The following is a 144,179-nucleotide window of genomic DNA, read 5'->3' as shown; positions in this document are numbered from 1 at the left end:
CTGTTAATATATCACAGGAGATGATTTCTTAAATGTTGCAACATTGAATTTTGAATTATATTATTTGTAGTTGTGGTTGTAAGTATAATGAACCTGATTATTCCCTCTTTAGTCAGTAAATTCTTACAACCACAGTTCAGGTGACCAAGATTTTCCTTCTGTCATTCAACAGGTCATTGTATACTGTATATATTTTGCTCATCAAGATTCACTCCCATCTCTTTCATAAATGAATTTACTCAGTGGTTTTTTTAGTATTAACTGAAGGACTTTTAAAAGTAATCTGTGTAAAAAAAACTTGTCCATTACGTTGGAGAAAAATAGACGGAGTAAATCATGTTATAAAATATAACATGTTATAAAGTAATAAATATTATATATTTTACACTACTCGCACTGTTTGCTGTAAGCCTTAGAAGAAGGCATGATCATGGTGAAGACATTGTTAAGCAAATCTGGTAAAATCATGTAATCAGTTTCTTTATTCTGTATACATTTTATTACAAAGGACTTCTTGCCTATTGAACATAATTATGAGGTTGGAGGTCTGGCTACTTATTGTATGGGATCTTAGTGGAATAATTAAACCATTATGCATAAATCATGGGTTTTCATCAACCACCAAGAGTAATGCTGGGCAGTTCTTGTACATTTTTATTTTTTACTTTTTATATTATTGTCTTTACAGTTAATTTCCAAGTTTAAAGCGTGCCGGTTTCTGACTTGGTGGTCGCAGGTTGAGTTAGCGGAATTCGAATGAGGGATGAATGAATCCCTTTCTCTCATCCTCTCAGCTGACTCTAATGCCTCCTCTTTGGCTTTGGGACCTCTCTCTCGACCTGGATCAGTATATAATGTCTGTATCTGACCAGTGGTGTCAAAAGTATTCACATTCATTACTCAGGTAGAAGTATAGATACTAGGTTTTAAAAAGACTTCTGTAGAAGTTGAAGTATCGACTCAAGCTTTTTACTCTAGTAAAAGTGTAAAAGTACTGGTTTCAAAGCTACTTTAAAGGTATAAAAGTAATGCAAGGAAAATATGGCATTAAGGACAAAAGCTTAGGCTGTGCCACAGGGGCCTATTGTGCACTACCCCACCTCCTCAAAAACATATTTCTAAAGGCCATAATGACTTTAATATGCATACTGTATATGCCCATTAAAAAAAGAACGCATTTTAGTACAATGCAAATACATTAATGTACATATGTGTACTACTGAGCTGTGTTTCATGGAGCGGAAGATATGACTAGTCGGTTATAAGTATTGGAATGGTGCAAAAAGTCAAACTTCAGAGGCATGTCATCAATAACCTTTATTGAAACAAACACATTGGACTTAAAAAACAGGGTAATCAACATCACACTGTAAAAAATTTGGAGTGGGATTTACTTGAAAAAAGCTTGGAAAATTTTTTTCACTCAGAAAAGGCTAGTAAATTTACAAATATTTGCCAAGTAAAAGCCTAAACATAATTATTAGTAAGTTTAATTAGACATTTTTAAGTTTTTAATTGTTAAGTTTACTTGGGAATTCCCAGTTAATTTTATTGACTTTTTGTTTGTAAATATTACTTAAGTAATGCTTATAAATATATGATGATTTATTGCATTTTTTTTACACAAGAGGCCTAGTTATCTTTTTAGTTATCCTGAGTAACCTTTACTTTAAATGTTCTAACATATCTACATATCTAACATAATTTGTGATGCATCATAACTGATGTCTTCAATAAAAATAAAAATAAAAAAACACTGACAGAAATTTTCCTTGAGTACTTTTATTAAAGAAATGATCAAACCAATGGACAAACTATGTGAAACAGTTCAGTACAACTTTAGCTTAACAAGTCTTTTGCGGACATTCTCACTTAAAAAACAATTAGCAAATACAAAAAGTATACAAAAGCAAATACACTCAATGCCAAACAAAATGGCCAGCTAGCAGACTTTCATCAATAGTTTTCTCTGCAAAGAGCTAACTTTTGGAGAAAACTTCAAAGCATCCAGTCCAAGAAAAAATTTGTGTTTCTTAGCTTTGAAGGATAGCTCAAGTTCAGGGAGTAAATGAAGCCCATGAGCAGAAGTCAGGCATTTGTAAGATTCTTGCATCCTGACAGTACCGCAGTTCCCTCAATGACGACATCAGCTATGTTGGCATCTTCCTCTCCTGTGGTGCTGCCCAGTACAACGATCTTCATTAGATGATTGGTGAAGCTATCTTCAATCATGTCTCTTCTGACATCCTGTCAAATACACAAATGAGTGAAAAAGTGGTTACAATATTGTACAGTAAGTTGTATGTTCTCTTTATTTTTGTGTGATAAGTGCCCCACACAGAGGTTAAATCTGTTATTAAATGAAGAATGAAAAAATTAAGAAATGAAGAACTGTGTCTGCAAGACACTTAAACTAGTTGCAAACTTCAGTACTGTAAAACGTTTTAGGCACTTGTGTAAATATTCTGTAAAGTGGGGATGCCTTTAAAATGTTTTCATAAATTAATTTTCATTTACCTTCTATTGACTAAATCAATATTTGGTGTGATCACCCTTTGCACTTAATGGGTTAGTTCACCCAAAAATAAAATTTCTGTCATTAATTACACTACTTAATATACAATACAGTGTTTCGAGGAAAATACATTCTTCAACATGAAGAATCTTAGAAAAGTGGAACTTAAGTGCATCAATTTAGTTAAATGTGCACAGACAATCTTGATGTAGGCAAGGAAGTGGTACAGTTCTGCTGTAGATTCCATGTTTTTCCATCACATTCACTGTAAAACGTTAATGAACATCTGCAAATGACTACATATTTTAAGCAGTTTAAGTTGCTACTAGAAACAAACAAAAAATAATAAAAGAGAAACTTTAAGAAGCACATTTTTGAACGGTTATTTTAATACACCCAAGACATATGCTAGCATTAGCGACAAGCACGTGAAAAAAAATCACCTGAGAATATTCTAGTGTTAGCGACAAGCACGTGTACATGCATACACGCTTATATGAACCGACAAAAAAAAAATCACCTGAGACATATGCTAGCATTAGCGACAAGCACATGTACTGTACATGCATACACGCTTATATGACCCGACAGAAAAATCACCTGAGATGCTAGCGTTAGCGACAAGCACATGTACATGCATACACGCTTATATGAACCGACAAAAAAAAAAATCACCTGAGACATATGCTAGCATTAGCGACAAGCACGTGTAATGTACATGCATACACGCTTATATGACCCGACAGAAAAATCACCTGAGATGCTAGCATTAGCGACAAGCACATGTACGTGCATACATGCTTATATGACCCGACAAAAATAAATAATCACCTGAGAATATTCTAGTGTTAGCGACAAGCACGTGTACTGTACATGCATACACGCTTATATGACCCGACAGAAAAATCACCTGAGATGCTTGCGTTAGCGACAAGCACATGTACTGTACATGCATACACGCTTATATGACCCGACAGAAAAATCACCTGAGATGCTAGCGTTAGCGACAAGCACATGTACGTGCATACATGCTTATATGACCCGACAGAAAAATCACCTGAGACATATGCTAGCTTTAGCGACAAGCACATGTACATGCATACACGCTTATATGAACGCTTATAAGAAAAAAAAACTTATGCCAGCAAAATACTCATAGTAACATGAGCTATTTCTGTCAGGTCAGAAATAGCTCATGTTACTGTGAACGGACAGAAAATGAGAAAAAAAAACTAGCATCAACACATTTACACTAAGTCAACTTAATAACAATTAACTAATATAGGTTTTAGGGTAATCATTTATTGTCAGAAAGATATTTATATATTAGACTATTTACACTCACCGTTTCAAAGTGCTTTCTAAAATCAACGGTTTGCGCGCTAAGGACCAGACCATACCAGACCCTACCTTTCGACACAGATGCATTTTGCTAATAACAGATGTTTGTGCAAATCGGTTCTCAGCAAACTTAACTCTGTCAACTATTAACACTTGACGCCTTAACTCTTTAGCCACCAGTCTTAATAGTTCTATAATTTTCTGCAAAAGTAGCTAAATTGACCAATAAACAAATATTTAATTAACTTACCGTGTAATAATCAGTCTTCAAGACGATTTTCCGTTGCACTCCTCTGCCTCTGCGCCACACCGCAACCAGGAACGCATGCGCATAGATTGCCTGGCTTCTTTGAGTACGTTTTACTTGGTTTTGTTATTTTTTGCATTAATTCATTAAATGACAAAACACTAAGTACATATTACTTAGGCAGTTCCATTTGAATTTACCTATGTATTTAAGCACAATTAATAAAAACGAAACCTTAAGTAGCTTATTGAATTAAACGTGACATATTGAAGTAAAAAGACAAAATAGTATTTGTTTGTAAAATTTACTTAAATGATGCTATCTTTATTTACAAGTTCAAAAAATCATTTTTTACAGTGCAGTTAAGCACAGAACATGTGACAAAGAGTTACCAATAGGCTTTGTTCATTCACAAAAACAGCTGGTTCTCAAAGTTTTTTGAGCCAATGCATGCTCTTCTTGGCCTGAAGGTCAGCCCTGCAACACTAAACAGTCTTTCACAGGCTGCTGAGGCAGGAAATGCCGTAGTAAGTTTAAGTGATAGCTGGTACACAGCTGGGAAGGACTTCAGTACCTCTACTGTGTCTCCTGGGCACCCCAGGTATGCATCCAACTGCTGGGTCGTTTCAAGAGGGCTGGTCTTCTTCAAGGAGGAAAAGAAGTTCATCAGAATAAATAAATTCATACAGATTTAAACCAACATGAGCATGAGAAAATGATGACAGAATTTTTCTTTTTGGGTGAACTATCCCTTTAGACGATGAGTTTTTGTAAGCCATTAGCTTGTGGTATCTGGGTGTGCATAGCTTACAGCGCATGCGCAATGACAATTTTTTTATCCAACCATTTAAAAAAATTCTCCCAGGTACGGCCAGGGATGTATAAGGGTTGGGTTGTTTGGTCTTCCTGGCTACCAACTTCCTCGCTGGTTCTGGTGCTTGGTTGTTTAGACATTGAGTTTTGAGCCTCCTCTTCTTCTCTCCCTGTATACTGTATGGTGAAGTTATTTTCTCTTACCACTTCTATGCTGATGATACACAACTTATCTTCTCTTTCCCACCCTCAGATGCCACAGCTTATGACCGGATCTCAGTATGTCTGGCAGAAATTTCATCATGGATGACTGCTCATCAGTTAAAGCTCAATACTAGCAAAACTGAACTGCTGTTCATCCCAGGTGATTCATCCCCAGGTCATGATCTTGCTATATTCTTGCACAACGATCTGATCTCCCTTCAGCCACAGCTAGCAACCTTGAGGTAATCATGGACAATCAACTGTCCTTTTCCTCTCATGTTGCTAATGTGACTCGCTCATGTCAGTTTCTTCTCTCCAACATTAGAAGGATTCGGCCATTTTTGTCCACACAGGCTGCCCAGGGACTTGTTCAGTCTCTTGTCATTTCTAGACTGGATTACTGCAATGCACTGCTGACAGGTCTACCTATGAACGCAATCCGTCCTCTGCAAATTATCCAAAATGCTGCCTGGCTTGTTTTCAACCTGCCAAAGTTCTCGCATACCACCCCCCTGCTGCGATCCCTCCACTGGCTTCCGGTAGCTGCACGCATCCGATTCAAAACACTGATGCTGGCCTACAAAGCTAAAAATGGACCAGCTCCCTCTTACCTCAAAGCCCTCATCATTCCTCGCACTGTACACCGCAACCTCCTATCTACCAGCACTGCTCGACTGGTTCCACCATCTCTCAAGGTAAGAGGCAAGCATACTACTAGACTGTTCTCTGTCCTGGCACCAAGGTGGTGGAATGAACTTCCCCTAAAGGTCCGGACAGCTGAGTCACTAGCTATTTTTAAGCGGCGATTGAAGACCTACTTATTCAGGAAACACTTCAACTAGCACTTCTTTCCTTATCTTTTGCATTAAAAAAAAAAAACAACAACCTTTTGACACTTTTTCATTGTAACTTTGAACAAATGTTTTAAACTCATGGTATCTTAAGTATGTAACCTAGTGAACCAGCATTAATGTAAATGTAAATGCCACAGACATCTTCGTACTTGGCTCATTCTGTTATGGCCAGCGCTGTGGTAACTGAAGTGTCATGTGATTTGTGTCATGTGCAGGTGCGATAGATCGCATACAAACCAATATGGTGTCAGAATGGTAAATGTTTATACTTCTCATCCAACCACAATCAAATTCACTCTATCCGGATGGCGTGATTTATCTTGATAGGTTTTTCTGAATGATGACAAACTCCGAAATGAAATAGGAGTAACGAGGCTATTTTTAAAATGTAAGGAGTAGAAAGTACATATAATTGAGTGAAAATGTAAGGAGTAGAGGTAAAAAGTCCGCAAAAAAATGATTACTCCGATAAAGTATAGATACTCAAAATTTCTACTTAAGTAAGGTAACAAAGTATTTGACACCTCTGTATCTGACACTGAGAAGCTCGATGTGGACAATTAGGAGCAAGCAGCAGTCAAATTTCTATCACATTCTGTGGTGTTTGAAGTGCTCCTGGAGGTGTTTTCACATGCTGTTGCTAAGCTTATCTTAGACTGCTCTCATGAAAAGGTTAGCATTGTCTACTCTAAGCTTTATGACGCTTCCTAAATTCAGTTCCCATTTTTCAGAGACCTCCACACTGAAGTGCCATGGTCATGAAATAATCCTCATTCTGCCGCTTGTTCTCATTCGGCCACTGCTAACTGTTCAGCCATTGTGGGCCAAGATAAACATGTACTGTATGCCTAAAGTTAAAGAGATGATTGCAAGCTATTACTCCCCTTTATTAGCTCCATGTTGCTGCGCTCTTGGGGTAATTTTGTTTGGCCGGCCACTCCTGGGAACCACTATTTCATGTTTTCGCCATTTGTGAATAACGGCTCTCACTGTGGTTCGCTGGATTCCCAAAGCTTTAGAAATGGACATTTATAACCTTTTCCAGACTGATAGATCTCAATTACTTTCATTCTCATTTCTTTGGATCTCGGCATGATGTGTAGCTTTTGAGGATCTTTTAGTCTACTTCACTTTGTGACAGGTCTTATTTAAGTGATTTCTTGATTGTGAAAAGGTGTGGCAGTAATCAGGCCTGGGTGTGGCTAGAGAAATTGGACTCAGGTGTGATAAACCACAGTTTAGTTTTAACAGTGTGAGGAAACACTTTTTTTCACAGGGCCATGTGGTTTTTTTTCCCTTTTGTGTTTGTTAGATTTCATGTAAAAGCTTCAGATCTTATAACTTTTGCAGATCTTACTTTACTGACACCTCACTGCAATATAATAATAATAATAATTATTATTATTATTATTATTATTATTATTATTATTATTATTATTATTATTATTATTATTATTATTATTATAATAATAATGGAATGAATTATTATTATTATTATATTTGTTAATTATAATTACTAATTATTAACTAATAATATTAGATAAATATATGTACAAAAATGTAGTTAATAGTTTTATGTTTGTAATATATTAGCAAGTGAAAAGATCTTTAATGAAGGATAGGTTACTCAATATATCAAGATAATTATATCAGTTTTTTCAGTGCTTACATGTTTGCAAGTCCTGTATTGTAGCAAATAAATTTGCATATATGGCATGTTGCCAGGTTTTGATTCCCAAAAGAGAAATTATACCATAAGGGTTATATTTACATCACTGTCTGAGAAATCACGTGAAAGGTCCACCATCTCTACATATATTGCATGTACACAAGTTCAAACAACATTAAAACAAGGTACAAAGTAAAGCAAAAAGGTACAATTATAATATAATAATTTTAATGACTAATTATATCATTTGTATTGCTACCACTCTATTGATATGCACTGTACACTTTAAATCTAATCTATGATGAAAATGTGTGCTTACTTTTGGTTTACTTTCTTATGTCTGTAGTTTTAGGTTAGAGATGATGTGAACAATATCTCCGTCATCATGATTGCTTTGAACTTCAGTTTACTACAAAATACATCATTTGTGCGTCCAGAATATTTTTTCATCAGTGGATTTTCTGGGCTACCATTAAGCCAATACTATTATGTTTTTTTATTTTTTGTCTATATTGTTTCACTGTGTGGAAACCTAATTGTCCTATGTATGATATTAGTTGATCGAAGTCTGCATATTCCGAAATACATGGGGATCTTTAATTTGGCTCTGTCAGATTTTGGTGAAACAAATGCACTTATTCCTAACCTTATGAAGACTTTCCTGTTTGACTCACAGTACATATCCTATGATGCTTGTTTAACTAACATGTTTTTTACTTTTTTCTTCTTTGGTGGACAGTCTTTAACTCTTGTTGCCTTGGCTTATGATCGCTTTATTGCTATTTGCTTACCTCTGAGATACCATGCTATTGTAAATAACTCCTTCATGTTTGTGACTTTAACAGCAATATGGTTATTTAATTTTATTGTAATTGGCACAACTGTGGTTTTAGTTACACGACTTTCATTCTGTAAATCAAATGAGGTAAAGAGTTTTTTTTGTGACCATGGGCCAATTTATACAATTGCATGTAATGACACCTGGATAAATTCCTTAATGGCTAACGTTTGTATTGCAATTTACCTCTATGCACCACTGATTGCCATAGTTTTATCATACATAGGCATCCTGTTGGCTTTGACTAAGATTACAACATGGGAGAGTCGTCTTAAAGCACTCAAAACTTGTGTCTCTCATCTGTTGATAGTAGGAGTATTTTTCTTACCTATATTGAGCACATACCTTGCTGCAGCAACTTTCTCTATCCATCCAAATGCTAGGATAATCAATACTTCACTATCAAGGACTATTCCACCCATGTTAAATCCCATCATATATGTCTTGAACACAAAGGATTTCAGAGTCTTTATAGTGAAAATGCTTAAAAAGAAAACCAATATAATTCCCCACGTGCACACTATAACAAAGTGATTTGTATCTGATATGTAAATGACTGAGATGTGGGCTCAATTTGTTTGAAATGAAAACCTTAAGTTAATTAAGAAAATTGTAGATAGAAAACTATGTATTTGTATGAACTCCAATTTTGCTAAAATGCTTTTCTTTAATAATCTTTTCACAGAAATTACACGAATTTTCTGTAAAATTAAGACCAGACCTCCAATTTTTCACTCACAATCCTGCTTCTAAAAGATCTTAAAAATATGCTAATTATTACTGGAAGCGCTTTATTTTAATCCATGTATCAATTATATTTACTACAACTTAAAAACCTTTATTTATTTATTTATTTATTTATTTATTTATTTATTTATTTATTTATTATTTATTTATTATTTTTTTTATTTGTAGGTGGACATCAAGGCTTTCAATTGGCACTTGTAACATTATTTAAGCATATAACAATGATATACAGTGCATGTGATTTAATGATTCATGTCTTCATTGTGAACTATTATTTATATTTTGATGGCTTTGTGATTCTGGTGGTGGTGGTGGTGTTTGTTTTTAGCTGGTGCATGGGCATTTTAATGTATTTAACATATTTTTTTTTCTTCAAAACATTAAATCTAAATCTGTTATCTTAATTTGTATGTGCTCTTAATTATATTAAATATCCTAATGTACAGAATACACATGCATGTACACTATTGTGGACATCTGATCTTTACACCTACATGTGAGCTTTTCTTAAAGTACAGGCAAAAAGTTGGCACCACACATTTATACAATTGTGTAGAAATGCTGTGGGGTCAAAATTTCCCTTTCACTGAAACTACAGTAAATGACCTAGTCCCAAGATGATCAAACATGACAATGACGTGTAGGTTGGAATAGATGAACTTGAGGAGTCTTCACAGTAACCTGACCTTGACCCCAGTAAACACCATTGGGATGACTCACTAATGCCTTTATGGCTGAATGTTCTCCCCACAGACATGTTCCAAAATCTAGTGGAAGTCTCCTCAGCAGCGTGGAGGGGATTATAACAACAAAGCAGAGACTAAATCTGGAAAGGGATGTTCAACAAACATGTTCTGTTTGGAAAATGCATATACAAGAGCATGTAAGAGAGTGTGCAAGAATTTTACTTTTGGTCTATTGCTGCCATCTTGTGGCAATTCCACTTTTTCCATTACTACCCAAGATAAAGCCAATTATAAAAATAACTTAATTTGTCGGAGGCCTTTACCATACAACTAAAAATAATAGCAACAACAAAAATAAATGTAAATTATCTATTTCTACTTTATTTATTGTATGCATGTATTAATTTTGCTGTTCATGGAATAAATCTGGAGTTGTCTTAAAACATTAAAATATATTTCATTTGTTTTTAATAGGAGAATTTCCCCCCCTGTATACAACATTTTAACATCCAATAACTGTGCTTTTCAGAAAGCTTAGGGTTTTGAAAATTAGTACAATTTCTACATATTTTTAACAAATATTTTAATGTTTTGCTTAAAGTACATTTTTATAGGCAGGAAAAAGCAAGGGTCCTGATTTTTGTTGTCATGCAAAGTGGGCAAAAACAGATACAATGGCAGTAAGAGTTTATTTTCGAAATACAGGAAAAGATCTAAATCGTAAGTCAAGGTTATATTCAAAGAACAGGCAAAGAACAGTACAAACAATGTACAAAACCCTCAAAAGTCCAAATCAATAATCCAAAAAGATCAGAGAAACCAGATGAACACACTACTGTATACATAGCCTTGTCAGGTTGGTCTAGTGTTCATGTGCGTTTATGTAGCAGATGTAAATATGAACAGGTTTTTGGAGGTAAATGTCTATTGATGGTGAATCTGTGTTTTGAAAAGTATAGTCTGGGATTGCCATTTTAGATTGTTTAGATTTAGATTGTGTGTCTTCTGTAAAACGTAATTCTCGGTGAATCCATGAATTAATTTGACATTTGAAAATTTTGATCTTACACCTCAGAATTTATTGGCTTTTTCCAGGTCATCACAAATATAAAATAAACTTTTTATCATTTGTATTTATCATTAGTGCTTTCTTTTTTACAGACACAATTGCTTATATAAATGTGTATGGTGCATATAATTAATTTCTATTTGATTACCTTTTAAAATAAATGATATAGTGAAGTTGGTAATTGGGCATGGTAGGAGGGTAACTGTGCTGCTGTTTTATCATGTTGTACATGCCTTTCATTGTAGTGCTTTAACAGATGTTAATGCTAACTCCTTATACTGTACTGGCTTCTCTTGTCTTCTGGGGGTGTGATGTAACTAAATACACAGTGCAGCTGTGGAGTGCTGAATTATCTGTTGCTGAATAATTAAACAACTGACATCACAACTGTACATTCATTTACAGAAATAGATTCTATACACCTAAATCATCTAAAACATCATAAATCTAATAAAAAACATTGAATTACATTCAGCTATTTATTATTTTCTAATAGTAGATTACTCTGAATGTTATTCTCTAAAAAAATGATAAACATGAGTTTAAAAACAAAAAACAAAACCGAAGGTTAAAAAAGGTCAATTAACTCACAAAAAATAAACATTTCAGCTGTAATTTTAACAGCTACACATTTTATTTATTTTTTTGCTTTTGTTCCTCTGATAATTGTAAGGGTTGAATGTTCAGACAAATACATATAGGAAATAAAGTGAGTTATTGCTATTTCATTTGTGTCCACATATCCAATTAAAATATATAAATAAATGTAAAAAAAAAAATATATATATATATATAATTTGCACTCAAAAATACGTTTAACCAACAATTAATACAATACGCTAATATGTAATTGTGTTGTCTTGTTTTACATCTCAGAGGTACATGTATTAAATATTACAGGTAATTAAATTGACCTGCTTTCAAAACTCTTTATTAATAATTAACACTTTTACATTAAATGTGGTGACACTTTTTGTGGCTTAAAAAATTTCAGTAGCTTTTCTTGCAGTTCTTCAGTCTTTAGACTATATATGATAGGGTTTAACATGGCTGGCAGTGTAGTGGACACTGTAAGGACTGCTGTAAACTGATCAAGTGATTGCACTAATCGCAAGTTCCCTAATATGTAAGCCAAAATCACTGGCATATAATAAATGAGGACAAGGACCATGTGAGTGAGACAGGTGCTGAAGGCCTTCCAGCATTGATTTTTAGATGCAATTCGTAACACTTCCACGACCACTATGACCTATGACAAAATGATAAAAGTAAGAGGGCCAAGCAAAAAAGCTAACGTCTTGGCAGTAGCCAGATTTCTGTTATAAGAAATATCTCCACAAGCTAACTTGTATACTTGGCCATGCTCACAGCAACAGCTTTGCACCATAGTTGTCCTACAATAGGACAGACGACTGGCTAGAAATCCAGGGTAAAGTTAAATCAGAAATACCAGAATCCAAATCCCAGTTATAATAAACAACATCCTTACATTAGTATTGATAGTAGGGCAGCGCAAAGGAAAGCAGATAGCAATTAGGCGATCATAAGCCAATAGAGCCAGTGAAAAGGGTTCCATGTCACCAAAAAAGTGCATGAAAAACATTTGGGAGAAACAGGCTTCAAACCTGAAGTGATTTAGATTAAATACAAACACAGGAATCATTTGTGGAATAATAACACTGTTTATAGAAATGTCAACTACAGCAAGGTTACAGACTGCAAGAAACTTGGGGTTCTGTAAACTGGAGTTCATCAAGATTACAATGAGAAGTATACAATTACATAGCAGAGTGATCAGGTATATAATCCCCAGTACCAATATCAGGTAGATCTTATTTCCCAAAGAACTGAAAGCAACTAGATAAAATCCATCACAAAATGTAACCGTTCCATTTGGTGGACTTCAATTATATTCTCCAGACCTCCAATTTTTCACTCACAATCCTGCTTCTAAAAGATCTTAAAAATATGCTATTTATTACTGTAAGTGCTTTATTTTAATCCATGTATCAATTATATTTACTACAACTTAAAAACATTTATTTATTTATTTATTTATTTATTTATTTATTTATCTATCTATCTATCTATTTTTAATTTATTTGTATTTTTTTTTTATTTGTAGGTGGACATCAAGGCTTTCAATTGCCACTTGTAACATTGTGACCTCCAGTTTTGCTACAAAATTTATCACTTGTGCGCCCAGAGTACTTTTTCATCAGTGGATTTTCTGGAATACCTTACAGCAAATATTACTTCATTTTTTTAAATTTTTGTCCACATTGTCTCAGTGTGTGGGAACTCCTTTGTCCTATACATGATATTAAGTAATCGAAGTCTGCATATTCCTAAATACATGGGGATTTTTAATTTAGCTCTGTCAGATTTTGGTGAAACAAATGCACTTATTTTGTTTATATATATATATATATATATATAATATATAATATTATATATATGATATTATTATATATATATTTTTTGTTACCATGGGCCAATTTATAAAATTGCTTGTAATGACACCTGGATAAATTTCGTTTTTGGATAAAAATGTTTGTATTGCAATTTACCTCTATGCACCATTGACTGCCATAGTTTTATCATACATAGGCATCCTGTTGGCCTTGACTAAGATTACAACATGGGAGGGTCGTCTCAAAGCACTCAAAACTTGTGTCTCTCATCTGTTGATAGTAAGAGTATTTTTCCTACCTGTAGTGAGTACATTGCTGCTACAATATCCTATCTCCATCCTAATGCAAGGATAATCAATACTTCACTATCAGCAAAAATTCCACCCATGTTAAATCCCATCATTTATGTCTTGAACACAAAGGAATTCAGGGAATTTAAAATGAAGATTCTTAAAAAGAAAAACATCACAGTTCCTCAGGTGCAGGCATTAGAAAAGTGATATCACAGGACCATATAATGCAGGGGTCTTCTCTCTCTCTCTCTCTCTCTCTCTCTCTCTCTCTCTCTCTCTCTCTCTCTCTCTCTCTCTCTCTCTATCTTTTTCATCTTTACCTACCTCTAAACAATTTATTCTCACTATTAACTCAGGCCCTTTGGCAGAAAAATTACATTCCACATTACCAAATTACCACATTACCAAACAGTGTTATCAAAGATAATATACTATAAATTATATATATATATATATATATATATATATATATATATATATATATATATATATATATATATATATATATATATATATATATATATAGTGATATATAATAGTATATATTAATATCACACATATATATATATATATATATATATATATATATAAATGTGATATTAATATATACTATCACACAATATATCTATAAACTCACTAGGCATTTGTGCTTTTATTTCAATATATAAACATTAGAATGCTACTTGATACCTGGTAGGTCACAACACATTTGCTGGCAATATTTAAACTATGCACTTTGTTGACACATTATCAAGATCCCATCTATTTATGATCCCATCTCTTTCATAAATGAATTTACTCAGTGGTTGTTTTAGTATTAACTGAAGGACTTTTAAAAGTAATCTGTGTTAAAACAACTTGTCCATTACGTTGGAGAAAAATAGAAAGAGTAAATCATGTTATAAAATAGTAATGAATATTATACATTTTACACTACTCCCACTGTTTCCTGTAAGCCTTAGAAGAGGGCATGATCAGGGTGAAGACATTGTTAAGCAAATCTGGTAAAATCATGTAATCAGTTTCTTTATTCTGTATACATTTTATTACAAAGGACTTCTTGCCTATTGAACATAATTATGAGGTTGGAGGTCTGGCTACTTATTGTATTGTATGGGATCTTAGTGGAATAATTAAACCATTATGCATAAATCATGGGGTTTCATCAACCACCAAGAGTAATGCTGGGCAGTTCTTGTATATTTTTATTTTTTACTTATTCTTTTTATATTATTGTCTTTACAGTTAATTTCCAAGTTTAAAGCGTGCCGGTTTCTGACTTGGTGGTCGCAGGTTGAGTTGGCGGAATTCGAATGAGAGATGAATGAATCCCTTTCTCTCATCCTCTCAGCTGACTCTAATGCCTCCTCTTTGGCTTTGGGACCTCTCTCCTGACCTGGATCAGTATATAATGTCTGTATCTGGCCAGTGGTGTCAAAAGTATTCACATTCATTACTCAGGTAGAAGTATAGATACGAGGTTTTAAAAAGACTTCTGTAGAAGTTGAAGTATCAACTCAAGCTTTTTACTCAAGTAAAAGTGTAAAAGTATTGGTTTCAAAGCAACTTTAAAGGTATAAAGGTAATGCAAGAAAAATATGCCATTAAGGACAAAAGCTTAGGCTGTGCCACAGGGGCCTATTGTGCACTAACCCACCTCCTCAAAAACATATTTCTAAAGGCCATAATGACTTTAATATGCATACTGTTTATGCCCATTAAAAAAAGAATGCATTTTAGTACAATGCAAATACATTAATGAACATATATGTGTACTACTGAGCTGTGTTTCATGGAGCGGAGGATATGACTAGTCGGTTATAAGTATTGGAATGGTGCAAAAAGTCAAACTTCAGAGGCATGTCATCAATAACCTTTATTGAAACAAACACATTGGACTTAAACAACAGGGTAATCAACATCAGTTGAGCACAGAACATGTGACAAAGAGTTACCAATAGGCTTTGTTCATTCACAAAAACAGCTGGTTCTCAAAGTTTTTTGAGCCAATGCATGCTCTTCTTGGCCTGAAGGTCAGCCCTGCAACACTAAACAGTCTTTCACAGGCTGCTGAGGCAGGAAATGCCGTAGTAAGTTTAAGTGATAGCTGGTACACAGCTGGGAAGGACTTCAGTACCTCTACTGTGTCTCCTGGGCACCCCAGGTATGCATCCAACTGCTGGGTCATTTCAAGAGGGCTGGTCTTCTTCAAGGAGGAAAAGAAGTTCATCAGAATAAATAAATTCATACAGATTTAAACCAACATGAGCATGAGAAAATGATGACAGAATTTTTCTTTTTGGGTGAACTATCCCTTTAGACGATGAGTTTTTGTAAGCCATTAGCTTGTGGTATCTGGGTGCGCATAGCTTACAGCGCATGCGCAATGACAATTTTTTTATCCAACCATTTAAAAAAATTCTCCCAGGTACGGCCAGGGATGTATAAGGGTTGGGTTGTTTGGTCTTCCTGGCTACCAACTTCCTCGCTGGTTCTGGTGCTTGGTTGTTTAGACATTGAGTTTTGAGCCTCCTCTTCTTCTCTCCCTGTATACTCACTCTCTTGAAGTTATTTTCACTTACCACTGCTATGCTGATGATACACAACTTATCTTCTCTTTCCCACCCTCAGATGCCACAGCTTATGACCGGATCTCAGTATGTCTGGCAGAAATTTCATCATGGATGACTGCTCATCAGTTAAAGCTCAATACTAGCAAAACTGAACTGCTGTTCATCCCAGGTGATTCATCCCCAGGTCATGACCTTGCTATATTCTTGCACAACGATCTGATCTCCCCTTCAGCCACAGCTCGCAACCTTGGGGTAATCATGGACAATCAACTGTCATTTTCCTCTCATGTTGCTAATGTGACTCGCTCATGTCAGTTTCTTCTCTACAACATTAGAAGGATTCGGCTATTTTTGTCCACACAGGCTGCCCAGGGACTTGTTCAGTCTCTTGTCATTTCTAGACTTGATTACTGCAATGCACTGCTGGCAGGTCTACCTATGAACGCAATCCGTCCTCTGCAAATTATCCAAAATGCAGCTGCCCGGCTTGTTTTCAACCTGCCAAAGTTCTCGCATACCACCCCCCTGCTGCGATCCCTCCACTGGCTTCCGGTAGCTTCACGCATCCGATTCAAAACACTAATGCTGGCCTACAAAGCTAAAAATGGACCAGCTCCCTCTTACCTCAAAGCCCTCATCATTCCTCGCACTGCACACCGCAACCTCCTATCTACCAGCACTGCTCGACTGGTTCCACCATCTCTCAAGGTAAGAGGCAAGCATACTACTAGACTGTTCTCTGTCCTGGCACCAAGGTGGTGGAATGAACTTCCCCTAAAGGTCCGGACAGCTGAGTCACTGGCTATTTTCAAGCGGCGATTGAAGACCTACTTATTCAGGAAACACTTCAACTAGCACTTCTTTCCTTATCTTTTGCATTAAAAAAAAAAACAACCTTTGACACTTTTTCATTGTAACTTTGAACAAATGTTTTAAACTCATGGTATCTTAAGTATGTAACCTAGTGAACCAGCATTAATGTAAATTTAAATGCCACAGACATCTTTGTACCTGGCTCATTCTGTTATGGCCAGAGTTGCGGGAACTGAAGGGTCATGTGATTTGTGTCATGTGCAGGTGCGATAGATCGCATACAAACCAATATGGTGTCAGAATGGTAAATGTTTATACTTATCATCTGAATGATGACAAACTCTGAAATGAAATAGGAGTAACGAGGCTATTTTTAAAATGTAAGGAGTAGAAAGTACATATAATTGAGTGAAAATGTAAGGAGTAGAGGTAAGTCCGCAAAAAAATGATTACTCCGATAAAGTATAGATACTCAAAATTTCTACTTAAGTAAGGTAACAAAGTATTTGTACTTCATTACTTGACACCTCTGTATCTGACACTGAGAAGCTCGATGTGGACAATGAGGAGAAAGCAGCAGTCAAATTTCTATCACATTCTGTGGTGTTTGAAGTGCTCCTGGAGGTGTTTGCACATGCTGTTGCTAAGCTTATCTTAGACTGCTCTCATGAAAAGGTTAGCATTGTCTACTCTAAGCTTTATGACGCTTCCTAAATTCAGTTCCCATTTTTCAGAGACCTCCACACTTAAGTGTCATGGTCATGAAATAATCCTCATTCTGCTGCTTGTTCTCATTCGGCCACTGCTATCTGTTCAGCCATTGTGGGCCAAGATAAACATGTACTGTATGCCTAAAGTTAAAGAGATGATTGCAAGCTATTACTCCCCTTTATTAACTCCATGTTGCTGCGCTCTTGGGGTAATTTTGTTTGGCCGGCCACTCCTGGGAACCACTATTTCATGTTTTCGCCATTTGTGAATAACGGCTCTCACTGTGGTTCGCTGGAGTCTCAAAGCTTTAGAAATGGACATTTATAACCTTTTCCAGACTGATAGATCTCAGTTACTTTCTTTATCATTTCTTTGGATCTCGGCATGATGTGTAGCTTTTGAGGAACTTTTAGTCTACTTCACTTTGTGACAGGTCTTATTTAAGTGATTTCTTGATTGTGAAAAGGTGTGGCAGTAATCAGGCCTGGGTGTGGCTAGAGAAATTGCACTCAGGTGTGATAAACCACAGTATTTTTAACAGTGTGAGGAAACACTTTTTTTCACACAGGGCCATGTGTTTTTTTTTCCCTTTTGTGTTTGTGTTAGATTTCATGTAAAAGCTTCAGATCTTATAACTTTTGCAGATCTTACTTTACTCACTGCAATATAATAATAATAATAATAATAATAATAATAATAATAATAATAATAATAATAATAATAATAATGACAACAACAACAACAATAATAATAATATTGGAATGAATTATTATTATTATTATTATTATATTTGTTAATTATAATTACTAATTATTAACTAATAATATTAGATAAATATATGTAAAAAAATTTCTTAATAGTTTTATGTTTGTAATATAATTATCTTGATATATTGAGTAACCTATCCTTCATTAAAGATCTTTTCACTTGCTAATATATCAGTTTTTTCAGTGCTTACATGTTTGCAATTCCTGTATTGTAGCAAATAAATTTGCATATATGGCATGTTGCCAGGTTTTGATTCCCAAAAGAGAAATTATACCATAAGGGTTATATTTACATCACTGTCTGAGAAATCACGTGAAAGGTCCACCATCTCTACATATATTGCATGTACACAAGTTCAAACAACATTAAAACAAGGTACAAAGTAAAGCAAAAAAGGTGCAATTATAATATAATAATTTTAATGACTAATTATATCTTTTGTATTGCTACCACTCTATTGATATGCACTGTACACTTTAAATCTAATCTATGATGAAACTGTGTGCTTACTTTTGGTTTACTTTCTTATGTCTGTAGTTTTAGGTTAGAGATGATGTGAACAAAATCTCAGTCATCATGAGTGCTTTGAAGTTCAGTTTACTACAAAATACATCATTTGTGCGTCCAGAATATTTTTTCATCAGTGGATTTTCTGGGCTACCATTAAGCCAATACTATTATGTTTTTTTATTTTTTGTCTATATTGTTTCACTATGTGGAAACTTAATTGTCCTATATATGATATTAGTTGATCGAAGTCTGCATATTCCGAAATACATGGGGATCTTTAATTTGGCTCTGTCAGATTTTGGTGAAACAAATGCACTTATTCCTAACCTTATGAAGACTTTCCTTTTTGACTCACAGTACATAGCCTATGATGCTTGTTTAACTAACATGTTTTTTACTTTTATCTTCTCTGGTGGACAGTCTTTAACTCTTGTTGCCTTGGCTTATGATCGCTTTATTGCTATTTGCTTACCTCTGAGATACCATGCTATTGTAAATAACTCCTTCATGTTTGTGACTTTAACAGCAATATGGTTATTTAATTTTATTGTAATTGGCACAATGGTGGTTTTGGTTACACGACTTTCATTCTGTAAATCAAATGAGGTAAAGAGTTTTTTTTGTGACCATGGGCCAATTTATACAATTGCATGTAATGACAACAGTATAAATTCCTTCATGGCAAAATTTTGTACTGCAGTATACATCTATGCACCACTGATTGCCATAGTTTTATCATACATAGGCATTCTGTTGGCTTTGACTAAGATTACAACATGGGAGAGTCGTCTTAAAGCACTCAAAACTTGTGTCTCTCATCTGTTGATAGTAGGAGTATTTTTCTTACCTATATTGAGCACATACCTTGCTGCAGTAACTTTCTCTATCCATCCAAATGCTAGGATAATCAATACTTCACTATCAAGGACTATTCCACCCATGTTAAATCCCATCATATATGTCTTGAACACAAAGGATTTCCGAGTCTTTATAGTGAAAATGCTTAAAAAGAAAACCAATATAATTCCCCACGTGCACACTATAACAAAGTGATTTGTATCTGATATGTAAATGACTGAGATGTGGGCTCAATTTGTTTGAAATGAAAACCTTAAGTTACTTAAGAAAATTGTAGTTAGAAAACTATGTATTTGTATGAACTCCAATTTTGCTAAAATGCTTTTCTTTCATAATCTTTTCACAGAAATTACACGAATTTGCTGTAAAATTAAGACCAGACCTCCAATTTTTCACTCACAATCCTGCTTCTAAAAGATCTTAAAAATATGCTAATTATTACTGGAAGTGCTTTATTTTAATCCATGTATCAATTATATTTACTACAACTTAAAAACCTTTTATTTATTTATTTATTTATTTATTTATTTATTTATTTATTTATTTATTTATTTATTTATTGTTTTTTTATTTGTAGGTGGACATCAAGGCTTTCAATTGGCACTTGTAACATTATTTAAGCATATAACAATGATGTACAGTGCATGTGATTTAATGATTCATGTCTTCATTGTGAGAATTATTATTTATATTTTGATAGCTTTGTGATTCTGGTGGTGGTGGTGGTGGTGTTATTTTTAGCTGGTGCATGGGCATTTTAATGTATTTAACATATTTAATGTTTTGAAGAAAAAAAATCTGAATCTGTTATCTTAATTTGTATGTGCACTTAATTATATTAAATATCCTAATGTACAGAATACACATGCATGTACACTATTGTGGACATCTGATCTTTACACCTACATGTGAGCTTTTCTTAAAGTACAGGCAAAAAGTTGGCACCACACATTTATACAATTGTGTAGAAATGCTGTGGGGTCAAAATTTCCTTTTCACTGGAACTACAGTAAGTGACCTAGTCCTAAGATGATCAAACATGACAATGACGTGTAGGTTGGAATAGATGAACTTGAGGAGTCTTCACAGTACCCTGACCTTGACCCCAGTAAACACCATTGGGATGACTCACTAATGCCTTTATGGCTGAATGTTCTCCCCACAGCCATGTTCCAAAATCTAGTGGAAGTCTCCTCAGCAGCGTGGAGGGGATTATAACAACAAAGCAGAGACTAAATCTGGAAAGGGATGTTCAACAAACATGTTCTGTTTGGAAAATGCATATACAAGAGCATGTAAGAGAGTGTGCAAGAATTTTACTTTTGGTCTATTGCTGCCATCTTGTGGCAATTCCACTTTTTCCATTACTACCCAAGATAAAGCCAATTATAAAAATAACTTAATTTGTCGGAGGCCTTTACCATACAACTAAAAATAATAGCAACAACAAAAATAAATGTAAATGATCTATTTCTACTTTATTTATTGTATGCATGTATTAATTTTGCTGTTCATGGAATAAATCTGAAGGGTTGTCTTAAAACATTAAAATATATTTCATTTGTTTTTAATAGGAGAATTTCCCCCCCTGTATACAACATTTTAACATCCAATAACTGTGCTTTTCAGAAAGCTTAGGGTTTTGAAAATTAGTACAATTTCTACATATTTTTGACAAATATTTTAATGTTTTGCTTAAAGTACATTTTTATAGGCAGGAAAAAGAAAGGGTCCTGATTTTTGTTGTCATGCAAAGTGGGCAAAAACAGATACTATGGCAGTAGGAGTTTATTTTCGAAATACAGGAAAAGATCTAAATCGTAAGTCAAGGTTATATTCAAAGAACAGGCAAAGAACAGTACAAACAATGTACAAAACCCTCAAAAGTCCAAATCAATAATCCAAAAAGATCAGAGAAACCAGATAAACACACTACTGTATACATAGCCTTGTCAGGTTGGTCTAGTGTTCATGTGCGTTTATGTAGCAGATGTAAATATGAACAGGTTTTTGGAGGTAAATGTCTATTGATGGTGAATCTGTGTTTTGAAAAGTATAGTCTGGGATTGCCATTTTAGATTGTTTAGATTTAGATTGTGTGTCTTCTGTAAAACGTAATTCTCAGTGAATCCATGAATTAATTTGACATTTGAAAATTTTGATCTTACACCTCAGAATTTATTGGCTTTTTCCAGGTCATCACAAATATAAAATAAACTTTTTATCATTTGTATTTATCATTAGTGCTTTCTTTTTTACAGACACAATTGCTTATATAAATGTGTATGGTGCATATAATTAATTTCTATTTGATTACCTTTTAAAATAAATGATATAGTGAAGTTGGTAATTAGGCATGGTAGGAGGGTAACTGTGCTGCTGTTTTATCATGTTGTACATGCCTTTCATTGTAGTGCTTTAACAGATGTTAATGCTAACTCCTTATACTGTACTGGCTTCTCTTGTCTTCTGGGGGTGTGATGTAACTAAATACACAGTGCAGCTGTGGAGTGCTGAATTATCTGTTGCTGAATAATTAAACAACTGACATCACAACTGTACATTCATTTACAGAAATAGATTCTATACACCTAAATCATCTAAAACATCATAAATCTAATAAACATTGAATTACATTCAGCTATCTATTATTTTCTAATAGTAGGTTACTCTGAATGTTATTCTCTAAAAAAATGATAAAAACATGAGTTTAAAAACAAAAAACAAAACCGAAGGTTAAAAAAAGGTCAATTAACTCACAAAAAATAAACATTTAAGCTGTAAATTTAACAGCTACACATTTTATTTATTTTTTTGCTTTTGTTCCTCTGATAATTGTAAGGGTTGAATGTTCAGAAAAATACATATAGGAAATAAACAGAGTTATTGCTATTTTATTTGTGTTCATATTAAGTACGCATATCCAATTAAAATATATAAATAAATATAAAAAATATATATATATATATATATATATATATAATTTGCACTCAAAAATACGTTTAACCAACAATTAATACAATACGCTAATATGTAATTGTGTTGTCTTGTTTTACATCTCAGAGGTACTAGATGTATTAAATATTACAGGTAATTAAATTGATCTGCTTTCAAAACTCTTTATTAATAATTAACACTTTTACATTAAATGTGGTGACACTTTTTGTGGCTTAAAAAATTTCAGTAACTTTTCTTGCAGTTCTTCAGTCTTTAGACTATATATGATAGGGTTTAACATGGCTGGCAGTGTAGTGGACACTGTAAGGACTGCTGTGAACTGATCAAGTGATTGCACTAATCGCAAGTTCCCTAGTATGTAAGCCAAAATCACTGGCATATAATAAATGAGGACAAGGACCATGTGAGTGAGACAGGTGTTGAAGGCCTTCCAGCATTGATTTTTAGATGCAATTCGTAACACTGCCACGACCACTATGACAAAATGATAAAAGTAAGAGGGCCAAGTAAAAAAGCTAACGTCTTGGCAGTAGCCAGATTTCTGTTATAAGAAATATCTCCACAAGCTAACTTGTATACTTGGCCATGCTCACAGCAACAGCTTTGCACCACAGTTGTCCTACAATAGGACAGACGACTGGCTAAAACTACCGGATAAAGTTCAATCAGAAATACCAGAATCCAAATCCCAGTATTAATAAACAACATCCTTACATTAGTATTGATAGTAGGGTAGCGCAAAGGAAAGCAGATAGCAATTAGGCGATCATAAGCCAATAGAGCCAGTGAAAAGGATTCCATGTCACCAAAAAAGTGCATGAAAAACATTTGGGAGAAACAGGCTTCAAAACCGATGTGATTTAGATTAAATACAAACACAGGAATCATTTGTGGAATAATAACACTGTTTATAGAAATGTCAACTACAGCAAGGTTACAGACTGCAAGAAACTTGGGGTTCTGTAAACTGGAGTTCATCAAGATTACAATGAGAAGTATACAATTACATAGCAGAGTGATCAGGTATATAATCCCCAGTACCAATATCAGGTAGTTCTTATTTCCCAAAGAACTGAAAGCAACTAGATAAAATCCATCACAAAATGTAACTGTTCCATTGGTGGAATTAAGGCTTAAATTCATTTGAATAGCTTTGTCACACCTGAAAAAAGGAAATAATACTTTGTAAATTTAAATAAAAATTACACAAATACGTGAAATATTTCTATTTTAAAGCTAGAAAAAGCTAAATTAAATGTAGAGTTCAATTATATTCTCCAGACCTCCAATTTTTCACTCACAATCCTGCTTCTAAAGGATCTTAAAAATATGCTAATTATTACTGTAAGTGCTTTATTTTAATCCATGTATCAATTATATTTACTACAACTTAAATAAATAAATAAATAAATAAATAAATAGGTATTTATTTATTTATTTATTTATTTATTTATTTATTTATTTATCTATTTTTAATTTATTTGTATTTTATTTATTTGTAGGTGGACATCAAGGCTTTCAATTGCCACTTGTAACATTGTGAACTCCAGTTTACTACAAAATTTATCATTTGTGCACCCAGAGTACTTTTTCATCAGTGGATTTTCTGGAATACCTTACAGCAAATATTACTTCGTTTTTTAATTTTTTGTCTACATTGTCTCAGTGTGTGGGAACTCCTTTGTCCTATACATGATATTAAGTAATCGAAGTCTGCATATTCCTAAATACATCGGGATTTTTTAATTTAGCTCTGTCAGATTTTGGTGAAACAAATGCACTTATTTTGTAATTTATTTTGTAATTTATATATATATATATATATATATATATATATATATATATATATATATATATATATATATATATATATATAAAACCTTGTGAAGACTTTCATTTTTGATTCACAGTACATATCCTATGATGTTTATTTAGCTAACATGTTTTTTATTTTTTTCTTCTTTGGTGGACAGTCTTTAACTCTTGCTGCCATGGCATATGACCGCTTTATAGCTATTTGTTTACCCCTGAGATACCATGCTATTGTAAATAACTCCATGTTTGTGACTTTAACAGCAATATGGTTATTTAATTTTCTTGTAATTGGCACAACTGTGGATTTAGTTGCACGACTTTCATTCTGTAAATCAAATGAGGTAAAGAGTTTTTTTTGTTACCATGGGCCAATTTATAAAATTGCTTGTAATGACACCTGGATAAATTTCGTTTTTGGATAAAAACATTTGTATTGCAATTTACCTCTATGCACCATTGACTGCCATAGTTTTGGATAATCAATACTTCACTATCAGCAACAATTCCACCCATGTTAAATCCCATCATTTATGTCCTGAACACAAAGGAATTCAGGGAATTTATAATGAAGATTCTTAAAAAGAAAAACATCACAGTTCCTCAGGTACAGGCATTAGAAAAGTGATATCACAGGACCATATAATGCAGGGGTCTACTCTCTCTCTCTCTCTCTCTCTCTCTCTCTCTCTCTCTCTCTCTCTCTCTCTTTTTCATCTTTACCTACCTCTAAACAATTTATTCTCACTATTAACTCAGGCCCTTTGGCAGAAAAATTACATTCCACATCACCAAATTACCATATTACCAAACAGTGTTATCAAAGATAATATACTATAAATGAGATTTTATATATATAATAGTATATATTATATATGAGATAATATATATAATATATAATAGTATATATTAATATCACTATATATATATATATATATATATATATATATATATATATATATATATATATATATATATATCACACAATATATCTGTAAACTCACTAGGCATTTGCGCTTTTATTTCAATATATAAACATTAGAATGCTACTTGATACCTGGTAGGTCACAACACATTTGCTGGCAATATTTAAACTATGCACTTTGTTGACACATTATCAAGATCCCATCTATTTATGATCCCATCTCTTTCATAAATGAATTTACTCAGTGTTTTTTTTAGTATTAACTGAAGGACTTTTAAAAGTAATCTGTGTTAAAAACAACTTGTCCATTACGTTGGAGAAAAATAGAAAGAGTAAATCATGTTATAAAACAGTAATGAATATTATATATTTTACACTACACGCAATGTTTCCTGTAAGCCTTAGAAGAGGGCATGATCATGGTGAAGACATTGTTAAGCAAATCTGGTAAAATCATGTAATCAGTTTCTTTATTCTGTATACATTTTATTACAAAGGACTTCTTGCCTATTGAACATAATTATGAGGTTGGAGGTCTGGCTACTTATTGTATTGTATGGGATCTTAGTGGAATAATTAAACCATGATGCATAAATCATGGGGTTTCATCAACCACCAAGAGTAATGCTGGGCAGTTCTTGTATATTTTTATTTTTTACTTATTCTTTTTATATTATTGTCTTTACAGTTAATTTCCAAGTTTAAAGCGTGCCGGTTTCTGACTTGTTTCAAGAGGGCTGGTCTTCTTCAAGGAGGAAAAGAAGTTCATCAGAATAAATAAATTCATACAGATTTAAACCAACATGAGCATGAGAAAATGATGACAGAAGTTTTCTTTTTGGGTGAACTATCCCTTTAAAACTGTTTTAGGACCACAAGTAGCGGCTGGCATGACTGAAAATTACCAGTATTTAAATTAATGACTTATTTTTTTTATACAACCATTTCAAAAAAATTCCCCCAGGTACGGCCAGGAATGTATAAGGGTTGGGTTGTTTGGTCTTTCTGGCTACCAACTTCCTCGCTGGTTCTGGTGCTTGGTTGTTGAGACGTTGAGTTTTGAGCCTCTGCCACGGACATCTTCGTACTTGGCTCCGTCTGCTATGGCCAGCGTTGCGGTAACTGAAGTGTCACGTGATTTGTGTCATGTGCAGGTGAGATAGATCGCATACAAACCAATAGGGTGTCAGAATGGTAAATGTTTATACTTATCATCCAACCACAATCAAATTCACTCTATCCGGATGGCGCGATTTATCTTGATAGGTTTTTCTGAATGATGACAAACTCCGAAATGAATGAGGAGCAAGCAGCAGTCAAATTTCTATCACATTCTGTGGTGTTTGAAGTGCTCCTGGAGATGTTTGCACATGCTGTTGCTAAGCTTATCTTAGACTGCTCTCATGAAAAGGTTAGCATTGTCTACTCTAAGCTTTATGACGCTTCCTAAATTCAGTTCCCATTTTTCAGAGACCTCCACACTTAAGTGTCATGGTCATGAAATAATCCTCATTCTGCTGCTTGTTCTCATTCGGCCACTGCTAACTGTTCAGCCATTGTGGGCCAAGATAAACATGTACTGTATGCCTAAAGTTAAAGAGATGATTGCAAGCTATTACTCCCCTTTATTAGCTCCATGGCGCTGCGCTCTTGGTGTAATTTTGTTTTGTTGCTCCTGGGAACTCCTGGGAACCACTGTGTAGCGTTTTTGGCTCGCGAAGCAAGGTAAATATTTATAAGCAACTAAAACGTGTTATAGTGACTTCCAAATATTTTAACCTAAGTTGAAATTAACGGTACTGGAATTAACGTTACGCTTATTTGGTCTGTTCGTCCGGCGAACAGGCCGTGTAACCTTTATTAATTCTATGAAGGCGGTATCTTCCCGGCCAAGAAAGATTCGCTCTTCTTTTACTGTATACCGTAATTTAAATGAAATTAACTTAATAGAGCATGTAGTTCAGACCAGATGTTGCAGGTACCTTAATTTGTGAGCGATACTCAGAGACAAATCACCTGTGGCTCAAAATTATGACATTTAATGAATGAGACAAACACAACATAAAACTAACTACACAAACAAACAAAAGAAATAGGGAAAACGGAAATGAAAATAAAATAAAACAAAAGAAATTAAAATTGGGGAAAGGGAGGAAGAGACTGGAAAGAAGAAACTAGAAAAAGGAAGGAAAGGAATGGCAAGCTTAGACTTCAAGATTAAATCACACCCTAACTGGGAAATCGTCACAGAAACTTAAATTCACCTTAAGATTCAATGAAAGATTCCTACTTAAAATTACGCATCTAAATTGGTTGGTAGAGGAAACGGTTACTTGCATTGGCTTACTGCACAAGAGTCCGGATGCAACAGAGAAATCTCTGAAAAGTCAGTTAGGGTGGGGTCAGACGTTCTTCCAAGTTCTCCTGAAGATCAGAGCAGTTGTCGTTCTTGGAAGTGAAGCTTGCTGGAACTTCGTTGAAGGAAGATGGAGTCGTCTTGAAGCTGTTCAGAAAGTCTGACCACGGATTAGTGGTGTTTGTGACAATTTAAAGGTCACAAACTCCACCCATCTTTGGGAAGATGACAAATACTTCGGTCAGTATTTTGAAGGGAAAAACTCCCTTTGTTTCAAGTGTCTGTGGGCGTGGTTTAGCTATCAAACTTTTAGATGACTTTAAAGTTTGATCCAGGGTGTATTAAGATGGTATGGCGCCTTTCGTGCTCAAATAAAATACACCAGTGCTTGAAAAATGAGTAACCGATAATTTTGTGGTCATTTGGATACTAAACATGAAGGGTAATGACGGTATGAAGGCAGCGGTACATTACATACATAGATCATTAATCAAGGCAAAGATAAAGGCAAAGAAAACAAAAATGAAACATGAACAAGATGCACTTTCATTAGGGAAGTAAAAAGAAAACAATTGCTTCGTATACATTCTGACATCAGACCTTAAAGGGTCATACGGCATTAGAACAGGTATACATTAACATGCCATGATCAGTAAGATATGATGATAGAGTATAACGGATTTTAAAATGCAACGTTGTTTTCTGACACATGAATAAAATACACCCTTGTCAGGAAATTAAGGAGCAAATAATTTTAAGTCAGGCAAGCCTTAAAAGAAGAAACACATTACAAAAAGGGTTATAAGAATGAGAACCTTAGAGTACCTTATCTTGGGTTTTATTAGTAAACGGAATGTCTCGTTGTGTGTGTGTGTGTGTGTGTGTGTGTGTGTGTGTGTGTGTGTGTGTGTGTGTGTGTTCTGTTTGCTGGCCCCAATGAGCCGCATGGGGTTATCTGGTCTTTGTGGAGACTCCAGACATTCGGGAGCCAGGTGTGGGTGTAAAACTGGGTTGCTCATCGGTTAATTGAGGGGTAGATGTTGAAATTTAGGGTGCCTGGGACATGAAATCTAAAATGACTGGTACAACGCTACAACTGTTTCATGTTTTCGCCATTTGTGAATAACGGCTCTCACTGTGGTTCGCTGGAGTCCCAAAGCTTTAGAAATGGACATTTATAACCTTTTCCAGACTGATAGATCTCAATTACTTTCATTCTCATTTCTTTGGATCTCGGCATGATGTGTAGCTTTTGAGGATCTTTTAGTCTACTTCACTTTGTGTCAGGTCTTATTTAAGTGATTTCTTGATTGTGAAAAGGTGTGGCAGTAATCAGGCCTGGATGTGGCTAGAGAAATTGGACTCGGGTGTGATAAACCACAGTTTAGTTTTAACAGTGTGAGGAAACACTTTTTTTCACACAGGGCCATGTGTTGTTTTTTTTTCCCTTTTGTGTTTGTGTTAGATTTCATGTAAAAGCTTCAGATCTTATAACTTTTTCAGATCTTACTTTACTGACACCTCACTAATAATAATAATAATAATAATAATAATAATAATAATAATAATAATGGAATGAATTATTATTATATTTGTTAATTATAATTACTAATTATTAACTAATAATATTAGATAAATATATGTACAAAAATGTTCTTAAATGTTTTATGTTTGTAATATAATTATCTTGATATATTGAGTAACCTATCCTTCATTAAAGATCTTTTCACTTGCTAATATGTCAGTTTTTTCAGTGCTTACATGTTTGCAATTCCTGTATTGTAGAAAATAAATTTGCATATATGGCATGTTGCCAGGTTTTGATTCCCAAAAGAGAAATTATACCATAAGGGTTATATTTACATCACTGTCTGAGAAATCACGTGAAAATTAAGGTCCACCATGTCTACATATATTGCATGTACACAAGTTCAAACAACATTAAAACAATGTGCAAAGTAAAGCAAAAAAAGGCGCAATTATAATATAATAATTGTAATGACTAATTATATCATTTTTATAGCTACCGCTCTATTGATATGCACTGTACACTTTAAATCTAATTTATGATGAAACTGTGTGCTTATTTTTGGTTTACTTTCTTATGTCTGTAGTTTTAGGTTAGAGATGATGCGAACAATATCTCCGTCATCATGAGTGCTTTGAACTTCAGTTTACTACAAAATACATCATTTGTGCGTCCAGAATATTTTTTCATCAGTGGATTTTCTGGGCTACCATTAAGCCAATACTATTATGTTTTTTTATTTTTTGTCTATATTGTTTCACTATGTGGAAACTTAATTGTTCTATGTATGATATTAGTTGATCGAAGTCTGCATATTCCGAAATACATGGGGATCTTTAATTTAGCTCTGTCAGATTTTGGTGAAACAAATGCACTTATTCCTAACCTTATGAAGACTTTCCTTTTTGACTCACAGTACATATCCTATGATGCTTGTTTAACTAACATGTTTTTTACTTTTTTCTTCTTTGGTGGACAGTCTTTAACTCTTGTTGCCTTGGCTTATGATCGCTTTATTGCTATTTGCTTACCTCTGAGATACCATGCTATTGTAAATAACTCCTTCATGTTTGTGACTTTAACAGCAATATGGATATTTAATTTTATTTTAATTGGCACAACTGTGGTTTTGGTTACACGACTTTCATTCTGTAAATCAAATGAGGTAAAGAGTTTTTTTTGTGACCATGGGCCAATTTATACAATTGCATGTAATGACAACAGTATAAATTCCTTCATGGCAAAATTTTGTACTGCAGTATACCTCTATGCACCACTGATTGCCATAGTTTTATCATACATAGGCATCCTGTTGGCTTTGACTAAGATTACAACATGGGAGAGTCGTCTTAAAGCACTCAAAACTTGTGTCTCTCATCTGTTGATAGTAGGAGTATTTTTCTTACCTATATTGAGCACATACCTTGCTGCAGTAACTTTCTCTATCCATCCAAATGCTAGGATAATCAATACTTCACTATCAAGGACTATTCCACCCATGTTAAATCCCATCATATATGTCTTGAACACAAAGGATTTCCGAGTCTTTATAGTGAAAATGCTTAAAAAGAAAACCAATATAATTCCCCACGTGCACACTATAACAAAGTGATTTGTATCTGATATGTAAATGACTGAGATGTGGGCTCAATTTGTTTGAAATGAAAACCTTAAGTTAATTAAGAACATTGTAGTTAGAAAACTATGTATTTGTATGAACTCCAGTTTTGAGAAAATACTTTTCATTTATAATCGTTTCACAGAAATTACATGAATTTGCTGTAGAATTAATACCAGACCTCCAATTTTTCACTCACATTCCTGCTTCTAAGATATCTTAAAAATATGCTAATTATTAGTGTAAGTGCTTTATTTTTATCCATGTATCTCAATTATATTTACTACAAAATAAAAACCTTTAATTATTTAGCTATTTGTTTGTTTGTATTTTATTTATTTATTTATTTATTTATTTGTAGGCAGACATCAAGACGTTCAGTTGGCACTTGTAACATTATTTAAGCAATGATTCATGTCTTCATTGTGAGAATTATTTTTTATGATATTTTGATAACTTTCTGATTCTGGTGGTGGTGGTGGTGGTGGCATTTTTTGCTGGTGCATGGGCATTTTAATGTATTTAACATTTAATGTTAATTTGTATGTGCTCTTAATTGTATTAAATAGATCCTAATGTACAGGATACACATGCATGTACACTATTGCAAAGATTTGTGGACATCTGATCTTTACACCTACATGTGAGTTTTTCTTAAACTATAGGCAAAAAGTTGGAACCACATATTTGTACAATTGTGAAGAAATGCTGTGGGGTCAAAATTTCCCTTTCACTGGAACTACAGTAGGTGACCTAGTCCCAAGATGATCGAACATAACAATGACGTGTGGGTTGGAATGGGTGAACTTGAGGAGTCTTCACAGTACCCTGACCTTGACCCCAGTAAACACCATTGGGATGACTCACTAATGCCCTTATGGCTGAATGTTCTCCCCACAGCCATGTTCCAAAATCTAGTGGAAGTCTCCTCAGCAGCGTGGAGGGGGGATTATAACAACAAAGCAGAGACTAAATCTGGAAAGGGATGTTCAACAAACATGTTCTGTTTGGAAAATGCATATACAAGAGCATGCAAGAGAGTGTGCAAGAATTTTACTTTTGGTCTATTGCTGCCATCTTGTGGCAATTCCACTTTTTCCATTACTACCCAAGATAAAGCCATTTATAAAAATAACTTAATTTGTCGGAGGCCTTTACCATACAACTAAAAATAATAGCAACAACAAAAATGAATGTAAATTATCTATTTTTACTTTATTTATTGTATGCATGTATTATTTTTGCTGTTCATGGAATAAATCTGAAGGGTTGTCTTAAAACATTAAAATATATTTCATTTGTTTTTAATAGGAGAATTCCCCCTCCCCCCATACATTTTAACATCCAATAACTGTGCTTTTCCGAAAGCTTAGGGTTTTGAAAATTAGTACAATTTCTACATATGTTTGACAAATATTTTAATGTTTTGCTTAAGGTACATTTTTATAGGCAGGAAAAAGAAAGGTTCCTGATTTTTGTTGTCATGCAAGGTGGGCAAAAACAGATACAATGGCAGTAAGAGTTTATTTTCGAAATACAGGAAAAGATCTAAATCGTAAGCCAAGGATATATTAAAAGAACAGGCAAAGAACAGTACAAACAATGTACAAAACCCTCAAAAGTCCAAATCAATAATCCAAAAACCAAGAAGAGAACAAGATCAGAGAAACCAGATAAACACACTATACGTAGCCTTGTAATGTCAGGTTGGTCTAGTGTTCATGTGCGTTTATGTAGCAGATGTAAATATGAACAGGTTTTTGTAGGTAAAAGTCTATTGATGGTGAATGTGTGTTTTGAAAGTATAGTCAAATGGGATTGCCATTTTAGTAGATTGTTTGTTTTCTGTAAAACGTAATTCTCAGTGAATCCATGAATTAATTTGACATTTGAAAATTTTGATCTTGCACCTCAGAATTTATTGGCTTTTTCCAGGTCATCACAAATATAAACTTTTTATCATTTGTATTTATCATTAGTACTTTCTTTTTACAGACACAAGTGCTTATATAAATGTGTATGGTGCATATAATTAATTTCTATTTAATTTAAAATAAATTAAATAGTGAAGTTGGTAATTAGGCATGGTAGGAGGGTAACTGTGCTGCTGTTTTATCATGTTGTACATGCCTTTCATTGTAGTTCTTTAACAGATGTTAATGCTAACTCCTTATACTGTGCTGGCTTCTCTTGTCTTCTGGGGGTGTGATGTAACTAAATACACAGTGCAGCTGTGGTGTGCTGAAATATCTGTTGCTGAATAATTAAACAACTGCCATCACAACTGTACATTCATTTACAGATTTCTATAGATTTCTATAGATTCTATACACCCAAATCATCTAAAACATCATAAATCTAATAAAAAAAACCCATTTACATTCAGCTACAATATGTATTATTTTCTTATTTATGTATTAATAGTAGGTTACTCTGTTGCATGTTATTCTCTAAAAATAAAATTATGAAAAACATGAGTTTAAAAACAAAAAACAAAACTGAAGGTTAAAAAAAAGATCATTTAACTCACAAAAAAAAAAATCAGCTGTAATTTTAACAGCTACACATTTTTTTTTTTGTTCCTCTGACAATTGTGAGGGTTGAATGTTCAGACGAATACACATAGGAAATAAACTGAGTTATTGCTATCTTATTTATTTTCATATTAAGTCCACATATCCAATTAAAATGTATAAATAAATGTAAAAAAAAATAAAATCATAATTTGCACTCAAAAATACGTTTAACCAACAATTAATACAATATGCTAATATGTAATTGTGTTGTCTTGTTTTACATCTCAGAGGTACATGTATTAAATATTACAGGTAATTAAATTGATCTGCTTTCAAAACTCTTTATTAATAATTAACACTTTTACATTAAATGCGGTGACACTTTTTGTGGCTTAAAAAATTTCAGTAGCTTTTCTTGCAGTTCATCAGTCTTTAGACTATATATGATAGGGTTTAACATGGCTGGCAGTGTAGTGGACACTGTAAGGACTGCTGTGAACTGATCAAGTGATTGCACTAATCGCAAGTTCCCTAGTATGTAAGCCAAAATCACTGGCATATAATAAATGAGGACAAGGACCATGTGAGTGAGACAGGTGTTGAAGGCCTTCCAGCATTGATTTTTAGATGCAATTTGTAACACTGCCACGACCACTATGACGTATGACAAAATGATAAAAGTAAGAGGGCCAAGCAAAAAAGCTAACGTCTTGGCAGTAGCCAGATTTCTGTTATAAGAAATATCTCCACAAGCTAACTTGTATACTTGGCCATGCTCACAGCAACAGCTTTGCACCACAGTTGTCCTACAATAGGACAGACGACTGGCTAGAAATACAGGGTAAAGTTCAATCAGAAATACCAGAATCCAAATCCCAGTTATAATAAACAACATCCTTACATTAGTATTGATAGTAGGGTAGCGCAAAGGAAAGCAGATAGCAATTAGGCGATCATAAGCCAAAAGAGCCAGTGAAAAAGATTCCATGTCACCAAAAAAGTGCATGAAAAACATTTGGGAGAAACAGGCTTCAAAACTGATGTGATTTAGATTAAATACAAACACAGGAATCATTTGTGGAATAATAACACTGTTTATAGAAATGTCAACTACAGCAAGGTTACAGACTGCAAGAAACTTGGGGTTCTGTAAACTGGAGTTCATCAAGATTACAGTGAGAAGTATACAATTACATAGCAGAGTGATCAGGTATATAATCCCCAGTGCCAATATCAGGTAGTTCTTATTTCCCAAAGAACTGAAAGCAACTAGATAAAATCCATCACCAAATGTAACTGTTCCATTGGTGGAATTAAAGCTTAAATTCATTTGAATAGCTTTGTCACACCTGAAAAAAGGAAATAATACTTTGTAAATTTAAAAAACAATTACACAAATACATGAAATATTTCTATTTTAAAGCTAGAAAAAGCTAAATTAAATGTAGACTTCAATTTCATTCACAATATAATGCTCAATTATTTTAAATGCATAATAGAAGCCTGACTTACAAACCAGGTCCAGACTCCACTCTGCCAACAGAGTGAATATCACAAATATAAAGACGAAAAAATATGTAAAATGGTGAATTGGGAATAATTAGTAATTGTGTGTACCAACAAAGAAACAATTAGCTTTGCAGTTCAACTAATTATACCAAAGCATTCTTCCAAGTATCTAATTAGAGTATCTAAATAGGATCATCTATTTAGTGGTTATTAATGTTAGCATTTCCAACCAGTTATAGAACTCACTGATATGATCCTCAGGGAAAACACTAGAATAATTCAGAGCTTGTCATTTTCTCCTTACATAACAGAGGTCATACTGTAACTTACCAATAAGCAAAGAAAAAAAGTGAAAATAGCATTATTATTATTATTATTATTATTATTATTATTATTATTATTATTATTAGTAGTAGTAGTAGTAGTAGTAGTAGTAGTATAGTTTAATCATGTATACTTATCAGTTTAGTTTTATATACACTACTTGCTTTATATTTTACTATTATTGCTGGTTAAATTTGAATATTGTGTAAAATTGCTAGTATAAATTATATAATTAGCACTGCCAGATTATAGCTCCAGGGTCCCAGAGTCTAGCCTAATAGCCTTAGGTCTAGCTTTGTTTTACTGTCTGTACTGAGCATATCTTTCACATACACTTGGGTTTCTCTGAGTTCTCCAATTTATGTCCAACACCCAAAAACATGTCAGTAGATGGAAATTTATTAATAAATTAATAAATGTAAAAAATAATTGAGAAAATACATTATGAATTATCATTAAACTGTTTAGGGATTCATGGCAGAATGGTGAAGCTGCATCACTGATAATGACAGACAAAGTAAGTCTGTCAACAGCAAAAATGTATCTAAACAATTCTGGAAAATATTTTGATGATACAGAATACTGAGGTGGGTGCACATGGTATGTCCTAATCCGCTTGTATACAAAAAAAAAAATCTAAAGAAATATGCTGTTTTATTGACTAGCAGCTCATATTACAACTCATAGCAGCAACCATCATAAAATATTTCAGGCAGCTACCCATAAAAACACATAAAGAGCAGTTTTACCTGTATACTACACCCATTTCAGTTTGCCTGCTGCTAAGTTTGTCATTCAGTTATCCGTATACACGCTGGGGAAAAAAAGAACAGCATCAGTATGTTTGAAAGGTGTTATTAGGTTAATTAAGTAATTAAGTATTCAATATAATACCACAAAAACTTGTTCTGTCATTAAAAATATAAAGTATAAAAATACCGAGTCTTGATTTATTCAGAGTTTATTGAGTGTCTGAAATAACTTAACCAAATAAAGAGTTACTAGTACATTTGAAATCATATAAAGCAGGGTAAATACAAATGCAAATTCTCTCATCGTAAATGAACCGTAAATCTATTCCTGACATTCTTCATAAAATGTATAACCAATAACCTATCCACATTTTCAATCCTTGTGTTAAACTGCTACTCTGAGCTATTTGCTGCCATCTTGTGGTTATTTAATTCTGCCTATACACCACCACCAACAACAACAACAACAACAACAATAATAATAATAAATCAAATGTAAATAATTTAAATTCCTAATAAGAATCTAATTTACATGCAGTGTCTCATACAGCAACATTTAATGTAATAGTACAATTCCATTTAAATGTTTGTTGTAAGTTAAAATATCCTAGTGCTCAGTGTTTAAAATACATTAAAGGGTTTAAAATGGCTGGCAGTGTTTACAGGGTAATGCTCAATTTGGGAGAAGCAGGCTTCAGAACTGATGTGATTAAAGACAAGAAATCACAAAGACAGGAATCATTTGTGAATAATAACACTGTTTATGTGAAATGTCAATTACAGCAAGGTTACAAACTGCAAGTAACTTGGGGTTCTGTAAACAGTTCATCATGATTATTGCCAGAAATCTAAAATTGCATAGCAGAGTGATCAGGTAATAATTCCTGATGCCAAAATCTGGTATGGGCAAGTCAGAGGTGACGGTGGAAAGATAAACTCCCTGAGATGTTATAAGGAAGAAACCTTGAGAGGAACCAGGCTCAGAAGGGAACCCATCCTTATTTGGGTGACACAGGACAGGACATTATGTAAATGCAAATAATGTAACAATTGGCTAAGTCCAGGGAGAGCAAAACAATCACAGTCTGAAAGCCATAGAAATCAGTCAGCGATACAAACAAACCCAAATCACAATACAAACAAGAGGCAAAATAAGAATGGTAAGAAAACCAGTGCTACAGCTGAGTAAAGTAGGCAAGCTAACAACTTCATGTAATAGTCATATAGGCATTTGGTCATACGTCCATCATGCAGGAAGTGAACGAGTGACCGGGAGTATTCCGAACTCAGGGGAAGGCTTCCTGTGGCAGGCCGGAGGGGGGATTGCTGATGAATCCCATACACTGGATAAAATCCTTTATAAGATTAAATCTGTCCAATTTGCACTATACATTTAAACTACTACTTTACAATTGGAATAATATTGAATTCATACATTAAATTAAATGTATTGTACATATACATATTTGCAAAGTTAGGGAAAGCAAAATTTATATAATACTTAATATAATGATGTATTATGTACATGCAGTTCATGATAAAATCCTGCCTTACAATCCAATTAAAATTAGTCCACTATACCTAGCTAAAGAAACTAATGTATGGCTTTGTAAATGGTGATTTGGGATTAATTAGTCACTGTGTGTACAAAGAAACAATAAGCTGTGAAGTAGTTCACCTAATTATACCACACATTTATATTGAGCACCTAATTAGAGAATAAAGGATTTCTGTTTACCATAAATATGAAAACATTAATTGTCCATTTATTAGTCACTAATTTTTACATATTTTGAGCAGGTGTTCAGATACCCCCCACCTACACAATAGTCATAAATAATTTTTGGGGAAAATTCAAGCATTTCCAAAAAGAAAACTACAGCTGCCAAAGGAGCAAGAAAGAACATCAGGGCCCACGGTGTCGTGCTAGTAACCTCACCCGTGAGCTCCAACTGACCCTCTACGACAGGGGTGTAATTACAGTATATTTGGCCCGCGAGATCATATCAAATGTGCATTACAGCTGACTAGCCGCATGCTCCGCTAATACTACAAATCCCAGAATGCCTTGCTACTGTATTGACGTGTAGTCATGAACAGCAAGCGCCCCTCATTCTCTGTTGACAGTCGTTAACAACCATGTTACAGTCACATCGGGCAAGTTAATTCCACCTTCCACAAAAATGGCCAAACGAAAGATGGACAATAGGAGCTTTCAAGACAGGTGGGAGGCAGATTATCTGTTCACGAATATAAAGGAGACCTGTTTGTCTTGTGTACTAACGGAGCTAACGTGTCTGTAACGAAAGTATATAACATAAGATGCTGTGAAACGAAACACTATGAGAAGTATAAGGACCTGGACGTAAAGCAGAAGCTCCAGAAGGCGGAGGAGTTGAAAAAAAGTCTGGTTTCCCGGCAGACTATGTTCATGAAAGCAAAATCAAAAAGTGAAGCAGCTGTAAAGGCTGTAAAGCTTTATTGTGGCAGCAGAGACAGTAAAATCTATCCGGCCCTTTAATGAGGGAGAGTTTGTCAAAAAGTGTATGGTCAAAGTTTGCGAAATGAACACCACTGATGTGTCTTTTATTTCAAATTTAATTTCTTATGTGTTTGTAATATCAAGCTCTAGTTGTTCCAAATCCTGTATTTAAGAGTTAGAAAAGAAGAAGAAGAAGAAGAAGTTTTATTTATATAGCGCCTTTCCATAGCTCAAGGTCGCTTTACATTTCACAAATACAGTACATTCAGACACTTGCATATACACAACACATAATACATATAATTGCATTATCCGAAATGCTTGTTAAATAGATATGTTTTTAACTGGGACTTAAATGCACCCACAGATGTGATGTTTCGTAGTGTAGAAGGCAGCGAATTCCATAATTGAGGAGCATTTATACTAAATGACCTTTCACCAACAGTAGACAGACGGAAAGGAGCGATGGACAACAAACCAAGTTCAGCTGATCTAAGGGACCGGGCAGGGCGGTAAGGGGAAAGTAGGTCAGCCAGATATTGGGGAGCAAGACCATTTAATGCTTTGAACGTTAGAAGCAATACCTTAAAGTGTATACGTGATGCTACAGGTAGCCAGTGAAGGTCATGAAGCAGTGGAGTAATGTGAGCAGAGCACCTAGTGTAGGTGAGAACTCTTGCTGCTGAGTTTTGAACATACTGTAATCTTGCGATAAGTTTTTTTGGAAGACCAAGAAATAACGCATTGCAATAGTCCAGACGTGAAGTGATTAGTGCATGAATTAAGGTTTCAGTATCAGCTATGGTGAGAGAAGATCGGAGACGAGCAATATTACGAAGATGGAAAAAAGAGTTTTTAACAAGAGAAGAAATGTGAGGGCCAAAAGATAGATTTGAATCGAATAAAACCCCAAGGTTTCGGATCGATGACGAAGGCTTAATGTGAGTTCCATGAACATCAAAAGACTGGTTCATCGTTTTGACTGTGGCAATAGAACCAATCAATAATATCTCAGTTTTTTTATCATTCAATTTAAGAAAATTCCGGGACATCCAATATTTAATGTCCCTGATACATTCTGTGAGTGAGTCAGGCAGAGATGGAGCATTGGAGCTGGTGGTGAGGTAGATTTGAATGTCGTCTGCATAGCAGTGGAACTGAAGTCCATGCTTGCGTATGATGTCACCGAGTGGATATATGTAAATGATAAATAATAGTGGGCCAAGAACCGAACCTTGAGGAACACCCTGTGTGAGTGAAGCAGTAGCAGATCTAAACCCTTGTATAGTGATGTAATACTTTCTGTCACTAATGTAGGAAATGAGCCAAGAAAGTGCAGAGCCAGTGATGCCAATGTCAGAAAGCCTAGAGATCATTAAATCATGGCAGACTGTGTCAAAAGCAGCGCTTAAATCAAGAAGCAGCAAGATGTTTATCAGCCCAGCATCCATGGACCGAAGAATGTCGTTAACCACCTGGAGAAGAGCCGTTTCAGTGCTGTGTGCTGGACGAAAACCAGACTGAAAAGGTTCAAAAAGGCCATTTTTATCCAAATATGACCGCAATTGTGAAGCAACAACCCTTTCAAGGACTTATGAATATCAATTGCTTATGAATGGTAAGTTGTATATCGGTCTGTAATTGTCCATGTTTAGGTGGTCTAGGCCTGGTTTTTTAAGAATCGGCGTCACCACAGCCATTTTTAGATCTGCTGGAACAATGCCGGACGACACACTACAGTTAATCATATGTGTTACAAAGGGTGCAACATCAGGGACACACAACTTAAGCAGAACAGTAGGTATAGGATCAAGTGTGCAGGATGTGGAATTTAACTTCACAATTAAATTGCGTATGGCAATTGGAGTAGTTAAAGTGAAAGCAGAGAGAGAGTTTGTAGGATGAGCTGAATCAGCAAACATTAAATGAACATCTGAATCACGTACATGAGGAGTGTTTTTGGCAATGAATGCAATGATTAACTGTAATTTGTCAGAGAAGAATTTTGAAAAGCTATTTGCAAGCCCCACAGAACCCGACATAGCAAGTTGTGGTGGATTTGTGAGTTTGCTAACCATAGCAAAGAGCGACTTGGGCCTGCACTTGGAATTCCTAATGGTAGAGGTAAAATAAGAGGATTTTGCATCGTTAAGAGCAGTACGGTACTTATGCCAGTGTTCTTTAAAAGCCAAGGAGTGTACAATAAGTCCAGTTTTCCTGTATAGCCTTTCTAGGCGGCGTCCCTCAGTTTTTATCATTCGCAGTTCAGGAGTGAACCAGGTTGCAGTCCGGGTAGATGGAACCAGTCTAGTTTTAACGGGAGCATGCTTCTCAAGTATTTGAGACAAAGCATTATTGTATATACAACAGATTTCTGAAGGACAGTTAGATAGTAGGCATTTTGACAAGGTGGAAGTCCTAATTGAATCAGAGAAAGAAGATGGATTTACAGAATTGATTTTACGATAAGTCAGCATTTTCTTCAGAGGCGGTATAGATATTGGAAAACTACAACTGAAGTTTAGAAAGAAAAAGGTTGGACATTACATATCAGTTGCAGTTAATTTTTCAATAAATATTCAGTTTGGCCCGTTACTTTGTCTCAGAACGCTGCTGCCAGAATTCTGACCAGAACCAAAAAATCTGAGCACATCACTCCAGTCCTCAGGTCATTACTCTGGCTTCCAGTTACATTTAGAATAGATTTTAAAGTATTGTTACTCATTTATAAATCACTTCATGGCTTAGGACCGAAATACATTACAGATATGCTAATTGAATATAAACCAAGCAGACTACTCAGATCATTAGGATCAGGTCAGTTAGAGATACCAAGGGTTCACTCAAAACAAGATGCGTCAGCATGTAGTTATTATGCCACCTATAGCTGGAATCAGCTTCCAGAAGAGATCAGATGTGCTTCAACAGTAGACAATCAAGATTTAAATCAAGATTAAAAACACATCTGTTTAACTCTGCATTTACTGAATGAGCACTGTGCTGCTTCACACTGACTGCACTTTTTATCCAAATCACTTTTACTCCTGTTTTATTCTTTTTAACATATTTTTACTGTTTTTATTAAAATCACATTTATTTTCTTTAACCCCTTTATGACTCGGCCCCCTTTTGCAGTTTTTTCGCCTACATGACCTACCCAACAAAAAAGTGGTACAGCTCCCACATACTTTGACACACAGGGCCTGGTCTCATTGGAAAGAAGAGATTCTCTAGTTTCAGAAACTAGTTTCAGATTGTTTCTAGGCCTTACTGGCACAAAGTTACAGAGGCTAGAATGGAAGGTTTTCATTTCCGCCTGGGTTGTTTACCTGATAAACTGATTAATCTTATTTTTCTGGAACATGTTAGGGACCAAATAACAACTGAGGGTCATAGCCACATGTCTTGGCTTTCACCAAAAAAAAAATTTCAAGTCAAAAGACCTAAAAATGGCTTCAATAAAAATATTTTTCTACGGACATGGTCGTCTGGTCCAGCGTTTTTGTGTACTTGTTTACTGTATAACTTTGAATTAAAAGTAAGTAAATATTGAGAGTATAAACTTTACTAGGTAAATAGGTTTTTTCGTGTTTTTAGAGGATTTGATGCTTTAAAGATGAAATGAAGCTTGTTTCTGGGTCATCCCCTAGTGGTCACTTTGCGATCCGTAAGAGGTTTTAATTGTTATTTGTTTTTGTTATGATTTTATCGTGTTTCTTATTTTTCATATATATTTCTTTTTCTCTTTTATAAACTGTTTTCTAATGTCTATGTAAAGCACTTTGAATGACCTCTGTGTATGAAATGTGCTATACAAATAAACTTGCCTTGCCTTGCCTTGCCTTGCCTCAGTTTTATATTTTGGCCCACTGTGAATTTGAGTTTGACACCCATGCTCTACGACGTGTAAAGTGTCTGAGTCAGAAGAAAACCCTGATATATCACAGCTTGACGCTGAGAGAAAAAGCAGCTTCATCCGAACCCACAGGACGAGGACATACACACCTCACACACTGAAAGAGCAACAACTGATTACTGCCACACCTGTTCGCAATCAAGGAATCACAAAAGACCCCACAAAAACATCCAAAGAACTGCAAAGAAGTGTTCATGACTCTACCATAAGAAAGAGACTGGGCAAAATGGCCTGCATGGCAGAGTTACAAGATGAAAACCAGTGCATGTGGGTGTGTGTGTGTTGACTTTGACTAATATTTAAATTAGTTTGATGATTTGAAATATTAAAGTGTGAAAAACATGCAAAAAATGTTCAATCAAGAAGGGGGCCAACACTTTTTTACACCACTGTATATTATTAAAGGCAATTCCTACTTCCTTTAATTCCTCATTCCTTATCCTTCATATTTTTTGATACATAGTGAATACATCAGACACCATAAACACATTCACCATTCTTAATAAATTATAGTGCTAAACATCAGGGCTGTCAAGTGTACATGCATTTTGGTCTTTTGTCACGCTCTCGAGCCACACATTGTATTTGTCATGCAGGAATCAAGCGCTTCTTCCCTGGAGTTCTTAGTCGAGCCTGCCACTTATCAGCCAATCAAAAAAGAAGCTACACAATAGTCAATCAGAAAATAGCACTATAGTATCTGGGTAAGATTTAAAGCAACAAGCAATGAAAAAAAGCAAATCCTGGAATTGTTCAGCATCATCCTTGTTCACCCACAGAGAAAACCACTGGAGTTGCGAGCATCACTTTGAGCACAGAGTAAGTCATGATCTCCTGATTTAATGTTACAACAAATTAACAATGACATTTTGACTGCTGTTAGAGAATGTTTTCCAGATAATCAGCATGAGTTTTTCATCAGTGTAACTTAGCCAACAGTTCACTGACAACACCTGCTCAAAACATGTAGTCTAGGCCAGTGGTTCTCAAACTGGGGGCCCTGAGATGGTGCCAGGGGGCCCCGGTTCACTGACGCCACCTGCTCAGAACAAGCAGTCTAGTGCCAGTGGTTCTCAAACTGGGGGCCCTGAGATGGTGCCAGGGGGCCCCGGTTCACTGACGCCACCTGCTCAGAAAAAGTAGTCTAGTGCCAGTGGTTCTCAAACTGGGGGCCCTGAGATGGTGCCAGGGGCCCCTGTTCACTGACAACACCAGCTCAGAACAAGTAGTCTAGGCCAGTGGTTCTCAAACTGGGGGCCCTGAGATGGTGCCAGAAAACATCTGAGTAATAGAGGCCCCTGGTTTCTTTTTTCAAAGGTGACTGGATTGAACTAATTTGGAAGGCTATCAAAGATCGCAGCCTTGGTTTTAGTGCATCCACATTCTAATGCTGATGCCCAGAGGGTATTTTCTATGGTCGGTTTGAACAGAAACTCAACGGGACATTGTCCTCAATCATGACCCTAAAAATGGCTGGGCTTGAGCCGAACTGTTTTAAATGGTAGCCAATATTACAAATGATAAAGGAGTCCAAAAAGGCAACAAACACTTACAATAAACAACACAAGTCATAATCTCTCTCTCTCTCTCTCTCTCTCTCTCTCTCTCTCTCTCTCTCTCTCTCTCTCTCTCTCTCACTCACTCACTCACTCACTCACACACACACACACACACACACACACACACACACACACACACACACACACACACACAAATCAATAAATGGAAATTGAATAAACACCTGAAACATTGTGCTTTTGTGCCTTGACCCTGCAGCCTTTAGAGGTAATGGCAAGGTTGTGGCTATGTGCCTATGATGGGGGAAATCCAAATTTTTGGTTCTTTACTTAATTTGTTTGTCAATACATAAAGTTTCTGTGGCTTTAACAGGCATGGGGTTAGAAGAGGTCATGGGTAGCTAGCAACACTCTTGTCTGGCTGGTATTATGGGTTGATCCTCCATGCAAATCTGTGCAAGTTTCAGTGGCCTGTTCAAGTCTTTGGTGTGTTGTTTCCCATACCTGTTTACTGTGCTTAAACCAATACTCAGCAGGTGAGAAGAGTTGCAGAAGGGGCAGCATAACAATGAAATGAATGTGATTAGTGACCTAAGAGTTATTTCAATGAGGTGTGATGTGTAACACTTGGTCTATGACAGGAATTGCTCCAATATCCTGGGTTAGCACTACAGAATGTCCAGAAAAAGTTTGGCCTACTTGACCTGGTCGCTGGATTCAGAGAAATATCCAGAGGTTGACTGTAACAGTCTAACAGACTAACCCCTAACTTTCTCAAAGTCAATAAAAGACATGGTAAATCGGGAGTTTTGCTATAGTGAATGTGGCAGGGAGGCTTTGGATGGGTATCAGATGTGGGGTCTTTGAGAACACATCTATAATTTCTAGGATATTGTGACCTTAGAACTCTAGATCAGTAAGAAAAGTCTAAGACAAGATGTGAACAAGGGTGTTGAGTTGTGGGTAGCTGTAGCAATTTGCTGTTTGATGGAATTCTTGGGACCTTGGGCTGGGTGCAGGCAGTGCATGTACAGTAGGAGAACTTGCGAAAGGTTATAAGTGCATTGATTGCACAAGTAACCAGAGGCAAAAGATGTGAGCATTCAGAAGATAAGTTGTGTTGGATGGATATGGACAAAATGAGTGCTAGGTGAACATATGCTTGGGATCTAGTGACAAGGGGCTCTTATAATTGCCCATTCCAGGTGCCACTAAGTGGTCACTGCAATGGAGGACAGGGGGAATGATCAACTTTAAATAATGGCTTGCCTTGTCAGAGATGTGTGATAGTGCTAAAACTCTAAATGAATTGCTAAAAGTTTGCAAACCTCAAAAAAACATTGAAATTTTTTTATAGTTTTGAATTTGGGCCAGACTACCACCATGGTAGTCTGGCCCAAATTCAAACCTATAAAAAACATTGAAATTTTTTATAGTTTTGAATTTGGGTCAGACTACCATGGTGGTCACTTTGGTCTATAGATAACTCCCTCAGGGCTGATTATTTAACCTAGACATGGAGCACTAGAATTCCACATGGCAATAATCAATATTTCTTCTGGTCACTGTTGGTGTTGAAGGCCATCTTCCACTCATCCCCTGTCTGATTTTCACAATAATGTGTAGGCACCGTGGAGGGCAAATTTAGTGAAATATTTGACCTTTCTTAGTTGTTTCAGGGCCTGGAGCACTAGAGTTAGGTAAAAATGGTACTTGATATTTCCCCTGTAGTCTATACAAAAACTGCCCCTTTTTTCATGAAGATGAAGCCAGGTGATGCTGGGATGTGGAAACGTTGAATACAGCTCTGTAAGAGAACCTCTATATGTATCCATGAACCTCTATACTTATCAGCCATGGATAGATAGTGATGTCAAAACTGCACTTGTCAGAGTTTCACAGGGACAGGAGGACACAGGTGCAGGTGGGAACATTATTAAATAAGAAATGGATAGATCTGAAAACAGAACTACCCTGGCTAGGCTAGGTCAGGCTCAAAAAAAAACAGCATATGTTGCAAAAGTGTGGTGATGGATAGGAAAAAACATGGTCAAAAACAAGGCAAAGTTAAACTCTACTGTAGGATATCAAGAACAAAATACAGGCTTGGTTACATTGCATAAAAAAAGATTTAGTAATGTCAGACTAAATAGTTCAAAGTATATATGTGCCAAGTCTATGCACACAAGGGTTTAAATACAGAATATACATAAAGCAATATATAAATGAAAACAAGTGAGATTCATTCTGACACATTAGGGAAACAGGCAAGAACCAGGGAGTGGTGAATGCAGATGTGAAATTTAACATTAGCACTGTGGGCTGTTGTGTGCGCTGCAGGCTGTGAGGGGGAGATACATTACAAAGATCCCTCAACTCCTACCAACAGTACCCTCAAGTTTCCTCTCAAAACATGTACAGTAGTGGCAGCACAGCCATAGTTTCTCATATGGGCTTTCTGTTTGAAGGAAAATAGGGGCCAGTTTGCCAAGGGTTTATGCTAAAGCTAAGTCGTGGGACTTTGGGACATGAAAAGAGGCATTGTGAAGGAGCAGGGCCTGGTACATGACCTGAGATTAATTAGATTAATCTTTGTTCTGTGAGAATGAAATGGCATTGACCAGGAAGATAATAAACAACCTAACATGGCAAAAAAGAGAACAATGATAATGAGAAAGAAGATGGTGGTAGAGTTATAGTATCAATAAAAAGAAAGCGCAGAAAGCTGGTTTTGATTTTAGTTATTTTATTTTTATTTTAAGTAGATAGAACAGACTTAGCTGTCTTGTTTTATTGAGTATACTTTCATAATACTGTTAACAATACTGTTTTCTTTTTTCTCACAAAATTGGATTATTCATCTGTCATATTATGAAACACGTTCAGTATTTTACATCATCTAGCTAGTCAAACCAGTAGTACACAATCATTATTTAGGAAAATATTCTTTAGAAAATAGCACTACATTCATATCATGGCATAATCAAGCTAAATATATGATTGTTTAATATCATATAACTCTTTAGAGAGCATAACACTTCAACAATTAATTCCCACTGGAGTCATTATAATGGTTTACAGAAACAGTGGCATGCTCAGGAGAGATGGCTATGACACGTGACAACCACATAAACAAGTTACAATAATTAACCTAATGAACAACAAAAAATGTTTTGATGTTACAGTACATAAAAGGGTTGCCATGTGAGACTTGCATTTAACAAGTCTCCTGATGGTGCACTTAAGGTGTAATTTTGTAAAAACCAATGCCTAATTAGTGCCTAAACAGTCTGTTGATCAAGGTCAATGTGTCAATGTTTAGAACAGTTGGATAAGATTAATCTTGAAGATTAAATCCTCTATAAAATATTAGAATAAAATTATTAAAATATATACATAAATATATAAAATATTAAACATAAAATTATAATACACTATAAAAGTAACACATTTAAAATATTATGATATCCAACATTGATATACACTAAAAATAGTTTAAAAATAAACATATACTCATAAACTATATAAAAAAATTGCAGGCATCAGACATTACACAGAAAAAAATATAATGTTAATTAACATAATTAATATATTCATCTTGCCTATTTCCTGTACTGAAATCCAGACTAGTAATTTTACATAAATCATTATGATGAGGTAGTGTGTCATTGTAATTTATGTTAAGTAATGCATGACTCAAATAACAGCATAGATATATTTTTCATTTTCATATATTTATTTGGCAGAAAAATTTACAGTCTGACAATTAAAGCAGCAGAGGCATAAATTTTAAGTGCTTACAGTAGGTTTTAAACTCAACATTTGCTATCTACTGTAGGTATGAATATGATTTAAGTGACTTTAAGTCAATATATGAGGCAGTTTAATTAAATATGATCATCCGTTTAAGCATTTCCTCACCACATGATATTACACATTTGTTCTAAATAAATCTTATTAGATAGCAGGATTATTATCTTAGCTGCATTTTTGGAAACACAGATCTCTTTAACAGTAACTAGAGCTGCTAACTTATAAAATTAATAATTCCCAAAACTTAACATCATACCATTTTATATCAATTCTTTTAAGACCTTTATAAAAGAATTAAATTGCTTCAGATAATCTAACACAGAAAAGGTTGGAGAACATATTGCCTCAACAGAATACTATGTTAGAGACCTTTGGGTGAAAATCTGTTATTGACACATACTATTGGAGTTTGCAACCATGGACATAACTGTTTAAATGTTTACAAGGACATAACTGTTTACATTGAATTACATTTGTGCACATTCATTTTTTCAGAACTGTACTACAGTACCTCACTTTATTGCCTTATTCAGAACTGCACTACCTCGCTTTTTATTGCCTTTATTAAGAACTGTACCTCACCATTATTGCCTTTATTGCTCTTATTTTTTGCTCTTATTTTTTTTATTCTATTTTATTTTAATTTAGTGTATGACATTTAGTGTGGATGGCAAAGTAAAAATTTCATTGTGCAGGGAAACATGCTTTCTGTATGTGCATATGACAATAAACACTTTGAATATTGTCTTCCATGACAGGGTACAGCAAGAGCAGAGAGAGTTAAAGGCCCAGCTCCAGTGCATACTCCCATTCCAAATTTCATATCATTTATTTTGTGCCACACATGTAATAGTCTTTCTTTCATTTGAATGTCTGGGTCTTTTCCCAATAAACAAATAAAATTGAATTAAAATTATTTTATTTATTTAATACAAATATGCCATACACCACACCAGTACACAAGTACTTGTTCCAAAGCTTATAGCCATCAGATACTCAGAGATGCTCTAGCTCGATTTTGATGGACGTCAATGGAATTTCTTGAAATGGAATTTTCAAAATCATAAAAAATTCATAACATTTTCAGACCAATTCAGGTAAGCTGATTGTCTTTGCCATATAAAGCAATCATGTTATTTTCACTGTATCTTTGGGATTTTGTCCTATTGACCCATTGTTGTCTTATTATCCACAAGTTTAGGTTCTTGGCCTATTTTATATAAATATAAAATTCATTTTTGGAGAATAAATTCTCCTGAAATATTTCCCAAAGCCAATGATTTTTCCCTTGATTATGTGTAATGTCTAATACTGTTTGCAGAGAAGCAAGCCCATATAATGATGTTCCCTCCTGTGAAATCTTGCATTGTGCATCTGCCAGATATGTTCAGATTTGGTCCCATGATCTTATCACTTGATATTAGATGAAAATACATAAAAAATACATCCATCCATCCATCCATCCATCCATCTTCTGCCGCTTATCCGGGGCCGGGTCGCGAGGCAGCAGTCTAAGCAGGGATGCCCAGACTTCCCTCTCCCCAGACACTTCCTCCAGCTGAAACTTTAAATTATGATGTGTCACCTCGTGAATTGTATAGTGTTTAGAAAAAGACAAAAAAAATCTGGCTTTGCCATTCCAGCACCTGTATTGTGTGTGTGTGTGTGTGTGTGTGTGTGTGTGTGTGTGTGTGTGTGTGTGTGTGTGTGTGTGTGTGTGTGTGTGTGTGTGTGTGTGATTTTATCTTGAAATTATAACATAGTCAGTGACAGTTTGTGGTGTATTTTGGTTATGAGAAGAAGCTCATTATAGATTACTATATTACCATTTTTACCATAACCTCCTCTATACATTTTAATGTATAGATTACATTGTTTATATTTCTTTTCTACCTCACACTCTTCCTTCCATTCTCTCTCTCTCTCTCTCTCTCTCTCTCTCTCTCTCTCTCTCTCTCTCTCTCTCTCTCTCTCTCTCTCTCTCTCTCATATTCTCCCTCTCACCCTTTCTCTTATGTCATACACATACTGTATAGGTTTTATTTATTTAATTTATGTTTCCTCATTCTAATTTGCAGTGATCAACTTTTTCTCCATCTGAAACAAGGAGCTTAATGATATAAACTCATTGTATCACTCTAGCGCCATCTGGTGACAAGATAAATGTTCACTGTCTGAGAAAATTAATTTGACACAGAAATAAAAAAAAAACAACACTTGAGTCTGCATATGCCAGAACAGCAAGACACAGCTTAATGTTTACATTAGCCTTGAAATACTGTGCAAAGTTTAATATTTATTTTCTCTTTACTGTTTTTAAGTCAGCTTTACAATATTGAAATACATATTAATCTATACAAACAAAAAAAAACGAATAAATAAATAAATACTTTTATGACTTCATACATGTTCTTCTATCCACTTACATGACAATAAAATAAACATGCAGATAATTAAAAATATATATCCAAACCAACAAGAATAGATTAAGTATTATTTGTTAATTCAATAGTTTAATGTAATTTAAAATACAATAAAAACTTTTCTATAAAAGTAATGACTTAATTATATGATATAGGAATTATATAATATGAATATTTTATATTATTACATTATTCCTACAATCATGCTGCTGCCTATACAATAACCATTTTATGCAAGAATAAATAAATAGATAAATAAATAATATAAATTAATTGGAAATGCTAATTAAAAAGTGGAAAAAAATAGGTTACATGTTAAAGTATAAAGGTTTGTAAGAAACAGCTTCTTTAGGAGCAAATAAACATAAATGCACAGAAAACGTTGACTGGAGTTGTTTCACTAAACAAAAGAATATCAAGAGACCAGCACATAGTTATCTTGTTAATTAAAATTGAAAAAATTCTAACAAAAATGAACAAATTGGTACAACATCATGGTCTTACAATGAAGTCAGAGTATAAACTTGTTTCTAGTAACATCATGGCAAGGTCTTTGTAGTTTATGAGGTATAAATCCTCTTCTTGAAAAATTTTACAGCTTTGACTCTGATTTCCTTAGTTTTTAGGCCATATATTAAAGGATTCATTGTTGGAGGCAAAATCATAGCAGCCACACCACTAAATTTTCTTAAGTGTGGAGAAATATCTGTTAACCTGTAAGAAATTATTGTGAAAAGACCCAAGCATTCAAATAGGAGAAATACAATTAAATGTGTCGCACAAGTTTGCATTGCCTTGCTACGTGTGTCAGATTGCTTGTTTCTAAAACAGGCTATAAGGATTTGGATGTATGTAAATATAATTAGGCCTACTGTTATCACTTGACAGACAGCTACAGTCATCAGTCCATATATGTTATTTATTGTTGTGTTTACACAGACCAGCTGGAGCAAAGAGGGATTATCACAGTATGTATGAGTCACTAATGATCTGCATCGTGGTAAACGCAGCAAAAGGATAAAAAGCACAGCTATCATAAGTATATTAGAAATCCAGACCAAAGAGATTAGCCTCATTGTGTGCATATTACTCATGATTGTGTTGTATTTCAAAGGGCAACATATGGCCACATATCTGTCATATGCCATAGCAGTCAAAATGAACACTGCACCTGTTGCATAGATATGTATAAAGAAAGCTTGAGTGACACAAGTTGAAAACTCTATTGTCCTGGTGTCCCATAAGAGTTCTTTAATAATATGTGGGAAGAGGGCTGTAGAGCCTATAAGATCATTTATGGGCAAGTTTAAAAGCAAAAGATACATGGGCTGGTGAAGACTCTTATTGAGAATGATAGTGATTAGTAAGATGAGGTTGCAAGTGAGAATGGTCAGGTATCCTAGTGTTGCGAAGACAAACGCAGGGGGGATACTCTCAGGAGGTAAATTGAAGCCTTGAAGTGTCAGAATAGATATATTAGAGAAATCAGTCATTTTAAAATTAGATTTTCACCTGCAAAGAAACACTTCTGTTAGTTATCATGACTGGTAAAGGTAAATATTTATATAAAAATAAATAAAATATCTAAACAGAATATATGAAAAAATAAGACATTAAAATAAATACATTTGTAGCATGCTACACTGTTTGTAGCTACACTAAAGAAAATTAGTAATATTACAATAGATTAGTAGTACAAACTTTAAAGCACTGACTGTTATTTGATCTCTTTTTAAGATAGAAGACTGAACAATGACTCTAGCAAATACTAATATGAGACTTAAATTATTGAACATATTCAGAAACAAATACTTACTCTATAAGCTAAGACCTCACTTATAATTTAAAGGGATGTCATTCATTATTCAAGCTTAAACTGAGATCCGTTTATATCCTGTGATAGAACGTACAACCCTAATCTCTTCCCTACAAATGTCACATGCTTTATAGTGTTCAGTAATTATGTAATAGTCCCATGAGCCAAAGGAAATATCTTGTTTTATCAGATTGCAAAGATCACTATAGCAAACTGAGCGAGGGTTTAATCCAATGCAAAAATTCAGGGGTAGGTTGTGGGCCTGTTAACATAAGGGAATTTGTTTGTGATCTCTTTTAGATTAAAAAGATATTATTATTATTATTATTATTATTATTATTATTATTATTATTATTTATTATTATTATTATCCTTTTCCCCACTGCTTCACACTCGCAAACCGTCCTAGTGCACGCTGAAGCTCCTGATTTGATGAAGCCAACAGGGCATCATCTGCAAAAAGTAGAGATGAGATCCGGTGGTCCCCAAGCCGGACTCCCTCTGGCCACCGACTGCGCTTATAAATCCTGTCCATATAAATAATGAACAAGACCAGTGACAAAGGGCAGCCCTGCCGGAGTCCAAGTCTGACTTACCGCCGGCAAAGCAAACCAAACTCCTGCTCCGGGCATATAGGGACCGGACAGCCCTTAGCAGAGGGCCTCGGACCCCATACTCCCAGAGCACCCCCCCACAGGTCGCCATGAGGGACACAGTTGAATGCCTTCTCCAGATCCACAAAGCACATGAAGACTGGTTGGGCAAACTCCCATGAACTCTCCAGCAACCTGGCGAGGGTATAGAGATGGTCCAGTGTGGATCCACGACAGTAACCGGAGACCTTAAAGCCAAAGATCCGAGTGGCCGCGTCGACAATGGAGATGGAGAACATGGTCCACTCGGACTCAATGTCTCCAACCTCCCTCAGGATCTGGTTGAAGCTCTGCCAGAGGTGGGATTTGAAGATCTCTCTGACCGGAGACTCTGCCAAACGTTCCCAGCAGACCCTCACAGTACATTTGGGTCTGACAAGACTGTCCAACTTCCTCCACCGCCATCGGATCCAACTAACCACCAGGTGGTGTTCAGTTGACAGCTCCGCCCCTCGCTTTACCCGAATGTCCAAGACATAAGGCCGGAGGTCAGATGAAACAACCACAAAGTCATCGACCTCTGACCTAGGGTATCCTGTTGCCATGTGCACTGATGGACACCCTTCTGCTTGAACGTTCGTTATGGACAAACTGTGACTAGCACAGAAGTCCAATAACAGAACACCACTTGGGTTCAGGTCGGCTGTTTGCCTTGGGAGACCCTACCCGGGGCAGAAAGCCCCAGACAACATAGCTCCTAGGATCATTCAGGCACGCAAACCCCTCCACCGCAATAAGGTGGCGGTTCAAGGGGGGATAAAATAATCATAATGATCATAAAATTTTGTACCAAACATTCTTTGTACCCAACAAAATTTTATAAAATAATCATAATGATCATAAAGTTTTGGTGGGTACAAAGCAGAATTAATTCTGTGAGGTGGTGGAGATGATAGTTGCAGGTTAAGAGTTTTATTTTCAAAATAGTCAAACAATTCCAAAATGTGTCAAGAAATCATAGTCATACAAACAGAATAAACTGGTCAGAAGACAAAGACAACTAAACTAAAACAGAATCATAATTATAATCAGAAAAACACTAGCAGAACAATAAGAAAGGAAGGACACTTCTCCTTGTATACGTGAATTAGAGGTCTTCATGGGTCCACTTAGATCCGAAAACCCGAGGTCCGACCCGAGACCCGAGCGGGTTTGGGTCTAAAAGTGTACCTCGGACACGGGTCAGGTATAATAATGGCATCGGGTCTCGGGTAATTTAAAATGAATGTGTTTTTACCGAACGGACCCGAGAATACCCGAACTACTGTATCTTGCGTGTGTGCATCGACTTGAGTCCTTTTCCAACCTCTCCTCTTTTGCCAAGACCGTTTGCGACATGTGGCTGGTGAAATGTGGCTGGCGGTAAGCTAATTTTCGTTGCAACAGACCTGTCAATCAATTTTGAATCCACTCTGCAGCGGTTACTTTTTTAACCCGACTTGCCCAGAAGGTTGCATAACTCTACAAGTTATGCAACCTTCGGCGCAAAAATTGCCAACGGGTGGGGTCGGACCGGGTCTAATTTTTTCGGGTTTTTCTCGGGTCGTTTCTTTCTTAAAAAAAAAAAATTATGCACGTCGGGTCTGGGTAAAAAGTGATCCGGGTCACTTCGGGTCGGGTACATTTCTTTAGACCTCCTGTGTGAATGAATAATTGAGTCCAAGTGTTTACAATCAGAACAAGGGTAAAGTAGATAGAGTGTGTGATGGATTTTGTGTGTTGTAACAATTTATCGGCCACTCTGTGTTATCTGGTGTGGGATGCAACACTGATTCCGACATTGAAATGACTATTCATTAATTGTATACATTTCCTAAATACGATGATAATAAACTCAAGGACTAATACATATGTATTACTCTAAAATAAAGTTTGTTTGTTTTTTTAATAGTAATAAATATTTACTATTAGTAATAAGTGTTTCTGATAAATAGAAATTCTTTTTCAATTGTTACCAAAAAAAGTTTCCCTAAAAGTCTCTAAAAGGTTCACTGAACAAATTGAAAAATAGTAATGAAATAAATTGATATGCCATGCAGCATGTTCATGTTGAGAGATGTATTTTGATAAATAATAAATAATGATTGCAAAAAAGCAGAGATTATCTCAATGTGCCTTACTTCATGTTTGTAGGGCTAGATCTACAAGCTTGTTTATTTTTTTCCTCTTAAACAAATTTACTACTGATGTACAATCACTCGCCTATCTCTTTTACCATTCACCTGACCCACCACTGCCTATACATAATATTTGCTGAGATGTTTCTTACATATTGCAGAGCTAAAACAATAAGTACAAATATGCAACTATTTACAGAAAGTAAATTATATTCTACTATTCTGTAATAGTTGTGCCTTGGTCAGCGTGAACTATGATCAGCCCACATATTATTTTCTAGAATTGTAGTGAGAATGGTAGATTAAACAAGACATTGCAAGGAGCTGCTAAATTGTCTTCAAGGTTAAAAATAGTTGCAAGAAAATCAGCCACATGACTTTATTGCAACAAAACCACTGTGAAGTTGATATTAAATTAATTATTAATTGTTTCAACATCTGTTGGATCATCAGGTTAAAGTTAGATAACAGAAGAAAGAAGCAAGAACTTTTACTCTAACCTATGTTTTCTTTTATATCTTTTTTCTGTTTAACCATATAAATATTAATTTAAGATGGATGCAATGAGAATGTCAAAGGTATGTGGATATTTAAACCTCCAATTTCATATAAAACATATTTAATACACAACATGAACAAAGAATCATCTTTTTTTTACAAACAAAATTGGATATAGACAATGATAATATGTTTCTCTAATTTAGTTTACCGTCAGTTAGAGATAAAGATAAGCATAGCATAATTTACCCAATGTAGACAAAGAGAATATTGTTCTTCTATGTGTTTGTTTGAAGAATAAAAATGATAGCAGATTGCAAACGATTAGATTTTAATAGAACAAATAGAACCAAATTGAAGCAAATTGAAAAAAAGAGTTATTGTTTGAAATTTATTTAAATGCCACTTTTTGTTTTTTTAACACTATGATGAGTGAACTTCTAATGTCTCTTGTTTTCATTCCATATATAATTGGATTACAAACTGGAAGAATTGTGAAAATCAGCATACCACATACTTGTTGTGCATTGAGTGGTATATTCTGAAAACGATACGATAGTACTGTGAAGGTTGTAACTATTTCATACAGAACAAATGTAATTATCTGTCCTAAACATGTGTTTACAGCCTTACTCCTAGCATCGGTTTGTGTGTGGGAAAGACAGGCTCTAAGAATTTGTACATAGGAAAATAGTTGAATAGTCACACTAATACCTTGTACAATTCCAGTTATTGCTAATCCATAAACATTATTCACAGTAAGGTCACCAGCACATGAAAGCTGTAACAGTGTATTATTGCTACAATAAACATTAAAAATGAATGTCTTACATTTTGTAACTCGTGCCTGAAGAGCAAACAATACAACAATCAAGGCAATGTCAAGGCCCCAAGCCAGTGCTATCACACCACCAACTGTGTATGGACCCATTATAGAGTTATATCTCAGTGGCTTGCATATCGCTATGTAGCGATCAAATGACATGGCTGCCAGAATAAAAAGTATACTACCTCCATACAGATGAAGCAAAAAGCCCTGCAGAACACATGTTGGGTAATAGACCATATTTGTTTGGGTTACAATGTCCAGAAGAACTCTCGGCAGGGCACAAGTAATTCCCATTAAGTCTGTCAAAGGAAGGCTGAACAAAATGTAAAACATGGGTTTATGAAGCCTTTGCTGGGTAACAATCAATGCTAAAATTGTTACATTACAGATCACAGCAAACAAATAGATCAGAGCTCCAATGATAAAAACAGGATAAACAGCTTGATGAGGGACATCAAATCTGGCAATCTGAAGGTTGAAACTGAATGTGTTATTGAAAAGTTGCTCCATTCTGAACCTATGGGAGAAATTAATAATAATAATAATAATAATAATAATAATAATAATAATAATAATAATAATAATAATAATAATAATAATAATAAAACATTGTTACTAAACCACCTACAGTATATGCATAATGTTTTTTTTTTTCATTTACAATGGCTTTGACCACAGACTTACCTTACAGTAGATCTACTTGTGTCAATAGAGGGAAATGGGTTGGCACATTTATAACAATTTCTGTCCTCCAACAACTATGCAAATGATTCATATGTCACCAGAGGATATTTACAGCTGTAATGTTGTCTCAAACATAAAATGTATACCTAGTAATAATTGATGTATATAACCATTAGCATAAGATAACAAGTATGACTTATGACACGAGAAATGAAATAATGTCTGTTGTGACAAAAAATAGATACTATAATAGTATGATGACAGTATTAGCAAACAATGTATGATATTATACAAACTGCTTAAGCACTCATTCATTCACTGTATCTGGTTACCATTTTACTATTTTTTATCTACCATTTCTTATATCAAGTGCTGCATCTCACTGTTGGTAAAGTGTCAGTAATGTGTTTGAGAAGCTGAAACTCAAGTTTGCCTAGCATTTAACTCTCACTGCTAATCTGGAAAGAAACATTTTATCTCTTTTTTTGGAAATAAAAGAGATGGCAGAAGGATTCTGTAGACCCACACCATTACTGATTTATGTCCACAATGCAGAAAACTGGTGTGTTTTCAAACAGGAATACAAAATACTTGCTGATAAAAATGCTTAATATTCATTCACATCACTTTGGGTGTTTCTGTACACCTAGGAACTCTGTACCTGCCCTTCTTTTCACATATTATTGGCCAGTGTGAAGACATCCTGTTTTGGGATGGGAGCTGTAGGCCCCTGCTTCTTTCTCTTCCCTCCATACTGTTCTATAATTGTGCAGCTATTTTAGCTTTGTGAGGATGTGGTTTATGAGAGGCTGAATCTTGTACAGCTCATTGTAGTCAGCCATATCTCTTGTGGGCTGGAAATATTGTTGCTGAAATAAAGAAATTTTTTGATTGCCTCTCATCCTGAAAGAGGCATCACATCAGCAACACATGCAATTTGGCTACTGTGGCTCCAGAACATGTGGGTAGCTTGAAGAGCAAATGACATATGGAATAATGTCTCAAAGAACTGTTCAAGTTCTTGAACAGTAAGGTTAAGGGGCTTGGCAGGGTTGCACTGGATGCTGTACAAGTTTGACTGGTAAACAATAAAATCAAAGATTTTAAGTTTGCATTTAGTGGTTTGGCAAGAAATAATGTTATCTTCAGACAGAAATTCACTTTCATCCATTGTGGTATCTGGAGTGTTTATAAAACCATACAAAAAAGTAAGTTTCCATAGCCAATAAATGCACAGCAAAAAACAAAACAAAAATACAACAGAAATAAACAGTCCATTCCTTCATCCTCACTGTCACTGTCTATCTCACTGTCAGATGGGATTTGCCTAACATGCTGATCATGCTCGTCTTCCATAAAACAATCTTATGTCCATTTTCTCCCTAATTGTGTTAAAAGAGGTAAAATTAACTAAAAAATAAAGACAAATATTTTAAGGGTTTATACTTTGTTAATTAAATGCATGTGATAATATGTGATGACATCAAAAGACATTGTCAGCATACGGATCCCTAAGAAGTACCCCTTAATGCACAATGCTGCCCTGAGGGGGGGAAATAAAGTAATTTCTTAACATGCAAAAAATAAAAAAAATGACAAAAAGCTACTACTGTATACACCACATACATGCACATATATATTTAATTTACAGTTACTTAATTTTATATAAGATTGACAAAGTATATACTATTGCTTTAGTGGGGGCATTGGGCTTAAGAAAGCTTTCAGTTGACTGAAGGCAATGCTGTGCAGTACAGGGTTAATAGAAGTATTGTACAGATATACTCACCTACTGTGGTCGGGCCATTTGAAGTTATTTCAGTCACCTTGAGCATCAGGCTATTTTTGGTAAATACAAATGTTTACCAAAAGGCCTGAACCTTTGGTGTATTGAGTTAATGACCCCCTCTAGTGGCTGTTATCTGGTATAGGGTTATACTTCTGAAATATTTGCAATAGCCAGAAAAAGGCTTTTGAAAAGTGACATCTATGCATGAAAAGGTTAATAGAGGTAAGAAAACTTTATCTTAATCCAGAGAAATGAAATCTTACATTGATAAATAATAAAATGGAATACAATGGAAGGAACGTTATATTGTAGTTTTGGGGGGAAATAAATATTTATTCAATAACAAATAACCATTAAGCATAAATGGATCAGCATGCCTAAAATCATGCAGCGTAATTTTATTCATCGTTTTTGTAACTTAAATGGGGAAAAACTGGAATGGATATGACAGTTTTAAAGTTCCACTTACAGTATAAATTAACGGAGAAATAACCAAAATGCTGTGAAATATCACTGTGACATACATTATGACAGCATTTAGGATTAGGATAAAGATTGAAATCGCAAAAAAAAAGTCTTAAACAATTACTAAACAAACTGAAAAATGTGCTTTGAAATAAATTTATCTCATGCATAGAGTTTTCAGAGCCTTACTAGACATGTTTAAAGTAAAGAAGGGGAATTTGTTTATCATTTCTAACACCAACAGAACTCACAATTTAGTGTTATTACACGTAAAACAACTGCATATGTTATGCATTATTTTTGCATATTCTGTACAGTTACTATATGCTACTCTCTATAAAAAAATTCCATTTCTTTTATATTATTTTTTCTTATGTCATCTTATTACTCATGATTTATTTTAATTCAGTTTATTTACTGTATATGTACAGTCTAAAGAAATATTTTACTTCAAGTTATATACTGTAATGTATATACAGTGTATGTAACAAATCAAATCTTGAATCTTTAACCTTTGTATATAAAATATGAAGAATTAAATATTATTTCAGAAAAGTATTTCTGCATATATAATTTATTGTAGTATTTTATTGTGGTATTATCAGCATTACAAAATGTGTCCTGTTGTTTGCTGTCAGTCAAATGAATCAGTCAAAAGACATTTTACACTGTATTTACTTTTGTTACTTTGTTTTTCCTACATACCATAAAGACATTGGGGTGCAGGGGTGTCCCTTATTTTAGTCATTAGCTAATTACATGCCAGAGAAATAAAGACATGTTACAGTAAGGTCAAGGCATGGCTCACTTAATAGCAATGCTATCAGAAATTGTGCTGTGACAGATCCAGCAACTCATTCATTCCCTGTCACATGGAAACGCGATTACACTACAAACACCCAAAGGATTACCAGTTCCATGTTAATAAGTTGAATTAAACATTTGAAGAAAAGGTCATACAGATTGACAATATTTTACAAAGGGGACAGAACTGAATCAGAGAACTGCATTTGTGCATAAGACAAAAATAAAATGTTTTTACACCAACAATTATGCAAATGCCACCTTTCGTTTTTTCAGCACAATGATGAAGGTATTTCGAATCTCTCTTGTTTTCATTCCATATATAATTGGATTTACCACTGGAAGAATTGTGAAAATCATCAAACCACTTATTTGTTGTGCAATTGGTGGTATATTCTGAAAACGATTTGAAAGTATGGTAAATGTCGAAACTATTTCATACAGGACAAATGTAAGTATTTGTGCTAAACATGTGTTTATAGCCTTACTTCTAGCATTGGCTTGTGTGTTTGAAAGACAAGTTTTAAGAATGAGTACATAGGACAATAATTGAATAGTCACACTAATACCTTGCATAACTCCAGTTATAGCTAATCCATAAACATTATTCACAGTAAGGTCGCCACCACACGACAGCTGTAATAGTGCACTATTGCTACAATAAACATTAAAAATGAATGTCTTACATTTTGGAAATCTTGCCTGGAGAGCAAACAATACAACAATCATTGAAAAATCAAGGCCCCAAGCCAGTGCTATTACACCACCAACTGTATATGGACTCATTATAGAATTATATCTGAGTGGCATGCATATGGCTATGCACCGATCAAATGACATGGCTGCCAGAATGAAAAGAACACCACCGCCATATGAATGAAGAACAAATCCCTGTAGAATACATGTCGGGTAGTAGACCATATTTGTTTGGGTTACAATATCCAAAAGAACTCTGGGGAAAGCAAATGTAATTGCTATTAGGTCTATCAAAGGAAGGCTGAACAAAATGTAAAACATAGGCTTATGAAGGCTTTGCTGGGTAACAATCAATGCTAAAATTGTTACATTACAGAACACAGCAAACAAATAGATCAGAGCTCCAATGATAAAAACAGGATAAATAGCTTGAGGCGGGACATCAAATCTGGCAATCTGAAGGTTGAAACTGAATGTGTTATTGAAAAGTTGCTCCATTGTGAACCTGTGGGAGAAATAAACAGAGAAGTTAATAAACAGTTATTACAGTATTTGTCCTGTGTGTGTGTGTGTGTGTGTGTGTGTGTGTGTGTGTGTGTGTGTGTGTGTGTGTGTGTGTGTGTTTTATTTTTGTCTAATATATTTGACTTCAGACTCACCTACCAAAAGATCCACTTGTGTCAATAGAGGGACATTGTACGCCCACTTTATATCATCTTATGCCCCCCAAAGACCTTACAAGTTACTCATATTTCACCAGAGGATATTGCCAACTTTAACCATTGCTCAACTATAATATGTATAGCTTGCAATAAGAGGTTATGCTCATAAAATGTAGCACTTTAAGTGCTATGCAGGAGAGTCATATTACACCAGAAATGACAGGCTGATTGTCCGCCGTTCAATAAACATTGCTGTTTTATTTTTCCGATTTTATTTATACATGTATTTTGCCTAATGCAAAGGATAGTTTGAAGACATCTCTGATGTGTAGAAATACAGTGCCTTTCTTAGCATTTATAGATTTTATTGTGTTGTGACATAAAATGAAACTGACTTTATTAGGTTACTTAATTTAATGAGGGGGGGGGGGGGTGTTAAAATAGAATGATACTAAATTACACGAAAAAGAGCCATTCAATAAATCTGACCATTAAAATATATATCATAATCTAAAATGAGTAAATGATTGTTGTAAATCTAAATCTAATTGCTTTATGTCTTCTCCTTCTTTATTATGTTGGCTTGTAGAAGCCAACATTCTGTTTTGCTTATTCTTCTTAGACAAAAATGTATTAATTTCTTCTCCTCCTAGGGTTTTCGAGCAACATGCACCAAAATCAGATATGTCATAGACGCTCGACCGACCTATTACTTTTCTAAGCAATCCGAGTTCTGGTACTCAAAGTACCGGGTCTCAAAGTGGCCTTTTTTGCTATATGGACATGTGATATATCAAAAGACTCTCATGTCACATGTCACATGCTCATATCCACTCGCCTCAAAAAGTATTTGCACCCTAGCATCACATTGGGAATATTTGCTCCGACAAGCCAACATAAAAGTTTGTCACGACGACATAGTTGAAACTAGAAATAAAGACAAGGTTTTCTATTGTCTTTTTAGTATCCCGGTCCTTCTGGGGGATAATTAAGGTCAATTCTGCATGTCATAATATATATGTGTATATTGTGACAGCGTCGCAAATGCCTCCACACACAAGCCGCACAAAATATAGTCTTCCATCAGTGGCTGGCAAAAGTGTTACTTATGATAAAAAAGAACAGTATTAGTTTACCTGAAATATGCTTACACTTTGTGTGATGTAAGTGTCTCAAAAGAGCAAGGGTTTATAAGTCTGCCAGAGCTCTCTGTTAACAGGCAAGGTTATCTCAGTTTTACCAAAAGTAAAATCAGTAAATCATATTAGAATACAGATTCTGAAGTGGTTAATCCCATAATATTTGCCTTTTCATTCTTACATATTTGTTTACCCAACAGTTTTCCAAAGGCAATTAGTCATGAAATGGGGTCACTTGGGCATTAAAAAGGACGGGTCATGAATTCCTAATGTATATAAAATGGCAGGTAGAGGTAAATTACACGGATGTTCAGAAAGGACAAGCATCTGAGAAGCTCAGACATTAACAATAAATTGCTGGATTAACTTGCAATACTTGTATTTGTAATATTTTGCTAAATACTGTGATCAGAGATTTGAGGTAAGCAAGCAATTACATGTAATTGTACATTTTTTAATATTTATTAAAAAAGTGCTTATTTTAAGAAACCTGTGTGTACATAACATTTTTCTCTGTTTCAGAACTTTCCTTCTTGATACACAGTAATAAGAAGAACAATGAGCTCTTATATATACATATATTCAATAAATTTTACTTTGAAACCAATAGATATACCACCACCTTATATATTACCAGTGCTTATGTTTGGAATCCTTACATATTGTTTTATTTTGTTGTTCAATATTACAATTGCTCTGAACCAAAAACGTCATAAACCTATGTACATACTGTTATTTAACATAACAATCAATGACATTATGGGTGCCACTGCCCTTTTTTTCAGATCAGAGAGAGAGAGAGAGAGAGAGAGAGAGAGAGAGAGAGAGAGAGAGAGAGAGAGAGAGAGAGAGAGAGAGCGTGTGTGTGTGTAAGTGTGTGCAAAATCCACTGAAATGTTAGCAAGATGGGCAAGCTATACATGATCAGAAAAAAAGCATGAAACGCTTAAAAACGCTTTAAGAATGATACACTTCATCAAGCCCAACATGTTTTATAATTTTAAATTAGTTCTTTAGTTAAAATTTGTGGTTTTTAGGTATTAGGTCTAGATGCTTAAGGGGATACTTGTTTGATACTAATTTGTCTAATATTTTGTATTCTTTTCCTGTCTATTTTAGGTCTAATATAAAAGAAGGACAATGAGCTCTAATATGTCCATATATACAACTCTACTTACTTTGGAATCACTGGACATTTCACTGACTTCTGTTATACCAGTGTTCATGTTTGGAACCCTTACCTATTGCACTATCTTGTTTTTCAATGTTACATTACTGCTAATAATTGCTCTGAACCAAAAACTTCATAAACCTATGTACATACTGTTATTTAACATGCCAATCAATGACATTGTAGGTGCCACTGCTTTTTTTCCTCAGCTGATCTCGAGTATACTATCTCAGAATAGATCAATCACATATTCGGCATGTTACATACAAGCCTTCTTGGTACATTTGTATGGGTCTGGAACACTTCTTATTCTGTCCGCTATGGCTTATGACAGGTATATTGCAATCTGCTATCCATTGAAATATAACACCATTATGTCTCCAAATAGCTTGCTAAAGATAATCATTATTGTATGGTCCATAGCTTTTACAGAGGTTGGTTTTCTACTTGGTCTGACCTACCGTCAAGAGATATGTAGCACAAAAATAGTAGACACTTTCTGTAATAATCCAAGTTTGATGAAGCTTATATGTGGGGACATTAATGTGACTAATTACTATGGACTGTCTCTTACAGCTGTGCACCAATGTATAACACTGTTTATAATGTTATTTACATACATTCAAATCTTATTCACCTGTGTCTATAAAAGACAGTCCGATGCAAAAAGCAAAGCTATTCAGACATGCAGTACACACCTAATTGTTTTCTTATGTGTAGAATTCAGTGGACTATTTGCCTTAATTTCACACAGGTTTGAGAATGTATCCCAATACTTAAGAAGGCTCTTTGGTGCATGTGTGATGATATTTCCTCCTATTATTAATCCTCTAATATATGGATTGAAAACCAAAGAAATTCAACGGAAGATTTTTGTTTTCTTCTGTAAAAAGACATCTCCATCATGACAGAAACATATTCTAGAGTGATGAATAATACTATTAATTTGAAGATGAATGAAAAAGTTATTTGGAATTATGCATTATCTTCCTTCCAAGCTTCTTCCAGTAACTATTTTTGATGTTACCACAATTCAACAAATAATAATTCTCCCTTGGACAGATTTTCCAATATAATAAAAATATTTACAGTTCTGTTTTCTTTAAATTACAATATGTTTATTGTATTTATTGTAATTATACTTCTAGTACATACAAATAGTACTGGACAGTGGTTATCATATTATTCCTACTCAAAATAAATGCTGTGGTTTTAATGCATTTTGTGTTGACGATGACATAAATCATATGCTATAGACTGTGCAACTAATCTCCTATAAGAGAGACCTATAAAAGATCTATTTTCTACGGTGGCCGAGAAGTGCAAAATAAATTAACAAATCCGAAAACACATTAACAAATCTGAAAACAAATTAACAAATCTAAAAACAAATTAACAAATCCAAAAACAAATTAACAAATCTAAAAACAAATTAACAAATCCGAAAGCACAAACAAATTAACAAATCCGAAAACACATTAACAAATCAGTTTTGTTTTGTTCATTTGTTAATGTGTTTTCGGATTTGTTAATTTGTTTTGCACTTCTCGGCTACCGTAATTTTCATCACTAACCATAACACCAATTAAGACAATATCTTGTGGAAGAATGGTGTTCATGCCTCCAGTACAGTTCTTCCACTTATTATAATGGAAAAAAAAAAAAACATGATTTCAATCTACTTTGTCACACATATGTAGAAATATAATACCCAGAAAAATGCACAACAGTGAGAGTTTCTTGCTGCTAGGATTTTCAGTGTAACCTCCATGCACAAGAAAGTATTTTATTTTAAAAATAAACATTTACCTGATTTGAACAAAATCATTACAATGTGTCCATGAACAGTGTACATGTATGTTTTAATTCCACTTGAGTTTAATCTTGATTGGAGCTACTGTAACATCCACTTTTCTATACATGATAAAGATGTCCAGGATAAATTTTTAATAATGCTATGGCTTTACAAATGATCATTGTTACAGTAAATTCAGGTAACTGTAATTTCTATATCATATATACTGTCCTATATACTATGCGTAGAATAGAACAGGGCATATAAGCCTTTATTATCGCCACATATACATTACAGCACGGTGGAATTCTTTTCTTCACATACACCAACTGAGGAGGTTGGGGTCAGAGTGCAGGGGCAGCTATGATACAGCGGCCCTGGAGCAGGGAGGGTTGAGGGTTGCTCAGGAGCCCAGCAGTGGCAGCTTGGCTGTGCTGGGCCTTGAACCACGATCCTACGATCAACAACCCAGAGCCTTAACCAGTTGAGCCACCACTGCCCCCAGAGTAGAGACAAGCAGTAGAGGCAAGCAGCTTTGCTTCAAGCAGTCTTCATTAGCATAAATGTACCTATAAAATATATTTAATTTGAGTGCATTGTTTTATGGATTAAAAGTATGTAGCCTGGTATTTTATTTAATGTGGAAATAGGAACTAACTGAAAGGCAAATAGGGGAGGCAAATAAGGCATTAGGTAGAAAATCAACCAAGAATATATATATATATCCGTATATATATATATATATATATATATATATATATATATATATATATATATATATATATATATATATATATATAGGCGGGGGATCACCCTGGGTCCACCCAACCAACCTGTATTGAAACACGGACCAAGGAGTCCAACGTGCTTGTGAGTCAGAAGGCTTAGACCCTTCCTACTTGAAACCCCACAGCGCAATGAAAGTGAAGGCCGGCGACCGTGCCCGTAGCAGTCCTGACGTGCAAATCAGTCATCCGGCCTGGTTATATGGGTAAAAGCTAGTTGCTTGTAGCTGCTTCCCTCCGAAGTTTCCCTCAGGATAGCTGGCACAAGAGAAAATTTTCAGTTTTATCCGGTAAAGCTAATAATTAGAGGCATTGGGGCCGAAACGATCTCAACCTATTCTCAAACTTTAAATGGGTAAGAAGCCCGGCTAGCTGGCTTTGAGCCGGGCATGAAATGTGAGCTGAGAGTATGAATCCTAGGAATCTGGTACTGGTGACATGGAATTTGCCTTCTTTGCCTTGACATATAGGTTCTGAAACAGGCATTGGCCAGGTAGACAGAGATATAATGGTTTAGCATGTCCCCCAGCATGTCTGTATAAATGCCTGGAATATCTCCAAAATGTTGAGGCCAAATTGCATAACCTGGTACTCCTAGTAGCCTGTGGCCTGTGTTGTATGCCATCTACCATTTGTCCACCTCCTGGATACCCATGAGGTGGTAGGTGTTGCACAGGTACAATTTGTAGAAGACAGTGGACCCTGGACAAGTTCGAAGGTGGAGGACATGAGGTAGAGGGTACAAGTTCTTGACAGTATTTGCTCTGAGACCTACAAAAGCTACAAAATTCAACAAAAGTGTCACAGACAGTAATCCAGTAATCCGACTGAAAAACACTGCAGGACAGTCCAATAATTCAGGAAAACAGAGCAATTCAGAGTAGGCAAAAATCCAGAACAAATGGAAAAAAACCAACAAAAAAAACCCAGAAATAAACAGTTCATTCCCTCATCCTCACTGTCACTGTCTATCTCACTGTCAGATGGATTTGCCTAACATGCTGATCATGCTCTAGTCTTCCATAAAACAAGCTTATGTCCATTTTCTCCCTAAATGTGTCAAAGGAGGTAAAATTAAGTAAAAAATGAATACAAATATTTTAAGGGTTTATACTTTGTTAAATGCATGTGATTATATGTGATGACATCAAAAGACATTGTCAGCAGAAGGATCCCTAAGAAGTACCCCTTAATGCACAATGCTGCCCTGAGGAAAAAAACATGCAAAAAAAAAAGCTACTACTGTATACACCTCATAAATGCACATACATATTTAATTGACAGTTAACTAATTTTATATAGTATTGACAAAGTATATACTATTACCTTAGTGTGTGTGTGTGTGTGTGTGGGGGGGGGGGGCATTGGGCTTAAGAAAGCTTTCAGTTGACTGAGTTGGGTTAATAGAAGTATTGTAGAGCTATACTGACCTACTGTGGCCAGGCCATCTGGTATAGAGGTCATTCATTAATTTTCTACCGCTTATCCGAACTTCTCGGGTCACGGGGAGCCTGTGCCTATTTCAGGCGTCATCGGGCATAAAGGCAGGATACACCATGGACAGAGTGCCAACCCATCGCAGGACACACACACACACACTCTCTCATTCACTCGTGCAATCACACACTACAGACAATTTTCCAGAGATGCCAATCAACCAACCATGCAAGTCTTTGGACCGGGGGAGGAAACCGGAGTACGCCGAGGAACCCCCGAGGCACGAGGAGAACATGCAAACTCCACACACACAAGGTGGAGGCGGCACACGAACCCCGACCCTGGAGATGTCAGGCGAACGTGCTAACCACTAAGCCACCGTGTCCTCCTGGTATAGAGTTATACTTCTGAAATATTGAAAAGTGACATCTATGCATGAAAAGGTTAATAGAGGTAAGAAAACTTTATCTTAATCCAGAGAAATGAAATCTTACATTGATAAATAATAAAATGGAATAAAATTTACAGAACGCCACACTGTACTTTTGTGGGAAATGGAATATTTAATCAATAACAAATAACCATTAAGCATAGATGGATCAACACTCCTAAAATCATGCAAGGTAATTTTATTCATAGTTTTTGTAACTTAAATGGGGACAAACTGGAATGCATATGACAGTTTTAAAGTTCCACTTACAGTAAAAATTAATAGAGAAATAACCAAAATGCTGTGAAATATGACTGTGATATACATTATGACAGCATTTAGGATTAGGATAAGGATTGAAAAAAAGTCACAATTACTAAACAAACTGAAAAAATGTGCTTCAAAATAAATTTATCTCATGCATAGAGTTTTCAGAGCCTTACTAGACATGTTTAAAGTAAAGAAGGGGGATTTGTTTATCATTTCTAACACAACAGAACTCACTATTTAGCATGATTACACGTAAAACAACTGCATATGTTATGCATTATTTTTTGTATATTCTGTGCTGTTACTCTGTGTTACTCTATATATAAAAAAATGCATTTCTTTTAGATTTTTTTATATTATATTTCTTGTCATGTCATCTTAATACTCATTTATTCGTTTTTAATCATTATTTATTTTAATTTAGTTTATGTATATGCACAATCTAAAGGAAATATTTTACTTCAAGTTATTGTCATGAATGAAGCACCTGCAGCATCCTCCGATCACCACCAGAGAGAACAGTCTCCCGAGTATTAGTAGCTTCTGGACTACATTTCCCATAAACCCTCATTGTGTCTGATTGCACCACCACCTGTTCTCAATCAGCCACTGACTATATAAACAGACTTGAACCTGGCTTCTGCGCGAAGTCTTGATTTGCTATGGCTGTCTTAATGAGTGTTTCCTATCTGTGATTTGTTTTTGTATTCTGCCTTACGACTGTTTTCCGCCTGCCCTGACCTTCTGCCTGTTTCTGACCACGTCTTTGCCTTGCCTACTCTGTTCTCTTTGTTGTTATCAAATTCTGCCTGTTGTTTACGATATTGTTTATAATAAAGCTGCAAATGACCCGTAGTTACAGAAGACTTCGCCACCAAGCGATCCAGCAGCTTTCACTCAGCTCGCTACGGAGCTGTGCGCCCAAGCCCAGCAACTTGCTGGCCATTATCAGCAGCTGACACGTCTTACCTCGCTCACGGGAGAACTCGTCACAGCGCTGCACAGCTTACGAGGAGCCCCCGCTATGCCTAATCCAATGCCGCCAGCGTTTGCTCCTCCAACTCCGTATGCTGCTGCCGCCGCAGTCAGAAATCCCCGGCTCGCCTTCCCTGACAAATTCAACGGCGATCCAGGGAAGTGTAAGGGGTTTCTCATGCAGTGCTCACTGTTCATGACGTAACAGCCCTCTCTCTATCCCACTGAGTCGAGCCGGATCGCATTCGTGTGTACGCTTCTCACCGGGAAAGCGTTAGAATGGGTGACAGCGGGATGGAGAGGAGATCGAACCGCGTTTCCGTCTTTTTAACACTTCCTTGCCCAATTTCGCAGTGTGTTCGAGCACTCCGCTAGAGGAGAATGCGCAGAGGAGCGGTTGCTAACCATTTCCCAGGAAGGCCGTCCCGCAGCTGAATACGAATCGCGTTTCGTACCCTTGCCGCCCAAGCAGGCTGGGAGGAGAGACCTCTCCGAGGAGAGAGCGCGACGCATCCGTCGTCACCTGTGCCTGTACTGTGGCGAACCCGGTCATATGCTGCCTACCTGCCCAACCAGACCACCCAATAGGTGCAACACTATGGTGAGTCGGAACATTTTCACTTCTTGATCGCAAAACTGTGCCCAGTTTGAAGTACGGTTAAGAGTGCGGGGAAAAGCTATTCACCTGATGGCACTCATTGATTCCGGCGTGGCAGGAAATTTTATGTCGAAGGAGTTTGCTAGACTCAATAACGTTCCATCAACAGAATGCCATTCTCCTTTTGCAGTGGTGGCCATAGGTGGTCGACTTCTCAGAGAGAGATGAATCCAGTTCGTCACTCGGGACATCAAGCTACAAGTGGGCACCCAGCACCATGAGATTATCCGTTTCTACATCACCCACCATGCACTCATCTTGGGCTGCCATGGCTGAAACAGCACAACCCTGTCATCTCCTGGCCTGAACATTAATATCAGTCTCACCTCGGGGTATCACTCACAAGCCAATGGGCAAACGGAGCACATGAATCAAGAACTCACTCATTTCCTCCGCTCATACTGTCAGACCAACCAAACCGATTGCAGCAGCTACCTCATGTGGGCGGAGTATGCCCAGAATTCCCGCACCAAACCAGCCAACGGCATCACCCCATTCCAGTGCACACTCGGGTATCAACCGCCTCTGTTCCCATGGTCCGGTGAGCCCTCAGATCTGCCAGCCGTGGATAATTGGTTCCGGAGGAGCGAGGACACCTGGAATGAGCTGTCAGAAGACAGAAATTCCAGGCTGACAGACACCGCAGACTGCACCCAGATTATCGACCCGGTCAGTGGGTCTGGCTCTCCACCCGAGACATCCGTCTCCGCCTCCCCTGCAAGAAACTCAGTCCTAGGTACGTGGGTCCTTTCAAGATCATCAAGCATATTAATCCCGTGTCATATCGGTTGGCATTGCCACCCAATTATCGCATCTCTCCCACTTTTCATGCCTCGCTGCTAAAACCCTCGAATGGTCCAAGAGGGGAATGAGAGGAGGCTGCTGATCCAGCAGGCCCATCACCTATGCTGGTCGGCGATGAGGAGGCATACCAAGTCCCCAAGCTACTGGATTCCAGATACCGTGGTAGTCGTATCGAATATCTGGTCGACTGGGAGGGGTACGGCTCGGAGGAACGCTCTTGGGGGATGGCGGAGGACATCCTCGACCTTTCACTCACTACTGAGTTCCATCAAGATCACCCAGACAAACCGGTCCCTCGACCTCGTGGAAGACCCCGGCGTTGCATGCATCCTCACTTCGGGAGCCGCTCGCAGAAGGGGGGCTTTGTTATGAATGAAGCACCTGCAGCATTCTCCGATCACCATCAGAGGGAACAGTTTCCCGAGTATTAGTAGCTTCTGGACTACATTTCCCATAAACCCTCACTGTGTCTGATTGCACCACCACCTGTTCTCAATCAGCCACTGACTGTTTTCCGCCTGCCCTGACCTTCTGCCTGTTTCTGACCACGTCTTTGTCTTGCCCACTCTGTTCTGTTTGTTGTTATCAAATACTGCCTGTTGTTTATGATATTGTTTATAATAAAGCTGGATCCTCAGTCTTATGACTCCTTGTTACAGTTATATACTATAATGCATACATATATACAGTGTATGTAACAAATCAAATCTTGAATCTTTAACCTTTGTTCATAAAATATGAAGAATGCAATATTATTTCAGGAAGGTTTTTCTGCATATATAATTTATAGTAGTATTTTATTTTGGTATTATCAGCATTACAAAATTTGTCCTGTTTGCGGTCAGTCAAATGAAAAAAAATTCTACACTGTATTTACTTCTGTTATTTTGTTTTTTTTCCCCACATACCATAAAAGACACTGGGGGTGCAGGGGTGTCCCTTATTTTAGTCCTTAGCTAATTACATTCCAGAGAAATAAAGACATGTTACAGTAAGGTCAAGACATGTCTTACTCAATAGGTCACTTGGTTTAAAATTTCATTTTTATGCAGATGATACTCAGATATATATTCATTTTAAACCTAATGAAACTGTGCCTTTCGTTTTCCTTTCTGAATGTATTTCTAAGATGAAAGAATGGATGACAGAACATTTTCTTTGTCTTATCTGTGAAAAGACTGAGATTATGCTTGTTGGCTCTCCCCACTACGCAAAGCCGGGTCAGTCAAGCTAACTCTTGATGGTTCAAGTGTTGAGTTTCAAACAAAATTGAGGAATCTAGGAGTAATTTTCTATGCCAATTTAACATTTGAGCCACATATCCAAAATACGGTTAAAACTGCATTCTTCCATCTCAGAAATATTGCCAGATTGCGTCCAATGCTGTCATTTTCTGTTGCTGAGAGACTGATCAACTCTTTCATTTTTCCCGAATTGATTACTGCAATGCCACGTTGGCTGGTATGTCTAAAGCTACCCTGAACAAATTACAAGTTGTGCAAAATTCAGCGGCTAGAATAATCACTAGAACTAAGTTAAAACATCACATTACTCCCGTTCTGGAGTCCTTGCATTGGCTCCCCGTTAGGTTTAGGGTTGATTTTAAGATTCTGATGCTCACCAACAAGGCCTTACATGGGTTGGCTCCCCAATATCTGACTAAGCTTTTAATTCCTTATATTCCATCTCGTGACCTTTGTTCTTCTGAAACTTGTCTTTTAACTGTACCTTTCATTCGTTTAAAATCGATGGGAGATAGGGCCTTCTCTTCACTAGCTCCAAAACTGTGGAATTCTTTACCAACTGAGATAAGGCAAGCAACATCTCTTGGTACTTTTAAATCTCAACTTAAAACTCATTTTTTTAGGGTAGCTTTTAATTTGACTAATTTGTAATTTTACATAGTGCTTATTTTATAGTCTATTTTGTTGTTTTAATTTTAATCTTTATATTATGTCTGTACAGTATTTTTCTTGTTTTTATTTTGCTTTTGTAAAGCTCTTTGAGATGTTCCTAGGCGCTATAGAAAATAAAGGTTAATAGCAACCTATATTAATAGCAATGCTATCAGAAATTGTGATATGACAGATCCAGCAAGCCATTCATTCCATGTCACAAGGAAAAGTGATTAGACTACAAACACCAAAAGGATTAAAAGGTCATAGCAGATTGACAATATTTTACAGATGGGACAGAACTGAATCGGAGAACTGCATTTGTGCATAAGACAAAAAGAAAATATTTTTACACCAACAATTATGCAAATGCCAAGTTTTGTTATTTCAGCACAATGATGAAGGTATTTCGAATCTCTCTTGTTTTCATTCCATATATAATTGGGTTTACCACTGGAAGAATTGTGAAAATCATCAACCCACTTATTTGTTGTGCAATTGGTGGTATATTCTGAAAACAATTTGAAAGTATGGTAAATGTTGAAACTATTTCTTACAGGACAAATGTAAGTATTTGTGTTAAACATGTGTTTATAGCCTTACTTCTAGCATTGGCTTTTGTGTTTGAAAGACAAGTTTTAAGAATTAGTACATAGGACAATAATTGAATAGACACACTAATACCCTGCATAACTCCAGTTATAGCTAATCCATAAACATTATTCACAGAAAGGTCACCAGCACATGAAAGCTGTAATAGCGCACTATTGCTACAATAAACATTAAAAATGAAAAATGAATGGCTTACATTTTGGAAATATTGCCTGGAGAGCAAACAATACAACAATCATTGAAAAATCAAGGCCCCAAGCGATTTCTATTACACCACCAACTGTATATGAACTCATTATAGAATTATATCTGAGTGGCATTCATATGGCTATGCACCGATCAAATGACATGAATAAAAAGAACACCACCACCATATGAATGAAGAACAAATTCCTGTAGAATACATGTCGGGTAGTAGACCATATTTGTTTGGATTACAATATCCATAAGAACTCTGGGCAAAGCAAATGTAATTGCTATTAGGTCTACCAAAGGAAGGCTGAACAAAATGTAAAACATAGGCTTATGAAGGCTTTGCTGGGTAACAATCAATGCTAAAATTGTTACATTACAGAACACAGAAAACAAATAGATCAGAGCTCCAATGATAAAAACAGGATAAATAGCTTGAGGAGGGACATCAAATCTGGCAATCTGAAGGTTGAAACTGAATGTGTTATTGAAAAGCTGTTCCATCGTGAACCTGTGGGAGAAATAAACAGAGAAGTTAATAAACAGTTATTACTGTATTTGTCCTGTACCAAAAGATCCACTTGTGTCAATAGGGGGACATTGTACGCCCCATTTATATCATCTTATGCCCCCCAAAGACCTTACAAGTTCCTCATATTTCAGCAGAGGATATTACCAACTTTAACCATTGCTCTTGGTAAACCGGTGAGGTGAAGAGATGGAGTTCTCACTGTTTGTTGACCTGTTTCCTTCAACTGCCTTTACTACGTAGGCCATCAACGTCCAGAGTATGAGTATGTACCACTTCCATTGAAAGCCCTCACCAGAATTTTCCCTCCAAGATTCCAGTCCAATATGAGGAGTATGCCGACATATTCTGTCCCAAGAGAGCTTCGCAGCTACCACCTCATAGGCCATGGGATTGTGCGATTGATCTCCTACCAGGTGAACCAGTGCCCAGGTGAAGCATCTACCCACTCTCTATTCCCGAACAAGAAGCCATGGAGGAGTACATTCAAGAGGCTCTTGCACAAGGCTACATCCATCCACCTACCTCTCCAGTCGCGTCCAGTTTAGACTTTGTAGCTAAGAACGGAGGCCTCCGGCCCTGTATTGACTACCGATCGCTCAATAGTATCACCACCAAATTCTGCTACCCCCTCCCCCTCGTCCCTGCTGCCCTGGAACAACTACATGGCTGGAGAATCTGCACTAAGCTTGATTTAAGATTTAAATTTAAGAATACGCAGAAATCTACAGAAATCTATACCAGAACATATCCAACACGTCACGGAAGTCCTACGGAAGCTCCGGGAACACCAGTTATACCTCAAAGCCGAAAGGTTCTACACCTCTCAGATAGCCTTTTTAGGTTATGAGGTATCAGTGTCCGGAATTTCTATGGATGAGGGGAAGGTAAAAGCTGTTCAGAACTGACCAATTCCCAACACCATCAAGGAGCTTCAATGCTTTCTGGAATTTGCAAACTTCTACAGACAGTTTATCCTCAACTTCAGCCTCATAGTCACACTCCTCACCTCACTCCTCCGGGGCAAACCGAAATCACTGAGCTGGTCTCCCTTAGCTACAAAAGCCTTCGAAGAGCTGCAAGGAGCCATCACCCAAGCTCCGGTCCTCATTCATCCCAATCCACATCTTCCCTTCACTGTAGAAGTCGACCCCTCCACTACAGGTGTTGGCGCAGTTCTTTCACAACCTCACAGAAAAACCCAGGTACTCCATCCATGCGCCAACTTCGCCCGCAAGTTCACCCCGGCAGAGGTTAATTATGACATAGGCAACCGCGAACTCCTAGCCTTCAAACTTGCTCTAGAAGAATGGAGACACTGGTTAGAGGGCGCCAAATCCCCATTTACAGTTTTCACGGATCACAAGAATCTACTATATCTCAGAGATGCTAAAAGGTTGAACCCTACTACCTCAAGCTCGATGCGCCCTGTCCTTCACTCGCTTCAACTTTACCATCACCTACCATCCAGGAGCAAAGAACAAGAATGCTGATGCTTTATCCTGCATCCACACGCTTGAGGAGGAATCTGACCAACCAGAGACCATCCTTCCATCCTCCATGATCGTCAGTCCAATTCAGTGGACACTTGAAGGAGTAAATACTGTCCATCCACCACCGGAATGTTCAACCAATGTTCAGTTCATACCTCTGTTGTCACTGGTCATTCTGGCATTAGTCGAACCCTCTCACTCCTCCAGGGGAAGTTTTGGTGGCCCGAAATGGCCCAAGATGTCAGGAAGTTCGTTGTAGGATGCTTAGTCTGTGCCAACACCAAGACACCTCATCATCTGCCCACTGGTAAACGTTATCCTCTTCTCATTCCCAACCATCCATGGTCACACTTAGGGGTCGATTTTGCCACAGATCTGCCTGTCTCTGAGGGTAAGACCTGCATTTTCATTGTGGTCGACCATTTCTCTAAATCAATCAGGTTAATACCCCTCAAGGGAATCCCCACAGCAATGGAAACTGCAGGACTCCTCTTCGAGCATGTATTCAGGTATTTCGGTATTCCTGAAGACATTGTCTCTGATCGTGGTACTCAATTTACCTCCAGAATCTGGAAGGCTTTCTTCAAATGCCTAGGTGTGGCCGTCAGTCTATCCTCCGGATATCATCCCCAATCTAATGGTAAGACGGAGCGGAAAATTCAAGACGTTAGTAAGTTCCTCTGAGCTTTCTTTCAGCTCCACCAGGACACCTAGGGTCAGTACCTCCCATGGGCTGAGTATGCACAGAACTCCCTGAGACAGCAAACGCCTTTGTAGTGTGTCTTCGGTTACCAAACACCTTTTCGGTTATGGAACTCGGTGTATCATCAGTTGCAGGAACCGTTAGAAGACACAAGAGGGATGCTGACACTCTTTGTTCATCCACTCCGTCCTACCAAGAAGGTCAGAAGGTATGGTTGTTCATGAGGAACATCCGTCTTAAGCTCCCCTAAAAGCTGAATCCCCAGTGCATCGGACCCTTTGAAATCATTAAGGAGATCAATCCGGTGGCATTTCAACTTAAACTCCCCAGCACCAATTGTATACTGTACATACAGTCTTTCACGTATCTCACTTTAAACCATATTACTCTCCAGTCTCTCTCCCATCTCTCCCAGGTTCTGGTGCTGAAGAAGTAAATCCCCCACACCCCCCCCCCCCACCCCACACCTACCCTAGAAGAAAACACCGGGATTTACTCGGTAAAGGAGATCCTGGATTCCAGACGTCAACGTGGGATTCTACAGTATCTCGTCGATTGGGAGGGGTGTGGACCTGAGGAACGTTGAAATATATCTAAAATGAGTAAATGATTCTTGTAAATCTAAATCTAATCTTATGTCTTCTCCTTCTTTATTATGTTGGCTTGTACAGTAGAAGCCAACATTCTGTTTTGCTTATTGTTCTTAGACAAAAATGTATTAATTGCTTCTCCTCCTAGGGCTTTCGAGCACTATGCACCAAAATCGGATTTGTCGTAGACCCTCGACTGAACTATTACTTTTCTAAGCGATCCTAGTTCCGGTACTCAATGTACTGGGTCTCAAAGTGGCCTTTCACATGCTCACATCCACTCGCCTCAAAAAGTATTTGTGCCCTATCATCCCATTGGGAATATTTGCTCTGACAAGCCAACATCAAAGTTTGTCACAACAACATAGTCAGAAACTAGAAATAAAGACAAGATTTTCTATTGTCTTCTTAGTATCCCTGTCCTTCTGGGGGATAATTAAGGTCAATTTTGCAGGTCATAATTTATATGTGCATATTGTGACAGCGTCGCAAATGCCTCCACACACAAGCCGCACGAAATATAGTCTTCCGTCAGTGGCTGGCAAAGTTTTATTTATGATAAAAAAACAACAGTTGTAACGCCTCCTTTGATTTAGATGTTACTCTGAGGGGTTCAGAAATTTGACCTGTACTGATACACCTTCATAAAACAAATGAACTTTTACAATCGTTTTATTTTTAATCTGCAAGTGCCCACACACCCGCACCCCCCAGACAATGAACAAGCCCAACAGCAAGCATTGGCCCCCTCTTCCTTTTCCCTCCGAGTCAATGAGTCCATATCAAGTTTTTCTGATAAGTGATGATGTTCGTGGGATGAGATGAGCTTGAAATCCAAACGGTTATTTGAGTGCGATGCAATCTTTTTAATCCCCTGATCCATAGTGAAAGATACAATTGTGACCCAAGACAAGAAAAGTAATCAAAAGTCCTTTAATTGAGCAGAAACTCAGAGTTCTCAATTAGGACTTTACCAAGAAAGGTAGCTTGAGTGGAAACCATGAGGCTTCCCTCTACCAAACAAATTTACTTCTATGGTAGCTCAGCTTATATGCTGCTTACCTCCTGGCACTAGTGCCCCCAATCTGCTCCCAGAGGTACTACAACCCTGCTACCCCTAAGAAATCAACAAACAGAAAAGGAACAAAACAACACAATAAAAGAAACCGGTAACACCTTGTCTGTTACACAGTATTAGTTTATATGAAATATGCTTACACTTTGTGTGATGTAAGTGTCTCAAAAGAGCAAGGGTTTATAAGTCAGCCAGAGCTTTCTGTTAATAGGCAAGGTTATCTCAATTTTACCAAAAGTAAAATCAGTAAATCATATTAGAATGCAGATTCTGAAGTGGTTAATCCCATAATAATTTCCTTTTCATTCTTACATATTTGTTTACCCAACGGTTTTCCAAAGGCAATTAATCATGAAATGTGGTCACTTGGGCATTAAAAAGGATGGGTCATGAATTCCTAATGTATATAAAATGGCAGGTAGAGGTAAATTACACGGATGTTTTGAAAGGCTGAAAGGACAAGCATCTGAGAAGCTTGGACATTAACAATAAATTGCTAGATTAACTTGTAATATTTTGCTAAATACTGTGATCAGAGATTTGAGGTAAGCAAGCAATTACTGTACATGTATTGGTAATTTTTTTAAATATTTATAAATAAAAGAAGTGCTTATTTTAAGAAACCTGTGCATACATAATATTTTTTTCTGTTTCAGAACTTTCCTTCTTGCAACATAGTAATATGAAGAACAATGAGCTCTTATATATACATATATTCAATTAATTTAACTTTGAAACCTATATATATATATATATATATATATATATATATATATATATATATATATATATATATATATATACACCACCACCTTATATATTACTAGTGTTTTTGCTTAGAATCCTTACATATTGTGCTATTTTATTGTTCAATATTACAATTGCTCTGAACCAAAAACTTCATAAACCTATGTACATACTGTTATTTAACATGCCAATCAATGACATTATGGGTGCCACTGCCGTTTTTTTTTTTTTTTAAGATAAGGGAGAGAGAGAGAGAGAGAGAGAGAGAGAGAGAGAGAGAGAGAGAGAGAGAGAGAGAGAGAGAGAGAGCGAGCGTGTGTGTGTGTAAGTGTGTGCAAAATCCACTGAAATGTTAGCAAGATGGGCAAGCTATGCATGATCAGACAAAAAGAATGAAATGCCTAAGAACGCTTTAAGAATGATACACTTCATCAAGACCAACATGTTTTATAATTTTAAATTAGTTCTTTAGTTAACATTTGTGGTTTTTAGGTATTGGGTCTAGATGCTTAAGGAGATACTTGTTTGATGTTTGATACTAATTTGTCTAATATTTTGTATTCTTTTCCTGTCTATTTTAGGTCTAATATAAAAGAAGGACAATGAGCTCTAATATGTCCATATATACAACTCTACTTACTTTGGAATCACTGGACATTTCACTGACTTCTGTTATACCAGTGTTCATGTTTGGAACCCTTACCTATTGTACTATCTTGTTTTTCAATGTTACATTACTGCTAATAATTGCTCTGAACCAAAAACTTCATAAACCTATGTACATACTGTTATTTAACATGCCAATCAATGACATTGTAGGTGCCACTGCTTTTTTTCCTCAGCTTATCTTGAGTATATTATCTCAGAATAGATCAATCACGTATTCTGCATGTTACATACAAGCCTTCTTGGTACATTTGTATGCGTTTGGAACACTTCTTATTCTGTCCGCTATGGCTTATGACAGGTATATTGCAATCTGCTATCCATTGAAATATAACACCATTATGTCTCCAAATAGCTTGCTAAAGATAATAATTACTGTATGGTCCATAGCTTTTACAGAGGTTGGTTTTCTACTTGGTCTGACCTACCGTCAAGAGATATGTAGCACAAAAATAGTAGACACTTTCTGTAATAATCCAAGTTTGATGAAGCTTATATGTGGGGACATTAATGTGACTAATTACTATGGACTGACTGTTACAGCTGTGCACCAATGTATAACACTGTTTATAATGTTATTTACGTACATCCAAATCTTATTCACCTGTGTCTATAAAAGACAGTCTGATGCTAAAAGCAAAGCTATTCAGACATGCAGTACACACCTAATTGTTTTCTTATGTGTAGAATTCAGTGGACTATTTGCCTTAATTTCACACAGGTTTGAGAATGTATCCCAGTACGTAAGAAGGCTCTTTGGTGCATGTGTGATGATATTTCCTCCTATTATTAATCCTCTAATATATGGATTGAAAACAAAAGAAATTCAAAGGAAGATTTTTGTTTTCTTCCCTAAAAAGACATCTCCATCATGACAGAAACATATTTTAGTGTGAAGATTAATGCTATTATTTTGAAGCTGAATGAAAAAGTTATTTGGAATTATGCATTATGTTCTTTCCAAGCTCCTTCCAGTAACTATTTTTGATGTTACTACAATTAAACAAATAATAATTCTCCCTTAGACAGATTTTCCAATATAATAAAAATATTTACAGTTCTGTTTTCTTTAAATTACATATTGAATTATACTTCTAATACATAGAAATAGTACTCGACAGTGGTTATCATATTATTCCTGCTGTTTAAACTCAAAATAAATGCTGTAATTTTAATTCATTTTGTGTTGAAGATGACATAAATCATATGCTATAGACTGTGCAACTTATCTCCTATAAGAGAGACCTATAAAAGATGTCTTTTCACCACTAACCATAACACCAATTAAGGGAATATCTTGTGGAAGAATGGTGTTCATGCCTCCAGTACAGTTCTTTCACTTATTATAATGGGAAAAAAAAAAAAAAAAAAAGAAAAACAGTGAGAGTTTTTTGCTGCTAGGATTTAATGAATTCCTTTTTCAGGGTAACCACCATGCACAAGAAAATATTTAGTTTTAAAAATAAACATTTACCTGATTTGAACAAAATCATTAAAATGTGTCATGAACAGTGTACCGCAAAATCACAATTATGAATTATGAAGGGGAAAAAAAATCTTTTTTCTTTTTTTTTTTAATTCCACTTGAGTTTAATCTTGATTGGAGCTACTGTAAACATCCACTTTTTTATACATGATAAAGATGTCCAAGATAATGTTTTAATAATGGATTGTGCTATGTTTTACAAATGATCATTATTATAGTAAATTCACGTAACTGTAAATTCTATCATATATACTGTCCTATATACTATGCAAAGTAGAGGCAAGCAGCTTTGCTTCAAGCAGTCTTCATTAGCATAAATGCACCTATAAAATATATTTAATTTGAGTGCATTGTTTTATGGATTAGAAGTATGTAGTCGTGTACTTTATATAGTGTGCTAACAGGAAATAACTAAAAGGCAAATAGGGGAGGCAAATAAGGCATTAGGTAGAAAATCAACCAAGCATTTACATTAGAAACTGACATATATACCATCAGTCATTTATTTTCAGCAACCCTGCCAAGTGACAGCTGAACAAGTGACATTTGCGTTAAGATTTTGCAAATTTGGTTTGAGACACTAAAGCAGAGGTATTCAACTAAAATTTAAAGAGGTCCAGTAAGAGAAAATTTCTTGAAGCAAAGGTCCAGAAGAACATAATGTCTAGTTAGTGTGATATATATTTAAGTAGCCTAGTAGTTTTATCAACATCTGCAAGCAATCAATACCTGACTGTCAAATCAAATAAATTCAGTACACTTCAAAAACTTTTTGACAATATTTATTGTAACATAGAACTGAACATATGTATGATTGTAGATATGTATAAAGTTCTCTCATTAAATAAAGTAGGGCTACATTTCAAAATAAGAGAAAATAAATAAAATGTGAAAATTGTGTATGTTTAAATAAAGTGCTTAACTTTCCCCTTTATATCTCAGTGAGAGAACTGAGCTCTAGCTTGGCTTGGCAAGATTTTAAACTTGGGCTTGAATAGAGTCAGGGCCATTCTCATACACATGTGGAGGTGCTCATTAGTGACCCTGGAACAATATTTAGTTTTGACTATGTTCATTGTAGAGAAAGCTGCCTCACAGTTGTATGTAAAGCTAAACATGGTCAGGATGTATAGGGCTACTTTCCTCAGACCTGGGAAAGCTGTGTCAGGGACGCTGTCTTCAGATTTGAGTGGACATGTTTGTTCAAAACCTTTATGTTTTGTCTCATAATGACATTTCACATTGCCACTTTTAATAAGTGCCACGGTTTCTGAACATATGAGACACACTGGTTTAGTCCTCCAAGTGGGATGTATGAACAGAAATGAGTCTGTCCATTCTGGATTAAATGCTCTATTTTTGCTGTCCACTTTTCTTTTTTTGGAGAGCGCCATTTGTTCTTTATTCTCCCTTTCTCCAGTCTCACTCATCTGTTTCTCTCCCTTTCTCCATCTCACTCATCTGTTTCTCTCCCTTTCTCCCTCTCACTCGACTGTTTCTCTCCCTTTCTCTGTCTCACTCGACTGTTTCTCTCTTTTTCTCCGTCGTCTGTTTCTCTCCCTTGTTTTCTACATGTATCGCTATCTTTCTTTCATGTGTAACTTTACTCTAATTCTCTCTCTGTCTTGCACCGTTGAGTTGCGTTAATGCACAGACTTGATTGGCTGAGTGGTATCACGTGGGATGGCTTAAATGGGTAAGAAGCCTGGCTCGCTGGCTTGGAGCCGGACATAAAATGAGAGTATGAATCCTAGGAATCTGGTACTGGTGACATGGAATTTGCCTTCTTTGCCTTGACATACAGATGGTTCTGAAACAGGCATTGTCCAGGTAGAGAGAGATATAATGGTTTAGCATGTCTCCCAGCATGTCATTTATAAGTGCCTGGAATACCACCAAATACCACAAGGAAAATTGAGGAGATCATCTGGCAACATGCTTAAAATGGCAGTTACCCTCAAAGTGCTTTGTAAATAATGGCCGCTGCCCTGGAAGGGTTGCGGTGCCTTACCTAGAAGTGTGCGCTGAAAAATATACTTTCTTTTTTACTTCATAAAATATTGAATCCATTTTAAATACATTTTAAAGGCAAACAAATTTTATACCCCATTAAATTGTTTGCAGCAGGCTGTTTATTTTCGCTATTTCCCTTTCCCTAATGCAGGATATCTTCATTTCATTAAATCATTAAAGCATCCACATCTCAGTTTTTCTGATGGCAAATCATTACAATCAATCTTCATTACAATATATCTAAAATGAGTATATAACACTTAAATCTAAATCAAATTGCCTTATGTCTTCTCCTTCTACAGTATATTAGAAACTTGAAATAAAGGCAAAGATTTCATTATCTTTTTGTTTCTCTAAATATATTAAAACATTTATAAATCTGTCTTATTTCAGCACAGGTTCTGAAGTGATTAATCCCATTATATTTGTCTTTTCCTTCTTACCTATTAGCTTACCCAAAGGTCTTCCGAAGGCAATTAGCCATAAAATGATGTCACTTGGGCATTAAAAAGAACTGGTTATGAATACCTAATATACTGTATATAAAATGGCAGGTAGAGGTAAAGTACAGGGATATTGTAAAAGGACAAGCATCTGAGAAGCTCATACATTAATATTAAATTGCTGTATTAACTTGTAACATTCTGCTAAATACCGTGATCGGAGATTTGAGGTAAACAATCTAACGGTATTTTTAAAATAGTTATTTAATTTAAAACAAACATATGTGCTTATTTTTTAAAAACTGTGCATACATAACATTTTTCTCTGTTTCAGATCTTTCCTTCTTGACACACAGTAACGAGAAGTATAATGAGCTCTAATATGTCCATATATTCAACTCTACTTTCTTTGGAACCAATAGATATACCACCACCTTATATATTACCAGTGTTTTTGTTTGGAACCCTTACATATTGTGCTATTTTGTTGTTCAATATTACATTGCTGCTAACAATTGCTTTGAACCGAAAACTTCATAAACCTATGTACATACTGTTATTTAACATGCCACTCAATGACATCGTGGGTGCCACTGCTCTTTTTCCTCAGATCATGGCTAATTTACTGTCACAGAATAGATCAGTTACTTATTCTGCATGCTATGTGCAAGCCTTCTTGATACACTTGTATGGGAATGGAGCATTTCTCATTCTGCTTGCTATGGCTTATGACAGGTATACTGCAATTTGCTGCCCGTTGAAATACAATACCTTGATGTCCCCAAATAACTTGCTGAAAATAATCCTTACGGTATGGATCCTAAATTTTGCAATGATTGGTTTTCTACTTGCACTAAGCTACCGTCAAGAGATTTGTAGTGCAAAAATAGTGGACTGTTTCTGTAATAATCCATGTTTGATGAAGTTAATATGTGGGGACATAAGGCTGAATAACTACTATGGACTGACTATAACAGTTTTGCACCACAGTCTAACAGTGTTTCTAATGTTTTTCACATATATGCAAATTTTAATCACCTGTGTTTTGAGAAGACAGTCTGATGCAAAAAGCAAAGCAATTCAGACATGTGGTACTCACCTAGTCGTTTACTTATGTTTAGAGTTCAGTGCACTGTTTACTATAATTTCACACAGATTTGATAATGTACCACAGGATTTAAGAAAAGTTATTGGTGCATGTGTGATGATATTTCCTCCTTTTCTCAATCCTCTAATATATGGATTGAAAACAAAAGAAATTCAACAGAGTATTACTGTGTTCTTCCGTAAAAGAATATCTCAGTCATAACAGGGAACGATATGTAAGTGTGGTGCTTAATGCTAATATTCTTTTTAATGTCAAGGCAATATTTATAGAATTAATTTATTAATAGAAAAATGATTGATACGGTTTTTGGAGTCATGCCTTAGTCTACAAAAGCACTTTTCAATACATGGTAAAGATTGTTGATTATTTAATATACAAAATAATAATTTTCCATTGTACATATTTGTCCATGTAATCAGTTGAAATATTGCAATTATTCATTTTTAATTTTGGAAACAGAAATTAGGAATATTATACTACTAGTATCTACTTTTTTGTGCTCATAACCACCATCATAAATACAACCAAGAAAATATATTTTGAAAAAATGGCCTAACCTCCTGTACATTTCTAGAAACTTGCAGAATTACTACCATAATTCACTAAAGCTGTTCCTATATGGATATGGATTTTATTTTTAATTTCTTAACTTTCACACACACCATTCAATATGTATTGCCATGAGAGAGAGAGCACGCAGTGCTCAAATGCCCAACAGTGTGAACATTTTTTGCTGGCATTTGTAAAATTTGTTCTTGATCTTTAAAATGTTTACTACAAACCAAGTAATTTATTTGTTCTGTGTATACTTCATTTTGTGCCTGTGAACATAGAGGTAATATGACTTGGGGGAAAAAAAAGAAAAATATGAAAAAATAAAAAATAATTTGCACAACCATAGGACGAGTCTGTACATCAATATAAGTGACCAAGTAAAGAATGAATTAGGTAGACAAGCAGTAACGAAGCTTAGAGTATACCTGCACTAAATTGACAAAGTGTCCATTAGCCATTTATTAATTAATGGTGCTTGCATAGCAACATTCTTATTATCTTGTCGGACAAAACTTTGGAGCGTAATTTGTCTTGCAGCTAGACCCATGAATGAGGTGTCAAATTGACCGGCTCATTGAGGAAAGGTGTGCTATGACTTTCCTAAGTGATCCGAGTAGCGGTACTTCCGGTACCGGGTCTCAAAGTGGCCTTTTTTCCCATAGACTCCCATTATAAACTTTGGAGGTTTATAACTCAGCAAGCTTTTGAACTACCTACACCAAACCTGGCCAGGTCCTTTAGGGTGATACTCTGAACAAAATTTTAAATTGGTGCACTGACTGGCCTTTCGGTTGTGCCTCAGCCCCGCCCAAAATATATGCAAACTCAAAAAAACATTCTACAACATGGACATGTGACATATCAAAACACTCAGAACAATAAGGGGAACTTCCTCATGTGTAATTTGATGAAGTCACGTGACATCACGTGCTTGCACGTGAAAATAAAAAATTTGCACAACATGGACATGTGACATATCAAAACACTCAGCACAATGAGGGGTACTTGCCACGTGCAAGCACCATTCACATTTTCTTCAGGAAATGTACATTCTAGTTTACTATATACTTGTTCACCACTGAGCTATGATTTCAGAGACACTGGCAAGGCAACAACATAAGTGACATTTTGCTTAAATTGGGACAAATCCAAATGAGTGGATCAAATGATTCCACAGACCAAATACTCATTTTAGTTTCTACCGGCAATTGTTTCTTGTTTGGCTCCCAAAAATGTAAGTAATACATACAATGGGTAAAATGAATATTAAATATATTTCTAAAGGTGCTGCTGACATGAACAGTTCACCAGATGTTAGTAACAATCCAATTAATGCAAACATACAAAGAAAGCAAAACAATGTTGTAAAATTAAGTTATGTGTAAAAAAAATATAATGACACAGGGAAAAAGTATTGAACACATGAAGAACACACACACACACACACACACACACACACACACACACACACACACACACACACACACACACACACACACCTCTTTTTTTGTGGAAATTAATATCAGCTGGTTCAGTCCCAAATGATGGCCCAAAAATGGTGTTTCATTAACCATTGTGTCACACAAGAAACATCTCCTGATGTTTGAATATCTTCCCAGTTCAAAAATTGTCCTTCGGTCTTCACCCTTGCCTCTCACTGAACAGCTGTGATGTTTATTAAATTTATAGAGCCATTATTATCACAAATACAGAAAGGTGACAAATTAAAGGACAACAATTGTGACCCTTTTATACTGTAGGGACAACATTATTTAACTGGAATTATTTGGTCCACTTGACCTTTTAGAGCAAGGTCATGGAACAAAGTGCAGAGTTCATCTGACTGATTACTGTATTTAAATTATGATGACCATTGTTTCATATGTGTAACTCCTCTGTCTTCAAATGAATTAATATTAATATCACTCCATCCATCCCAATAGGTAATTAACAAAAGTTTAGTATTTATAATAGTGAAGTTTAATATTTATTGTTTTTAACACATGTTTCTATGGTTTAACTGGAATATAACAGGATTACGTAATTAGTAATTAATGAAGCCCCAGAACAGAACATGTGGGATCCATGTGCAGATTTAATGACAAGTACAGCAGTCACAAATAACAAATCCAAATGTAATTCTAAGACAAATGCACAAACAGGCAAAAATGGTCAAAACCGGGAAAGCTAGTTACACAGGCGAACTAATCTGAAACTGAGGTGGTCTTCCCCTGGGCCTCTGTGCTGGTTTTTCCGAGTGTAATCATTGGAACTCTTCTGTGAGTGCTGCATCTAAGATATCAGCTGCAAGGATCCATGATTTCATGGTTGAGACTTTCCTCCTGTTCATTAGATTGAGGGTGATAGCTTAATGTAAGGTTTAATGTTTATTCATTCCATATACTGTACTGCATTTCAATATGTAATGCAACATTTATTTATTTAAATATTTGTAATGCTTTAGGATTAAAAAAAGAAAAGAAAAGTAAAACCAAACAAGGTTAGCCTGCCTAGTTGCTATAATGAAAGTGAATAATCATATTTTATGTTTTAAATATTTTATTTTATACATTTTTTAAATCTTTTTATATTAATGGATCAAGATCAATCAAACATAAGGTTGCTTAGCAAAAATATTGTACTATGGCATCAAGCTAAAGAATCTCTTCCGCAATGTAAAAGTGTATTTTAACTTATTTTCTTTTTGTCTTGTTCCTTATAGTAGCATTGGGTCTGTTTCTTATTGTATTATTAATACAATATTCTCCTTAATGATCTATGTTATTGTATGATGATTGACCTCTCCATGTTTTATTTTTTTATTTTCTCACCATTCTCTACAACTATCTAGTGCATGCCAAGTTCAAGGGCCCAATAGCGCGAGCTTGTTCTTGCATTTTCTTTTTTTTACATAAATAATACAATTTGTACTTGTGTGCAAAATCTCAATAAACCTGGTTGATTTTTTTAAAAATGATGTTAAAGTGTATTTTAACTTATTTTCTTTTTGTCTTGTTCATTATATTAGCATTGGGTCAGTTTCTTATTGTATTATTAATACAATATTTTCCTTAAAGATCTATGTTATTGTTATTTTTCTAAATCACATATGATGAATTTATTTATTATTATTATTATTATTATTATTTTTACTTAAACAATAAAATTTGTAATTTGCAAAATCTCAATAAACCTGGCTGCTCTTTGAAAATGATGTTGCAAACCAAACAGTTATGTGGTGAAACCATTCTTCTGTTTATGTTAGTTGTAAGAAACACATATTCATGCAGTTTGTGTTTGTGATTGGAGCTAGTGTATTGTAACATTATTTTAACATCATTAAAATCACCTGGTCAGATTAATGGTGCATACAATGAATACAATGAATAGAGAGCAATGAACAATGACAATAACAATGACCATAACTATATAAAATGATCATGTCTAAGAATACATTTATTAATTAGCCAGTTAGTATAGGAAATGTGGCTAAACTGATAGCAATGCAGAAGGTTGCAGCCTCCTCAGTAACAATAATAATTAACTGTAATAAATTTTGACCCTGTTGAATGTTACTGTTGATGCATTGGTTTCTAGTGTAGAAGATGGCCATGTAGAAATCTGGGTCTCAAGATTCAACTGTTTAATTAGTTCATGTTTTAAAAGCTGCTCTAACAAATACATCTCAAACTTCTACATTCTGAACATGTAATCTCTCATTTTGTGAGGTGAAATTTGTCTACAGCTAACAGAAACAAAAACCCCACTAACCCCACCAACCACTAACCATCATGGACAGCATTGTCACAGCAGTGGAGTCATTCAGATTCCTGGGAACCACAAACTCCCAGGACCTGAAGTCGGACATTCACATTGACTCCATTGTGAAAAAGGCTCAGCAGAGGTTGTACTTCCTTCGTCAGCTGAAGTTCAACCTGCCACAGGATTTGCTGAAACAGTTCTCTACACTGCCATCATCGAATCCATCCTCTGCACCTCGGTAACTGTTTGGTTCAGCTCAGCCACCAAATTTGACCTCAGAAGACTACAGAGGGTAGTCCAGACTGCTGAGCGAATCATTGGCACAACTCTCCCCACTCTTCAAGACCTGTACTTCTCCAGAGTGTGCAAAAGAGCAAAGACAATCACCCTGGACCCCTCACATCCTGCACACTCCCTCTCTGAACTGTTGCCATCTGGTCGGCACTACAGAGCCCTGAGCTCCAGAATGACCAGACATAAGAACAGTTTCTTCCCTCAAGCCATCCACCTGATGAACAATTAACACCATGGAACACACAACACATATTTGCACTATGTATACCTCAATTGCACTTTTCATACTTGCACTCTGTACATACATGCATACATATTGTCTGAATGTTTACATTTCACAATTGCACATGTGTACATAAAAATTTTATATTTTGTATACTATTTGCATATGTATATTTCATATGCTTATTTAAACTGCACATTTCACACCTGTAAATATGTACATACAATTTCATATATACTACATATTTCATTTTGTTACACTGTGGAGATTATGTCACTAAAACAAATTCCTTGCATGTGAAAACATGCCTGGCAATAAACCTGATTCTGATTCTGATTCTAAACAGAATTTAAGAAAATTTAGAGATATTCAGTTACATTCAGATGACTAAATTTTATACCTACTAAAGTTTATACAACTTCTGTTTTCATCTTAGCCAAGGTAGATATCTCTATAATTTTAGGTCATTTTCTAAATCCTTGAAGGGTTAAATACCAAAACAGTTAATGCATTTTGATGATGACAACTGTGTCCTAATGTCCTAACTTTTTCACATTTATTTTTCCTTTCCTGATGGACAAGTGAATGATTTATTAAACCAGGAAATTAACAGAAAATTCATCTTTGTATGTAAACAAGGATGTTAACTTTTACCTAGTTTTATTAAAACTATTCTAGGTATATAGTACAACATAGTACATAAAATAAACACAGACATATAATGTATATATACATTATTGGTTTCTGCAAAAAAATCACAGAAATTTGGGGCCTTTGGAATAAATTCTCGACCAAATACATTTACATCATTTGGTCGACACCCTCATCCAGAGTGACTTAAATTTATGCAATTGACAGTAAAGGCCCATAATCAGGGGCCCAGGAGAGGCAGCTTGGTGAACCTGGGACTCAAACTCTCAGCCTTCTGATTAGCAACTCAACACCTTAACCCCTGAGCTATTATATCCAAATAAGATCAGTATATTCCTCATGGCATAACAAATAGTTTAATAAAGTAAAATGGCAATTTCATGTTTAACTTAGCAATATTCATCTCCATAAATTTGTTTTAAATACATTGTTTAATAAAAGAGTGATTAATGGACAAATGCCTAACATGTTTCTTTTAAGTAAACATAACCTTTTGTTTTTTTAAAACTATCAAGAACACTTTTCTAATGTCTTTTGTTTTGGCTCCATACAAAATTGGATTAACAATTGGAAGGATTGTGAAAGTCAACATACCAAATATCTTTCGTGCATTGGGGTGTACATTCTGAAAACGATATGAAAGTATTGTAGTAATAGAAACTATTTCAAACATAATAAATGAACTTAGTTGTCCTAAACATGTGTTTAAAGCCTTAAGTCTGGCATCAGGTTGTGTATGATAAATGCAGGCCTTAAGGATTTGTACATAAGAGAATACCTGAATGCTCACGCTAATGGCCTGCATCAGTCCTGTTATTCCTAACCCATAGATGTTGTTCACAGTAAAATCACCATCACATGAGAGCTGTAGCAAGGATGGATTATCACAATAGACATTCAAAATAAATGCCTTACATTTTGGAAATCTTGCCTGTAAGGAAAACATCACAAAAATCAAGACAAAATCAAGGCCCCAAGCAGCAGTTATGACTCCACAAACTGTATAATGATTCATTATCGAATTATATCTGAGCGGTTTGCATATCGCTATGTAGCGATCAAATGACATGGCTGCCAGGATAAAAAGTACACTACCGCCATACATATGAAGCAAAAAGGCTTGTAGGACACATGTGGGGTAATAGACCACATTTGTTTGAGCTACAATATCCACAAGCACCCTTGGAAGGGCACAAGTGATTCCTATTAGATCTGTCAAAGGAAGGCTGAACAAAATGTAAAACATTTGTTTGTGAAGACTTTGCTGGGTAACAATCAATGCTAAAATTGTTACATTACAACATACAGCAAAAATATATATCAAACATCCAGCCAAAAATACAAAATGAACGGCTTCTGGTGAGACATCAAACTTAGCAATTTGAAGAGTGAAACTAAATGTGTTGTTCCAAGTTTGAAGCTCCATTCAGAATCTGTTGAAAAAAAGGTTACTGATTTGTGTGCACATGTCCCTGTAATATGTCATATTCACAATTTTGATTACTCAATCACTTTAATTACTGTTAAGCAATAGATATGTCCATTATATTAACTTTACCTTGTGAAAGATCATCTAGTTGTGTTGATGAATGTGAATGACATGATACATTTATATGCATGTGTGTCCTCCAAAGAACACGCAAGACACCAGAGGATATCAGCAATGTTTACTGACTAGGTTAACAATAGGACTCAGGATACATGTTAGCTTAAAGCCCATTAGGTATGTTTTATACCTTGTATTAAGAAAATTATACAATAAGCTTAAACACTGTCACACAAATCATCATCATCATCATCATCATCATCATCATCATCACCATTTCTTTTGGGCCACCACAATTTTCATTAGATTAATAGCTTCAGTGAAAGATCTGGAATGGCTTATGTGAGATGTCTACTGTATGTTTGTGGCTTAGCCATGTTCTTTAAATTTACAACATCCAGCATGATGTCTGTCTGAAAATTCTGGGTTTTTCTTTTCCTTTTCTTTTTAAGTAAGTAACCTAAACTGCCAGACAATTCTTTCGCAGAATAAGTGGATGGGTGAGGTGGGGACTAACTGCCAACTTGATACTATGTTTTTGTAAACATCCTCTTGCACTAATCTCACCTTTTCTTGATGTGATGTACCCAAAGCCTGACATTGAAGCATTGGTGAATTGAGGGCTAATCCTGGTTTAAATGAACCAAAGTGTGGTATGAAGGTGTTTATGAAGGTGTGGGTGCTGCTTTAAACAGCAGTGGCAGTTTATGGAGTTGGGGATGACTGAACAAGCTTGGAGGTAACTTAGACTGGTTAGTGTCCAAGCTTGTTCAGTGATCCCCATCTCCATAAACTGGCACTGCTGTTTAAAGCAGCACCCACACCTTCATAAAGTGTGATCATAATCTTTCATATTCTTTATATGTCAGGGCTAGAGGGTAGGGTGTTATGGCCTAATGAGAACAATTCAAAAAGTTCAGATCAACAGAGAATCTCTAAACTGGTGGCAGCATCATGCTGAATTGGGGCTTTTATCATGGTGAAGGGAGTCATAGCTACAAATACCAGTTAATTTTAGTGCACAATCAATCAGGTGTCTGCTATTAAGTTTAAGATGAAAAGGAATTTCAATTGTCAGCATGAAAATAACCCAAAGCAGACATCCAAATGAATAAAAGAATGAATTAACCAAATTACATAATAAAGATGGGTTTTCAAGCCTCGTTTAAGTTTTTGTATGGACAAACTGGTTACCAAGTAACCAACTGGTTCATTTATGTTGCCAGGTTAAAATAATTGTTGGAAACTGTTGAAACATTTTGACCTTTTGACCTCATGTTTAGCAAACTGGAACATTGCTGATCATTCTGAGAATCCTCTCCAAATAAAAGCATAATGGTATTAGCATCATGTTGTGCAGATTGCTGCCACAATCTTGAAAGATTTGGTAAGAAGTATCAAACATCCCAGACCTGTCCCAGTCAACTTTTAACTGTGATTGTTGCCAAAATTGGTTCTACCAAGAACTATGGGCTATTTATCAAATCAATCAAAGAAAAATGCAGGACACCATTTACACATGCAGACACGTACAGGGATAGTTTACAGTAGGGTTCTTAAAAACACAGCGAGGTAATCCAAAGCGTGAGGCAACTACAAAACCTTAGCTTTAAGGGCCTTGCTCAGGGACCCAGCAGTGGCAGCTTGGTGGACCTGAGATTCAAACTCATGACCTTTTATTCAGTAGTTCAACACCTTAACCACTAGGCTAGCATGCCCCTCTGCATTACCTGCTAACCAACTGCACAGTAATAATTAATAAAATTATGCATACATTTTCATTAACCAATTTATCATTGTCATGGTTATTGTTGCTCTTAAGCCTATTACAGGAAACATTATACCTGAGTCAGAAATTAATGGTATGACCACTCCATTACTAATTGAAAAAAAATGCACGAAGAAACTGAGGTGGTCTACCCCAGGGCCTCTGTGCTGGTTTATCTGAGTGTAATCATTGGAACTCTTCTGTGAGTGCTGGATCTAAGATATCAGCTGCAAGGACCCATGATTGCTCTTCCGTTACCTCCCAGTCCATGAGATACTGAAGATGTCCCACTCGACGTCTAGAGTTAATGATAGGCAGGAGAGCCCTCGATGTCTAATTGGAGAGAAGTTTCCTTTTTTTTTTTCCTTGTTTGGGGGGAACTATGTGCAGGTATGTGCAGACGCGATAGGTTGATGGGAGCTGGAGTCGTAAGTGACAGGGTTAATTTGGCGAATAATTTTGAATGGGCTGATGAGACAAGGGCTGAGTTTGTGACAGGGGAGTTTTAATTCGAGGTGTTGGGTGGCGAGCCACACACAAATTGAAATGGGTGGTGCAGGCATCTTTGCCTTTTGGCAAGAGGGATGGTACCCCAGTACATACTGAAAGATCATTAGACTTGTAGAGGAGTGGGTGAGCTAATTTTGTGCATGCTCTGCCCAAAATAGAAACACACTCCACTGATGCTGTTGCTCTGCGGTAGTAAGTTCTGAGATAGTGGCCGATTTCCTGGTTGAGCCTTTCCACCTGTCCAAGTTGATTGAGGGTGATAGCTTAATGTAAGACCAACAATGATGTTCAGGATGTGGCAGAATGCTCACCAGACTTGGTGAATTGTGTTCCCCGGTCTCATACAATGTCCTCGGAAAATGGGTAAACCAGAAATACCTGGTGAAACGAGGCTTGGGCGGTTTCCATGGCAGTAGGTAAGCCTTTCAGGGGTAAGAAACTACAGGCCTTGGAGAAAAAGTCAGTGACGACAAGGATCATGGTGTATCTGTTAGATCTAGGAAGGTCTGTAATGAAGTCCACAGAGGTGGGACCAAGGTCAATGAGGTATGGGTAGTACATGACAGGCTTTAACATGAATAAAATTGGAGCAGTGGGTCAATTAGTGTACAACAGTATTCATTTTTTTAAAGTAAAACTTTATATAATCAAGTTTTTAAATATTTTTCTTCTTCATTTTTTTGTTCTTCTGAGTGCTTTCATTTTCCTTGTGACAATTAAAGGCTAAATCTTGACTCCGACAGGTTGCCCAGTGTTTCCATCAATCAATGTTCTCTTAATGTTTGCATTTTAATCAGGACATATCCAAAGATTATGTCATATTATAGTGGATGCAGGATGTGACTGCACTTTAATCCCGGTAGGTTTATTCTTCTTGTTGTCCTTAGTTTCCCCAGCTTTTTTCCCATGACAGGTATCCATGGATCTGATCACTCGAGCTTTAAAAAAAAGGACTGGCCATAAACTGATAACTTATAAAACAGCAAGCAGAACTAAATTATTATGACTTCCCTTATTCTGAAGTGAATGGCATTTAAAAAGACCATAATATATACTTAAATTGTGCAATATATGGTTAAATACTGTTAACAGCAAAGTAGTAGTATTTTTATAATAGGTATTTTTCTTTAAATATCGGTCCATGCTTTTGGAAATCTTTGTAAGAATTTGCAATTTTTTTTTTATTTTTTTTTTTTAGTATTTTTAGGTAATTTCTTTTTTGCCACACAACAAAGACAACGATAATGGAGTCTAATTTGTCCATATATACAACACTTCTTACTTTGGAATCACTGGACATTTCACCAGCTTATAATTTACCACTGTTCATGTTGGGAACCCTTACATATTGTGCCATTTTATTTTTTAACATTACCTTACTTCTAATAATTGCTTTGAACCATAATCTTCATAAACCTATGTACATACTGTTATTTAACATGCCAATCAATGACATTGTAGGTGCCACTGCTTTCTTTCCTCAGCTGATCTCAAGTATACTGTCACAGAATAGATCAATTACGTATTCTGCATGTTATGTGCAAGCCTTCATGACACACTTGTATGGGTCTGGAACACTTCTTATCCTGACCGCTATGGCTTATGACAGATATATTGCCATTTGTCAACCATTGAAATATAACAGCATGATGTCCCCAAATACCTTGTTCAAGATAATCCTTACATTATGGATCCTAGATTTTGCATTGGTTGGTTTTCTACTTGGTCTGAGCTACCGACAAGAGATTTGTAACACACGAATAGTAGACAGTTTCTGTAATAATCCAAGTTTGATGAAGCTTATATGTGGGGATGTAAGATTAAATAACTACTATGGACTGTTTCTTACAATTTTTCTCCAAGGAGTATCAGTGCTTGTAGTTTTGTTCACATACATCCAAATCCTATTCACCTGTATCTCTAAAAAACAATCTGATGCTAAAAAGAAAGCACTTCAGACATGTGGTACACACCTAGCTGTTTTCTTATGTGTAGAATTCAATGCATTATTTACCTTAATTTCACACAGATTTGAGAATGTATCCCAGTACTTAAGGAGGGGCTTTGGTGTGTCTGTGATGATATTTCCTCCTTTTTTGAATCCTCTAATATATGGATTGAAAACAAAAGAAATTCGAAACAGTGCTTCACTTTTCATACGTAAAAAGATATCTCAGTCATAAAACAACAAAAACACATTTTTAGTGTGAGGTTTAATGTTTATTCATTCCATGTACTGCAATTCAATATGTAATGCAACATTTCTCTATTAAAATATTTGTAATGTAATGCTTTAGGATTAAAAAAAGAAAAAAAAAAAGGTAAAACAAAACAAGGTTAGCCTTTGTCTAGTTATACTGAAAGTGAATAATCATATTTTAAATATTTTGTTTTTATACATTTTTTTGAATCTTTTTATATAAATTGATCAAGATCAACCAAACATAAGATTGCTTAGCAAAAATTATTGTACTATGGCATGAAGCTAAAGAATCTCTTCCGCAATGTAAAAGTGTATTTTAACTTATTTTCTTTTTGTCTTGTTCCTTATAGTAGCATTGGGTCTGTTTCTTATTGTATTATTAATACAATATTCTCCTTAATGATCTATGTTATTGTATGATGATTGACCTCTCCATGTTTTATTTTTTTTTTATTTTCTCGCCATTCTCTACAACTATCTAGTGCATGCCAAGCTCAAGGGCCCAATAGTGCGAGCTTGTTCTTGCATTTTCTTTTTTTTACATAAACAATACAATTTGTACTTGTGTGCAAAATCTCAATAAACCTGGTTGATTTTTTTAAAATGATGTTGCAAACCAAACAGTTATGTGGTGTACTTCTGTTTATGTTAGTTATAAGAAACACATATTCATGCAGTTTGTGTTTAATTGTGAATGAGCTAGTGTATTGTAACATTCTTTTAACATCATTTAAATCACCTGGTCAGATTAATGGTGCATACATAGCATGGAATGTGAAATGTGCTTCAAGAAATTAGAGAAAGAAAAAAAAAGCATGAATACAGTACATGGCTTAACAAGAAGGGTGGCAATTATTATTCATTTGAATTGATTGGAAGCCTTTATTATCACCACATATGCATTACAGCACATTGGAATTGTTTTCTTCACATATCCCAACAGAGGAGATTGGGGTCATAGCACAGGGGCATGTATGATACAGCAGCCCTGGAGCAAGGAGGGTGTTGGCCACAATGCCAACAATGAACAATGACAATATCAATGACCATGACAATTCATTCATAACTATATAAAATGATCATGTCTAAGAATACATGGGTCTCAAGATGTTTAATTAGTTCTTGTTTTAAAAGCTGCTCTAATGAACACAAACTTGTTTTAAAAGCTGCTCTAATGAAAACAAACTTAAACATTCTGAACATGTAAGATCTCATTTTGTGAGGTGTAATTTGTCTACAGCTGGCAGAAACAAAAAACAGAATATAAGAAAATTTATCTGAGATATTCACTTACTTTCAGATGATAAGTATTTTGTGTTTTGCTAATCATGGCAATGATTGGTACACAAGCCACTTTCTAAATTTGACTAAATTTTATATCTACTAAAGTTTATACAACTTTTTTCATCTTAGCCAAGGTAGATGTCTCTAACATTGTAGGTCATTTTCTAAATCCCCGAAGGGTTAAATACCAAAACAGCATTTTGACGATGACAACTGTGTCCTAATGTCCTAAATTTTTCAGGGTTTTTTTTCTTTTTCCTGATGGACAAGTGAATGATTTATTAAACCAGGAAGGATGTTAACATTTACCTAGTTTTATTAAAACTATTCTGTATGTTATATATTACAACATAGTACATAAAATAAACACACAAACACACATATAGTGTATATACAGCCGTAGGCAAAAGTTTAGGAACCCTTCACAATTTCCATGATTTTCATTTATAAATATTTGGGTGTTTGGATCAGAAATTTCATTTTGATCTAACAAATAACTGAAGGACACAGTAATAATTCAGTAGTGAAATGAGGTTTATTGGATTAACAGAAAATGTGCATTATGCATCAAAACAAAATTAGACAGGTGCATATATTTGGGAACCCTTGCCATTTTGTTGATTTGAATACCTGTAACTACTTAGCACTGATTAATTGGAACACACAATTGGTTTGGTGAGCTTATTAAGCCTTGAACTTCATAGACAGGTGCATCTAACCATGAGAAAATGTATTTAAGGTGGCCAATTGCAAGTTGTTGTTCTCTTTGACTCTCTACTGAAGAGTGGCAATATAGAGGCCTCAAAACAACTCTCAAATGACCTGAACACAAAGATTGGTCAACACTGTGGTTTAGGGCAAGGCTACAAAAAGTTATTGCAGAGATATAAGCTGTCAGTTTCCACTGTGAGGAACATAGTGAGTAAATGGAAGACCACAGGCACAGTTCTTGTTAAGGCCAGAAGTGGCAGGCCACGTAAAATATTGGAGAGGCGAAGGATGGTGAGAACGATAAAAAACAGCCCACAGACCACCTTCAAAGACCTACATCAACTCAAAATCTACTCGGGCATTCATGCAGAGGAACAAGTACAATGTTCTGGAATGGCCATCTCAGTCCCTAGACCTGAATATCATTGAACATCTGTGGGGTGATTTGAAGCGGGCTGTCCATGCTCGGCAACCATCAAACCTAACTGAACTGGAGATGTTTTGTAAGGAGGAATGGCCAGTTACATTCATCCAGAATCCAGACACTCATTACAGGCTATAGGAAGCATCTAGAGGCTGTTATTTCTGCTAAAGGAGGCTCTACTAAACATTGATGTGATTTTTCTGTTGGGGTGCACACATTTATGCACCTGTCTAATTTCATTTTGATGCATTTTGCGCATTTTCTGTTAGTCCAATAAACCTCATTTCACTACTGAAATATTACTGTGTCCTTCAGTTATTTGATGGCTCAAAATTAAATTGCTGATCCAAACACCCAAATATTTATAAATAAAAATCATGGAAATTGTCAGGGGTTCCTAAACGTTTGCATACGACTGTATACATTATTGGTTTCTGCTTAGAAATTCTCAGTGAGAATTTATTCTGACAACATTTAAGTGTACAGGCCTGACCACAAAATTTACTTTTAGCAAGTTAAATGAACTTAAAAAATAAAAATGAGTTAAAAATAAACTCCTGAAGAGTTAAAATTCTTCTAACATACTGTACAGAGTAAAATTCAATTCCTAACTAGAGATTTTTTTTAAATAACAAAATTTTTATAGTCTTAAACCTAAAACACTAAAATGGTTTCAGGTGAAAATAATTAACAAAAAAACCTCAAATACATTTTCAGCATTTGGTCGACACCCTCAGCCAGAGTGACTTAAATTTATGCAATTGACGTTAAAGGCCCTTACTCAGGGGCCCAGGAGAGGCAGCTTGGTGAACCTGGGACTCAAACTCTCAGCCTTCTGATTAGCAACTCAACACCTTAACCACTATGCTATTATATCCAAATAAGAGCAGTATATTCCTCATGAAATAAAGAATAGTTTAATAAAGTAAAATGGCAAATTCATGTTTAACTCAGCAATATTCATCTCCATAAATTTGTTTTAAATACATTATTTTATAAAACAGTGATTTATGGACAAATGCCTAATGTTTCTTTTAAGTGAACATAACCTTTTGTTTTTTTAAAACTATGAAGAACGCTTTTCTAATGTCTTTTGTTTTGGCTCCATACAAAATTGGATTAACAATTGGAAGGATTGTGAAAGTCAACATACCAAATATCTTCCGTGCATTGGGGTGTACATTCTGAAAACGATACGAAAGTATTGCAGTAATAGAAACTATTTCAAACATAATAAATGAACTTAGTTGTGCTAAACATGTGTTTAAAGCTTTAAGTCTGGCATCAGGTTGTGTATGATAAATGCAGGCCTTAAGGATTTGTACATAAGAGAATACCTGAATGCTCACGCTAATGGCCTGCATCAGTCCTGTTATTCCTAACCCATAGATGTTGTTCACAGTAAAATCACCATCACATGAAAGCTGTAGCAAGGATGAATTATCACAAAAGACATTCAAAATAAATGCCTTACATTTTGGAAATCTTGCCTGTAAGGAAAACAACACAAAAATCAAGACAAAATCAAGGCCCCAAGCAGCAGTTATGACTCCACAAACTGTATAATGATTCATTATCGAATTATATCTGAGCGGTTTGCATATCGCTATGTAGCGATCAAATGACATGGCTGCCAGGATAAAAAGTACACTACCGCCATACATATGAAGCAAAAAGGCTTGTAGGACACATGTGGGGTAATAGACCACATTTGTTTGAGCTACAATATCCACAAGCACCCTTGGAAGGGCACAAGTGATTCCTATTAGATCTGTCAAAGGAAGGCTGAACAAAATGTAAAACATTTGTTTGTGAAGACTTTGCTGGGTAACAATCAATGCTAAAATTGTTACATTACAACATACAGCAAAAATATATATCAAACATCCAGCCAAAAATACAAAATTAGCTGCTTCTGGTGAGACATCAAACTTAGCAATTTGAAGAGTGAAACTAAATGTGTTGTTCCAAGTTTGAAGCTCCATTCAGAATCTGTTGAAAAAAAAAGGTTACTAATTTGTGTGCACATGTCCCTATGATATGCCATATTCACAATTTTGATTACACAATCAATTTAATTACTGTAAAACAATAGACATGTCTGTTATATTAACTTTACCTTGTAGAGGATCATCTAGTTGTGTTGATGAATATGAATGACATGATACATTTATATGCATGTGTGTCCTCCAAAGAACACGCAAGACACCAGAGGATATCAGCAATGTCAACCCAGTCTCATGGCAGTTCATGACATAGGTCACGAAATGTAATCTATTGATCTGTGTTCGTGGACACGAATTTCCCTTTTTTACGTGTCACTCAGCACGACTTTCGATCTAATGTACTGTATAACAATAGAAAGCGCTTTCGTATCTGCACCATGTTTTTCTTTCTGTCACTCGGAAGCATTGTTTTTGCTAATTTGTTATTCATTTTTAAACTTTAAGCACTACATTACTCAACATTTAACCAGGATATTTTATCCTTGTTTTTATTGCTTTATATTCTGTACAGTACTAAACATTGTGCTATGGCTTCTTTTCTGAGAAAAGCCGTTTTTCCATGTATTTGGTTTGTCAAATCGGACAGTAAACTAAATACTACAGTACCAATGGGCCTTATCTACTTTTACTGTGTTGAAGACATCAGCTAAAACTACCTGATTACCCACCGCCGATTCTCTTTAAATGATATCCTTATTTTTCTTTCAACACATAAACACGAAAGTGTGCTTGATAATTCAACAATACGATGTCATGACCATCCGTTTCATTTGATTCTCCTTATTTCTGCAGGCCGCAAATTCTCCTTCATTGTGCTCAAAACACTTCCCAGGTAATGTTACTTGAATGTAATGATCAAATTTAAACACTTAGAATTCGTGAAAGCCTGCAGAAATCACCCAATCGCAAAGCGGACTAGCTCCATCTCCATAGCAACAGATGCTGAGGTTCATGGGTAATGCGGGCGTCCGCATTTGCAATTGGGTGATTTCTGCAAATAGATGGAAAAACAGCTTTTCTCAGAAAAGAAACCATAGCACAATGGTTAGTACCCTACAGAATATAAAGCAATAAAAACAAGGATACAATCTCCTGGTTAAATGTTGAGTAATGTAGTGCTTAAAGTTTAAAAATGAATAACAAATGAGCAAAAACAATGCTTCCGAGTGGCAGTCAAATAGATTACATTCCGTGACCTATGTCACGAACTGCCATGAGACTGGGTTGGCAATGTTTACTGACTAGGTTAACAATAGGTACCCATTAGGTAGGTTTTGTGTATTAAGAAAATTATACAATAAACTTAAACACTGTCACACAAATCATCATCATCATCATCATCATCATCATCATCATCATCATCACCATTTCTTTTGGGCCACCACAATTTTCATTAGATTAATAGCTTCAGTGAAAGATCTGGAATGGCTTATGTGAGATGTCTACTGTATGTTTGTGGCTTAGCCATGTTCTTAACATTTACAACATCCAGCATGATGTCTGTCTTAAAATTCTGGGTTTTTCTTTTCCTTTTCTTTTTAAATATGTAACCTAAACTGCCAGACAATTCTTTCCAAAAATAAGTGGATGGGTGAGGTGGGGACTAACTGCCAACTTGATACTATGTTTTTGTGAACATCCTCTGGAACACATCTCACCTTTTCTTGATGTGATGTACCCAAAGCCTGACATTGAAACGGTGAATTGAGGGCTGATCCTGGCTTAAATCAACCAAAGTGTGGTATGTACCCCCTTGGTTACTCACCAGTCTAACTCAGACTGGTTAGTGTCCAAGCTTGTTCAGTGATCCCCACCTCCATAAACTGGCACTGCTGTTTAAAGCAGCACCCACACCTTCATAAAGTGTGGTCATAATCTTTCATATTCTTTATATGTCAGGGCTAGAGGGTAGGGTGTTATGGCATAATGAGAACAATTCAAAATGGTCAGATCAACAGAAAATCTCTAAACCGGCGGCAACATCATGCTGAATTCGAGCTTTTATCATGGTGAAGGGAATCATAGCTACAAATACCAGTTAATTTTAGTGCACAATCAATTGGGTTTCTGCTAGTAAGTTTAAGAAGGAAAGGAATTTCAGCTGTCAGCATGACAATAACCCAAAGCAGACAGCCAAGTCACTAAAAGAATGAATTGGTTCTAAAGGGTTTACCTTGACAAAATCCATAGCAATTTGTTGTTTACATAATGAAGATGATTTTTAAGCCTAGTTTAATTTTTTTGTATGGACAAACTGGTTACCAAGTAACCAACTGGTTCACTTATTAACAAGTTGCCAGGTTGAAATACTTGTTGGAAACTGTTGAAACATTTTGACCTTTTGACCTAATGTTTAGCAAATGGAACATTGCTGATCATTCTGAGAATCCTCTCCAAATTAAAGCATAATGGTATTAGTATTATGGTGTGCAGATTGCTGCCACAATCTTGGAAGATTTGGTAAGAAGTATCAAACATCCCAGACCTATCCCAGTCAACTTTTAACTGTGATTGTTGCCAAAGGTGATTCTACCAAGAACTAGGTGCTATTTAAAATCAAAGAAAAATGCAGGGCACAATTCACACATGCAGACACATACAGTACAGGGATAGTTTACAGTAGGGTTCTGTAAAAACACAAGGAGGTAATCCAAAGCAAGAGGCGATTGCAAAACCTTAGCATTAAGGGCCCAGCAGTGGCAGCTTGGTGGACCTATGATTCAAACTCAAACTTCCATTCAGTAGTCCAACACCTTAACCACTAGGCTAGCATGTCCCTCTGCATATTCTGCTAACCCACTGCACAGTAATAATTAATAAACTTATGCATACATTTTCAGTAACCAATTTATCATTGTCATTGTTATTGTTGGTCTAAAGCCTATTCCAAGAACCATTGGGCCTGAGGCATAAATTAATGGTATGACCACTCCATTACAGGACACCATGTACACACATTCATTATTATATATTACATTAATTTTTGAAGGCTTAAAAACACACATATCACCAAAGCTATTATAACTATTAAAATCTATTAAAATGATAACAATTAACTTTAGAATATTAAAGTCCTTAACAACATATGCCATAATGTCACACGTGCTGCTTTTCCTGTTTTCGGAGATGCTTTTTTAGCAAAATCTTGCATCATCCGAACACTAAGGTTTTCATTAATGAAGCAAATGGGGAATTCCATTAATGAGGCGGTAAGCAAATAGTAATTAAACTTTAGGGACCTGTTCCTAGTCTCCAAGTTTCCATCGTGTGCATGGAATATCTACTAATAAACAGTGTTGCTAATAATGCCTTTGGGATGGGGTACCTGAAGATTGACTTTAAACATGTTTGTTTATTTATTTATTTATTTATTTATTTATTTATTTATTTATTTATTTAAGGATATAGATATTCAAATAATCTGATGAATATTATTTGTGTGCAAGTAAAACTCTTACTGCAATTAGTACACATATAGTACATATGATAAGATGTTTGCAAGCTAAGGTTTTGTTTTTGTTGATTTCGATACGTAGTTGGTTGGAAAGTGTAGTTATCCTGTAACATGTTCAAATGTGCATTATGGGTCACTGTATTGAATTAGTGGCACTAAGTCTTTTGCAATGTCTAGTTGCAGCTAGAACATTTTAATTGCATATCTAAACTAATTATTCTTTTCATTCTTCAATGATTTTTTTTTTTTTCTGGCCAAGGTTATAGTGAATCCAGAGCTTCTAACAGCAGCACTCTGTGCAAGGCCAGATAATTCACTCTGGATGAGACAAAGGTCCATTACAAGGCACAGTGCACACACGTGTGTAAACTCAATTACATCTAGGGGCCTGCAGGTGATTTGAAATTAAAAATTAATATGTGCTGCAGGGATCGTCTGGATTATTTGTTATAGCTGGACTAGTATTTTGATGTCAAGGCAGCTGCTAATGTTAAAAAGCTTCATGAACATTTTACACTTCTTGAATGTTTGTATAAAAAAAGGTGAACTCCAGTCACGTTGATCTTGGTTTCTGATCATTCCTATTGACATCAATTATTATTATTATTATTATTATTATTATTATTATTATTATTATTATTATTATTATTAGTAGTAGTAGTAGTAGTAGTAGTATACATGTTTTACTTATTGGAATATAGATTTGAGAAAATATATGAGACGAGTAGGTTTGGGAGTCACTTCCTACCCAGTGAAAAGCTGTTTTGTGATGGTGGTTGCCATTTGTATGATTTATTTCTACTACTAGGCAAGAATATTGCCCTGGCCTACTGGGACTAAGGGGAAATTAGTTTTTCTATTAACTGGCAGTGACATGGTCAATGAACTCTAGAGAGGGCTTGGAGGAAATTTAATTATGCTATGGTCATTGTTATCTCTAAAGTCTTTTGAGTATTAGTATAAGCCACCTGTGAATAGGAAGGATCTTATAAGCAACCCTAATAGCATTCTGAAAAAGGCCATAAATGCCACTGAGGCCCTTAAACAAAAGACTCAAATTGCTCTATTAACATAAAGCGCAAAACATAGACTAACTATTGTATTAGGATGTTTATGCATATATCACTTACTTTTGATTATTTTTGCAGTTTTTAGAATATTTTTAACTTTGCACTTTGATTGGATTCTGTTTTATGAACGTTGGTTTTGAAAAAATTGCCAAATGTATGCCTGATTGTGCCACAGTTCATGATTCAATCGTCGTTTCAAGGATGTTGAGAGAAGCATTTGTTGTATTTTTTAACCAGGGCATGGCATTAGCTTCCACATATTTTACCTCTGTGCAAATCAACAGATGTTTGATCAACAGAAACATACATGCACACATTTATTGGTTAAATGTGGTTACTATTCAATTCTCATTAATTTTATTCAATTATTCAAAGAGCTTCCATGATTCATAAATAAAGTCACACGTAATAAATCAGCTTTCAGACAAAAAAGGAATGCTGGCTATCAAGGATTGCATGGGAAAAAAAATAAATAAATCTCATATTTTAATACTCTAAGTCTAAGTTTCAAGAACTGGTGTATGTTCTCCCAGATGTTTACAAGCCAATTTCATTAGAAAAAAGTACCTGTACTTGTTTTTTGGCATCAGAAAGCATTAACAGTATCATTACCTAATAAATGAAAACGTAATTTATCTAATACCTTACTAAATTTTCCCTAATCATGATATTAGGCAATAAGTAAGAAAAACTAACATTATAACATTATTGCCCAATGCAGGCCTTGCATGTGACCAATAATCAGATTTTTTTGCCATCTAAGCTGGAATAGTGAAGACCAGCAAACAAGCTGGTAAAACTTTATAATAACTTTCATTATTACATTAAATTACATTACAGACATAAACAAATTGGAAATGAAGTTCAACAATTGAAAAAAATGTTTACAAATGACAATGTGAAATAAATGTGTACATCAGATTTATATGGCAATTGTAAGAATACATTTAGGCTTATTAGCTCTAGATAATTCTGGAAAATTTGCATTAGACAAACAACCACAAGTGTGCAACAACTTGCCAATCAAGAGTAGGATCAACATGATGGACGACAAAATTGAACACAAACACGTCTTGGTAGTAATTATAGTATAATGCTTTAATTTGTTAATTGTAAAAGCCATGAATATATCTAATGCATGGCCAGAGTGCTAGGAAAAAGCAACAAATGGGTAAAGTAAAATCTTCCTGCCTCTGCTGTAAAATGTAAAATAACAAAAGAAATAGTCTCATGAAGACAAATAAACTAACCTGATGGTTTTGAGCTACTGCATATAAATTGCATATGGATAAGTTTTAAAGCAGCAAAATTCACAAATGTACTTATTTTATTTATTTTCCTTACTTACAGACATAAAATACTGAGAACACTGTGCTCATATATGATAGCATGCTATGTACATTATGCTGTTTCCTAAAAATGTTGTTCTCAAAATTCATGTAATTTGCTACATCTGTAATTTGTTATTTGCTTTCTTATGTTTCTTTCTTTCTTTCTTTATTTATTTATTTATTTATTTATTTATTTATTTATTTATTTATTTTTTATTTTTATTTTAAGTTTGATCATTTGTTGTTTGGTTATTTAAAAAGATGTATAAAACACATGTAAAAATAACATGACTATTTTATTTCTTTATTCTTAAAACAGAGAGAGCTTAGCTGGTCAGAATATTCTATCTCTTATGTATGACAGGTGTAGAGGTAGGTGCTGCTTAGATTCCAGTTAGGGGGAAAGTCCTGACTCGGATGACCCTTCAGGTGCTTCTGCATGGTGACCAGGCTACTGCAGAACTCTAAACACAATGTGCATTGATATGGCGTGGCACCCCCATGAGTACGCAAGTGCTTGATCATAGCAGAGTAGTCACGTGACCGCTGACCACACAGACGACACTCAAATGGCTTCTCACCTGGACAAATAGCGAATGAATGAAAAAAGACTTAAAGACAACTCATTAACTTCAACAGTCATAAAAATGTGATGCTGGTGTAAAGACTTTATAGCTTTATAATGCAATTGACAACAGGAATATTTTTGTTCCATGGCATTAAATATAACTATAAATTGAGAAAACATTCTAAATAAATAGAAAAAAGTACAGTATATTAATGGCAAATTGATGTGGTATGTAAGGGATAAAACATTTTGGACATGCTGTTAGAGGAAAATAATGATCTTTGGGGCAACTCTGGTTCTTGATGGGCTGCATTACACCACCACTTTAGAATTGGTCATACTGCCCCTATCCTGTCTTTCAGTGAACAATCTAATGGTGTTTCATCCTATTATTATTATTATTATTATTATTATTATTATTATTATTATTATTATTATTATTGTTGTTGTTGTTGTTGTTGTTGAGATTTAAGAGGTAACTTAAATATATTTTACACTCACTAGCATAGGCCAAACATGCTTTCCAAGTCACTGCACCTCAGAGCATCTTATCATTCTCAATGCTCTCTTCCATACTCCATATACATACATATCTAGTGCTAGGGTTCTCAAAATATTTGTAGTCATGGAATAAATGCCACTAAGCCCTATAGCGAAGATTTCTTTCAGGGATGATCCAACAGTTTATTCCAAATGGTACTTAAACATGCCAAGTCCCTTTGATGGGTGATTCTACCACTTAGGCCTTGAGCATCAGAACATCAAGGAGCTTTTATTATGTCATATATGTCTGATGCAGTACACAGTGAAATAAGACAATGTTTCTTCAGGACCAGTGTGCTACATAGAATAAAGACAGAGCTAAGGACTTAAGTAAGTTAGTCCTAGCCACATAAAGTGCATCTGTGCAACCTGGTGCAAACAGTGCAAGACAAGAAAAAAAGACAGTGCAAACAACAAATACAAGACATTTCACAAAAGACATTACACAAAAGACAATACACAAAAGCAGCGCGAACCAGCGTAAATACCTGTATGAACCCTGAGATGTGTATCTAGCTGGTGTTTCAGACTGAATCTCTTGTTGCAGTTTTTGCACTGGTAGGGTTTCTCTCCTCCTTGACCCCTTCTTAGTGAGCGCAGTGTATGCTTCTCTCTCATATCTCTCTGACAGAACTTACACTCTCGTACAATCTCCACTAATCCTGGGAATAAGAGAGAGAGAAGGGTGTTCAGTGAAGACTGATAATTGTAAACTCTATAAAAATGACTGAACACTCCATTTTCAACTGTTCTTAACTTTTAAAGTAACATCTAAGGAAATATTTTAATATAATTACCATGTTACATCATACAACTACAAACCCAACAGTATGATAAACATTGTAAGCTACATACATCTTTTTCATATAATATTATAATTCAGGCAAATGTAAAGCTTGAATTACCATGAAGACATCTGAGTTAATAGTCCTGTCTACAATTATTTGTCTGCCCAAACCTCATTTTCCAACTTGTTTCTAGACCACAAACACATTCAGCGCCTTGGTATAAAATTCAAATGTATTCTTATAATTGTTTGTGACTAAAACTTTATTGCCTCCGCCTCTCATTGCTAGCATGATCACCACAAGTCAAACGCGCCTAAAATGAGGTTGATGTTTACTCATGTACTGGTCATCTCATGACTATATCTTGCCATTTCCCCTATTAACACAAACATGTCAATGTTTCCGGGCTCAATAAGCTGTCTCAGTGCTTTGATGTGGAAACTACACCATTCCTGTGAGCCGGCCACATATGAGACAAAAAGGTGTTTGTATATGTAAGTGGCCACACCTGCAGCTGTCTTGATGAAGGATTTTGAATTTAAATAACGTTGGCAGCGAGCAATGACATTTTTTTTAAATAAATAAACGTTTTTTAATGTATCTGTGGACAGCAGAAAAGCATCTTAAGCACTGTATACTCTATACATTTTACTACTCTCTTTTGTAATTTCAGATCATGAAAAATACTGTATAATGAAAATGCAGTTTACTTGTTTTGGCATGTAAGTGGCAAAAGATAAAGTAGGTGACTGTGGTCAATTTACTAACAGACCCAAATGACACCAATTTCCACTCTGAACTAGCCTATTTCTTTACACGAGACAGGTCTATCTATCTATCTATCTATCTATCTATCTATCTATCTATCTATCTATCTATCTATCTATCTATCTATCTATCTATCTATCTATCTATCTATCTATCTTTTTATATGAATCTTTCTATTTATTCCAAATATTATTACCACCACCTTATTATCTCTTTAATCATGCAAACATAAATTTATATCTGAAAGTTTGATCCTTCTTTATATTAAATGGCTCTTTATGTAGTTTTAAATAAACTATACACACAACTTTAATGTTACTGAAGTGGATATTTGCAGTCTTACAAATGTATTATTTATTTTTTATCATGATCATATGTTCTAGAGATGCAACACTATCTGTATCTGTAACTATTTAGTGGAATTTAACCATAAATGGTTGTGGCTTAAGACCTTTTTTTTTTCTCCTTCAAATTAAATATGACATACTGCTGTAACGCTGCTACTTTCGGTGACATGTAAGCTTAATGTTTGATCATTTCCTAAGAGCTATGCAGTTCATAACTGACCACTTGCTTGCAAAAACCTGCAGCTCATGTAAGCTTTGTGTTGCATATCTTGTGCTTTTTTGCACACCTCTATTCCAGATGCAATGCAATATATATATATATATATATATATATATATATATATATATATATATATATATATATATATATATATTACACTGCAATAAAATTATGTACGACAAAAGCAAAACGATTTTTATGACCCGTTCTGATTTTGAAAGGTTATCAGGTTGCAGCTTACATACTGTACAATAATTATATAAAAGGATAATATGGGGTAAAAATATAAAAGTATGGAGATGATAAGCCTGATTATGTATGCATTATAATGGCAGTTTATAGGCCACTTTGTGTTTAAAATTAAGTATGAGAGGTGTTCAAAACTAGGAAGAGTCATTCCAAAGTTGCCGTACTGTGCTAAGGGGCCCATTTTTAGATAAGCACATCCTGTGGCAGCTTTCAGTGTGCAACCTTGTGTACTGCTCCATGTGTCCTCTCACACACACACACACACACACACACACACACACACACACACACACACACACACACACACACCACATCCTCTCACACACAAGTCAAATGATGAAGAAAAAAAAGTGGTTAACACATTTGTCTTTGTTTAGATACCAAAACAGTTTCTGAGAACTATGAACATATGGATGGATGCCGGTGTAAGTTTGAACTATATGACAAGAATGACATAAAACCTTTTTGAGGGTTATCACCTTCTGTTATACTCTCTGAATCTTTTTCATATACACACGCACCACACACACACACACACACACACACACACACACACATGCACACAGGATGCTGTACAGAGAAAAAATCAAAAGGAAGCGATGAAAACAAAAACATTAAAGTTCCCCGAGTGTGAAAGTACCACTGCATATTGGATTCAAGTTTATATACATTTCAATCTATCCATCATGCATAAATGAGGGTGATAGGTAATGTCCATGATGTTTTCAAGTTGTAGTATGCATGCGGAAAGTACTGTACGTTCTCTACTGTCAGGCAACCGCAGTAGTGAAGCAACGTTCTAGGAGAAAGCCACAACATGCTTTCTATCTATCTATCTATCTATCTATCTATCTATCTATCTATCTATCTATCTATCTATCTATCTATCTATCTATCTATCTATCTATCTATCTATCTATCTATCATGTTAAGTCCTGAAGACCTACTAACAGAAAAATCTGATAATGGAGACTCGTTACAAGAATTTTCCAAAAAATCTCCTTACTGGAAACATCTTAATATATAATTATTTTATGTAAAAAAAAAATATTGCATTCTTTGTCCTTAGTGTTTGCAGCTTGCAGAACTATGAGCATATGCTGCTACTATCATGTTCAGTTTCATCTTTCAATATTCTTCATACATCATTCCGCTTATGCTTGTTTTTAATCAGGTCATGAAACTCATTGGCATCGCTATCAGCTCCTTTAATCCTTTTGTCTCTGGGCTGAATGTATTAGACCTAATTTCCTGTATTGTCGTATTAAAGATAATATATGTGCAGTATTTACTGCTCTTCAAACACCTCGGTGTAGACTAAGTTTGCAAACACTGTTCATTTATGTGTTTAATTAGGAATGCATAGGCAAATTCAATCAGCACACGTGTGTATCATTTACCTGACGATGATGACCTGGTGCTCTGTCTCCAGGAATTTTCCACCAGTGGCTTGCTGCAGTGTCTACAATGGCTCTCCTTATTTGACTGCACCTTTGACTTACTGTGGAAAGAGTGGAAAATATGTAATGAGTGAATGAATGCGGCAAAACTACCATTACAATGGCAAAACAAGCCACTTAATTTAAGGCGAATAAATATGTAAATATTGCAGTAAATATGCAATAAATATAGTGAATAAATATGTATTGTATGATATGTAATAGCAATTTGTGAGAACAGTGACAAACTTCCTCCCACACAGAAATTAATTACATTACTACATGTACATAATTGCACGTTCTTAAGCCTTACAACGTCAGTCAGTTAGACGTGCTGTGTTGTGGTCTAACATTTCCCTACAGTCATGCATAATATTTAGACACAAGGACAGGAATCTACAATTCTATATTGTTAAGCTCTGCTGAGTCATTTTCAGCTATGGAACGGGTGGTAGAAATTTAATTTTACAAACTAAATAAAATCTACAAAATGCAGACTTTCCTGAACTATAAGATGTTTCTCAATTGCACACATCACATCCAGAAGTAAGATTCTAGAATACTCAAGTATGCCAAGGTGAATTTTGAGTATTAGTATTTCATTTCAAGCTAAATTGATTAGGCTTGTTTCCATTTTGCTATGAAACAGAAATCCAAAATCAAATTGTTACATTTTACTATGTGAGGAAATCACAACTGCCTCCCAATATTACATGATCTTTGCAATTTATATATCTATGTACTGTACGTATGTACTGTATGTATGTATGTATGTATGTATGTATGTATGTATGTATGTGTCTATGTTTTTTCCTCCTCGATGTATCATAAATATAAATATTTTTTGTTTCCGTAATTTAAATGATAATTAAGAAATTACTAAAGAAAAAATCGAAGGAACTGTATTGTATTGTTAAACATTAGTGACTCATTTTCAGCTATGGAATGCGTGGTAAGAAGTCTTCCAAATCAAAGGCAAAAACAAAATAAAATATACAAAATATGGGGAAAAATTCCACCCACAATAAATTTCTGCCTGACTAATTTCCAATTCAATAAGTGGGCTATTCAAATATGAAGTAAAACCTCCAACACTCAGTAAGTGAAGGAGAGCTGAAATGATATTAGAGAGCATAACAAAATTAACTAGAAATAACATTTTTAGGGGAACCAAGCACACCAATCAAGTACCATCAATAATCATAAGAAAATTCATAACATGATATGACAAAAGGCTGAGGCTGACTTCCGTCTAGCACAGTCAGTGGATCCATGCAGCCTCATCAGTTTGTTTGATGACACTGAGTGAATTATCCCCTAGATTTCATTTTAAATTTCATTTTAAATTTAATTTTTATTAAAACTTCTGTAACACCGTAAACAGTGATTGGGAAGGCATACGTGAAACACAGTTGTGGGTGTGTTGTGGGTGCTCAGTGTCTATAATTCCAAAGTGACTATTACCAAAATGGAGAAGAAAATAAAAGTAGAAAGACAGAGCACTAACTGTATATATATATATATATATATATATATATATATATATATATATATATATATATATATATATATATATATATTTCATGAATGAGACCTTGTGATAACACACTGCTAACACTATTACTCAACTCTATATACACACTAAATGTTTTAGACCTACTATCTCATTTCACAACCTGCCTTCACTGGAACTGTGGTTCATTTTCTATATTTCTTTCAGCTATTGTTTGTTTATTGAATCTGATTATGAACTGGTATGAAAGAACTGTTGTCTGACACCCACTGAATGTTTACATGTAAGAAACAAACAGTGGCTAAAAATGAGACTGAAACAGTACATAGTGCTGTGATGGAGATGAAAGAAGACTTTCATATTTGCCATTTGGGTAATCGGGGGAATGAAGGGAGCTCCCCTCAATTTCTCCATCCTTATAGTAATAGCACTTTTTGCTCCATAACACTTGACACAAAGGAACTGAGTGGGCAGTACAGTGCAAGAGTTCACACTGACATACAGTGTCTGTGTGAGGTTTGAGCAAGATGTGTGTAGGAGTGCTGATTAGCATCTGTTCTGTATACGGTTTTCATATTTATTACCAAGTAATCAAACAATTTTTTATGAATAAAGCAATATGTCATTGTTATAATGTATAAATAAAGCATTGATTTCTATAACTATAAATAATAGTAGCGTTTACTGTGTGTAGGTGGAGGGTCGGCTAAGGAAAATGTGTCTGCTGGAAAGACAGTGTCAGAAAATTTTGATTCATACAGTAACCAAGAAAATGAAATGAAATAAAATAAAATAAAATAAAAAACACTAGATATTTAAAGCCATACATGTTTTTAACACACTGCTAGATTGACTTTAATTTAATTTCTTTTTGCTTTTATGGATTTGTATGTCACATAAACATAAAAAACAACAAACTAATAATTCTAGCAGTTTTTATAGTTCTTTTTTAGTTTGAAACAGATTCCTTAAAAGCATTTGAAAAAAATTATCAGTGCTTGATAAAGAGCTATAATAATGACCCATATTTAATTCCTTGATAATAAAGTGTCATTATTCATTATAATATATGTACTCAGAATTATTTACAAAAACACATACAGTACACACTGGCAAATAATAATTTCTCTCTCTCTCTCTCTCTCTCTCTCTCTCTCTCTCTCTCTCTCTCTCTCTCTCTCTCTATTTATTATTATTATTATTATTATTATTATTATTATTATTATTATCATCATTATTATCATCATTATTATTATTACTCAATGTGATCATACCTTTCTCGCTCCTGTGATGGCAGCACTGCAGTGATGAGGTCAGTCTTACGTTTGACATCTGGGACAAGTGTGCTATCGAGAGCCAGTGGCCTAGGACGTAGAAGGTGTTGATGAGGATGAAGCAATCCTGTGTAGCCCACTACAGATGAGGGCATCTGGAGCTGGAGAGATTGCTGTAAGAATGGGTACATGGGTGTAGGGTATGAACACGCAACCATGTGCTGGAATGCCATGAAGTCAGCATAGGTAAGGACCATATGGCGTGATGGGTTTACTTGGGGCCACTGGAGTGAAGGGGTCTGGGCCAGTGAGGGGGTGGAAGAAATGGGTTCCCTAGAGGCTGTGGGAGATGCTACAGTAATGGACAATGGGGGTTTCTGTGGTGGGGGTGATACATTGACTTTATTGATACGTTGTGACCTTTCATGGTCAAAGTGTGTCAGAGAAGGAGATTCTAAAGAAGAACTGAGAGACACTTCATCAGAAGAGGGGATTTTTTTTCTTGAATCACATTCTCCTACGTCAATGTCGGGGGAGGACCTCACTTCTTCTCTACGTTTAACCCTGTCCTGGATCCTCATTTGCAACTCACACTGCTCCATAAGTGACTGCACCTCCAGGTGCTGTGCTCCCCTGAGCAAATCTGGAAGGTCCCCTTTTGGAATTTCTACATAAGCACTGTACACATAGTCAAGGATTTGCTTAACAGTTTGTGGGGAAACACCATCAACAGTGCAGGAGTAACCTTTAGCTGGATTCTGGTTGATTAGCTGCCGTTCAAGTGTCTTACTGGCCCAGGATAGTACCAGTGCATGTGCTTTGAAAGTGTAACGCTCCACAGTGAGGATTGTGTCACACAATTTACCTGCCCTTAGAAACCTTTCAGTCTGTTGCAAAAACGGCAGAGGGCTCGGGTTGTGAATGCGAATCATCTCAGCAAAGTGGAATTCTTGAGAATGGAAAAGAATTTCAGGGGAAAGTTATTACAGTAGATGATGTGCTGAGTAATCGCCATTCAACCTAATGAAAAAAAAAAGGGTTGGGATTAGGAGACATTTGTGTTTACATGCACTGAATCCAGAGTGACGTACTATACAGAAGCGCTTTGTAGTTGATCAGAATAATATCCACATGCTAGTGCAAGCAGGTCAGGAACTAAAAATACACTCAAATCTAAAAAAAAAACAGCTAAAATCAGGTTAGTGGGTAGTTAGTAAAAAAAATAAAGTACAATTCATGGCTTATTTATGCATGTTATCATTTATTTTATTTGATTTTCTGGTTTGTTTATTACTATGCAGTGGATGCAGTGTGCTATCAGGTTGTCTATGCATCTGTAATATCCCAAGAATTAGTATGATTTTATCATTCGAACAAGAATCCAAACTAGATCATAGTTATAACATTACTTTCATCCTGTTTCAGGTGAGGCATACAAATTAGCAGGTGCTAGACTAGATTTGTTGATTTGGTGGCAGAAGCATCCCTGGTGATGCCATTTCTGTGTAGTTCTACTCTTTAACATTTTCTCTGTAGTTCTACTCTTTTTTGAGAAACTGACTTATTTAGAAACTCTAACTATCGTATTGTTTTACAATAATGACTCATAGTCGAGTATAACACTAGAGAAAAAAGGAAAAGAACATTCTTATCTTAAGGCTCTATACAGAGAGGTCTGGAAAAAAAAATAAAAACAGGCTCTATCTTTACTGGCTGTTAATGTGTTAATAAATGTATTGATTAATATGTTTCTAGATGAACAGCACTTTGGTCTGGTAGAATATTTTGTCTGGTAGAGTATTTTGTCTGGTAGAACCACAGCACTAGTCAGGCTGGGGTATTGAGGGTGGGACAATCGTGGGATTCCACAGATCTTGAAAGTTTGGTCAGGAAACGCTTAGCTACACCTAGACACAGTTCAATGGTTCTACGCAGAAAGGTTCTTGTACAGATTTTTAGTCTTTTGTCTTGTTGAAGCGCAACAGTCTGACGTGTCATCAGATTAGAACAGACCGTAGGAGGTGTTTGTCTACAAGTCTAGCCATGTCACAGCCAGAGAACACCACTCACACTTTGCATCATCTTTGAAATTTCACTCTAAAACTCGGACCAAAGCCACAGACCTCCTCAGAATGTGAAACTGTGACTAAAGCCTGAACACAGCTTCTCATAAAGCAAAGCACCAAGTTTTGTTTGATCAAAAAAAAAATGGATATACAGTAAGTTGGTTAAGATATACATCTACTGTAGCGATGAGGCAACTAGTCTACAATGTGTAGTGATGAGGCAACTAGTAAACTGGTTTGAAAACATGGCAATATATCAAAGAATTTCCAAAAAAAATTAAAAAAATTAAAAACTCCTCACCTTGCTGAATGCATAATGGAAAAATTAAGTCGAGTTCAGGGTTTAAAAAGTTTGATATAATGTTCTGGGATGTTACAGGAAATAAAAAAGTGTGTATCTATTTTAAACAACTCTTTCACGAGAGACACTAAACTATACGAACTATATATTATCCAACTAGACGAACTGCTAGTAAACATTTAATATTTTGCAATGTATCCACTATAGATTGGAAACACTTCTGACAAAGTAACAGTACTCTGGTCCTGAAGTTAGTCAGTGAATTTCCGATTGATTTTTGAAAATTCAATGCACAAAATCACATTTCCATTCTGCTGTCTACAATACACTACTATTACCATGTGTTTGGTATGTTCAAGAATTTGCTAAAGATGCATGCAAGAGCATGTGCAAGAGATATGATCACCTCAACTATAGTTTGTTCTTGATGAGGATAACTGATTGGGTGGAAAGTGCATGAAGTGATGTGATATGTTATTTTCCAAATTACTTTAATACCAAATTCAGCATTTGTTTATTGTATATGTATTTTGTATATGTTTATGCATCTTAAATAAAATTCTTAAGAATTGAAAAAAGGTAACATTATGACATGTAACAAACATCATCAGGCAACATCACGACAAGTTGTGTTGCATGACTTCCTGCGCACTGATAATATGACTTATGTTGTGAATATTATTAATATATATACATATATATATTATATATTTTTCATTATTTATGTGATAGTATAACTGTATTCAGATTCTTTTTATTTATTTATTTTTATTTGTACTTATTATTTTATTACAAGCATTGCTTTCTTGACCTGGTCAACCAGATCTGTTAGAAATTAACCACAGAATTTTGTTTAAAAAGCAAAAATACTCACAATACATTATTAATTAGGCTTAACAAAATACTTGATGATTGAATACTTAAATGATACAAGTAACAAAACTGAAAGATGATCAAATTATTCCGTTTTTTTTCCGATGGTGGTCTGTTTTTGGTGGTGCATTTTTCCATTCTTTAATTAGAATTTTTATTTTTATTTATTATATACATTAAATAATGTACATTTTGTTTGATGTTCGGTGACTTTTCTTATTCTACTGAGTTTTGGCAGCTTTCTTCAAATTGCTTGAGTGCGTTTTCTTTTTGCATTTTTACATAGATGTACAATGTAAAATGTACAGTGTTGTTTATAATACAGCACGCACCCTGATCAGCGCTATTTTGTATACTTTGTGTATTTTGTCTTGCAGTGTTTTGTATCGTCTGTCTGCACAGACAATGTCTCGCACTGTTGCACTAGGTTGCACATGTTGCACTTTATGTGGCAAAGACTTAAGTCCTTAGCTCTTTGTTGTTTTTTTTGTCTTGATTTATGTAGCTTTATTTGTTTTTTGTTGCGCCATGGTCCTGGAGAAATGTTGTATCATTTCTCCATGTATCGTGTAAATATGTTTGAAATGACAATCAGATCTTCTTGACTTGACTTGACTTGTTTATACATTTCATATATATATATATATATATATATATATATATATATATATATATATATATATATAATCATTAGAAACTTCAGTATATTATGTCATTAGAAACTTTAACAGATTTAAATACATAAGGATGCAAACATTTGAATAGCTAGAAAAGGTAAGATCTGGTGTAAAATGGATTTTACAAAAGTAAAATAAAAATTACTAAAGTTTACTAGTTAAATAGCACTAATCCATATTTTGTCAGGTAGAAGAACAGTAAAGGTCAGGTTAGGGCCGAGTCATGGGATACAGTATTACAGATCTTGATTGTTTATCTCGATAGTGAATGCTTAGCAACACCTTGACACTTAGATTTCTTTAAATTATTGAGCAAACATGCTTTTAGATTATTTACAAATGCACATACAGTTATATATAAAACTGTCAAAAATACTGAATTCCCTTTACTAGTAATGTGAACTGTCCAATGGCAATGATATTAGCTTGTAACATCCTGCGCTACATTAAGAATGTTTCAAAAAGGAACAAAAAGTGTGAAATCGTTAAAAAACTAACACGTATGATATACAAAAACATGATTACAGAAAACTTGCAGCACTATTCGAAAAACGTATGAGTAAAATTTGATCTGAAAAAAGATTTGATTTGTCTCAGCACACAGCAATACATCATTGCTATTCCAACTTTTACAGTAATTTACTTCCAGCACTTAACTCCACAGTCGTTATACAAAGTCAAGTTTGTAGGTTGTGTTTAATTCCTGCTAGAAATGTTAAAAAAATAAAAATCGCTACAGTTGTTAAGAAATAGAATTGCTATATATAACAGCTACAACTGAACATACTAATCAGAAACAGGATGACAGCTTACCTGTTATGTATTTCCTATAGTATATACAGTAACAACATAGCTACTATACAAATAAGAGAAAAATCCAATGTTGAATATTGACATCATTTGAACTGAACACATAATGATGTTCGTAAAAATAACCACTAATTAGCTCTGGATGTTCACCATCCCACTACTTAAAACATTACCATCCTGTAATGACTAACAAAGTTTACGCAATGTGCTCTTATTAGAAGTCATTGGCAGGTTGACAAGTTTTTACAGAAAACCAAATCTGCAAAGAAGTTTAAGTCCAGACAGAAAGAGATAGATAAATAGAGAGAGAGCGAGAGACAGAGAAAGAGGCCCACAAGTAAAAAGGGGAAAACCTCTCAGCAATGACACATCCTCTCCAGGCCTGCAAACTAAGGCTCTCCACACACACACACACACTCATACATACATTTACAATCAGTGTGACACTTGTGCGGAAGCTTTCAAGCTGATGTTTTTCACTTAACAAGTAGCAGATAGACAGAATAGAAACCTACCGATGCATTCGAGGTTCAATGTCCTAAAGTGGGTGATGGTTCAGATACACACATACACACCCGCACGCGTTGTGGCTTTACCCAGAAATTAGCCTGGTGAAGGATTAAATGTAGGTGAGTTCCAGCATGACCACCTCTGGTCAGCCCCTCCCCTCACTCACCAGCTGCCTCTGATTGGCCCATTTGGTACACATCTGTATAAACTGATCAACTCATCTCATGGCTAAAGTTAGAGTGTTGCAGCGACGTTAATGTAGTTGAAGGAAATAGGCATCATCTGAAAAACCTCCTACATTAGTTATCGTAGTTATCGTATTGTATCGTATCAAACAGAAACAAAAGTAATTTAGAAAACGCACAGTGAAGAATTGCAAATTATTATTATGAACATTATTAATAATGTTTATATCTCACATTAGACACAAAAAGTGCTTTCTGTTATGAGGAGTGAAAGTAAAATGCAGGTGGATACACAGATGCTTAGTAATAAAATGGTAACAAATGATGTTTGGTAAAAAGTAAGGCGGTGAAAAGTAAGTGAATTAAAAGTACTTTAGTCATTAGTTAGATGACTGGATAATCAGCTATCATCTCTGATTGAAGTGTCTCTGATTACTTTGTGCTGTATCATTTAACGATCTGTCAGTTGTTTGCCATGGGTCATTATTATTGTCATTTGTGAATAGTCATGAGTAATTTTTGTTACATCTTTTGCACATTTTATTTCCGTTACATAAAACTTATTTTTTCTACTTTTACATGTGATTCTGTCACTATCAGTTTATTTATCATTTGCCATAACTCAGTTTGGTACTTCCTTATTTAACATAATTATCATTAATTTATTTTGGGTCATTTTTGTAATTTCTCAGTTATTTACCAATTGCCGTTTTTGTTACTGCCAAAGTACCATTTGCTGTGGGCTATTTGTTGTTACTTCTACCTCGATTATGATTGGGCAATTGTGTCTAAGGCAGCATCAATTTCTTTTAAGCCAGTGAACATTTCTAGAAAATTGACATTTTTTTAATACAAAATGTGTGAAAAGAATTGTATTCTTGCTGTCTTAACCTGGTCATGTCAAAATATTCACGATAAGTGATCAAAATGCTTTACATAAATGGTAGGTCACAAAGATGTGTTGAAATCAGGGAAAATGGGCAACATTGCCATAGGTAAAATTGTGATGGCTAGGCACCTGTGTTATATCATCTCTAAAACAGCATCTCTGTGATCTTGGTATACAGTGGTTAGTATGTAGTATGCATTAAAAGTGGTTCAAGAAAAACAACAGGGTCTTGGGTGCTCAAGGCTCACTGACACACTGATTGGAGTGATGGGTAGCCTGTTTGGACCAGTCCCAAAGAAAAACAGCTACTGCAGCACAAATTGTTAAAAGGTTAATGTTGTCTCTGATAAAAACATGTCAGAAGACACAGTGTATCACAGATTTTTGCATATAGGGCTGCATAATATTAGCAAACTGGTCAGAGTGCCCATCCAGATCCCTCAATACTGCCAAAAGCACCTACCAAAATATCGTTTGCAGACCAAGTATGTCTGTTTGTGTGTTCGTTTCTCTCTCTCTCCCTCTCTCTCTCTCTCTCTCTCTGTATATATATATATACATATATATATATATATATATATATATATATATATATATATATATATATATATATATATATATATAATACACGTTCCGTTCTATATTTTCCAGTCATTCCTGAATTACTGATTAGTAAATAATAATTGTACCTAACCTTACACTAACCCTAACCCTAACCCTTCGTCATTTTTTTTTTCAGCTGCCCACTCACGTTAGAGGAAAAATCCACAAAACGACAAATTGAAAATGTCAAGAGATGGAAAATAGTCAATAAAGGGAAAACTGTAAAACGACTCACTTCTAAGCCTCGAATGAAATCTACTGAAGCTCTTGAACAGTGCACACTCCCTCACAGAGGCATCTAAAATCCCCCTATTCATCTAAAAACAGCCCAGTCCTCAAGGGTGTGAGATCTTATCAGTTAGTTCTATATGTATAAACATAACAGGATATAATATAAAACATATCATCTACATCTACATACAGATCAATGCTTAAAATCTAAAGCAGTTACCAAAAGATTTTTTCTGAAAGCATGTCTTTTTATTTATTTTACACAGAGCTTGAAGATATTGGTCTGAAATGGGTTTTAGTCAATTTAACTTAACTAAAGAGATGCTGTGTAAAATATAATGTTTGTGAAATGGTCTCTTCGGCTCCTATTTATAATCTCTTTCACACACCTTGCATTAGGAGGACTAAATAAAGTTTTTTTCCTAAAACATTTTTAGATTTGAAATTGTTATATACGTAGAATCACAGAAAGCTCTCTCTCTCTCTCTCTCTCTCTCTCTCTCTCTCTCTCTCTCTCTCTCTCTCTCTCTCTCTGTTTCTCTAATATTTAAAGTTGATGATGTTTTTCCTGCAAGCTTGACCTCGTTCTTTATTCAGAATCCTGAGTATCTTTCACACCTCCGGTCATATTAGCAATTATTGAGTAGTATTTAGTAAAGTTACAGCAAATCGAAAGAAAAGATGAGATGATGAATATAAGTCCGGACATGTTTTACAAATTTTACACTGTATTATTATTTTTTTTTAACCAAAAAACAAAAATGCAAGTTTACAATACAAAAAAGAAAGAAAAAGAAAAAAGATGCATCTTTAGTTTATTAAAACATATATATATATATATATATATATATATATATATATATATATATATATATATATATATATATATATATATAGTATCTTATGCTAATAATATTTATGTTATGTAGGCATTTTTTTTTACTTAAGCTTGACCGTCTTCAATGTTCATGAAGTGTAAGGAGCTAATTTAATGACCGCGAAAGAAAAAAAAAAAAGACTAAACGTGTCTAAAACCTTGCAAGCTAAGTGTGAATTCTTCACGCAGTAAATTGTTGAAGAGATATGTGTTCTGGTTAAATGAATATAAACCTAATCATCTCATTTTTAAATTAAACGGTTGTCTGGCTCGTCGCATCATTATGGAAACACAGAAGAGTGCTAAGAAAATCTATACAGATAAAAGTGGACACTTTTAAAAACGTTTTGTTTAAAAATGACCTAATAAATTGAATAATTAGAAATTTTGTCAAGACAACAAGCTGTTGGAAAGGCACTGTAAAGGCCACCAAACTAACATTTAATCAGCTTTTTCACTGATGTGTTAATTCCAGGGTATTCATCTTCATCTTCAGTGAAAGATTTATCCTGATCAGGATCTATGTTGGTCCATACACTCCAAATGGTCCAGTGCACTGCAGGGCACCACACATAATGACACACACACGCACACACACACACACACACACACACACACACACACACACACACACACACACACACACACACACACACACACACACAGAGAGAGAGAGAGAGAGAGAGAGAGAGAGAGAGAGAGAGAGAGAGAGAGAGAGAGAGAGAGAGAGATATTAATATAACATTTTAAAATTCAATTTATTTTTAAAATTAAGACACACAAATGAAGACTATATATGCTATAATAAAGTGATATGCATTTCTCAGAAATGAAAACTAGTTCCAAAAAAGGTGAGGTGAGATTTTTAAGCTGACCACTTTCCATTTGTTCATCAGCTGTCTGTATACCTGTGATGTGTGATGGTGTGATGGTGAGAAAGGCATGATAAAATTACAGGAAATGGCACCTTAGAGGTTATGGCCATCAAATACTGGTTTCCTCTACTCCTTTAAAAGTAAAAGAGAGCAAATGTACCCTTATAATAAGATATGAAACCAGAACAACTGCTTTTGAAAGTAATTCAAGTTTGACATTAGTGGGAGATTCACCCTTAACTTCTATTAGCTACAGTATATTTTACAGTATATTAAACGTTTTTTTTTTGTTAAATTTATTCATTTACATTCAACAGTGACTATTCCAAAGACTTCTTTTTACAAATGTATTTTCTTTAGAGTCAATTCAGAACTGTTACAATTTGTAGAAGTGAGATGCATTACAAAAGACCACATGATGCAAAAAATGTTTCCTGATTTGAACGCTTCATAGATTTTTCAGACTACTCCTCTTCTTCCCCAAACATTTTAGAGGAAAGGCTTTGCATACTGTACTCAACGGCTTTTGTGGCCACATGATGCACTCTGAAACTGTACTGTCAGTACCATTGGCAAACTAAGAGATTTTGGCCCTCTTAAAGAATTTGCACTTTGAATGGATCACAACAGCTACAATTTATCCCAGTTTAATCCCCAGTATGTAGGATTTTTGGTATTCTTTGGTTTTCATAAGTTTATATAAGATAATAATCTGGGTGTTGAATTGACATTTAAAAGCCTATAAAAAGAACATTTGTTTTTCTTGGTTTCGTTCAGTATATAGAATAGCATGTACCATATAAATAGGTCTTAATGCCATCATCATGGCATATCTGGCCAACTCTTTACTGAAAAAAAAAAGTATATGTCTCTATGAATAATACTACAGAGGACATGCATACTAAAAGGTCACATGAAAAGCAAAAGACCACCACATAGGTTTGAGGTCTTGACAGTAATATCAAAACCCATGCTTTACAAACCTCACTAGCTGTATAACGTGCAACATACCGGCAGTTTAGCATGTAAGATCCTGTACCCAACCTAGCTCTGTAGCTGAGTCACTGTGAGAACTGTAAGACAATTTTGCTGAAACAATGACACCATATGCATGTGCACATTTAGATACTGTTGTGGATGTTTTTTGAGAAAACAGCACACTGGTAGGCATGGGTAAGAGTAAAAAGGTTTGCAAATTTCTGTGCTTATTTCGTGTAGCATGAGTGAGGAATGGCCCAGATCGTTCGTTATACTGAGGTTTTATTAACATGATTCAAACACAGAGACTGTTAACAGGAAAAAATCATCAATCACTGGTTTCATTACATCATCTAATCGTCAGGATAAGCATTTTTATATAAGTGCATCTAAAATACATTTCAGCTAGACATTGGTCAGGGAAAACCCTGTATAGATTTAGACATTATCTGCTACAGAATAATAATAAGAGGGAGCCTTTAAGAATGAAGGGCCTTAGTCAAGAACCTAACAGTTAGCAGATTAGCAGTGCTGAGGCTCTCATATAATACATGGAAAGAAATGTGTTCTTACTTTGTATATATGTATGTATATATGTTTTTAATAATGGATTTCATTGTGCTGACAGACATCTGGGAGTTTAGAGAATGTATATTGAGATCACATGACACAGAGACTCTCAACAATGTATATGACTTCTGATGGCGGTTGACTGCCCCAGAACTAATATTATGATTTTTATAGCAACAAACAGGGAATTCTGATACATTGATACAAAATGAATTAACGAAGAGTTAATAAGACATTATATACAGGGCATACCACCACTCATTTTATTTGATTAGTTCTAAAAAGAACTCGCTATGTGAATTTGCAATGCATTTGTAATTGTGAGACTCTGATGTTCTAGCAGTTGGACGGAGTGAGAATGATTTTATTGACTACTTTTTACCCCTAAAACTGAAGACAACAAAAGACACATTTCAGAAGAGTGAAAGTAACTATAACAGATTTATTACGTTTTACTTATGTGTGAGGAAGGGTGTACATTTTCACACCTTCTCGACTATGTGTATGCAAAAACAAGTGGTAGAAAGTGTAACAGCAGGTAAACTGCCTGTGCAGCTTCTATATCAAACATTGTCTAGAATTAATTATCAACTGAGATTAATAAGAGATAACTAACTGAGTTCGGTGCTCACGAGGTGCTGACAGATTACACAGATGGGCATGGGATTATGCCAACCAACTACAAGTTGAATAATGAAACTTCTTACCCTCTTTCAAATTGCCATGATACAGTACTTTGCATTTCCAAAATCAGCAGGGGAAGAGAGCAAAAAATATATATAATTTTCATGCCAGCACAGAATTTCTAAATGTAATTGGGGACTAAGGATCTCACATGCTCATAATTAAACAAACTACTTTTATATTTAGCCATATATTTACTTAATTGTTGTTGTCTTCTTAGACATTTGACATATCTGAAATAAGCAGTGCAGCATGAAGGCTTACGGTATTTACCATGTGTGTCAATTTGACATTTTTTTTCTTTATGCATATAAAGGCAGCTCTTACACTCACCTGTAGAACTTGTTAATTGTAACTTCTGGTTATTTTCCAGTATTAAACTCAGTTCAACAAGATTTATTAACAAGGTCCACCTGTATTCCTAATAAAATGGTGTGATATTATAATGGACAGCATCTTGTGTATAAATATGTATTAATATGGAATAACACCTAAGGCACAAGGAACAAACACTGGATTGTGGTACATGAGCAAAATTAAGGTTACTGCTTTTCATATTCTGCCACTGGAATATTGTACCTACACAATTTAATATATTCTGAGGTCATTTTTGACGCCCAACTTTTGAATGGACTTCCTTCTCTCTCTCGCCTTGTGTACATGAAGATATTTATATTAATATTCTTTAGCTGAAGACTTGTTTTAAGCTACAAGTGTCCTATACGATGGGGATGTGATAGCCTAGTGGTTAAGGTGTTGGGCTATCAATCAGAGGGTTGTGAGTTCAATTCCTAAGTCCACCAAGCTGCCACTGCTGGGCCCCTGAACAAGGCTCTTAAACCTCAATTGCTCAGTTGTCTAAAAATGTAAGTCTCTCTGGATAAGGGCGTCTGCTAAATGCTGTAAATGTATATGACAAGCAATCCTGAGCAGCTCTGAACTATTGTAAATTGCCATTTTACTGCACTGTACAGTACACTGCTCTTTTCATCTAATCTCCTAACTGATTATATTAACACATTCTGACAAAAAAGTAAGATTTATAATGGTACTTATAGAATATCCTGAGTGACATGGTGGTGCACTGGGTAAATTTACCACCACAGTGCGCTAGAGTTCCCAGTTAGATACTGAGCTTTGATTACCCCCCCAAGTCTGCATGAGTTCCCTCCATGCTCATTTGATTCCTCTGTTCTTCCAAGAACATCCAAGTGGATGGATTGATATATTAAATTGAGCCTAGGTGTAAAAATATGTGATCCTATCCAGAGTGTATTCTCACCACATGTCCAGTGTTCTCAGGATGTAATACTTTCTGGCACAGCATTGCAATGTATTGCATCAGTGTTTGACAGAATTCTCACTAAATCACTACTGTACGGCTGCGCACCAATGCCTTGACACAACACCACCTAGCAGACATCTTTGAAAAGCAGCATACAATAATTCAGAATCCCGTTTGTAATGGATGAATCATGAGCCTTCTCATTGGTGCAGTTATTATTCTTTATTTGAAACTCGACAGACTCACATTTTCACTGGAGTGTTTCATGCGTTCTATTATAATTTTGATTTGCAGACAAAGATTTATGATTCCAAGAAATCTTTATAGCAGTGGGCAACTATAGCATTCTTATGCATTACCTCAACAGCATTACTCAGTGAGTGAGGTAATGTGGAAAATACTACTAAAATGTAAATCCTGTTCCGTGATCTGATATGAATTGTACCATCTCAAATGCAAAATTAAGAGCAAGAAAGCAGTCCTTCAAAATTCAACCTCGAATATGCATGGTCTCGAATAAATCTTCCTAGTATTAAAAATAAGAAAAGCATGTATCCATTGTTATATTGGAGTTTTTTCAGCTGTGTCACTTTAGATAAAACCGATTCTCGTGTTCAAGACTGAAAGACAAGGCTGAAAAAAAATGTTTTTGGCCTGAACCTCAGGAAAGGTAAAAATAAAAACTTCTTGAGAAAGTTCAAACAATTCATTACACAAAAGACCCTTTATGGGACTCTGGGGAAAAAAATGAACTGTTATATAATACCTACTGTGTACCAAGAATTTTGTGTGTATTTTCCACCTGAATAATAGATATAAGTGGACTGACCAAGGTGTAAAAGGTAAACCATAAACTATGTTTTGCACAAATGGCATGAAAGACAAAACTCGAATGTAAGTTACCACACAATGCTGATGAGGTAAGCGCATGTTGCCGAGAATTGTGGTTGCATGATCTTCAATTTGAGTGAGAGAAGGTAAGGAAAAAAGTGACAGCAATAGAAAAGCAGAATGAAAGTTAGAGACATCCGTGTGAATTTCTTTGTAATGTGTGGGTGTTAGCTGTGTGTGTGTGTGTGTGTGTGTGTGTGTGTGTGTGTGTGTGTGTGTGTGTGTGTGTGTGTGTGTGTGTGTGTGTGTGAGAGAGAGAGAGAGAGAGAGAGAGAGAGAGAGAGAGAGAGAGAGAGAGAGAGAATGAACCTTACATGCAGCCATTTACTAGTCAATAGAACCACAAAATGGGAAACATTTTCCAGTTCATGAGAAAATGAAATAAGCTTTATGTAAGTTTATGCTCAGTGTATCTTTTTGAGTGGCTTCATCACCAGAAGAAATGAGGCAATGACAATTCAACAATTCAACATTCATTTGTAGCACTTTAAAATCTCGTTATTTTAGGTAAATTACCCTAATAAAAATACACTATACCTAATAAAAAAGTAATATGTCTAAATAATGATATAAAGAACAAATAAACTTAACTTAAAAACAACAAAATACAAGTCTTTTTTCTTTTCTTTTCTTTTCTTTTTTTTTTTTGCTAGGAAAATTATATATTCCAGATTTAATATTCCACTCACTAATGATTGCTGAGTAACAGTGAAATAAAAGAACATATAAAGGAAATGTTTCATAATAACATATACAGTACATGTATCATCATCATCATCATCATCATCATCATCATCATTAATAATAATAATAATAATAGTAGTAGTGGTAGTTGTAGTAAAAAAAAATGGTATTTCGCCCTCTTATTTTCGAGTATTGTTATAACTTATACATAGTGTTAGAGATTTTGTAGTAAACTATAGCCTGCAGCTCCATGCTAAAAAAAAGAAGTTACTGTCATTTATCACATTCTGTGGCAGCCTTATTAAATCATGCTTAAATGATAAGCTCTGTTATCTATCGCTGGAGATTCCTTTGTGTATAGAGGTCTTTACAAACTGTCTGAGAGAAGTTACAGTGTAAGGAGTGAATTGCTGAAAGAATATATATTTCATTTTAACTCCTGATCAGTTTGTGCATTTTAATTTAGCTGCTACTTGCACTTCACTTCCAGTTATGACTGCACTACAGTTACATTTGCATAGTGATTCATATAACTGCAGCTTTCCGAAGTTTGAGGTCAGTGTTTTTATGATACATGGTGAAGGTTTGTTCTATCGTTATGAGTATTGGAGACATGAAAACTCATGCATGCACCTATAAACCAAGTGAATCACAACAGATATGATAAGGTCGATGATGACTTGCTAGATTATTTTACACTGAACGGGCCTACATTTTATTGAGAGCATATGTGATAAGAGGATCTCGGTTAAGGGTTGCAATGTTTTGGTGCCACTGCAGGCTTAAAGAGAAGACTGATTTTTTTCTGTAAGAATTTATAGTAGATTAGTCTGCACAATGCTGAATCTAATATGCAACTAACCATATTGAATGACATTAGAACTGAGGTAGTAAAATGCAATGAAACATAATAGGCATGACATGAAATAAACTGACGGACATATACTGTATGAATGCTCTATGAGAACTAGGCTCTTAAAAAAAATCCTTTAAATCATACAAACAAGTCTGGATTGAATGAATGGGCTTAAGGTTTACCATGTTGATAGTTGGAGAAAAGCCAGAAAAGTATTACAGAAGTAAAACACTTACAGAAATAGAAATCAGAAATGGAGCTGATTAGCTTTGTTTGTGATATAATTTGGCCCTTATGATTCGTATCACATCATCAATGAGATCTAACTGTTTTTAATGTCAATATGTTGTTAGATATTAGAATTTAATCTTATGTTTAACTTCATGACCACCTGTCACTGGAAAGATGCATATAAAAGGTCTTGAACAACCTGTGAAGTGAGTAAAGCTCTCCAGTCAGGCACGCCTCTATATATCACACCCCTTAAGCATAGTCCAACAGCAAAATGGAAAAATATAGCAATGGCTTAAAATGCAGATATCATTGAATATGGATGAAGATGGATATCACAATGCATAACAGACTAAAAAGGTGTTAGATTTCTGTATGGCTACCAGAAATTCAGTGAAACAGTAGATAAGGGTCATTAATGAAATGGAGAAATTTCATGTGATTGTGTGGGTGTAGGTGTATGCATGTGTGTACAGCTTTAAGTTTCTGATTCCTTAGAAGTGTTGCTCAATACCTGCTCAATAAATGTATCTTGGTCCCCAGGGTTCTGCTCCACCTCTCACTGATAGGGTTTATTTGAGTCACAGGGAAATCCCCCCCCACATGTTCACTTGAAATTATGCAACCTGTACTTGTACTGGACAAGTCATTCATTTACGATATAAAATAATGAAGTGTTGTCCTACACAGAAAATCCAGGTTTGTGCCACTATATAGTTTATACACCTTTAACATATAACGTATTATATTGTTATCTATGCCTACACCAGGCAGCAGTGGCAAACTCCAGTCACAGAGGGCAAGTGACCAGAACACTAATGGTATTCTTTCTCAAACCATTATATACCAGTTAATACTATTTATTTGTTTGTTTGTTTGTTTGTTTGTTTGTTTGTTTGTTTGTTCACTCACTCACTCATTTATTTATTTATTTATTTATTTATTTATATTAACACAGACTCTTTAACTGCTGAGCCACAACTGCTTTAATAAAATGGTAATTAAATAATAAAAATATAAAAAAAAATCAACTAAACTAAAAATAAAATAAACCAAACATAAATTAGCAAAGCATGAGAATAAAAAAAATTATTAGATACAATTAAATGACACAAATAACCAAATAAAATCAAATAATTAAATTCATCATGTTTCCTACTGGAAATTGCTTTTGATGATTAACAACCAGAAAAAGTGTAAAAAAGAAAGAAAGAGAAAATGAGTCATATAACTCGTCTCTCCCCTCTAGTGGTTTAAACTCATATAAGTATGAGTATATTATATATTATATATACTTATATGAGTATAAACCACTAGAGGGTAGAGACGAGTTATGTTTAAAAAAAAAATATAATAGTAAAATATACGAGTAAAAACTATTTAGAAATTATTCAGATCCCATTCAGTTTTTTTTCTTTTCTTTTCACAATTACAGCCTGATACTACTATTGTTCAGATTTATTTCTTTTTTTCCTCATTAATCTGCACGCAATATCCCATACTGACAAAGTGAAAATACAATTCTAGATATATCTGTAAATTTAAAAGAAAAAAGAAAATGAAAAACTGAAATATCACCATGCAATGCCATCGGTTAGACATCTGATTGGCCCCAAATAAGACAAGGATGCAAAACATACAGTCAATGTCATTAAGAACTATCTTCAGTGTAGAAAAGAACAAGAAGTCCTGGAAGTGATGGATTGACCCTCACAGAGCACTGATCTCAACATCATCGATTCTGTCTGGGATTGCTTAAAGAGACAAAAGGATTTGAGGCAGCCTACATCCACAGACGATCTGTGGTTAGTTCTCCAAAATATCTGCCAAGTTCCTTGAAGTGTACCTAGAAGACTTTGCAGGCAAACAAAAAGTCACTCCAAATATTGATTTTAATAATATTTCATATATTTAATTTCCATTATGTTAATTGATAAAAATAAACTATTAACACTTTTATTTTTGAAAGCATTCTTACTTTACAGCATTTTTCACACCTGCCTAAAACCTTTGCACAGTGCTGAATACATACACAAAAAATTAATAAAATAAATTAAATTAAATTAAATAATTAATAAATGAATAAATAAATATACTTTGAACATGACAATGTAACCCAGTATTAAATTTCACAGCACTATCCACTTAATCAAAATTAAAAAAAAAAAATACTGGAAGCAAGATTAAAAAAACTAAATAAAAATTACAATTTTAATAATATAGGCCTATATTTAGATAGGTAGCTTGAATGATAGCAATTGTCCAAGTACTAGAAATAATAGTTTACATACACTAAATCAAATATATTAGTTTTCAGCCTGCCTTTTATTTTTTGGCCACTAGATGAGGACATTTTGCAGCATTGTGTCTTTTACTGATACATTTCTTTTAGTTAATTTCCCTTCACCTTTGTTGATTAATCAATTGTGTTCTCATGTGTTTTTGCTTATTTAACCTTGTTTTATGTTCTTTTGCACATTTTTTAGGGGTCTTTGTGTTTTTTATGTTATTTAGTCAGTTACTTGCCTTTTGTGCCTATACACACAATTGGATTGGATTTGTTTGAATGCCAACTTTACTCTTTTTTTTTGGATATTGTTCTGCACACTGCTCACTATCCTTTAGGATGTTTTGTTTTTTCTGTGTTCTTCAGATACTTATCCATCCAATAGTTATCCATCATAACATTGACATAACACTAATAAGTCTCTTGATAAATTGGTAAAGACTTTTAGAATATACGAGTGTAACATAACTTCTTCTGAATTCTGTTTAGTGTTATTGTTATTTAAAAAAGCATCTTGGGCTAGTGAAATGCCCTATATAATAAAAATTATAATAATACAATATACAATTGCTACTACTACTACTACTACTACTACTACTACTACTACTACTACTAATAATAATAATAATAATAATAATAATAATAATAATTACTACTACTACTACTACTACTACTACTACTACTACTACTAATAATAATAATAATAATAATAATAATAATAATAATAATAATAATGTGGTTCTAATAATTTAGAATAATTATACCTTTAATTATCTAAATTAACAAATTCATGCTTTAGCATGCAAAACAACATAAGCATGCACACAGACAGTAACGCAAACTTGGGTTCGAACCCAGGACCCTATATGTGCACCAATGTGCCTCTCCATTTGTTGTTGTAATAAACGTTACTTTACTAATACTGTCCTGTGGGATTTTGGAAATTATAAATATCTCCACTGTAATTGAAATTAAAACTGAAAAAGATTGCAAACTCACTATAGTTTCAATTGACATTAGTAGGCACTTCTCCAGGTTCCTCCTCATTCACACACACACAAAAAAAATTGTTCCTGCGCTTGGGAATCCTCCTGATCTCCTGATGGCAGATAAATTCAGAGCCTGGATTCAGTAAAGAAGTAATTGTTTTTTGTCTTAGATACTCTAGAATGGCACACACACACACACACACACACACACACACACACACACACACACACACACACACACACACACACACACACACACACACAAAGTATGCATTTACATTGTACATCCATATAGATAGATTAGATAGATATTTTTCCAGGTGGTAATGTATTTCAGTTGTTTGTTTTGCGGGGTTTTGTCCTTTAGTATCATCTTCAGCAGTTTGAATGCTGCTCAATTAGCTTAGCTTCTAGTGATTGTCTTGTCCATTATAAAACCTTCCACTTTTTTCTGTTGATGAAGTGCTTTGTTGCAGTAAGTTGGCAGTGTGTTTCGGACCATTGTCTTGTTGTCTGAGGAAATTCTTTTGACTCCATACATTCCAGTGTTAATTGACAGACAGAGAGTGTTTCTGTAGACTCCATGGTGGCCTTCTTAATTTTATTGCTGATGACAGCTTTGCAGCTTATTGTGCAACGTTAATAAATCTGCTCTCTGCAACCATTGTGGAGGTTGTTGATGATGGCATTCACTGTTTTTTTTTTTTTTTTTGTATTTTTTTCCTCATTTTTTCTTAAAAACCTCTCACAATGTTTCTATCATAAGATCTTTTCAGAACTTTCTGATGTCTGGTTGTTTGTACACCAGTGTTTTATTTCCTTGTCATTCCAAATTCTTGTATTGTCTCTAACCGGTGCTTGTGCAATGGATTGCATTTTATTTATTTATTTATTTATTTATTTATTTATTTAATGTCATTTTTTCCCCTATAAATACTGAAATCACATCAAGCACATAACGTTTTATTTTTTTAGTTTCCATTGATTATATCAAAGATAATAATTAAAATGTTAGAGATTGTACTCAGGATTTCTATTGGGATTTAAAGTTTTTTTTTTCTCTGCTTCAGTTTCTTTGACACATGCAGCAAGTAATCCTGCTGTGCTGGAGGAGAAACAATGCACTTGTTCTAATATAACTAATATTTCTGCTAGTATGACTGGCACGAAGGTGCAGTAACATGTTCTGTTATTAAGGTTTGATGTGTCATGTCCATCAAAACAGAACCAGAAGAACCAGTCCTTCATATAAGATCTGGGGTTAGAGATGTACTTCCCATAGAAGCCACAGGGGGCAGCAGAACGCTTTCTGCATAGCTGAATGATCAGCTATGTGCAGTAACACATTGAGAGTGACAAAGAAAGCCAGGTCCTTTCAAAACTCATCCATCTATAAAACAAGATACAATAATTCATTTTGCATTATTCAGTCTCAGATATTGAGAGGCAAGACCTTTGATTCCTTTTAAAATCCTATTCCACGGAAGTCTTTTCAAAGGTCGACATTTTTCAAAAGGTCTTCTAAAGGCTTGATGAAATGCAGCTTGAGCAAGCAATGGCTTGATTAATAACTGCTCTTAGGGGTAATCCAGACTGAATCATTTAGTTTCGTAATTGATTGTCTTGAGTTTAGGAGAAGGTTCAGTAGATGTGAGATTGGCCATGTCAAGCAGTTTTCTTCTTCCATAAATCACAAAAAGTCACTAGAATTTGTGTGACTAGAGAAATAAATATATCAGCTAAAGATACGTAGTAAAGACTGCAACACTACAAAACATTCATATAAAAAAACACAGACCAAGAAATGCTAGACCATGTGTACTGTAAGTCATATTATTTGACATGAACTTGTATTAAGGGGATGTGGTAGCTTAGTATCCCAATGATGCAGGGTTTTCAAATACCCATGTCTTTATCTTAAATGTTGTAAATAAGCATGTCTTTATCTTAAATGTTGTAAATAAGCATGTCTTTATCTTAACTATTTGTAAACATAATTTCCAGAAACTTACAGAAGCTGTCTCTGAGACACTTACAAAAGCTTTACCCTTTACCCTGCTTAAATTGTACTTGGCCTTAACTGAACTAATATTAAAAGTCTGATTTGAAAAAAGAGAAAAAACAGAATCCTTGATATTCTCTCTTCTTCATCATTATAGTGAAGTGTTTATTGACACCATAATTTACACTATAGCACTTTTTAGTTGCTTTTCCTATAGTTTCATTACAGCTCTTCTCTACGAAAGAGAAAAATGCAATTAATCCAAAAAAAAAACACACCAAAAAACATGAAATGCAATACACAAAGTATATTGTATTTTTAAAGATTTTGTAAAGCAAATATAAGCAAATGCCTCCCTTTTTTTTAAACAGCATCCCTGAGTCTATGAAATTTCATGGCATAACTCCTACTAAGAGCTTTTATATTTTTATCCATATAAACACATTGACATCATATTTTGGTAGTAATTCTAAAAAAAAAAAAAAAGCGCTGCTGAAAAATGAACGCAGTAAGAATAAAGAGATAACAGGTCAATAACAAAACTATAAGGGATACTCCACTTAGAAAATGACACATTCAAGCCCTTCTCCGAGACAGTGAGTGAGAGTTGACAGTGATCGCCTTTCAATATGGCATGAGTGCAATACATCAGTGAAACTGAAATGCACTGCAACTAAGAATTACATTCACTTCTTATTCCCTGGTGATTCTCCAGATAAAGAAAAGCTTTCTCAATGCAGTGAAGGTTTTTCCTTTCATTGTGTAATGTCACTTGTGAGAAAAGCAAAAACTACCAAGTAAAAAAAAAAGAGATCAAGTTTAGGACACGCAAACCAATAAAGATTTTGCTGTACTGACTGTAAAGGACAAGATGATCATTTATAGTTTGTGCCACTTGTTGAATTCACTTTTCTAAAGTTTTTTTTTTTTTTTTTTTTAATGAACTGTCTACTGGGTAATTCTGTCAAGAGCTGATTTTTTTTTCTCCTGTAATTTATTTAGGCACCTGAATGCCAGTGAATCTATCTGCAACTTCAACTTCAACCTCAGGCAACCTCAACTTCAGGCTTTTGTCAAGGTACAAAACATGACCTGTTCTTCAACTCTTCAACAAGTCTAAACTGTGAGACCATGTTCCACCTTCTTGTTGGATCATGCTGTTATTGAGTAGAAACGCTTTTGTCTTCAAAACAACTATTGTTAGCAGAACCCGTGCTGTTTAAACAATCACCCTGTTGTAAAAACCTACATTTTTAAAGCTGTCAGGAAATTTACTGGTCTTAAAGGGGACCGTTTGGTATTCTCTAATTATTCTAATAGTCTAGAATAAACTAGTATTCTGTATATTTGTTTCAGCTGCATACCATGTTTAATGTCCAACAGATGGCGCTATTGAACATTCTGTGATCTGACTGTTTTGAAACATATTCCTGAAAGCATTGTACATCACCATTATCTGGCACTAATTCTCACTTGTGGTATTTAACCCAAATATACACGGTTTCTAAAAACATTTAATGGCCCGTTACTGCATTTTCTTACATAATGGACTGACAAAGGTCAGCAAGAGTACTGACTTTTACTAGAGGCCTTCAGGTTTAATACAGTAGCCTTCATCGTCCAGGGTTTGTGCTTATGGAGAGAACCTGAACTGTTTTAACTGGCTAATGACTCATGTAAAATCCAAAACCTGTCTCTACTGAGAAACAATAATTCACTTTACATTCATTAGCTATCAAACATTTCTAAACAACTCAATTCTCTTTGTATTTGCAAATGTAAGTGTTTGCTGACATCCAGCCTAACCAGTATATGTGCTTCTGCTGATGTAGCTGAACAGATTGTTTTTAAGGAGACAGTCTGAGGCCTCAGGGCAGGGAGCAGTTTTGGCAGTGCAGACTGCCTGCCACAAGTCATGCTGCCACACCTCTACCTGCAGTCTAACTGTTGAAGAAAGATCTGAATCAGCAGGTTGCTCAACCAGAATATTAACCAATACTGATTAACCAAAAGCAGTTGGCTATGCACTACACGGACTGTGCACACAGATGGCAAAGCCAAACATTACACCTGACCATCACACCCATATATACTTTCTGTACATCCTGTTCCAGACTTCGTCCTCCCTTCACAGTCATGCTGTTATAATAACCTCCATTCTACTTTGTCCATTTATTTATTCATTCGACTACAGTAGCATTAATGAGTTCAGGCACTGAGGTTAAGTGAGGCCTAGGGGGGTCTCAACTTTGTCACATACAGTTTGCTGCCTTATATCGTACACCATTTTGGTCACGTGAGCATAATTCGTCCACAATATCAATTTGTATAGTATGAGTATTATAGTATGAGTACTATATTATATATAGTATTGTAAAATGAGCTGTGTGTAGTAGGCATCCTGCATACACGGTGAAGACACTCCTATTTGTGTTATATACAGAGATACCTTATATTTTGTGAATCGATCATCATTACTCTACACAAAATTACTTAACAGATGTATGTCTGTAAATGGTTTCCTGTCCAAATAGTACTTTGGAGTGTAATTAAGGTTTTGTTCTTGTGACAGACCACACTACATCTCCTGTTGATTACTTTTCTCTACAAAGTTCTTCAAAATGGTAATGCTGCTATTGTGCAATATTGTATGAACTTGGCAACATTGAGAATGATCTCAATAAATCATTCCTAATAAAAGCTATTATATTTTATTTATTGTTAGTTAAGCCTGCAACCCATTTAAACCCGAAACGCTGGATTAACTAATACCCACTCAGACAAATCAGACCCATGAACAAAGATGTGCCACATGCTGTGTGTCAAGTTGGCTATGCATGTCAGAGCTGAAAGGCAAACAAGTAGGATGACATGCGAATTAAACTGATACAAAGCCACTATTACTCAGAAATGTGCTGTTGAAACATGCTGTCTTTCCAATCTTTCTTATATACATCTTAAATAAATTAAAACAAAGGGCTCTATTTGTTGAACGTTAATACTTTATACTAAAATGGACCATAAATCACACATTGTACTGAGAAAATTGTTTCAGAAAAGTGTTCATTACATAAAGCTTATTGTAAAAAGGTTTGAATCATACCTTACATGAATAGTATTTTCCTTAAACCATTATTAAGATTGTCTAAATTATCCTCTATCACCCTGTTTTGTGAAGGCCCACAATAACCAGAAACAAAAAGAAAAAAAAAGTAACAGACAAATTGCAATCATAAAATCATAAAACTCCTTTACTGGTATCCTGTTTCACAAACAAAATATGTTTAAAGTATATTTAATGTTCTTCATATCTTCATCAAACCATTCATTGAACCTTCATGCCCAGTAGATGTGGTGTGGTCATCCTGGAAGAGACATACTGTAGGATAAAGCTAATAATAATGTTAATAATGCTTGAACCCAATGCTTTAGGGAGGAAAAAATCACTTTAGCATAAAAAAGCCATCTTTTCTTTGTAATGTTTTATTGGTCTGTATTTTTCACAATTAGATTGTAGTTTTAAAGTATAACATCCATCAAACTGCTTTCACATTTATTGCATTCTAAAACAGAATAAGATTTCAAATGTATTTGACCGGTTAGACCATCACCAGTGCATGAAAAAGCTAAGGAAAATACGATGGATTGAAATAGGAAGCTTGTTATTGGTTTATTGGACTAATTTTGTTCTCTTCCCGTCAATTTATGGAGTGATTTGTGTGTTTTGTGATCAATAATACTGTGCCCATATGGTGATGTCTTTGCACTACAGATGACTGTGGGATTTTCAGGGGGGGATTTTTTCCATTTTCATGCATTGACAACAGACACAACCACCTAAAAACATGCTGTATTTTTTTAAAAAATATTTCCATCAACTGTCATCTGTAACAATATTCCTCATACTAATTGCTTGGTTATGATGACTGATTATTTTATTACTTTCAACCAATTATGTGATAGACTTGATAATTATGTGATAGACAAATAAGATGTCAAAAATAAAACTTAGTTTAAATGTCAAAAGTTCATGGAAGCCACAAACTCCTAGTCCAGGGGGCTCAAACCAAAGTGTGCTCAGAGTCTAGCACTTTTAATTTAAAATGTCTCCAGATGGTGTTCCTTTAGTTGTTTATTTGGAGTCCCTTTTAGCTAAACCTAGCATAGCATGCATTTTTGCTAACTGAGGTACTTACACTCTGACTGACTCAGTGGTGTTCATAACTCACAGTGGTTTGCAACTCCCTTGCTTCTGCAGGGAACGTACTGTATGAATGTGTCAAATACGGATTGACAAGCTTCTGAAGTTCTTACTAACTTACTGTAGGTTTTCTGAGTAATAACATTACTCCCGAGCTTCAGAGTAAATGACGTTTACTGCTGAGAATATAATTCTTTCATTTGTGGCATTGGAAGTGATGAGATTGACAGAGCATCTCAGCATGCACAAAACACTTTGAGGATGATACTGTATGCTACAAAAGCAGAAGTCCATTTTGGTTCCACTCCTATCAGCCAAGACTATTTCTCTGAGACATTCATCTTCACAGGCTCATCCACATTTGACAGCTAAAGAATAGGGAGAAAAATCAGCTCAAACCGGTCTGGTCATTGTCCTCTATTTCTTCTCATTAATAGGGTGGTTCAGCATGGTGACCCGCTGCTCACGGGATGTTATTATTTTTCCAACACATTATGTAATCTCTTGAGGTTGTTGTTTGTGAAATTTCCAGGGGATCAGCAGTTTGTGAAATACTCAAATCAGACTACTGTATCTGGTACCAAGAAAAACAAGCCATGGGTAAAGTGACAGAGAAGTATATATCTTTAGGTTAGTTTAGTATCTGGGGCATTAGGAGTTGTGGGATTGTTTACAGGCTCAACATGGCTGGAAAGAAAAAAAAAAAAAAACGTTCTTTCTTTCCATGGTAAGAGCATATGTTACCATACTGCTAACTACTCCCTTGAAAAAACAATGCAAAATGATTCTAACCAGAAAAACAAGGACTTTCCATGTGATCCCAAACTTTTGAACATTAGTGTACATACACTTACTGTCCATTTTAACATGAAATCAATCAGCCAATCATGTACCCTTTGGTGTGACATTTGAATTAATCCATTAATACTTTTTGACATAAAAAAAAAACGTAATGAAAAGAACAAAAAAACAAGAATGACAACACTGTAATAGCCCATTATATAAGTTTGCACCTGTTTTGTGTTCCTTTCCGAGTTCTCATCTTATTGACATTACATTTGAAAAAGAAAGGAATTAAATTTCCCAAGCTTAAGTCTCAGCAGCCTTGTTCTATTACCTTAGTTTCAACATTTTTTTTTCAATCGATAAACAAAAACTTCATCTGTGAGTCCTACACAAGTTTAGATTAACACTTAAAATAAACAAACCTACCACAAACAATGTTTAAAATGGGAGCATGCCAAGTACATGTTATAAAATCTGTCTATAATACTGTACATATCCTTGTCAGCATAATGCATGTGAAACTTGGGCAGGTGTTAAATTTCATGAGGCATATCAGCCAATGAGACGTCCACACCTCCCCTGTCGAAGGCATTAAGACTGCCAGGAAGTATTCTTACTGCCAGTTTCACAAAGGAGTCCAAGAAAAACACACTGTAATAGCGCACGTTTCCAAACTACTGAACGTGAACATATAATGGTGAGTGCATTTCATTTCAGCATTTTGACAATGTTAATAAAATTGAAAAGACAGAACTCTTAATATTTTGAGCAAAAACTAAGAAAAAAATTAGTTGATTTAACTTTACAATTTTTGATGAGTTCTATTTTAGTCTAGAAAGTATTCTACAAATTGCATAGAATTTGCGGAACATACTAACTAGATGGTTTGCTTCAAATGTGCATGGTGTAATAATGGTATGAGGCATTTGGGAATCCTGTCAATGTGTAATGTGTTTGGATAAGTAATTCAGCTGGAAGAGCTTGAGTTGAGAAATTGATAAGATCTTATAGAGGATCTTGGCTGCTCGAGCAACATCCTGGACAAGTGGGTTAAGATTTAACAAGGACAGGTAGATAACAAGCGCTTGCCACTCTTGTGACAGCAGAGGTCTGTTGCAACAGATGAAGCCGCAGGGAGTGTGAGAAGCTCGAGTTATTTCTAGACATGTTTAAGGAAAATGAGTTCCTATGAGTTCATCAACACTTGGCTGTCAGGCAAGCAGGCTGACCCATAAAACATGCTGTGAACTGGAAACAACCCTTTAACATTCTTAAAATATTAGTGCAGAAAAACAGCAAGTCACAAAACATTCCATTAGGATGGTAAATTAATAATGGCTTAAAAGGATCTTGTAATTTTATTTTAAAGTTGTACTTTACTTTGAAGCCTGACTAAAGTCAGACACTAAGACTGTACAGTATGGCATAGAGAACAGGACGCTCTCCAGGGATTGCCTTCAACTTTTGGTTTATTTAGTTGCAGGATTGCAAAACGTAGTCTGACACTTGCATGGTCACTACAATTCTTAACAAGGTTAAGCTAAGGTTATTATTAGTTTTTTTTTAGCCATTTCTTGCAACTTTATTCATATAAAGTTAAAAACTGAACATTAACTGGCCTCTGTTAAATATAATATGTACAAATTTCTCTGTCCTCCTGGCAAAGCTTGATGAAATCATAAGTGTAGTTTTGCCTGAAGAGGATTATCTTTGCCTAATTATTAAAAAGAAATAGACAACAGACTAAAAGGAATTAAATGAATAATTGGTGAAAAATTAAATGTTGTCAAACTTCTAAGTAGCAATAGATTGTCCTCCATAAGGTTAGGAAAGGGCAAAGCACCACTATATTTCAAATGTTTCATAACTCCATATATTTAAATTCCAATGAAATATAGTGCTAAATATTGTGACTAATGCTCTGGGTTGTTGATTGACTGATCAGCGTTCAAGCCGCAGCACTGCCAAGCTTCCACTGATGGGCCCTTGAGCAAGGCCCTTAACCCACTCTGCCCAGAGTCACTGTATCATGGCTGACCCTGTGCTCTGACCCTAATCTCTGGTTGGGATATGTGAAGAAAGAATTTCACTGTGCTGTAATGTAGTTGTGACAATATTTTTAGGTTTAAATTTTATCCAAAATACTAATGATGTCTTTTTTGTTACCAACAACTGAAAAAAAAAGGATACAAGATTAATCATATTCTGTTGATTTGCTTGTCTTTCTATATGTTCATCCAAAGAGTTATTATTGCACCTAGTGGTAAAAAATTAAAATTGCAACATGCACAAGAGAAGTCTATTTCAGAAGGAATCACACTGCCCTATACTTTCTCTATAAATATTTACAGCAGAGGAGGAACAGAAGACCTGGCATTATTACAAGATGGCAGATTTCTTTTCTTTTCTTTTCTTTTCTTTAAATTAAAATGAAATCTAATAAAACAAAAGCAAAGTTAAAGTGCAAACAATGTGTGTTTAAGATGTGAAGAACCCCATATCTACTTTATTTTTTTTATTTTTACTTACAAAAACTTCATAATATATATTTTATTTAATATACAGTATACTTTTTTTTTGTTTGTTTAGATGTGCCAGAAATTTAGCTGAACCCTGAAAACTGTGGTAAAGCTCAGCTATTCTGTGTGTATCTCACAAGCAACAGGAAATACATATGTTGTATCAAAGATAAAACCTCTCAAAAGGAGTTTCTGCACCGTATGATTAATACTTTTTCGAGTTTACTCGAAAAAGCTCATCGCACAGCATACTCCTGCCACATCAAAATCCATGGTTATGAGCTTCTACTTCCTGTACTGTATGTCATGTTTGGTGCCTGATGTTTCCATTATTTATATGTGCACTGACTCTGAGGAGCTTATAACACAAATAAGTAACTGATAAATACTGTCAAAACAGTGTGTAAATTGAATGTCTAGACCACTGCACACTCATCTCAAACCAAAGTGTTTATATCTACCAAACTAGCTACACAAGGAACAGAACCTGTTAGTTCAGGAGGTGGTATGATTAAACAGTGTTATTTACAGTAAGGTTTGTACATGTAAACCATTTCAATACAGGTTTATTGAACTATTCATAGACAAATTTAGGTACAAACTGTATTATTAACTCCAAAAGTGTATTTTCATGCATCTGTGTGATCGTTCAGGTTAGCTTGATGTTAAGAATGTAGGTGTAATAGTTTCTTGGGGATACTATTAGTTCTGGTACAAAACTAAAAGAAGCAAACTTTAGACAACAAACATATCTTGAATCTGTGCTTAAGTGAAAATGATGTATTTTTAATTTGTTGGTAGCATAATTAGATGTGTTAGAAAAAAAAAAAACAACCCTTATATAAACAACCCTTCTTAATATTATAAAAGCAAAGAACAAAGAAAAAAATATATTGTAATTATAAAAATTGTAGATTATATTATTTCCATAAATGTTTTCTATTAGCTCAACTATAGTTAATCAGGCTAATAATTATAACAGTTGCACTAGACATGCTGAAGGTTTCTCACTTCCACCTCAAACCACAAAAAAAACCCAAAAAAAAACAATGATGTAACTAACTTGATCGTAAAGTCTGATATTGTATGAGCTCATTTAACTAAGAAATAATGGATGGGAACCATACAGATAATAGAAATACAGATTTTAGTAATAGTGATATTATTTTCCATGACACTATTTAGGTTTGTTCATTAACACTTAAAAGCTTTCAATTGTATTGGGAGAGTCTAAATTGAGAAAAGCATACTCAGGGTGCCAACACATACTGTATCAGTGTGATTTAGTGTGCGCATGTTAGCACAGCACTGTGGTTCTTTTTGACCACTTACTCTCTATAACAGCCTTATTGGGCCAGAGCATTAGGTGATTTCCAAAAAAAGTGCACAGTGGTGAAATACACAGGACTACATGAGCTTGTCTTCTTCATGGTTGTGTGAATCCCCCACTTGCTTCTCTCGAAGAGTAAAAAGTGTGTGCATTTCCTGTTCCTGCTCTGTGCATGTTCTGAGGCTAACGTAAGTCTTTCTTACAATATTTCTATTTCTTTTTTCTCTTGTTTTCTGATAAATCATTTGATTTCAGGAGGAACTGTAGTTATGATTATGTGCTTAGCAAAATGTCAGACTTCTTTTAAAACCTCAGACAGTAATATAATTTCCCTAAAGAGCTCATTACTATGATTCTAAATTCATAGTGTCACAGCAAATCTTCTTTTTTTTCCTCTCAATACTGTGTGCTAATGAGTGTGGAGGTGTCTAGTCTAAACTGATCTGTCGGGAGTATGAGTGTTTTTATTGTGCCTTAAATACAAGTTTCCTAGCACATTAATAGAGTGGTTGCACTGTAGAGCATTGAAAGGTCTAGTTCAGAGTTTATTGATCATGGAATAATTAAGAATTTCAGAGGAAGAGGTAGCAGTACAAATAGAAAGGGTAAAAAGTAATAAGACTAAGACATAATGCAAATACAGATGTGGACATTGAGGAAGTTTATTATATGTAATTTTAGAAATAACACCCTGGGAGCCAAGCAGTTATAGGCAAAGTTATTTTATTTTACTATAACAGCATTGCCCCAAGTGTGTTATTCCTCTTATAACAACAATTTAAAATCTATTAATAAATAAACCATTGTCTTATTTTAATTTATTAGCTACAATAACATATAGTATGTAAAGTTAGTCAATGTTACAGAATATAAATGAATCAGGTTCATGTCATTACTTACAGTTTAGTAGCTATAAACATTTATCCCATAACAAATTCTAGCCTTTCTTTTTTTCTGTTGAAGTTACAGTAATATCGAGAAGAAAAAAGTCATGGTCTATGAATCACTTTTAGTTCCCTATTTTTGTGCATAAATCAGTGTTTGTCTATTCAAAAATCTTCACTTGAGTCAATGAAAAGCAGACCCA

At 35.2% G+C, this 144,179-nt stretch overlaps 12 protein-coding genes, 1 long non-coding RNA gene and 7 pseudogenes across 14 annotated transcripts in view; 10 read left to right on the top strand and 10 right to left on the bottom strand.

Moving 5' to 3' along the window:
* The first annotated feature begins 7,941 nt into the window (after nt 1-7,941).
* LOC113642720 lies at nt 7,942-9,126 on the top strand (annotated as a pseudogene).
* A 3,548-nt stretch (nt 9,127-12,674) lies between these two features.
* On the top strand, nt 12,675-13,897 carry LOC113643497 (annotated as a pseudogene).
* A 5,147-nt stretch (nt 13,898-19,044) lies between these two features.
* LOC125145927 lies at nt 19,045-20,118 on the top strand (annotated as a pseudogene).
* Nucleotides 20,119-23,062: 2,944 nt separating this feature from the next.
* Nucleotides 23,063-24,024, bottom strand: LOC125145946 (annotated as a pseudogene).
* Nucleotides 24,025-24,417: 393 nt separating this feature from the next.
* LOC125145945 lies at nt 24,418-25,118 on the top strand (annotated as a pseudogene).
* A 4,922-nt stretch (nt 25,119-30,040) lies between these two features.
* On the top strand, nt 30,041-31,114 carry LOC125145918 (annotated as a pseudogene).
* Nucleotides 31,115-33,997: 2,883 nt separating this feature from the next.
* LOC113643496 (olfactory receptor 52K1-like) lies at nt 33,998-34,966 on the bottom strand. Its single transcript, XM_027147778.2, has one exon. The coding sequence runs from the start codon at nt 34,964-34,966 to the stop codon at nt 33,998-34,000; it is 969 nt and encodes a 322-aa protein (XP_027003579.2).
* Nucleotides 34,967-50,932: 15,966 nt separating this feature from the next.
* LOC113643684 (olfactory receptor 52E4-like) lies at nt 50,933-51,865 on the bottom strand. Its single transcript, XM_027148067.1, has one exon. The coding sequence runs from the start codon at nt 51,863-51,865 to the stop codon at nt 50,933-50,935; it is 933 nt and encodes a 310-aa protein (XP_027003868.1).
* A 2,920-nt stretch (nt 51,866-54,785) lies between these two features.
* On the bottom strand, nt 54,786-56,795 carry LOC113643494 (olfactory receptor 52B2-like). The gene is made up of 2 exons (XM_027147777.1): nt 55,895-56,795; nt 54,786-54,832 (listed from the first exon to the last, which is right to left on the bottom strand). The coding sequence occupies exons 1-2, from the start codon at nt 56,793-56,795 to the stop codon at nt 54,786-54,788; spliced, it is 948 nt and encodes a 315-aa protein (XP_027003578.1).
* A 3,478-nt stretch (nt 56,796-60,273) lies between these two features.
* LOC113643493 (olfactory receptor 52B2-like) lies at nt 60,274-61,221 on the bottom strand. The gene has a single exon (XM_027147776.1). The coding sequence runs from the start codon at nt 61,219-61,221 to the stop codon at nt 60,274-60,276; it is 948 nt and encodes a 315-aa protein (XP_027003577.1).
* Nucleotides 61,222-63,664: 2,443 nt separating this feature from the next.
* Nucleotides 63,665-64,603, top strand: LOC113643492 (olfactory receptor 52B2-like). The gene has a single exon (XM_047820931.1). The coding sequence runs from the start codon at nt 63,665-63,667 to the stop codon at nt 64,601-64,603; it is 939 nt and encodes a 312-aa protein (XP_047676887.1).
* Nucleotides 64,604-73,126: 8,523 nt separating this feature from the next.
* On the bottom strand, nt 73,127-74,138 carry LOC113643490 (annotated as a pseudogene).
* Nucleotides 74,139-79,287: 5,149 nt separating this feature from the next.
* Nucleotides 79,288-80,226, top strand: LOC113642145 (olfactory receptor 52B2-like). Its single transcript, XM_027145499.1, has one exon. It carries the CDS (start codon nt 79,288-79,290, stop codon nt 80,224-80,226), a length of 939 nt encoding a protein of 312 aa, XP_027001300.1.
* A 3,437-nt stretch (nt 80,227-83,663) lies between these two features.
* On the top strand, nt 83,664-84,602 carry LOC113643489 (olfactory receptor 52Z1-like). Its single transcript, XM_027147774.1, has one exon. It carries the CDS (start codon nt 83,664-83,666, stop codon nt 84,600-84,602), a length of 939 nt encoding a protein of 312 aa, XP_027003575.1.
* A 1,609-nt stretch (nt 84,603-86,211) lies between these two features.
* Nucleotides 86,212-88,804, bottom strand: LOC113643623. Its single transcript, XR_003440821.2, has 2 exons — nt 88,744-88,804; nt 86,212-87,298 (listed from the first exon to the last, which is right to left on the bottom strand). It is a non-coding gene; the product is annotated as an uncharacterized LOC113643623 (long non-coding RNA).
* Nucleotides 88,805-90,361: 1,557 nt separating this feature from the next.
* Nucleotides 90,362-91,312, bottom strand: LOC113643484 (olfactory receptor 52N2-like). Its single transcript, XM_027147767.2, has one exon. It carries the CDS (start codon nt 91,310-91,312, stop codon nt 90,362-90,364), a length of 951 nt encoding a protein of 316 aa, XP_027003568.1.
* Nucleotides 91,313-94,878: 3,566 nt separating this feature from the next.
* Nucleotides 94,879-96,493, top strand: LOC113643482 (olfactory receptor 52B2-like). Its single transcript, XM_027147766.2, has one exon. The coding sequence runs from the start codon at nt 94,955-94,957 to the stop codon at nt 95,891-95,893; it is 939 nt and encodes a 312-aa protein (XP_027003567.2). The 5' UTR covers nt 94,879-94,954; the 3' UTR covers nt 95,894-96,493.
* Nucleotides 96,494-99,366: 2,873 nt separating this feature from the next.
* Nucleotides 99,367-100,317, bottom strand: LOC113643481 (olfactory receptor 52J3-like). The gene has a single exon (XM_027147765.2). It carries the CDS (start codon nt 100,315-100,317, stop codon nt 99,367-99,369), a length of 951 nt encoding a protein of 316 aa, XP_027003566.1.
* A 5,309-nt stretch (nt 100,318-105,626) lies between these two features.
* On the bottom strand, nt 105,627-119,297 carry zbtb32 (zinc finger and BTB domain containing 32). Of its 2 annotated transcripts, none has more exons than XM_027148154.2 (5): nt 119,145-119,297; nt 113,903-114,922; nt 111,077-111,177; nt 107,793-107,966; nt 105,627-106,774 (listed from the first exon to the last, which is right to left on the bottom strand). In XM_027148154.2, exons 2-5 carry the CDS (start codon nt 114,832-114,834, stop codon nt 106,545-106,547), a joined length of 1,437 nt encoding a protein of 478 aa, XP_027003955.1. In that variant the 5' UTR covers nt 114,835-114,922; nt 119,145-119,297; the 3' UTR covers nt 105,627-106,544. The 2 variants fall into 2 exon arrangements, with proteins under 2 accessions (XP_027003955.1, XP_027003956.1); XM_027148155.2 differs by lacking the exon at nt 119,145-119,297 and adding an exon at nt 118,633-119,012.
* Nucleotides 119,298-143,213: 23,916 nt separating this feature from the next.
* si:dkey-262k9.2 overlaps nt 143,214-144,179 on the top strand; it is a 15,519-nt gene continuing 14,553 nt past the window's right edge. Inside the window, exon 1 of the mRNA XM_047820429.1 lies at nt 143,214-143,280. The gene's annotated coding sequence lies outside the window, so the exon portion shown is untranslated. The remainder of the gene's footprint in view (nt 143,281-144,179) is intronic.

Source organism: Tachysurus fulvidraco, chromosome 11 (genome assembly GCF_022655615.1).
Source record: "Tachysurus fulvidraco isolate hzauxx_2018 chromosome 11, HZAU_PFXX_2.0, whole genome shotgun sequence".
Classification (NCBI taxonomy): Eukaryota; Metazoa; Chordata; class Actinopteri; order Siluriformes; family Bagridae; genus Tachysurus; species Tachysurus fulvidraco.
Note: the sequence above shows the minus strand (reverse complement) of the source record. Positions and strands in the feature narration are given on the sequence as shown.

Excerpts from the sequence above, each read along its gene's own strand:
- LOC113643496 (XM_027147778.2), bottom strand. The coding sequence starts at position 34,966 with ATGAATTTAAGCTTTAATTCCACCAATGGAACAGTTACATTTGGTGAT.
- LOC113643684 (XM_027148067.1), bottom strand. The coding sequence starts at position 51,865 with ATGACTGATTTCTCTAATATATCTATTCTGACACTTCAAGGCTTCAAT.
- LOC113643494 (XM_027147777.1), bottom strand. The coding sequence starts at position 56,795 with ATGGAGCAACTTTTCAATAACACATTCAGTTTCAACCTTCAGATTGCC. Across the intron at positions 54,833-55,894 it reads GAAAACAAGAGACATTAGAA|TGAACCTTTTAGAGACTTTT; the intron begins GTTCACTCATCA and ends CAATTTGTTCAG.
- LOC113643493 (XM_027147776.1), bottom strand. The coding sequence starts at position 61,221 with ATGGAGCAACTTTTCAATAACACATTCAGTTTCAACCTTCAGATTGCC.
- LOC113643492 (XM_047820931.1), top strand. The coding sequence starts at position 63,665 with ATGAGCTCTAATATGTCCATATATACAACTCTACTTACTTTGGAATCA.
- LOC113642145 (XM_027145499.1), top strand. The coding sequence starts at position 79,288 with ATGAGCTCTAATATGTCCATATATACAACTCTACTTACTTTGGAATCA.
- LOC113643489 (XM_027147774.1), top strand. The coding sequence starts at position 83,664 with ATGAGCTCTAATATGTCCATATATTCAACTCTACTTTCTTTGGAACCA.
- LOC113643484 (XM_027147767.2), bottom strand. The coding sequence starts at position 91,312 with ATGGAGCTTCAAACTTGGAACAACACATTTAGTTTCACTCTTCAAATT.
- LOC113643482 (XM_027147766.2), top strand. The coding sequence starts at position 94,955 with ATGGAGTCTAATTTGTCCATATATACAACACTTCTTACTTTGGAATCA.
- LOC113643481 (XM_027147765.2), bottom strand. The coding sequence starts at position 100,317 with ATGGAGCTTCAAACTTGGAACAACACATTTAGTTTCACTCTTCAAATT.
- zbtb32 (XM_027148154.2), bottom strand. The coding sequence starts at position 114,834 with ATGATTCGCATTCACAACCCGAGCCCTCTGCCGTTTTTGCAACAGACT. Across the intron at positions 107,967-111,076 it reads CACCAGGTCATCATCGTCAG|GATTAGTGGAGATTGTACGA; the intron begins GTAAATGATACA and ends TCTTATTCCCAG. Across the intron at positions 106,775-107,792 it reads ACATCTCAGGGTTCATACAG|GTGAGAAGCCATTTGAGTGT; the intron begins GTATTTACGCTG and ends CTATTTGTCCAG.